General features: G+C 49.1%; 4 protein-coding genes and 1 long non-coding RNA gene across 10 annotated transcripts; 3 read left to right on the top strand and 2 right to left on the bottom strand.

Moving 5' to 3' along the window:
* The first annotated feature begins 5,378 nt into the window (after positions 1-5,378).
* Positions 5,379-23,863, top strand: ASB13 (ankyrin repeat and SOCS box containing 13). Of its 2 annotated transcripts, none has more exons than XM_059847594.1 (6): positions 5,379-5,493; positions 8,774-8,961; positions 11,715-11,865; positions 15,822-15,956; positions 19,124-19,315; positions 21,321-23,863. In XM_059847594.1, the coding sequence occupies exons 1-6, from the start codon at positions 5,451-5,453 to the stop codon at positions 21,446-21,448; spliced, it is 837 nt and encodes a 278-aa protein (XP_059703577.1). In that variant the 5' UTR covers positions 5,379-5,450; the 3' UTR covers positions 21,449-23,863. The 2 variants fall into 2 exon arrangements, with proteins under 2 accessions (XP_059703577.1, XP_059703576.1); XM_059847593.1 differs by lacking the exon at positions 21,321-23,863 and adding an exon at positions 20,558-21,305.
* An 8,219-nt stretch (positions 23,864-32,082) lies between these two features.
* Positions 32,083-33,019, bottom strand: LOC132327907 (calmodulin, striated muscle). Its single transcript, XM_059847592.1, has 2 exons — positions 32,456-33,019; positions 32,083-32,312 (listed from the first exon to the last, which is right to left on the bottom strand). Exon 1 carries the CDS (start codon positions 32,939-32,941, stop codon positions 32,492-32,494), a length of 450 nt encoding a protein of 149 aa, XP_059703575.1. The 5' UTR covers positions 32,942-33,019; the 3' UTR covers positions 32,083-32,312; positions 32,456-32,491.
* Positions 33,020-37,035: 4,016 nt separating this feature from the next.
* On the top strand, positions 37,036-38,947 carry LOC132327908 (uncharacterized). Of its 4 annotated transcripts, XR_009486654.1 has the most exons (3): positions 37,036-37,294; positions 37,339-37,361; positions 37,407-38,947. It is a non-coding gene; the product is annotated as an uncharacterized LOC132327908 (long non-coding RNA). The 4 variants fall into 4 exon arrangements; XR_009486653.1 differs by lacking the exon at positions 37,339-37,361 and having other exon boundaries at positions 37,427-38,947; XR_009486651.1 differs by lacking the exon at positions 37,339-37,361 and having other exon boundaries at positions 37,383-38,947.
* NET1 (neuroepithelial cell transforming 1) lies at positions 38,094-100,355 on the bottom strand. Of its 2 annotated transcripts, XM_059847590.1 has the most exons (12): positions 100,234-100,355; positions 70,854-70,920; positions 66,350-66,409; positions 44,718-44,825; positions 43,853-44,020; positions 43,062-43,124; positions 42,571-42,667; positions 42,387-42,463; positions 40,461-40,718; positions 40,057-40,227; positions 39,116-39,302; positions 38,094-38,945 (listed from the first exon to the last, which is right to left on the bottom strand). In XM_059847590.1, exons 1-12 carry the CDS (start codon positions 100,338-100,340, stop codon positions 38,554-38,556), a joined length of 1,755 nt encoding a protein of 584 aa, XP_059703573.1. In that variant the 5' UTR covers positions 100,341-100,355; the 3' UTR covers positions 38,094-38,553. The 2 variants fall into 2 exon arrangements, with proteins under 2 accessions (XP_059703573.1, XP_059703574.1); XM_059847591.1 differs by lacking the exons at positions 66,350-66,409; positions 70,854-70,920; positions 100,234-100,355 and adding an exon at positions 48,786-48,944.
* Positions 100,356-114,471: 14,116 nt separating this feature from the next.
* On the top strand, positions 114,472-123,000 carry TUBAL3 (tubulin alpha like 3). Its single transcript, XM_059847589.1, has 4 exons — positions 114,472-114,538; positions 118,673-118,916; positions 120,024-120,172; positions 121,631-123,000. Exons 1-4 carry the CDS (start codon positions 114,536-114,538, stop codon positions 122,615-122,617), a joined length of 1,383 nt encoding a protein of 460 aa, XP_059703572.1. The 5' UTR covers positions 114,472-114,535; the 3' UTR covers positions 122,618-123,000.
* The last annotated feature ends 7,039 nt before the right edge of the window (positions 123,001-130,039 follow it).

Below are 130,039 nucleotides of genomic sequence, written 5' to 3'. Positions count from 1 at the left end.
CAGATAAAAAATGATGGGGAAGGCTCTGAGGGAAGGGACTGAGGGGATCACGGAAGGATTTTGGGGGGATTGAGGGAAGCCTCTGAGGGGGAAAGACTGAGGTGAGGGAAATGGTTTAAGGAATGATGTGAGGGGTGAGGGAACGAAAGAACAAGAGACAAGGAATGTGAGGAAGGGGACTGAGAGAAAATCCAAAATGAAAAACTGAGGAAATCCACTGGGCCAGAACAGATAAAAAATGATGGGGAAAGGCTCTGAGGGAAGGGGCTGAGGGGATCAAGGAGGGAGCTTATTAAAGTCCCTTCTGATGGTTCTGAGTTTCCTCACCCCAGTACTGAACCCTACACGGAACAGAAGAAGCCAAGGATCATTTTTAGGTTTCACCAGGCTTGGCAGAAACACCAAAAACACATCCAAGGGCGAATGTTGCAATCGACTTTGGGGAGGGAACGGGGAGATCTGGGCTTGCCCAGCCTCTTACACAAGAGGATTTAGGAACACCCTGTCCTGAACGCCGGGGCAAAGGTTGTGTTTGGCTGAGCAAGGAGTCTTGGAGGGGATTCCATTGGCATTCTTTTTGGCAATGAGAGCCACGGTGCTGAGTCCATAATAAATGTCCGGAGAGGCTGACTCCTGATCCTTGCTGAGCTGCCTCCATGCTCAGTGCCCAGGCTCTGCTTCAGCTCTGCTGATCTTTGCAGGAAAGATTGGCAAACAAGACATAAGGAACAACAATGGGCCAACTCATTTATGAGTCACTTATTAGCCAAATCAGTCAGGAACGTGCCCTTACGGATGTTTCACCCACCCTAAGAATTTGCTGCAGCAGCAGCAGAGTGCAAAGTGCTGCTGCCCAGTGAAAAAAATGAAGTCAGGAGGGAGAAAAAGTGATTTTTTTGGGGGGGGGGAGCAGGGCACCATTTATAGCACTTTTTATAGCATCATTTATTTTTTATTATTTAATTATTATTCTTTATTAAATTTTATTTGTTTATTATTTAATTTTTATTTATTACTATTATTTATTTATAGCATTTATCACGGCAAATTTGCCAGATCCATGGGTTTTTCTAGCTCCTGCTGGCAGATAAAAATTCTGGAATTCTTACTGAGACAGAAATATGTTCCTGGTTGCCCTCAAAGGGGGAAAAATCCCCAAGAGGTGTGAGGAGGTCTCTGTGATTTTGGGGTCTCTGGAGAGCAGATCTGCAGTCAGAACATCCAAGTTTCCACCTGCAGTGGGATCATCCAGTCAGTGTCCCCATGAAATCCAAGTATTTTAGTGTTGGGAGCTGCTTCTGGTGAGGAAATGTTGAGTTTCAGCTCCTCTTTCCATGCTTAGAAAAACAAAGAATTCAAAGGAATTGCATCATCAGCGCTTCTGATGGTTTGGGCCGGATCATCCTAAAAATCTTCTCCAATTATTTTGATTATAATTATGTTGGTCATTTGGCTGAGGAGAGGAGCTGGAGCCTCTGGAGGTCAGAGCCCATTTTCAAGTGGAGTTTCTGTCCCTTTTTGGGTGGTGACAAGCCAAGGCCATGATGTCACCGTGGTGGGGACCCCGTTCCTGGCCAGGTTTTATTTTGGCTTCTTTGAAACCTTGACTCATAAGGTTCTGGTGTAGTTAAATGTGAATTTAAAGAAGTCATTGGGAGTTTTATTTCCCTCTTTTATTCAGAAAGAAACCAAGAATTATTCCATTGGTTACTCTGTGAAGGAGAAGAGTGGCAGTGGAGTGACTCAAGTGGGAGGTGGGAGCAGCAGTTCCTGATGACATCAGGGTGAAGCAAATTAATTCATTAATTATTGACTGTGGGGCAGTGCCAGGAAACACCCAGAGGATCCTTCTCCTGCCCTGCCTGAATCCCAGAAATTCATGGAAAAGCTGAATTTCTCTGCTTTTCTCTTGCTGGTTACCATGGCAATGCTGGTTTTTCTCCTGTTTCCTTATGCTCATGGAATGGTTTGGGTGGGAAGGGACCTTAGACATCTCCTAATTCCACATCCCAGGAGTTCTTCCACGGGCACCTTCCGCCATCCCAGGCTTTTCCAGCCTCACCTTGGGCTCTTCCAGGCCTGAGGCAACCACAGCTTCTCTGGGAATGCCATTCCAAGGCCTCACCACCCTCCCTCATTTGTGACACCACCGTTTGGGTTGGTTTCCCTTGATTTCCCAAAGTTTGGGATCATTTCTGTCTCTTCCAGCCATTTCTGAAGCCAATTTTGACAACAAGGCAGTGATTTCTCCAATTTTCCCCAAAATCCGTGGGTTTTTGCTCATCACCTCAAGTGGGCAGAAGTTTGCTCCCCCATTTCTGTTTTCTCTAAAGGGGTGTCAAACCAGAAAAAAAAAAAAAAAAAGGTATAAAATGCAAAATCTGGACCTTTTAACCCAAATTTTTACTTTATTCCACACCACTGCCAAGGTGGGTGTCAACCCTTACCCCATTCTGCACTCACTCAAGAAAAACTCCTTTAATCTCTAAGACCTCACAGCAAATTTTATTTTATATTATTTAATTTTATTTTATTTAATTTTATTTTATTTTATTTTATTTTATTTTATTTTATTTTATTTGTTTTATTTTATTTTATTATTTTATTTTATTTATTTTATTTTATTTTATTTTATTTATTGTATTAATTTTCATTTTATTACTTTTTATTAAATTGTATGAATTTTTGTTTTATTATTTTTATTAAATTTTATTAGAATTTTATTTATTTATTTATTTACTTACTTACTTACATACTTACTTATTTATTTAATTTTAGGCCCAATTTTATTTTATTTCCCCTTTAATTTTGTCACACCTGTCAAAAAAAATGGTGAAAATCGTCAAAAAAAAATGGTGAAAATCAACAAAAATACCCCATGAAAGAGCATTTTATTTATTTCTCCCTTAATTTTCTTAATTCTGTCCAAAAATTCGTGAAAATCATCAAAAACACCCCATGAGTGAGAATTTTTGCTGCTTTTTCATGGGGTCCTCATGCAGTGCTCCCAACCCAATTAAGATTTTTGCTTTTAGCTTGGATTTATTCTTGGTTTGGTTTTCTTTTCCAGCACTTTTGGCTAAAATCATTAAGATTTTTGCTTTTTGCTTGGATTTATTCTTGGTTTGGTTTTCTTTTCCAGCACTTTTGGCATCTTGCACCTTTAGAAGCCGTGGTGCTGCTCGAGGGGTGATGCCAAACATTTCAAATCCTTCTGGCGGCTTTTTAAGCCAGACCTAAAGTTAAACCAGGCCTGAAAAAAGGCTTGAGCTAAGCCCATCTTATTTGAATTTCGTGGTGTAACTGTCAAACCACAGAGAATCCTCAGGAAATGACTCAAAGGTGACGAGGAAGGCAGAAAATTCTCATTTTCTTCAAGTCTCTGCCATTCCCCCCCCCCCATTTTTCACAAAAATTCTCAATTTCTTTTCTTCATTCTTAAAAAAAAATAATTCCTGCTGCTGCTTAGCTGATAGTTCTGCAATAGAAACCTGAAGATTTCTAAATGTTGAGTTGAAATATGAATTATTGACATTGATTATTGCTCTTTACCAGGCACAGCTGGAGGCAGCAGACACGAGCTCTTTCCAAAAGGTTTGATCCTGGCAAAAATCTCGGGATCAGGGAATGCTTTGGGTAGGAAGGGACCTAAAACTCCTCCAGTTCCATGGGCAGGGACACTCCCACTATCCCAGATTTCTTCAAGCACCATCCAGCAATTCCAGGCATGGAGCAGCCACAATTTCCTTGGAAAAAATCTCTTTTTTTTGGAGGAAAAATCCTCCAATTCTCCCTTGGCAGGATGGAGCAGTTGTAATTTTTATGGGATTATTGCCATGGATTTTCCAGCTCCATCATTCAAACCAGAATGGATTTAGGGAATTTCATCCTCCTGCAGGGGCAAAATTGGTATTGTCTCCAAAACTGGTATTGTCTCCAAAATTGGTGTTTTCTCCCAAATTGGTATTTTCAGGAGAAAAACATAACTGAAAAAATCCTCCAGTTCTCCCTTGGCAGGATGGAGTAATTGTAATTTTTATGGGATTATTGCCATGGAATTTCCAGCTCCATCATTCAAACCAGAATGGATTTAGGGAATTCCATCCTCCTGCAGGGGCAAAATTGGGTTTCTCCAAAATTGCTATTTTCTCCCAAATTGGTATATTGTCCAAAATGGATATTTTCTCCAAAATTTGAGTTTTCAGGAGAAAAACATGCATGAAAATCCTCCAGTTCTCACTTGTTAGGATGGAGCAATTGTAGTTTTTATGGAATTATTGCCATCGATTTTCCAGCTCCATCATTTCAAACCAGTCCCCCTGTTTCCCATCCCAGTACGTCCAGTACCCCATTCCCCATCCCAGTATATCCAGTACCCCCTGTTCCCCGTCCCAGTGCGCCCAGTACCCCCGGTGCCCCATCCCAGTCCCCCTCTCCCCCATCCCAGTACCCCCAGTACTCAATCCCCCCCATTCAGTCCCTCTGTCCCCCATCCCAGTACCCCGTTCCCCGTTCCAGTACCCTGTCCCCATATCCCAGTCCCCTGTCCCCATATCCCAGTACCCCCATCCCAGTACCCCATTCCCCATCGCAGTACCCTGTTCCCCATCCCAGTCCCCCCATTCCCCATCCCAGTGCCCCCAGTCCCCCCGTTCCCCATCCCAGTCCCCCCAGTACCCCATTCCCCATCCCAGTACCCTGTTCCCCATCCCAGTGCCCCATTCCCCATCCCAGTCCCCCCAGTGCCCCTGTTCCCCATCCCAGTGCCCCGTTCCCCATCCCAGTGCCCCATTCCCCATCCCAGTCCCCCCAGTTCCCCTGTTCCCCATCCCAGTCCCCCCAGTTCCCCCGTTCCCCATCCCAGTATCCCGTTCCCCATCCCAGTCCCCCCAGTACCCCATTCCCCATCCCAGTATCCCATTCCCCATCCCAGTACCCCATTCCCCAACCCAGTACCCCATTCCCCATCCCAGTGTCCCATTCCCCATCCCAGTGCCCCCAGTCTCCCCGTTCCCCATCCCAGTCCCCCCAGTATCCCATTCCCCATCCCAGTACCCTGTTCCCCATCCCAGTGCCCCATTCCCCATCCCAGTCCCCCCAGTACCCCGTTCCCCATCCCGGTACCCTGTTCCCCATCCCAGTGCCCCCAGTTCCCCCGTTCCCCATCCCAGTCCCCCCAGTACCCTGTTCCCCATCCCGGTACCCCATTCCCCATCCCAGTGCCCCATTCCCCATCCCAGTGCCCCCAGTTCCCCCGTTCCCCATCCCAGTCCCCCCAGTCTCCCCGTTCCCCATCCTAGTCCCCCCAGTCCCCCCGTTCCCCATCCCGGTGTCCCCGGTGCGGCCCGCCCCGCACTACAACTCCCGGCGTGCTCCGCGGCGGGCCCGGCCAGCCCCGGGAGGCCCCGGCACGGGACGAGGCCGCGGCGGCGGCTCTGCGGGGCCGGGCCATGGAGAGCCCCGGCGGCAGCGGCTCCCTGCGGGGCGACATCAGTGCGTGGGCACCGGGACGGGCTGGGCACCCCTCGGGGAACGGCTGGGGAAGGAGCTGGGAATGGAGCCGCGCCGGGAATAGGCGGGAGCTGCGCGGAGCGGCGGCTTTGGGGGTTGCGGGATGGGCTTTGGGGCTCGCAGGATGGCTTGGGTGGCTAGAGTGTGATTTCGGGTGTCGAAGAGTGCTTTGCGGGTTTAAGGGTGGGTTTTGGGGGCTGCGGGACGGTTTTGGGGTTTAGAGTGTGATTTTGGGTGTTAAAGAGGGGTTTGGGGGTTAAAGGATGGCTGCTGGGGGTTGCGGGACGGTTTGGGGAGCGAGTGGCCTCTCGCAAGGAAGGGGATAAGAGGATGCTCTCGGGACAGCGTCAGGACACGGGAACGATCCGTGCTCCTCCCTAATTCCCGGGGAACGATCCGTGCTCCTCCCCAATTCCCGGGGAACGATCCGTGCTCCTCCCCGATTCCCGGGGAACGATCCGTGTTCCTCCCCAATTCCCGGGGAACGATCCGTGCTCCTCCCCAATTCCCGGGGAACGATCCGTGTTCCTCCCCAGTTCCCGAGGAACGATCCGTGTTCCTAACTCCCCGCGTGCGGTGTTGCGGGGCCGTGCGATCGGGATGTTCCCACCTCGGAGCCGGGCCAGCGGCTGCTCCCGGGTCACCCCCGGGGCTCGTGTCCCGATTCCCGGGGCAGGGACACCACCCAGTGTCCCAGGCTGCTCCAGCCCCAGTGTCCAGCCTGGCCTGGGACACTGCAGGGATGCAGGGGCAGCCCCAGCTGCTCTGGCAGTTCCAGCCCAGCCAGGAATTCCTCATTGCCCAGATCCCATCCATGCCTGCCCTCTGGCAGTGGGAGCCATTCCCTGGCTCCTGTCCCTGCAGGCCTTGTCCCCAGTCCCTCTGCAGCTCTCCCTGACATAAAAACCTCGAGGAGCTCCAGGCAAGGAAAACCATCCTGCCCAGGGATATTGGCAAAGGAATGAGCATCTCCCAAACCAAGGGGAAAAATCCCTGTGAAAATGTTGGGACTCAGAATTCCTTTTTTTCTTTTTTTATGGAGCACCTACATGAACTCAGGGAGCTGTTTTACTCAGGGCCACCTCCAAAGCAGCCCCACCTGAGAGAAGGTGACCTTGTCACCTCACGGTGCCAGTGAGCCGGAATTGCCCCGTGCTGGGTGCCGAGCAAAGGTGTTGGAGGTGGGAAATTCTTTTTCCAAGCTCCATGGACTTTTGGGATGGGATTTTTTGAGTTAGGCTGAGTTTTTCCTTGGTCCCAGCTCTTTCTCCTTGCAGCCAGCCCATGTTCCTGCAGGAATCCAGAGTTTGGGAAGGGATTTTTGATTTAGGCTGAGATTTTCCTTGATCCCAGCTCTCCTTCCATCCAACCCATGTTCCTGCAGGAATCCAGAGTTTGGGAAGAGAGTTTTGATTTAGGCTGAGATTTTCCTTGATCCCAGCTCTCCTTCCATCCAGCCCATGTTCCTGCAGGAATCCAGAGTTTGGGAAGGGATTTTTGAGTTAGGCTGAGATTTTCCTTGATCCCAGCTCTCCTTCCATCCAGCCCATGTTCCTGCAGGAATCCAGAGTTTGGGAAGAGATTTTTGAGTTAGGCTGAGATTTTCCTTGATCCCAGCTCTCCTTCCATCCAGCCCATGTTCCTGCAGGAATCCAGAGTTTGGGAAGGGATTTTTTGAGGTGGGCTGAGTTTTAGCTTGATCCCAGCTCTTTTTCTGTGCTCCTGCAGGAATCCAGAGTCAGGGAAAGGATTTTTGAGTTAGGCTGAGTTTTTCTTTGATCCCAGCTCTTTTTCCATGTTCCTGCAGGAATCCAGAGTTTGGGAAGGGATTTTTGACTTAGGCTGAGTTTTTCCTTGATCCCAGCTCTTTCTCCATGCTCCTCCAGGAATCCAGATCTCCATGGAACATTTTGGGCTGGAGGGGTTGGGAACCTACCTTGTTCCAGCACCTTGCACCATCCCAGGTTGCTCCAAGCCCTCTCCAGCCCGGCCTGGGACAATTCCAAGGATGGAAGAACCACATCTTCTCTGGGAATTCCATCCCAGCTCCTCCCTTCCCTCCCAGCCAGAAATTCCTGCCTGTGGGATGCCATTTCCCCCCTCATCTACAATTTTACTGACAAACTTCCCTGAGTTTTTATGTAGATATTATGAAATTAATGTCAATTTTATGGGATTATTGCCACGGATTTTCCAGCTCCATCATTTCAAACCAGAATGGATTTATGGAATTTCTTCCTCCTGCAGGGGCAAAATTGGGCTTCTCCAAAATTGGTATTTTTTCCCAAATTGGTATTTTCTCCCAAATTGGTAATTTTCAGGAGAAAAACATTTATGAAAAATCCTTCGCTTCTCCATTGGCAGGATGGAACAACTGTAATTTTTATGGGATTATTGCCATGGATTTTCCAGCTCCCTCATTTCAGACCAGAATGGATTTAGGGAATTTCATCCTCCTGCAGGGGCAAAATTGGGTTTCTCCAAAATAGATATTGTCTCCCAAATTGGTATATTCTCCAAAATGGATATTTTCTCCCAAATGGATATTTTCTCCCAAATGGATATTTTCTCCCAAATTTGTATTTTCTCCCAAACTGGAATTTTCTCCCAAATGGATATTTTCTCCCAAATGGATATTTTCTCCCAAATGGATATTTTCCCCTCAATTGGTATATTCTCCAAAACTGATGTTTTCCCCCAGATTGGTATTTTCTCCCAAGTGGATATTTTCTCCAAAATTGGCATTTTCTCCCAAATGGATATTTTCTCCCAAATGGATATTTTCTCCAAAATTGGTATTTTCTCCCAAACTGGAATTTTCTCCCAAATTGGATTTTTCTCCCAAATTGGTATATTTCCCAAATGGATATTTCCCCCTAAATGGATATTTTTTCCCAAATGGCTATTTTCCCCCAAACTGGAATTTTCCCCCAAATTGGATATTTCCCCCAAATTGGAATTTTCTCCCAAACTGCTGTTTTCCCCCAAGTTGCTATTTTCTCCCAAATGGATATATTCTCCCAAATCTCTATTTTCTCCCAAACTGGAATTTTCTCCCCAACTGATAATTTCCAGGAGAACAACATGGAACATGGATTTTTCCATCCCCCAGAGACCAAGGCCAGGGCGAACTTCCACCTTACGAGCTGCAGTCACCGAACATCAGTGACTCACTAGAAGTGAAGTCCATACTAAAAATACAATTTTTCTCTTTTTTCCCCCCAAACCCCACGGCATTTCCCGCCCTCTCCCGTGCTCCCAGGTTTCTGGGCGGCGCGGACGCCGGTGCACGAGGCCGCGCGCCGCGGGGAGGCCGCGCAGCTGCAGCGGCTGATCGAGAGCGGCGCCTGCGTCAACGCCGTCACCTACGACTCCATCACGCCCCTGCACGAGGCCAGCCTGCGGGGACAGGCCCAGTGCGTCAAACTGCTGCTGGACGCGGGGGCCCAGGTGGGCATCCCGCTCTGATCCTGCTGGGAATGCGCCTGGGGGCTGCTTGTGGGGTCAGATCCAGCGGGGCAATGGGGGAGGCTCTGCAGGGACTCGTTCTGGGTTTGGGGATTCAGTCCCAGAAGGTTCTGGAGGGGCTGGAGGGGGTCCAGGGAATGGAGCTGGGAAGGGTCTGGAGGGGCTGAGGGAGCTGGGAAGGGTCTGGAGAACCAGGAGGGGCTGAGGGAGCTGGGAAGGGTCTGGAGAATTTCTGAGGGAGTTGGGAAGGGAATGGAGAACCAGGAGGGGCTGAGGGAGCTGGGAAGGGTCTGGAGAACCAGGAGGGGCTGAGGGAGCTGGGAAGGGTCTGGAGAACCAGGAGGGGCTGAGGGAGCTGGGAAGGGTCTGGAGAATTTCTGAGGGAGTTGGGAAGGGTCTGGAGAACCAGGAGGGGCTGAGGGAGCTGGGAAGGGTCTGGAGAACCAGGAGGGGCTGAGGGAGCTGGGAAGGGGCTGAGCCTGGAGCAAAGGAGGCTCAGGGAGACCTTGTGGCTCTGCACAAGTCCCTGCCAGGAGGGACAGCCCTGCTGTTAACCTGCTTTTCCCTCCTTTTAACTTGCTTTTTCCTGCTTTTCCCTACTTTTGCCTGCTTTTAACCTGCTTTCCCCTGCTTTTCCCTTCTTATAACTTGCTTTTCCCTGCTTTTAACCTGCTTTTAACCTCCTCTTACCTACTTCTAACCTCCTTTTAACTTGCTTTCCCCTACTTTTCCCTACTTTTAACCTGCTTTTCCCTGTTTTCCCATTTTTAACCTGCTTTCCCCTGCTTTTTCTGTTTTTAACTTATTTTCCCATTTTTAACCTATTTTTCCCTGTTTTCTCCCATTTTTCCCATTTCCCCTGCTTTTCCCCTGTTTCCCCTGTTTTACCCTGTTTTCCCCTGTTTTCCCCTGTTTTTCCCTGTTTTTCCCTGTTTTTCCCTGTTTCCCCTGTTCTCAACTGCTTTCCCCCCGTTTTCCCGTTTTCCCCTGTTTTCCCCCATTTTTAACCTGCTTTTCCCATTTCCCATTTTCCCTGTTTTCCCCCGTTTTTCCTCCCTTTTTTCCCCTGCTTTTCCCGTTTCCCCTGTTTTCCCATTTTCCCCCGTTTTCCTATTTTCCCCTTTTTTAACCTGCTTTTCCCCCGTTTTTCCGTTTTCCCCTGTTTTCCCCCATTTTCCCCTGTTTTCCCCCATTTTCCCCTTTTTTTCCTGTTTTTCCCCATTTTTCCCTGTTTCCCCTTTTTTCCGTTTTCCCCCGTTTTCCTATTATCCCCTTTTTTAACCTGCTTTTCCCCCGTTTTTCCGTTTTCCCCCGTTTTCCCCATTTTCCCTGTTTCCCCCGTTTTCCCTCATTTCCCCTGTTTCCCCTTCTTTTCCCGTTTTCCCCATTTTCCCCTTTTTTCTCTGTTTTTCCCCATTCTTCCCTGTTTCCCGTTTCCCGTTTCCCTCATTTTCCCCCGTTTCCCCCGTTTTCCCCCATTTCCCCCCATTTTCCCCCGTTTCCCCTGTTTCCCCCATTTTCCCCCGTTTTTCCCTGTTTCCCCTTGTTTTCCCATTTCCCCCCATTTTCCCGTTTCCCCTTGTTTTCCCGTTTTCCCCATTTTCCCCTGTTTCCCCTGCTTTTTCCCTTGTTTTCCCGTTTTCCCCTGTTTCCCCCGTTTTCCCCCATTTCCCCTGTTTCCCCTTCTTTTCCCATTTTCCCCATTTTCCCCTTTTTTCCCTGTTTTTCCCCATTCTTCCCTGTTTCCCCTGCTTTTCCCTGTTTTCCCATTTCCCCCGTTTCCCGTTTTCCCCCGTTTCCCCCCATTTTCTCCCGTTTCCCCTGTTTCCCCCATTTTCCCCCGTTTTCCTGTTTCCCCTGTTTCCCCCGTTTTTCCCTGTTTCCCCTTCTTTTCCCGTTTTCCCCGTTTTCCCCATTTTCCCCTGTTTCCCCCGTTTCCCCATTTTCCCCCGTTTCCCCCGTTTCCCCCCATTTTCCCCTGTTTCCCCTGCTTTTCCCCGTTTTCCCCGTTTCCCCTTGTTTTCCCATTTTCCCCATTTTCCCCTGTTTCCCGTTTTCCCCTGTTTTCCCCTGTTTCCCCTTGTTTTCCCATATTCCCCATTTCCCCCCGTTTCCCCTGTTTTCCCATTTCCCCCATTTCCCCCGTTTCCCCCCATTTTCCCATTTCCCCTGCTTTTCCCCATTTTCCCGTTTCCCCCTGTTTTCCCGTTTTCCCATTTCCCCTGTTTTCCCCTGTTTTCCCCATTTTCCCCCGTTTCCCCTGCTTTTCCCTGTTTTCCCATTTCCCCCGTTTCCCCTGTTTTCCCTCGTTTCCCCCCATTTTCCCCTGTTTCCCCCATTTTCCCCCTTTTTCCTGTTTCCTGTTTCCCCTGTTTTTCCCCGTTTCCCCTTCTTTTCCCGTTTTCCCCATTTTCCCCATTTTCCCCTGTTTCCCCCGTTTTCCTGTTTCCCCCGTTTCCCCCCATTTTCCCCTGTTTCCCCTGTTTCCCCCGTTTCCCCCGTTTTTCCCTGTTTCCCCTTCTTTTCCCGTTTTCCCCATTTTCCCCATTTTCCCTTGTTTCCCCCGTTTCCCCATTTCCCTTGTTTCCCCATTTTCCCCTGTTTCCCCCGTTTCCCCCATTTCCCCCATTTCCCCCATTTCCCCCGTTTCCCCCATTTCCCCCATTCCCCCCGTTCCCCATTTCCCCCCCGTTCCCCCGTTGTTCCCTGACCCTCTCTCCGGGCCGCGGGGGCAGGTGGACGCGCGGAACATCGACGGCAGCACGCCGCTGTGCGACGCGGCCGCCTCGGGCAGCCTCGAGTGCGTGCGGGTGCTGCTGTCGCACGGCGCCAAGGTCAACCCGCCGCTGTTCACCGCCTCGCCGCTGCACGAGGCCTGCATGAACGGTAACCGCCGCGCCGCGCCTCCGGGGCCGCTCCAGGGGCGCTCCAGGGCATGCCTGGGGCGTTCCTGGGCATTCCCGGGCAATTCCTGGGGTGGTCCTGGGGCATTTCTGGGCATTCCTGGGCAATTCCAGGGCAATTCCAGGGCAATTCCTGGGTTGTTCCAGGGTTGTTCCAGGGACATTCCAGGGGCATTGCTGGGCAATTTGTGAGTCATTCTTGGGGCATTCCTGGGGCATTCTTGGGCAATTCCAGGGGCATTCCTGGGGCGTCCCAGGGGTGTTCCAGGGGCATTCCAGGGACATTCCAGGGGCATTGCTGGGCAATTTGTGAGTCATTCCTGGGGCATTCCTGGGGCATTCCTGGGGCAATTCCTGGGGCAATTCCAGGGTCATTCCAGGGCAATTCCTGGGTTGTTCCAGGGACATTCCAGGGGCATTGCTGGGCAATTTGTGAGTCATTCCTGGGGCATTCCTGCGGCATTCCTGGGGCAATTCCTGGGGCAATTCCAGTGTCATTCCAGGGCAATTCCTGGGTTGTTCCAGGGTTGTTCCAGGGGCGTTCCTGGGGCATTCCTGGGCAGTTCCTGGGTGATTCCAGGGCAATTCCTGGGGCAATTCCTGGGTCATTCCAGGGTTGTTCCAGGGTCATTCCAGGGCAATTCCTGGGGCAGTTCCTGGGTCATTCCAGGGTTGTTCCAGGGCAATTCCTGGGGTGTTCCTGGGGCATTTCTGGGCATTCCTGGGCAATTCCAGGGTCATTCCAGGGCAATTCCTGGGTCGTTCCAGGGTTGTTCCAGGGACATTCCAGGGGCATTGCTGGGCAATTTGTGAGTCATTCCTGGGGCATTCCTGCGGCATTCCGGGGGCATTCCTGGGTCATTCCAGGGCAGTTCCAGGGCAGTTCCAGGGTCATTCCAGGGCAATTCCAGGGGCGTTCCTGGGGCATTCCTGGGCAGTTCCTGGGTCATTCCAGGGCAATTCCTGGGGCAATTCCTGGGTCATTCCAGGGTTGTTCCAGGGTCATTCCAGGGCAATTCCTGGGGCAATTCCTGGGTCATTCCAGGGTTGTTCCAGGGCAATTCCTGGGGCAATTCCTGGGTCATTCCAGGGTTGTTTCACGGCAATTCCAGGGTCATTCCAGGAGCAGTCCTGGGACAGTTCCTGGGTCATTCCAGGGTTGTTCCAGGGCAATTCCTGGGTCACTCCAGGGTCATTCAGGGCAATTCCAGGGGCATTCAGGGCAATTCCAGAGTAATTTCAGGGTCATTCCTGGGTAATTCCACGGTCATTCGAGAGTAGTTCCAGGGTAATTTCAGGGCAATTCCAGGAGAATTTCAGGTCAATTTCAGGGCCATTCCAGGGTAATTCCAGGTCAATTCCAGAGTCATTCCAGGGCAATTCTGGGGTTATTCCAGGAGAATCCCAGGGTTATTCCAGGGCAGTTCCAGGTCATTCCAGGGTCATTCCAGGAGAATTCCAGGGCGATTCGAGGGTCATTCAAGGGCACTTCCAGGGTCATTAATTTCAGGGTCATTTCATGGCCATTCCAGGGTTATTCCAAGACAATTCCTGGATCATTCCAAGGCCATTCCCGGGTCATTCCAGGGCAATTCCAGGGTCATTTGAGGGTCATTCCAGGGCAGTTCCAGGAGAATTCCTGGGCCATTCCATGGGTGTTTGCAGCTTGGAATGGGACAGAAGCCCCCCAGCTCCTCATGTGAGCGAGCACTGAGCAAGCTCTGCTGGTGCTCGGGGGCTGCCAGCTGGGAAGGAGGAGAGAATCCTGCAGGGATCCCCGGCTGATCCCACTCTGATCCCAGTCTGATCCCATTGCTGATCCCATTGCTGATCCCTTTGCTGATCCCATTACTGATCCCATTGCTGATCCAATTGCTGATCCCAGTCTGATCCCATTGCTGATCCCAGTCTGATCCCATTGCTGATCCCACTCTGATCCCATTGATGATCACAGTCTGATCCCAGTCTCATCCCAGTCTCATCCCACTCTGATCCCATTGCTGATCCCAGGCTGATCCCATTGCTGATCCCAGTCTCATCCCAGTCTCATCCCAGGCTGATCCCATTGCTGATCCCAGTCCGATCCCAGTCCGATCCCAGTCCGATCCCAGTCTGATCCCGGTCTGATCCCATTGCTGATTCCAGTCTGATCCCAGTCTGATCCCGGTCTGATCCCATTGCTGATTCCAGTCTGATCCCACTCTGATCCCATTGCTGATCCCATTGCTGATCTCATTTTTCCCATTTCTGATCCCATTTTTCCCTGCAGGGATCCCTCTGATCCCATTTCTCCCAGCAGAGCAGGAATTCCTGGTTTTCACTGGGAATTCCATCCCAGTGGGGTGGGAATTCCCAGTTTTCAGTGGGAATTCCTGGTTTTCAGCAGAAATTCTCAGGTTTCAGCAGGAATTCCCAGTTTTCTGAGGGAAATCCCAGATTTCAGTGGGATTTTTCTGGTTTTCAATGGGAATTCCATTCTGTTGGGGCAGGAATTCCTGGTTTTCAGTGGGAATTCACAGTTTTCATTGGGAATTCCTAGTTTTCAGTGGGATTTTCATGGTTTTCATTGGGGATTCCCAGTTTCCAGTGGAAATTCCATCCCATTGGGGCAGGAATTCCTGGTTGTCAGTGGGAATTCACAGTTTTCAGTGGGAATTCCCAGTTTTCAGTGGGATTTTCCTGGTTTTCAGTGGGAGTTCCATCCTGATAGGTTGGGAATTCCCGGTGTTCATTGGGAATTCCCGGTTTTCAGTGGGAATTCCCGGTGTTCATTGGGAATTCCTGGTTTTCAGTGGGAATTCCCAGTTTTCAGTGGGATTTTCCTGGTTTTCAGTGGGAGTTCCATCCTGATAGGTTGGGAATTCCCAGTTTTCATTGGGAATTGCCAGTTTTCATTGGGAATTCCTGATGTTCGTTGGGAATTCCCAGTTTTCATTGGGAATTCCCGGTGTTCGTTGGGAATTCCTGGTGATCATTGGGAATTACCAGTTTTCATTAGGAATTCCCAGTTTTCAGTGGGAATTCCCGGTGTTCATTGGGAATTCCCAGTTTTCATTGGGAATTCCCGGTGTTCGTTGGGAATTCCCGGTGTTCATTGGGAATTCCCAGTTTTCATTGGGAATTCCCAGTTTTCATTGGGGATTCGCGGTGTTCAGTGGGAATTCCCAGTTTTCATTGGGAATTCCTGGTGTTCATTGGGAATTCCCAGTTTTCATTGGGAATTCCCGGTGTTCATTGGGAATTCCCAGTTTTCATTGGGAATTCCTGGTGTTCGTTGGGAATTCCTGGTGTTCATTGGGAATTCCCAGTTTTCATTGGGGATTCGCGGTGTTCATTGGGAATTCCTGGTGTTCATTGGGGATTCCTGGTGTTCATTGGGAATTCCTGGTTTTCATTAGGAATTCCTGGTGTTCAGTGGGAATTCCCAGTTTTCAGTGGGAATTCCTGGATTTCATTGGGGATTCCTGGTGTTCATTGGGGATTCCCGGTGTTCATTGGGAATTCCCAGTTTTCATTGGGAATTCCCGGTGTTCATTGGGAATTCCCAGTTTTCATTGGGAATTCTCGGTGTTCATTGGGAATTCCCGGTTTTCACTGGGGATTCCCAGTTTTCATTGGGAATTCCCGGTGTTCGTTGGGGATTCGCGCTGTTCATTGGGAATTCCTGGTGTTCACTGGGGATTCCCGGTGTTCACTGGGAATTCCCGGTTTTCATTAGGAATTCCTGGTGTTCATTGGGGATTCCCGGTGTTCATTGTGAATTCCCGGTGTTCATTAGGAATTCCCGGTGTTCACTGGGGATTCCCGATGTTCACTGGGAATTCCCGGTGTTCGTTGGGAATTCCCGGTGTTCACTGGGAATTCCCGGTGTTCGTTGGGAATTCCCGTTGTTCACTGGGGATTCCCGGTGTTCACCGGGAATTCCCGGTGTGCCCGCAGGCAGCCCGGAGTGCGTGCAGCTCCTGATCGAGGTGGGCGCCAACCTGGAGGCGCACGACTGCCACTTCGGGACGCCCCTGCACGTGGCCTGCGCCCGCGAGCACCTGGACTGCGCCAAGCTGCTCCTCCAGGCTGGTGCGGCCCCGGGAATTGCGCTGGGAGACGGCTCCCGGCACACGCCCCTCTGGGCACACGGCTGGTCCCACTCCTGGTCCCTTTCCTGGTCCCATTCCTGGTCCCACTGCTGATCCCAATCCTGATCCCATTGCCGATCCCATTCCTGATCCCATTCCTGATCCCCTTCCTGGTCCCATTCCTAAGGCGATTCCTGATCCCATTCCTGATCCCATTCCTGGTCCCATTCCCAGTCCCATTCCCGGTCCCATTCCTGATCCTATTCATGGTCCCATTCTTGATCCCATTCCTGGCCCCATTCCTGATCCCAATCCTGATCCCATTCCTGATCCCATTGCCGATCCCATTCCTGATCCCCTTCCTGATCCCATTGCTGGTCCCATTCCCGGTCCCCTTCCTGGTCCCACTGCTGATCCCATTCCTGGCCCCATTCCTGATCCTATTCCTGGTCCCATTCCTGATCCCATTCCTGATCCCATTCCTGATCCTATTCCTGATCCCATTCCCGGTCCCATTCCCAGTCCCATTCCCGGTCCCATTCCTGATCCCATTCCTGATCCTATTCCTGGTCCCATTCCTGATCCCATTGCTGATCCCATTCCTGGCCCCATTCCTGATCCCAATCCTGATCCCATTGCTGATCCCATTGCTGATCCCACTCCTGGTCCCATTCCTGATCCCGTTCCTGATCCTATTCCTGGTCCCATTCCTGATCCCATTCCTGGTCCCATTCCTGGTCCCATTCCCGGTCCCATTCCCAGTCCCATTCCCGGCCCCATTCCTGATCCCATTCCTGATCCCATTCCTGATCCCATTCCTGATCCCATTCCCGATCCCATTCCCGGTCCCATTTCTGTTCCCGGTTCTGATCCCTTTTTCCTTGGATAAATTCCCTTTTCCCTGGATAAATTTCCTTTCCCTGCCCAGATTCCCTTTTCCCTGCCTCAATTTCCTTTTTCCTGGCTAAATTCCCCTTTCCCTGGCTAGAGTCCCTTTTCCATGCCAGGATTTCCTTTTCCCTGGATAAATCCCCTTTTCCCTGGCCAAATCCCCTTTTTCCTGGTTAAATTCCCTTTTCCTTGAGATAAATTTCCATTTCCCTGCCCAGATTCCCTTTTCCCTGGCTAAATCCCCTTTTCCCACCCGGCTTTCCTTTCCCTGGCTGCATTTATCCCCTTTCCCACCCAGCTTTCCTTTCCCTGTTGGGATTTATCCCCTTTCCCACCCGGCTTTCCTTTCCCTGTTGGGATTTATCTCAGTCCCAGCTGCCTTTCCTTTCCCTGGCTGGATTTATCCCCTTTCCCACCTGGATTTCCTTTCCCTGTTGGGATTTATCCCCTTTCCCACCTGGATTTCCTTTCCCTGTTGGGATTTATCCCCTTTCCCACCTGGATTTCCTTTCCCTGTTGGGATTTATCCCTTTTCCCAGCTGCCTTTCCTTTCCCTGGCTGGATTTATCCCTTTTCCCACCTGGATTTCCTTTCCCTGGCTGCATTTATCCCTTTTCCCACCTGGATTTCCTTTCCCTGTTGGGATTTATCCCCTTTCCCACCTGCCTTTCCTTTCCCTGTTGGGATTTATCCCAGTCCCAGCTGCCTTTCCTTTCCCTGTTGGGATTTATCCCAGTCCCAGCTGCCTTTCCTTTCCCTGTTGGGATTTATCCCCTTTCCCACCTGGATTTCCTTTCCCTGTTGGGATTTATCCCAGTCCCACCTGGATTTCCTTTCCCTGTTGGGATTTATCCCCTTTCCCACCTGGATTTCCTTTCCCTGTTGGGATTTATCCCCTTTCCCACCTGGATTTCCTTTCCCTGTTGGGATTTATCCCTTTTCCCAGCTGCCTTTCCTTTCCCTGGCTGGATTTATCCCTTTTCCCACCTGGATTTCCTTTCCCTGGCTGCATTTATCCCTTTTCCCACCTGGATTTCCTTTCCCTGTTGGGATTTATCCCCTTTCCCACCCGGCTTTCCTTTCCCTGTTGGGATTTACCCCCTTTCCCACCTGGCTTTCCTTTCCCTGTTGGGATTTATCCCTTTTCCCACCTGCCTTTCCTTTCCCTGTTGGGATTTATCCCTTTCCCACCCAGCTTTCCTTTCCCTGGCTGCATTTATCCCTTTTCCCACCCGGCTTTCCTTTCCCTGTTGGGATTTACCCCTTTTCCCAGCTGCCTTTCATTTCCCTGTTGGGATTTATCCCCTTTTCCACCTGGATTTCCTTTCCCTGTTGGGATTTATCCCAGTCCCAGCTGCCTTTCCTTTTCCTGTTGGGATTTACCCCTTTTCCCAGCTGCCTTTCCTTTCCCTGTTGGGATTTATCCCAGTCCCAGCTGCCTTTCCTTTCCCTGGCTGGATTTATCCCTTTTCCCACCCGACTTTCCTTTCCCTGTTGGGATTTATCCCCTTTCCCACCTGGATTTCTTTCCCTGTTGGGATTTATCCCCTTTCCCACCCGGCTTTCCTTTCCCTGTTGGGATTTATCCCTTTTCCCACCTGCCTTTCCTTTCCCTGTTGGGATTTATCCCCTTTCCCACCTGCCTTTCCTTTCCCTGTTGGGATTTATCCCAGTCCCAGCTGCCTTTCCTTTCCCTGTTGGGATTTATCCCTTTCCCACCTGCCTTTCCTTTCCCTGTTGGGATTTATCCCCTTTCCCACCTGGATTTCCTTTCCCTGTTGGGATTTATCCCCTTTCCCACCTGGATTTCCTTTCCCTGGCTGGATTTATCCCTTTTCCCAGCTGCCTTTCCTTTCCCTGGCTGGATTTATCCCTTTTCCCACCTGGATTTCCTTTCCCTGGCTGCATTTATCCCTTTTCCCACCTGGATTTCCTTTCCCTGTTGGGATTTATCCCCTTTCCCACCTGCCTTTCCTTTCCCTGTTGGGATTTATCCCCTTTCCCACCTGGATTTCCTTTCCCTGTTGGGATTTACCCCTTTTCCCAGCTGCCTTTCCTTTCCCTGTTGGGATTTATCCCCTTTCCCACCCGGCTTTCCTTTCCCTGTTGGGATTTATCCCTTTTCCCACCTGCCTTTCCTTTCCCTGTTGGGATTTATCCCCTTTCCCACCTGCCTTTCCTTTCCCTGGCTGGATTTATCCCCTTTCCCACCCGGCTTTCCTTTCCCTGTTGGGATTTATCTCCTTTCCCACCCGGAATTCCCTGTGCCGTGCCCAGGAGCCAACGTCAACGCGGCCAAGCTGCACGAGACGGCGCTGCACCACGCGGCCAAGGTGAGGAACGCGGACCTGGTGGAGCTGCTGGTGGAGTTCGGGGGCAACATCTACGCCCGGGACAACCGGGGCAAGAAACCCTCGGATTACACCTGGAGCAGCAGCCCCGCCGCCAAGTGCTTCGAGTTCTATGAGAGTGAGTGGGAATGCCCTTTGTCCTGGGAATTCGGCCAGCTAATCCCCTTTGTCCTGGGAATTGGGACATCCAATCCCCTTTGTCCTGGGAATTCGGCCAGCCAATCCCCTTTGTGCTGGGAATTTGGTCATCAAAAATCCCCTTTGTCCTGGGAATTTGGCCATCTAAAATCCCCTTTGTCCTGGGAATTTGGCCATCAAATCGCCTTTTTATTGGGAATTTGGCCATCTAATCCCCTTTGTCCTGGGAATTTGGCCAGCCAATCCCCTTTGTCCTGGGAATTCGGCCATCTAATCCCCTTTGTCCTGGGAATTTGGTCATCAAAAATCCCCTTTGTCCTGGGAATTTGGTCATCAAAAATCCCCTTTGTCCTGGGAATTTGGCCATCTAATCCCCTTTGTCCTGGGAATTTGGCCATCTAATCCCCTTTGTCCTGGGAATTTGGCCATCTAATCCCCTTTGTCCTGGGAATTTGGTCATCAAAAATGCCCTTTGTCCTGGGAATTTGGTCATCAAAAATCCCCTTTGTCCTGGGAATTTGGCCATCTAATCCTCTTTGTCCTGGGAATTCAGCCATCCAATCCCCTTTGTCCTGGGAATTTGGCCATCTAATCCCCTTTGCCCTGGGAATTGGGACATCTAATCCCCTTTGTCTTGGGAATTTGGTCATCAAATTCCCTTTCTGGTCCCATTTTCCCGTTTCTGATCACATTTTTATCCCATTTCTGATCCCATGTTTTTCCCCTTTCTGATCCCATGTCCTGTTTCTGATCCCGTTTTTATCCCGTTTCTGATCCCCTATTCCTGGTTTTATCCCATTTCTGATCCCATGTTCCCATTTCTGACCCTGTCTCTGATCCCACATTCCCCTTTCTGATCCCATTTCTGATCCCATGTTCCCATTTTTATTCCATTTCTGATCCCGTATTCCCCTTTCTGACCCCGTTTCTGACCCCACATTCCCATTCCTGACCCCCCAACCCCATTATCCATTCCCCCATTCCCATCTCTGACCCCATTCCCGTTTTTCCCCCACAGAGACCCCCCCGTGCCTGGCCCAGCTGTGCCGGCTCGCCGTGCGCCCGACCCCACACTCCCATTACCCAATCCCCATTCCCATTATCCAATCCCCATTCCCACTATCCAACCCCACACTCCCACTATCCAACCCCACACTCCCACTATCCAATCCCCCATTCCCATTCCCATCTCTGACCCCATTCCCGTTTTTCCCCCCAACAGAGACCCCGCTGAGCCTGGCCCAGCTGTGCCGGCTCGCCGTGCGCCCGACCCCACATTCCCATTATCCAATCCCACACTCCCACTATCCAATCCCCATTCCCATTATCCAATCCCCATTCCCACTATCCAATCCCCCATTCCCATTCCCGAGTCTGACCCCATTCCCATTTTCCCCCACAGAGACCCCGCTGAGCCTGGCCCAGCTGTGCCGGCTCGCCGTGCGCCTGACCCCCCACTCCCATTATCCAATCCCACACTCCCACTATCCAATCCCCATTCCCATTATCCAATCTCCATTCCCATTCCCGAGTCTGACCCCATTCCCGTTTTCCCCCACAGAGACCCCGCTGAGCCTGGCCCAGCTGTGCCGGCTCGCCGTGCGCCCGACCCCACACTCCCATTATCCAACCCCACACTCCCATTACCCAATCCCCATTCCCACTATCCAATCCCCCATTCCCATTATCCAACCCCACACTCCCACTATCCAATCCCCACTCCCAATATCCAATCCCCCATTCCCATTCCCGAGTCTGACCCCATTCCCGTTTTCCCCCCACAGAGACCCCGCTGAGCCTGGCCCAGCTGTGCCGGCTCGCCGTGCGCCCGACCCCACACTCCCATTACCCAATCCCCATTCCCACTATCCAATCCCCATTCCCACTATCCAACCCCACACTCCCACTATCCAATCCCCATTCCCACTATCCAATCCCCATTCCCATTCCCGAGTCTGACCCCATTCCCGTTTTTCCCCCCGCAGAGACCCCGCTGAGCCTGGCCCAGCTGTGCCGGCTCGCCGTGCGCCGCGCCGCCGGCCAGCGCGGCCTGGCCAAGATCTCCCAGCTGCAGATCCCGCCCCGGCTCATCCAGTACCTCTCCTACAACTGACAGAGCCAGGAAAGCTGCAATTCCCGGGAAAAGCCCCGGCATCGGGGCCGTTCTCCTCCTCTTCTACCTCCCCCCAAAGCCCGGTTAATTTAATTTCAGGCACTGCTGTAAATAGGATTTGTCGGGAACTCCTCTTTGCCGGGAGTTTTCTTGGAGTTTCCCAGGTGGAATTTTAGCCCCTCCCAGGTGGCATTCCCTGATTTTCCTGGATTTCCCCTGTGGGATCCAGCCAGGGGGGAGAGAAATGGCATAACTGTGGAGTGGGAATCATTCCAGCTGGGAATTCCGTGCTCTGGAGCAGCTCTGATCCCGTCTTGATCCCATTTTCCCTGCACAGACCCCTCTGATCCCGTTTCTGATCCCAATTTTCCCATTTTGATCCCGTGTTTCCCTGCAGGGACCCCTCTGATCCCATTTCTGATCCCGTTTTTCCCATTTTGATCCCGTTTTTCCCTGCAGGGACCATCCATCCCCTTTTGGATGATCCAGCCTGCAATGACCCAGGACCCCTTTCCCTGCTGGCTGCAGGGGGACTGGGAGGGAAAATCCCTGGATTTCCAAATCCTGGGATGTGGGTGGGATCCCACCCTCGGGAATAACTCCAGTGACAGCTGCGCGCCCTGCTGGGGGCAAATGAATTCCCTGTTCATTAATTAATTCATTCATTCATTAATTGATTCCCTAAATTAACGATTCCCTAGATGTATTCCCTAACTGAATTCCCTAACTGAGCCAGCTCAGGGCTCCTTGGAGGCACCACAGCTCGTTCCTTTAGGGAATTTTCAGGGTTTTCCAGGAGCATCCAGAGGCTTTGGATCAACACCAGGAATGAGGAGAGGCCAGGCTGGGATTGGCTGTGTCCCGTTCCCAGTCCCATTTCCATTCCCAATCCAAGTCCCATTCCAATTCCCATTCCCAATCCCATTTCCATTCCCAATCCCATTCCCAATCCCATTCCCATCCCATTCCTTTCCCATTCCCAATCCCATTTCCATTCCCATTCCCCCATTCCCAGTCCCATTCCCACATCCCAGGACATTCCCTGATCCCAGATTTAGTTTCCCCCTCCCTGGGGATCCTGTGGAATACAACAGGACTGGAAATTTGGGAATTTTGGGATTGATTCTCCCCCTTTGGAGCTCTTTCCCCAATGCCATTTTGGGATTGGGATTCCAGGGATTGGGTTTGGGATTCCAGGCCTGAATCCCAGCTGGAATTCCTGGAATTCCTTGGGCACCTGGGCCTTTGTCCTTGGATGTCTGAGCTGGGATTCTCCTCCCCCTTCCAGGTTTTCCTTTTTTCCCAATAATCCTGGAAAATCCCAGAGTTTCCCCACAAGAGCAAATTCCTCCCAAAATCCCGGGATCCACTCGGGATCCAGGCTGGGAATGCTGAGCTGGAGCTGAATGCACTTTATGGGGTTTGGGTTTAATTTTCATTTTATTTCTTCCTCCCTTCCCCTTTTATCCCGAAAATCCCAAACCCCGCTGCTCTCATCCCAACTTTGGGGCTGGGATTCCCAGAAATGTGAAATTGTGGAAGCTCAGGGAAGCCCCAGAGGGGTTTTTGTGGGATTCATCCCTGGGAATGGCAGGAAAAAGGTTTTGTGGGACAATTTAGGGATCCCAAATCCCTTTTCAGGATCCCAAGTCCCTGTTTAGGATTCCCAAATCCCTTTTCAGGATCCCAAATCCCTTTTCAGGATTCCCAAATCCCTTTTCAGGATCCCAAATCCCTTTTTAGGTGATTTTTCCAACCCTTCCCATGCTGGTGCAGTAATGGAATTATCAAATCCAAGTTTCCCTTGGAAAAGCAAAAAGATTCCTTGGAGAGCCAACAAGAAATTCCCCCAATCCCGTGGATTCCATCTTCATTTTCCCTGGTTTTGGATCCCAAAGTTTGGGGGTTTTTATTGCAAATCCATGGGAGGAATTCCTGCTGCTGGGATTGGGGAGAGCCTCAGGCACCATCCTGGAATTCCAGCTTGGAAAACTGGGAATGGCATTTGGGCTGTGGCCACTCCTGAGCCATGAATTGCTGGGAATGATCCCATTTGTTCCATTTATCCCATTGTTATTTATCCCATTATTTATCCCATTAATCCCATTATTTATTCCAGTTACCCCATTAATTCCATTTTCCCATCTATCCCATTTATTCCAATTCCAAGCCAATCCCAGTTTCTTTGCTCCCAGCTGGAATTTTTGGGGATGTTCCCTGGGTTTTTGGGAGCACCTGGATCTCCTCTGGATCAAGGTTTGGGATGAAAACCTCGGAGAATCCGAGGAGCCAAATCCCTCTTGGATCACAGGGCCTGGGGGGTCTTTCCTTTGGGATTTGTAGGATTTGGGGATTTCTGGGAATGCCAGAAGCAGCTGAGTCCCTGGAATAATGGGAATAAACTCCTGGACTGTTGATTTTTGGGTCCCTTTGGGACAATCCCTTCACCCTTTATTCCCAGCTCCAGGCCTGGATCCATCCCAGGCCATTCCTGCTTTTTCCTCCCCTTCCCAGGCTTCCCAAATTCCAAACCCAGCTGAAAAATCCGGGATAATTCCTCTTCCCTGGGGGTTTCCTGTGCATCCAGCAGGGCAGGGAATGATCCAGAATAATCCCTCCCAATTCCAGCTGGGAGCAGGGATTTCCCTCCATCCATGGAAACCTTTGGGATTTCTCCTGGCTGGAGAAGGGGAGCTGGATCCCAGCAGCTTTCCCCAAAAATTGAAGTTTATCCCGGGATTGGATTGGATTCCTTGGGAAGCTGGAAAATTTCACTCCTGGATCCCCTGGAGGAGGGAAATCCCTGCGGGGTTTGTGCTGCAGCTTCCCAAATCCCTGGAAAAGCTGGGAGAGGGACAGCTCCCACCAAAGCCAGGACTGGGATTCCTGATTTTACCTTCAGGGCTCTTGGAGTGTGGGGGGAAAAATTCCCAGGAGTTTTCCTGAGCTCTGCATCCCTCGGATCCTCTGGAGCGGGGCAGGAGCGAGGCTGGAATTCTGTCCCCCCTCTGGCTTTGGGGATAAATCCACCCCAACACCCCACATCTGGAGGATTTTCCTGAGCTTTTCCAGGCCCTTTCACCCTTCCCTGCTTTTCCCAGGAAAATCCAGGGCCATCCTGCAGAACTTTTTGGTGCCCATCCCAAATTTTTGGGTGGATTTGGGGAGTCTGGGGAAAACCCCAAAATCGACAATTCCCAACTCCAGCCCTCGAACCCACAGCAAAGCCTGGGGGGGATCAAACCCCACGGATTTCCTGGGATTTCTGGAAAACTGGATGAATACTTTGGCTTTTCCCACCCCTCCTGCATGTTACAAAATCCCTGGATCCTAAAAAACCCCAAACTGCCTCACTTGGAGATGGATCCTGAGCTTTTGGTGGTGCCCTAAAACCGAGATCCCGGATTTTCCCTGGATTCAGGCACTTGGGAAGTGCTGGAAAGGGGAGGAACTCTTCAGTGCTGGAATTTGGGCACCTGGAATTTATTCCTGATCAAAGGGAGCCAGGGAAGGGTTGAGGTTATTCCTGATTAAAACTCTGGAAAAGTCTCACCCGTGTCCGGCTGTTGTGGGATCTGCCCTGGAATTCTCTCCCTGCAGCAGCCTCATCCCAAACTCCTGGGCTGGCAGAGCTGGGGGTGCTCACCTGGAGAAGGGAAGGCTCCAGGGAGAGCTTCCAGCACATTCCAGGGCCTGGAGGGGCTCCAGGAGAGCTGCAGAGGGACTGGGGACAAGGCCTGCAGGGACAGGAGCCAGGGAATGGCTCCCAGTGCCAGAGGGCAGGCATGGATGGGATCTGGGCAATGAGGAATTCCTGCCTGGGCTGGAACTGCCAGAGCAGCTGGGGCTGCCCCTGCATCCCTGGAGTGTCCCAGGCCAGGCTGGACCCTGGGGCTGGAGCAGCCTGGGACACTGGGATTGGAATGGGATGGGGTGGAAGGTCCCTTCCCACCCAAACCATTGCGGGATGCTGGGATCAAGGAGGATTTTTATGGAAGGATTTTTATGGAAGTTAAGGGTGGAAAAGGGAAGGGAGACCCTTCCTGGAGTCCTGAGATTCCCAGTGAAGCCCCCAGATCCCAAAATTCCTTCCTAGAGTGGAGTCGGGGTGGGGATGGATCCAATCCCAGGCAGGGAATGGAGAGAATTCCCTGGGAGAGGGAGACTGGGGTGGGATTTTGGGAAGGGATTCACAGAGCAGCTGGGGCTGCCCCTGCATCCCTGGAATGTCCCAGGCCAGGCTGGAGCACCCTGGGATCGGGAATTGTCCCTGCCCACAGAATGGGGCTGGAATTGGAGGATCCTCAAGGTCCCTTCCCACCCAAACCATTCCATGATTCCATAAAAAACCCCACAGCATTCATCCCCTTCCCAAAACCTTGCGTTCCTCCTTCCCCAGGGAAAACCTGGGAAGAAAGGCTGGGAGTGGGGAATCTTCCCAGAGAAATCCTGAGCTCTGGAAGGAACCAGAGGCTGGAAACATCCCAAAGAAACTGGGAGGGAAACGATGCTGGGAAAAACGGGATAATCCCTTTTTTCCCTTAAGGAATTCTCTCCAGCCGAATTCCTCACCCCGTCCTTGTCCGGGGATGGGGAAGAGCCGAGCGCGGGTTTTGGAGGAGGAATTTTGGGAGGAATTGCGGGTCAGATTCCCACAATTCCCACAAAACCCCCTCGCAAACGGGCGGGATTGGGATGCGGGAGCCTCTTCCCGGCGCGGCGCCGCTTGGCGGAGCTGCTGCCCCCAGGAAAAGCTCCCGGAACTCCGGGATGGGAATTCCCGACCAGCAGGGTCTGCCCAAACCCGGCAAAACCCGGGGAATTCTGCTGCCCCGGAGAGAACCGCGAACCCCAAATTCCCTTGGAATCCCAAATTCCCTTTGATCCCAGCAAAGCGCAGTCCGCCAACACCGACCCCGCCAATCCTGGAGTTGGGAATTCGGGATTAATTTTGGTTTTTTGGGGAACAACAAATCGCCTCCAGAGGGTTCCATTCCCACCTCCAGACTCCAGTTCAAAAAGACCTGGAATTCCCAGATCTGCAAGAAAATTCCCTCTGCTCTCGGCTCAGGGCAGGCGCATTTTTAAGGAGAAAAGTGGGAATTTCGGGAAAGGCTTGGGTTGGGAGGGAAGGGGGAGCACGGGGCAGGCTGTGCCTCCTTGGATGGGCTGAAAATCGGGAAAAACGGGGGAAATTTATTTTTGGGGATTTCTCCTCCCCAGAGCTGATTTGGGATTAGTTTGGGAATTCCAGCTGGGTTTTTAACCAAGGAAAAAAGCGGAGCTGGGAATGGGGCGGTGGGAATTTTAATTGTTTCTCCCTGGGGGTGTTTTCTGGAGCAGCAGCCCCATCCTCCTGCTTATCCCGGAGGAAAAAAAGAGGGAGAAGATTCCCAGACTCCCGGCGGGCTGGGTCGTGCTGACGCTGAGCTCACGATCCCAGAAATTCCCGTTTGTTAAAATTCCCGACAGCTCCAGCGGCCCTGGAAAACCGAGCGGCTCCGGTTGCGCTTAACCCCGGCGGGGATTCCCGGCTTCCGGAGGAATTTTGGGAATTTGGAGAGGGTTTTAGTTGGAGTTCACCCCCTGCAGGGCGCTGCTCGCCGCCCGATGGAATCTGCGGGGTTTGGGATATTTCCCGATGTTCCCAAAGCCCTCCAGGCGCCCCCAAACTCCTTTCCCACGTGGATTCCCTCCCGGCCGGCCGGGCTGGAGCCGTCGCTGCCCATCCCGGGCTGCTGGAATTCATTCCCTGCTCGGAATTTTGGATTTCACGCTCCCCATTCCCTCGGGATTGATCCCCCGGGGAATATTTTGGGAATTGGGGTTTGGGAAAGCCCTGGGCAGCGAAGGGGAGAGGAGCCCTGTGGGATGTGGAGGCAGCTGGAGGAGCCCCAAGGCCTGGGCAGAATCCCTGGGGATTTACCTTGGGAATGCTGGGGAGGGGCTGGAGGGGCTGGGGAGGCCCCTCCCTGCAGGAGCACCGGGATTGTCCCATCCCAAAGCCCTGTCCTTGTCCCTTCTTCCCAAAGCCCTGTCCTTGTCCCATGGTCCCAAAACCCTGTCCATGTCCCATGGTCCCAAAGCCCTGTCCATGTCCCCTCATCCCAAAGCCATGTCCTTGTCCCCTGGTCCCATGTGCTCCTCTTGTTCCCACTTTTCCTGGTCCCACTCGTCCCTTCTCCTTGTCCCACTTCTCTCCTGCTCCCAAACCCCAGGACTTGTCCTCATCTCCTTGTCCCCCTGTCCCTTCTCCTGGTGTCCCTTGTCCCCATCTCCTGGTTTTCAGCTCCCTTTTTTTTGTCCCATTCTCCTCCTGTTCCCATTTATCCCCAGCCCAAAGTCTCATCCTTTTCCCCTCTCCTGATCCCAAATGTCCTTGTCCCCTTGTCCCTTCTCCTGATCCAGCTTGTCCCCATCTCCAGCTCACACTTTTCCTTGTCCCCTGGTCCCTTCTCCTGGTGTCCCTGGTTCCCATCTCCTGTTTTCTCCAGGTCCCCTTTTTTGTCCTGATTTCCTCTTGTTCCCATTTATCCCCAGCCCAAAGTCTCCTCCTTGTCCCCTCTCCTGATCCCAAATGTCCTTGTCCCCTTGTCCCCTCTCCTGATCCCAAATGTCCTTGTCCCCTTGTCCCTTCTCCTGATCCCACGTGTCCTTTGTCCTGATCCAGCTTTTCTCCATCTCTTGCTCCACTGCTGTTTTTCCTTGTCCCCTGGTCCCTTCTCCTGGTGTCCCTTGTCCCCATCTCCTGGCTTTTCAGCTCCCCTTTTTTTGTCCTGATTTCCTCTTGTTCCCATTTATCCCCAGCCCAAAGTCTCGTCCTTGTCCCCTCTCCTGATCCCAAATGTCCTCATCTCCTTGTCCCCCAGTCCCTTCTCCTGGTGCCCCTTGTCCCCATCTCCTGGTTTTCAGCTCCCCTTTTTCCATCCCATTCTCCTCCTGTTCCCATTTATCCCCAGCTCAAAGTCTCGTCCTTGTCCTCTCTCCTGATCCCAAATGTCCTTGTCCCCTGGTCCCTTCTCCTGATCCCACGTGTCCCTTCTCCTGATCCAGCTTGTCCCAATCTCCAGCTCACACTTTTCCTTGTCCCCTTGTCCCTTTTCCAGGTGCCCCTTGTCCCCATCTCCTGGTTTTCAGCTCCCCTTTTTCCATCCCGTTCTCCTCCTGTTCCCATTTATCCCCAGCCCAAAGTCTCGTCCTTGTCCCCTCTCCTGATCCCAAATGTCCTTGTCCCCTTGTCCCCTTGTCCCTTCTCCAGGTGTCCCTTGTCCCCATCTCCTGGTTTTCAGCTCCCCTTTTTCCATCCCGTTCTCCTCCTGTTCCCATTTATCCCCAGCCCAAAGTCTCCTCCTTGTCCCCTTGTCCCTTCTCCTGATCCAGCTCCTCTCCCCCTCCTGCTCCCGCTTGTCCTTGTCCCCTCCCTTGTCCCCATCTCCTGGGTTTTCATTCTCCCACAGATGGGATTTTCTCCTTTCACACATTTCCCACAAGTGGAAAACCAGGGAGGAAAATCCCTTTGGAGCAGGTTGAACAGACACCCCTGGGAAAGGGAACCGTTTATATTTTCCGTGTTTTGGTCACATTTCCCCCTGTCCCCAGTTCCTGGTCCCTCCTGTCCCCTCCCTTGTCCCCAGCTCTGCTCTCCCTTATTTCCCTCTCCTCCTCCCCATTCCCATCTCCCTGTCCTGCCCATTCCCTCTCCTCATCCCCAGAATTCCATGAGGGATTAATGCCAAAAACCCAAATTTGGAGATGAACCCAACCCCTCCAGCCCCAAAATCTGGGATTTTCCCCCAAAGCTTTCCCCATCTGGTACAACCTCAGCCTCAGTGTCAGGGCTGGCCCCAGGTTTTTCCCTTCTCCATCATTTTGGCCATCCCTGGACATTGTTTCCCACATTTCCCCGTGCCTGATTTTGGGATGATTTGTGTGCTTTTTTTCACTTCTCCAGCAGACAGGATTTTCTCCTTCCACAAACAACCCACAAGTGGAAAACCAGGGCAAAAATTCCCTTTAAAACGGGTCACAAAAACACCCCGGGGAAACGGAACCGTTTCTTTTTTTCCAAAGCAAACCTTGGAAAAACGAGTTTATAAATGGATTTTTGGGCTCTGTTTTTCTCCCCCTGGGCAGAACCTGTTGATTTCCCAGCCCAGCTCCCCACCCCCAGCCCCTCCCCCACCGACCTGGAGCACTCCTGCTTCCCGAGCCGTTTTTCCAGACTTTTCTCTGGCAGCTGGAGGCGGAGGGGCCTCCTCTCCCCGCAGACATTCCCCAGGCACCCCAGGGCAGAGTCATTGCTGGGGAGGGGGAGGGAGCACGGACCCAGAGGGCTTGGAAAGGGGAAAAATGGGGAAAACTGGGAAAAAACCCACTCCTGCTTTTGCTGTGGGAAAACCTTGGGAGGTCTCGGTGCCGTTTTCCCAATTTAATGGATGTGTTTTTAAAGGCTCCTCGTTGAAACGGGGTGGAAACATCTCGGGCTGCCAGAATTGAAGGGAATGGGAGAATTTGGGATTGGTTCCACAGGGCTGGAGCAAACATCTCCGGTCCTCTGGGGTGGGGGATGCTGGGGGGGCTCCTGAGCTGCTTTTTTTCCTTAAAAGTTCCATTTTAGGGGAAAAAGGGTGTCCAGGTGAGCAGGGAAAGGGGAGCAGTGGGGGCAGAGCTGGAGCCGTGGTTTTGGGTGGTCCTGGAGCCCTCGGTGGATTTTTTTGTTGGGAAAAAATCCAACAAAATTGGATTTTGCTGGAAAAAAGTGGTGGGAGATTGTCTGTGGTGGAGGTGGGAGCAGCTGGATCCAGTAGATTTCTCCTCCAGTCACATCCCAAGGGATTCCCCCCAGTCACATCCCATTCCAGGTGATCCACGTGTCCCACCCTAAATCCACCCCAGGTCCCATCCCAGGGATCCCTCGCCTGCCATTCCACGTGCTCCCATCCCAGATCCCATCCCAGGTGATCCCTACTCCAGATCCCAGCCTGGATGATCCCACGTGACCCCTGTCCCAAATCCCACCCTGGATGATCCTCCAGGATCCATCCCAGGTTATCCCTACTCCAGATCCCACAGGACCCATCCCAGGTGACCCCTATCCCAAATCCCACCATGGATGATCCTTCAGGTCCAATCCCAGGGGATTCCTATCCCAGATGGTTCCAAGTTCCTATCCCAGGTGATCCCTGTCCCAGTTCCCAGATCAGATGATCCCACAGGACCCATCCCAGGTGATTCCTGTCCCAGTTCCCACCCTGGATGAATCCCCAGGTCCAGTCCCAGGTGATCCCTGTCCCAGATGATTCCCAGTTCCCATCCCAGGTGATTCCACATCCCCTCCTTCCATCCCCATCCCCAGGTGCAGGGAACATCCTGACCAAGCTTTAGGGTGGAAAATCGGGATGTGGAGGGATCAGGGATCCTCCAGACTCCCCAGGCTCCCAGAGCATCCCCTGGACCTCGACTGATTTAATTATTGACCAACTCCAGATGGAATTCCACTGCTCATGGGTCTGCCAGGCGGGATCCTGCAATTCCATCAGCTCCTTCTCCTCCAGAGGGACACCTTGGGGGTGCAAACCTGGATTTGGGGAGCAAAATCTCCTCCTTTTCCTGCTGAAAAAAACGGGACCATCCTGTCCATCCGTGTGTCCATCCCAAGGGATGCTGGTGGGAATTTCCCTCTGCTCTCCCGAGCACCAAATTCAGGGAAAAATGGGAAAACACAGATGGACTTCCCCCGTTGTTGATGGAGCTGCTGGGTTGGGATCCAGGATCATTGTCAGGAAAAACCGTCCTGGGATAGGCGGAAAAAACGCTCCAGAAATTAAACAACCCAAAAATAGAAGGAGAAAAAAAGGTCAGGCCTAAAAATACCGGGATCAGTTTGGAGTTGGATCCTGGCGTGAAATAAACAATCCAGGTTTAGGGGGAGGGGTAATTTTAGCCATTCATTACAACAGCCCGGCGTGACCCTGGAAACTTTTCCGGCTGGATTTTGCTGGATTTGGGGATCTGGGGGCTGGACTTTGCCCCGCTCCCATCCTGGGAGGGTGAGGGAAAATGTGCTGGGAGCGAGCGTGGGCGTGCTGGGCTCTGCCAGGACCCGCCCGGTTTTCCCGGGAAAACAACTGGGATTGCCAAAGTTCCCAGCCCCAGGGATGGGCTGGAGCCGAAGGTCCCCACGGAGCAGCTCGGCCCCCTCTGCTCGTTAGCAATGGAGCATTAATTAGAGCCATTTAAATGAAGTTTGCTTCCAATTCCTCTGTGGAGGGAATGATCCCATCCCAGGATTCCCCCTCGTTGTGGGGAAACTGAGTCACGGCGAGTTTGGGAAAGGTGAATCCTGCTCTGCTCAGCTTTGGGGTGGGGATTAGGGATAAATCCAGTTTTTCCAAGGCTGGAAGGGGGAAAAGGACCCCCGAGATCCTGGGGGTGGAGACAGATCCCCAAAGTGATGAGATTTGGGATGGGGATGGGCACATCCTGGTCTCCAGCATCTTTCCAGGTTTTTGGGAAAAGAGATGGAATGGGAAGAGGGTGGAGATGAGGAGGGGTTTGAACCTGACCAGGATGATTTGAGGGAATATTTTCCAGCAAGGATCCCAAGGAGAAGCTGAATGAAGCAGCCACCAGGATGTGGGGGGACGTTTTTATTGGACTCGGGGATGTCAGGGAATTTTCCGTGGCCTCTGGAATATCTCCAGACACGAGACATCCCACGGGGACCCCAAATCCATCTGCATCCCACATCCGATGCAGACGCCGGTTGGTGACGCTCCAGCTGGGACAAAAGGGGATTTTTCCAGCCTGGAGAAGGTGGGAGGGGATGGAGGGGCTGGGGGAGAGCCACCACAACCTCTGTTCCCTATGGGAAAAAAAAAGAAGGAAAAATTAAGGAAAAAAAAAAAGAAAAAAGCACCACAAAAATCGATTTTTCCAACCACCAACACGAGGAGGGAGAGCCGAGATTTGGGGATTGTCCATGGACGCAGCATCCCGGGGCGTTACCTGCGGAACAGAGCCGGAGGTGGCCGACGGGGGCCGTCACTTCTCCGTCATCATCCTGACGAACTCCTCGTAGTTGACCTGCCCGTCGTTGTTGCAGTCGGCCTCCTTGATCATCTCGTCCACCTCCTCGTCCGTCAGCTTCTCGCCCAGGTTGGTCATGACGTGCCGCAGCTCCGCCGCGCTGATGTAGCCGTTGCCATCCTTGTCGAAAACGCGGAACGCCTCCCGGATCTCCTCCTCGCTGTCCGTGTCCCTCATCTTCCTGGCCATCAGCGACAGGAACTCGGGGAAGTCGATGGTGCCGCTGCCGTCGGCGTCCACCTCGCCCACCATGTCCTGCAGCTCGGCCTCGGTGGGGTTCTGGCCCAGCGAGCGCATGACGGTGCCCAGCTCCCTGGTGGTGATGCAGCCATCGCCGTCGCGGTCGAAGAGGGAGAAAGCCTCCTTGAATTCCGCGATTTTCTCCTCCGACAGCCGCTCGGCCATGGTGCTCCCCGCCGGCACGCGGCTCTGCCCCGGCACGCCGCGGCGAGGAGGAGGAGGAGGAGGAGGAGGAGATGGAGCCTCCTCCCTCCCAGTGCCTCTCCCTGCATCAGCAGCAGCTGGAGGAGGAGGAGGAGGAGGCAGGAATGGGAGTGGATCCACGAGGTTTGGGAGCTGGGGAAGAAGAGTCACCCAAGGCCCTTGGGCCGCCCTGGCTCTCGTCCCGCTGCGCCCACGGGGGCGTTTCAGATCCCAACAAAGCCCGTATTAGGGATTTGGGCTGTGGCTCCCGGGGGAGGCGGCAGTGGGGGTGACACACGCGATTCCCCCCGTTTTGGGGGTGTTTTGGAGAGGATTGGGGCTGTACAAAGGAGCTGTAGAGCTCCCCCCAGTCTCCCCAGCCCCAGGCGGTGCTGGCAGCACATCAGAGGTGTCGAGGGAGGATCTCCCGTGCAGGTCCTGGCAGATCCCGGCTGTCCGGAGCTGCCGGGGCCCTGAGTCACCTCCGGGGCCTCCTCCGGGGCTGGACCGGGCAGGGGTGTGGGGTCCTGCCCTGTGACTCAGGGCCGAGCTGAGGGATCTCCCCATTGTAAGGTTGGGTTTACTCATCTCTTACTCAGGGTGTAAAGGAGGGGACGGTGACAAATGAGGGAGAGTTTCTCCATCCATCCTTCCATCCATGGATCCCATCCATCCATCCATGGATTCCATCCATCCCTCTTTCCTCTGTGCCCACAACAGTCCAGTGACCTTCCCCAGCCGGATCGAGGAGCTGCTGGACCCAGAAGTCCCACAGCAGAAGATAATTTGATTTTCTCAGCTACGGGAAATCGGCACCAGTTGTTCCCAGTTTAACCCAGTGAGGATTTCGAGCTGGGGGATCTGGGGGGAAGGGCACAAACCAAAGCCCAGCCCATGGGACACCTGAGGAATGGTGGGATAAATCTGGGATTGCCCTCCTGGGGAAAACCTCACATGGAGAAAGCTCTGGGCGTGTGGAACTCTGCAATTCCCGAGAGGAATTGTGGGAGCCATGCTGGGAACCTGTCTGGTGAGAGGTTTCGGGGTGGGGAGGCCCTGGCAGCTCCTCCTGTGCGAGAGCTGCTCCCTAATTATCTGTCTGATTGCCCTCACTCGCTGCTCTGCTCCAGATTTAATGAGATCCACTCCAAACTGGCGGGAAGAGCCCAGGGGAGGCGGAGCTGGCTCGGATCCAGCTGGGAGAAGTAAATCCCGACAGAACACTGGGGTTGGAGGCCTGGGAGGGTTCAGGTGTTGGTTCAAACTGTGGCAGAGGGGTTGGAGCCCAAATGGGGGGATTTGGGGTCCCTGTGTCACCTGGCTGGGGGTGGAGGGGTTGTGCTGTCCGGGGTGGCCCTTGGCGTGGATCAAAGCTGGAATCTGCTGCTTCCTTCCCATGAAATCCCCGTGACTGGCATCCCATTGCTGGCAACCATCATCTCCCATCCCATGGATCCCATCCCATGGATCCCAACCCATCCCATCCCCACGACCAGCACCCATCACTTCTCATCCCATTCCATCCAATTCCCACGACCAGCTCCCATCTCTTCTCATCCCATTCTATTCCTTTACATCCTTCTAACCAACACCTATTTCCAGCACTCACCATCTCCCATCCCATCGACCAGCACCCATTGCTGGCATCCATCTCCCACCCCATCCCAGGGATCCCATCCCCATCCCAGCACCCATCATCTCCCCATGACCAACACCCATCATCTCTCATCCCATTCCATTTCATCCCATTCCATCCCCATGAACAGCACCCATCATCTCCCCATGACAAACACCCATCCCATCCCATCCCATCCCATCCCATCCCATCCCATCCCATCCCATCCCATCCCATCCCATCCCATCCCATCCCATCCCATCCCATCCCATCCCATCCCATCCCATCCCATCCCATCCCATCCCATCCCATCCCATCCCATCCCATCCCATCCCACAGATCCCATCCCATCCCATCCCCAATTTTCAGGAGAAGGTCAAAGCCAGCCCTTGAGTTTGCCTGTGCTTTAAGTCTGCCTCATTTATCAGGATAATGATCCCAATAAAACTTCCTGCTGGCCCATAAAATCCCAGGATTTATGGCCTAATTACAGCATCCGGGGTGGGCTGCGGGGTGGGACAGGGAAGGGGAGACCACCGTGGTGGGGTCGGGAGCACGCCGCCGCCTCTGCCGGGTTTTTGGCAGCTGGGTTTCCCGGGCTGTCTCCACCTGGAGCTGGAGGAGTTGGTGCTTTGATGAAGGAGGGCCCCCTGAAGCCTCCCACGGAGTTTTCCAGGCTCGGTGTCTGGCTTCGAGGGGCCTAATCCAGGGAATGGGGGGAGAAATCCCCCCAGTGCAGGAGGTGAAAATCTTCCAGCTGGATTCTCCCGAGGCGGCTCGGCTGCCCAGGCCGGCCCAGATGTGCACAGATGTGTCTGGGTTTGCAGCTGCAGACACGGCGGGGGACGGGAGGGGGATGAATTCATGGAAAAAGAGAAAGTCGGGAGGTGGAGAGGGAAAGGGCTCCGACAGGGAAAGCTCCGTGGGGCCCTCCTGTCCCGGGACGAGCCCAGACCGGTCCCAGGAGCGGCTGCGGGGAGGGGGAGGGATCTCCACAAATCCCAGCAAAAGCTGCACTGAGGTTTAGTGAGGAAAATGGGATTTTGGAGAGGGTGGGCTCGGGGTTGATCCCAGAATGGCTGTGAGGGTCTCGTGGCTCTTGGAGTAAAATTTGGGATTTGGTGGTCCCAAATCCAAGGGCGAGCTGAAGGGCAGCTCCTAAAGCTGGAGCGAAGGGACCCCGATCCCAATGTCCCTGCGGAGAAGAGGCTGGGACTGGGATGTGGGATTCCTGGAGGGGACTCTGCCCCACAGTGACCCTGGCTCCGGGAAGGTCCCACCGGGAAGCCCGGGAGGCGTGGGCTGGCTCCGGAGCCGGGCGGGTCCCGAGGGCAAACACGCTCCGGGAGTGCTTACCCAGGGCGGAGGTGCCACATCCCCGGGCACGGACACGTTCCCAGTCCCTTCCTGGCACCGGGATGTCACCACAGGCTCCCCTCCGCCCTAGGGAATTTTATCCTGCTGTACGCCGGGGTTCCACACCCACGGGCTGGGGGTCTGGGCTCAGCAGAGGCACAGAGACAGGCGGGATCCCGCGGAATTCCATGGGAGGAACCCAGGGGAGCAGGGCTTGTTTAGTCTGGAGAAGGGAGGGCTGAGCCGGCTGCACATTCCTGCAGGAGGGACAGAGCAGGGAGAGGCACAGCAGGAGTTGTGGGGAATTATTTATAGGGAATTGCTTCCAAAGGGAATTAAGGAGTTTTGGCTGATTTGCTGTCGGCTGCAGGATGAGGAGACACAGATCCAGCCCAGCAGACAGTCCACGGGATTTCCTCTCCCTGTGCTCCAGTGATGCTTTTTTGCAGGAAGAGCCATTATTCCAGCTTCTCCCTGCTCGGGATGGGCTGAATTCCCTCTGGATCAAATCAGCTTCAGAGGTCAGGGCTCAGCTGTAAATCCTGTCCCTAAAACCGAGCTGCTCCTTCCCTCCTGGGAGAGATCCTGGCATCCATCATCTCCCATCCCACGGACCCTATCCCATGGATCCCACCTGTAAATGTGTAAATCCTGTCCCTAAAACTGAGCTGCTCCTTCCCTCCCAGGGGACAGGGCCAGCCTGGAGCTGGGATCACTCTCCTGGAGCTGCAGCCAAGCCTGGATACCCCATACAAGGTCAGGCTGGAGGTTGTCAGGATAACTGGGAAGACTGGATGGGTTTATCCTGCTACAACACCACCCTGGAGATTCCTTGGGATCAGCCCAGCAGGATCCCCTTCCCAAGGATTTAACATTTAGAAATGAGGAGCCTCCAGCTGATGGGGGGGAATCCCACGGCTCCCTTTTCCCTGGGAAACTGAGCAGAGTCCATAACTCAGCAGCAGAATCATGGCCGGAGGACAGGGGCTCCTCCTGGAGCCTCAGCCCGGAGAGATCCATCCCTACCCTGAGCACGGACACATCCCTCCCTCCCTCCCTCCCTCCCTCCCTCCCTCCCAGGCAGGACTCGGATGAGGCAGGAGAGGCTGTCAGGAATTTAATGGAACTTGGCACTGGAAACTGTACAACATTTACAGAGAACCACACACTGTGTCTATGTACACCCTCTGCCCATTCCCAAAGTTCCCAGCCACACATGGGACATGCAATGACAACCCCTGGATGTGGAGTCACCACTCCCCAATCCTGGATTTCAGGTGACAAGGACTGCAGGATCCCAGACACCAATCCTGGATTTCAGGTGACAGGGATTAGAGGATCCCAGTCCCCATCCTGGATTTCAGGTGACAAGGACTGCAGGATTCCAGACACCAATCCCAGATTTCAGGTGACAGGGACTGCAGGATCCCAGTCCCCAATCTTGGATTTCAGGTGACAAGGACTGCAGGATCCCAGTCCCCCATCCTGGATTTCAGGGACACCCTGCTGTGCTCAGAGCTGTCACCACTTTGCTTCCCACGACGCTCTGCAGCGCCATTCCCAAGCTGGGTCTTGCCCTGGATTTTCCCTGGATCTTTGGAGTGCTAGAAGATGGCAGTGCTGCCACCCTGAGTATTTACAACCCCTCCTTCTCCTCTCCTCACACCTCCAACTCTTCCTCTCCTCTACCTTTCTACCACATGCAAGAACCCCTTGGTTGCCTCCAAGTCCTGCTTCCCTGAGGGAAGCGTTTCATTTCCAAAAGGCAACAAAAACACGGAATCTACCTTCACTCCCTGCTACCCCTCTACTCACTGCTCCCAAACCCTTCTACAACGTGCCTACAACCTTCCTACACCCTAGAGTAAAGCAGTTCTCTTTCAGTAGTGTCTCCCCTCAGCCCGTGGATTGCTCCGGGGTGATGTGAGGGACACTTGGGACATCACCCCTCGGAGCACGAAGGATCAAGTACTAGAAAGGAAATGCCAAGTCTGAGCATCAAAAATACAAAAATAAAAAAAAAACCAATCAAAGGAAACAAAGAAAAACCACCCCAAAATCCCAACCCCCAAACTCGAAACAGAACTAATAAAAAAATTAAATAGTTGGCAGGATACAAGAGTGAGACAGAGGAATGTACAAAGGACACACAGAGATCAAAGATTCCAGTAGGTGAATTGAGAACCTGTTGAACTTGGGGTCTGTTTTTGTAGGATTTTTCCTTTTGGAACATGCAAATTTGCAGGAGTTACCATAACCACACACCAGAGTGACTTCAGGTGCTGAGTCCCTTACGGGACTTTTGCAGTGTTGATCAAAACCCCCGGTGCTGCCCTAACTCCACCTCATTTTCCATCCTCCACCACGGCTGTGGAAAACTTCCAGGAGCCCAAATTTGCTCTTCAGATCTGCCACGAGGGTTTTGGAAACCCCTGGTGGATTCCAAGTGTAAAAACAGACCCCAGCCCAACAGTAACTGCACACCAGTAGCTGCCATTCCAACATAAACCCAGGATCTGATCCGCGGAGCGGCTCCCGAGGCGCTCCCGGTACAAAATGTACACGGAATTATTTATAAATTAACAGTTTTCCCCCAGGGTGGCACCGGGGCTCCTCGGCCTCCTTACACCAGCGTTTCTTTCCGCTTCCCGCTGAGCTGCTTCTCCCTGGATTTCCGGTGCCCGGATGAGGTTCTGTGGGATTTCAGCCCTCTGGCTTCCCCCGAGTCCAGGCTGGAAGCGCACTCGGCCGCGCTCTCCTCCAGCTCCATCTCGGATATTCCGGCCTGGCGCTGCTGGGCCGGGAGGTTGGGCACGGAGGGGTTGTTCTCCTCGGACTCCTCGCTCAGCTCGGGCAGCTCCTTGAGCTCGGGGGCGGGAATGTTCCTCTGGAATGGGGCGATGGCCGTGCGGATGCAGTTCACCCACTGCTGCTTGTGGAAGACATCGTTGGCCTGCAGCGTGTGGGACTGGCCCGGGCTGGGATCTTGGAAACGGACTCGGAAGATGTTTTTGGCTGGGGATAAAGGGAAAAGCTGATCAGCCCTAAGCTGACGTTTCGAGATTCCATTGATAGGTTTGAAATCCCAACAAAACCCCCCCAAAATCCCAAAAATCCAGCAGGGAGACAAAGATGTTTTCCAATCCAAGCCCCAGCTGTGAATTCACGGCTGACTGGATCCATACCTTTATCAGAATTTCCAAAAGCTCCTCGGAAGGAGCCTCCCATTTTGACATCTCCATCCTGGAGGTCCTCAAGGAGCAGCTCCTGGACAGGGATGGGCTGGCGGTACACCTGGAACGCCTGGCGCTCGTTGCGGGTCACCGGCCGCGTCAGCACCAGGATTTCTTGGAAGAGGAAGACGTAGAGCTTCTGGAAGGGAAAACATCCCAGTATTCACTCTGTACTCCATGAGGTCACACATCCTGCGGGATTCAAGGCCACCTTATCTGCAGTTTCACCCACAATAATTTTCAGAGTCTCCGCTGACAATGCCAAGGTCTGGCCCACACCAGGATTGCATCAGCAGCTCTATTATTTTATTGATCCCTGGAAAGGGAATGATGATTCCCAGGTGCCCGGGATAGGCTGATTAGGAGCCGTATCTTTCCTGTGTGCATGGAATGCCTCGTGTGCAGGAGGAAAACAGGCAATTAAACAAAAAAACCCCAACCTAATCAACAGAGAAAACATGAGAAGATTTGAGGTTGAAATCAGGACAAAAGGCAGCAAAGCCCAGAGTGCAGTGGGTGGGAGATAAACTCCAGGCAGCCCAGCCCAAACCAAACAGGCTTTTGCAGGAACCCTTTTGTTTGGAAGAGCCAGGGCTCCTAATGGGGAGTGTCAGAGCATTCCTGGGAAGTAAACAGTGGCAGGAAATCCCTCTGGATGGAGAGCACTTTCTGTGGGCACTCTGTGCTAATGATTTTCCAGCTTCCCAAAGGCAATTGTGGAGCTGTCAGCAGGAAACTTTCCCTTACGCCCTTGAAATGAGGCTGACAATTAAGAGATTTTCCCCTGCTCTTTTATCCAATATCCAAACTATCCCTAAGGATGGAAGGCCCCCAGTCCTGCTCTGAGTTTAAACCAGGTTTGAGAATTAATTAGTAAAAAACGAGGGACTTACGTGTCCATTTTTATTCTTCAGCTCCCCGTGGCACAGTAAAGCTTTGCTGCCTTCAATCCTTGGATCCTTCTGCTTCTCATCCAGGTACTCCAGCTTGTCAATGTAGTACTGGCACTCAGACTCGCCCTTCTTCAGGTTGATATCAGAGAGGACTCCTTGGATTATGGAGATCTAAAAACCCAAACAAATGATTAAGAGGGATTAACCGCTTCCCTGTGTGACCTCTGCTTGTCTCCTTCACAACTCCAAAGGATGCAATCCGCATGGATTGATCCCTCACTTTCCCTGGCACACATTTGTGCCCCCCAAGAAAACCCCCCTGGGAGCTGCTGAGGTTTAAGGAAGATTTCTGCAGCTGCCACATCTCATCCTTGGGTCAGAACAAGCAAATCAGGGTCACTCACGGCTTCTTCCAGGATGTGGATATCAGGATGGTCTTTGGGAGTGTGCCTCAGGATCTCCTTGAGGAGCAGGGGGTATTTGACCAGGCGGCTCCGAGGGATGTCCAGGAAGCTCCAAAGGTCCAGCTTGCGGCTGAAGGGAGACTCCAGGCAGCGCTGCAGGAAATCCTGCACCCTCCTGTCCTGCTTCTTCTGATCCAGGAGCGCTTTGGCTGCCAGCTGGTTGCTGCAGTAGCCTTTGTAGGCGTGGAGTCGGGGTAACTACAGGGAACAGAGGAGATTTAGGAGTCAGATTCCCTGTGGGAAAAGCTGATGTCACTCACATGGCAAACTCAGGGAGTTCTACAACACTCACTGGGCTATTTTTCCCAATAAAAAGATAAGGGAGGATCTCGTGAGGAGGATGAGCACATGGAGCCCATGAAGCTCCCAATGTCTGGATGAGCACATGGAACCCATGCAGTTCCCAAAGTTTGGATGAACATATGGAGCCCATGCAGTTCCCAATGTCTGGATGAGCACACACAGCCCATGCAGTTCCCAGTGCTTGGATGAGCACACACAGCCCATGCAGTTCCCAGTGTTTGGATGAGCACAGGGAGCCCATGCAGTTCCCAAAGTCTGGATGAGCACATGGAGCCCATGCAGTTCCCAGTGTCTGGATGAGCACATGGAGCCCATGCAGTTCCCAATGTCTGGATGAGCACATGGAGCACATGCAGTTCCCAGTGTTTGGATGAGCACAGGGAGCACATGCAGTTCCCAATGTCTGGATGAGCACACACAGCCCATGCAGTTCCCAATGTCTGGATGAGCACACAGAGCTCATGCAGTTCCCAGTGTCTGGATGAGCACACACAGCCCATGCAGTTCCCAGTGTCTGGATGAGCACACACAGCCCATGCAGTTCCCAGTGTCTGGATGAGCACAGGGAGCCCATGCAGTTCCCAGTGTCTGGATGAGCACACACAGCCCATGCAGTTCCCAGTGTCTGGATGAGCACACAGCCCATGCAGTTCCCAGTGTCTGGATGAGCACACACAGCCCATGCAGTTCCCAATGTTTGGATGAGCACAGGGAGCCCATGCAGTTCCCAGTGTCTGGATGAGCACATGGAGCCCATGCAGTTCCCAGTGTCTGGATGAGCACATGGAGCCCATGCAGTTCCCAGTGTTTGGATGAGCACACACAGCCCATGCAGTTCCCAGTGTCTGGATGAGCACAGGGAGCCCATGCAGTTCCCAGTGTCTGGATGAGCACACACAGCCCATGCAGTTTCCAATGTCTGGATGAGCACACACAGCCCATGCAGTTCCCAACGTTTGGATGAGCACACAGAGCCCATGCAGTTCCCAACGTTTGGATGAGCACACAGAGCCCATGCAGTTCCCAGTGTCTGGATGAGCACACACAGCCCATGCAGTTCCCAGTGTCTGGATGAGCACAGGGAGCCCATGCAGTTCCCAGTGTCTGGATGAGCACACACAGCCCATGCAGTTCCCAATGTTTGGATGAGCACAGGGAGCCCATGCAGTTCCCAATGTCTGGATGAGCACAGGGAGCCCATGCAGTTCCCAGTGCTTGGATGAGCACACAGAGCCCATGCAGTTCCCAGTGTCTGGATGAGCACAGGGAGCCCATGAAGCTCCCAGTGTTTAGGATTAGCAGGGATAACACTTCTGGAATCCCACTGGGACAAAGAGTCCAGGAGCTGCAGACATTTGAACCCTAAATCACCAAATCATTCCAAGTCTCTGGGGTGAAATCAGGGCTAATTCCAGCTGACAGAATCCCACTGTTTTCAGCATTGCCAGGATTTCCCTTCCAGTCTTGCTCCGAAGGCCATTGAAGCCCCAGAGCTTTGCAGCTTCTGCCTTTAAATGTTCTTAAACTAAGTTTTAGCCTGTTGATTGCAAGTTCTGAACTCACCCACTTCACAAGGATGGGCCCAATCTGCTCCACTGTTCCATCTGGTTTTGTTGCTTCTCCCAAACTTGCCAGTAAGTCTGGAATGGAAACAGGGAAAGAGGAATTGCACCAATGCCCTAATGAGTAACAGGAGAAAGCAGAGAGGTTAAATCCCAGTGAGCACACACCACCCAGCTGCTCTTACCTTCGTGCAGAGGAATGTAGGAATCCAAGTCCCCAAAAATGTGGGTGAGTTCTTCCTCAGACATGATGGAGAGTTTCAGCATAGGGTCGTGGTAGGCCTGTCAAATAAAATATATTCAAATGTGCCTCAAAGCTGATGATTTAAACTGATTTATCAGGTGAAAGAAGTGAAGGCAACAAGAAAGAGTAACACTGATTTGATGCTAGAATATTCACTCGGTGTGAAGTATGGAAGACTTAAATGAAAAGCACTTCTCTGTCTGGACTATTCCCAGCTGGGAGAGGGAGTCCCCAAGCAGCTCTGCACAATCCTTTTATGGCCAGGTTTGCTGCAATCACACCAGTGCTGGCCCAGTGCTCACGTCAGCTTTCTGGGCCAGCTTTCAAACTGGGGGTTCTGGGGCTGATAAAGCTCCCACGTCATGGAGGTGCAAAAAATCCCTCATTATTGCCTGGAATGTCGTCACCGACCGCAGGAAAAATCCCACTCACCTTTCTGGCCAGCTTCAGGTCTTCTATCAGGTCCTGCTCTCCCCTGGACATTTCATAGATGGCCTGGGAGGAAGGGGATAAAGCACCCAGAGTTATTTTGGATCCCAGTCTTTCTCAGAGAGAGCCTTCCAGCTCCCGTGATGTACAGCCTGCCCTGAATAGGCCTTTGGCCACCCCAATCCCTCGGTGGCACCTGGGCATGACAACCCTGAGTAAATCTGCTGTCCTAGCCCTGAGAAAGCAGCTTTGCTTCCAAGTGAGTGAAAGCCCTGATGGCCCCTGCACGAGCCAAATTAAATACTAGAGCCTTTTAAATCACTGCTGTTAGCCAGGCAAGGCTGCAAACACAAAACCCCTGAAACCGCAGAGGTCAAATCCCAGGCGGCTTCCGGCGGCTCCTGTGCCGTCTCCAGAAGATTTGTCCAAGAACTCCAGGAAAAAGGCAAGCCAAGGCCTTGCTGCTTGGCTTCCAACCAATTGTCAGGAGCTTTAGGAGAAAGACAGCTGGCTCTGCGAGGAACCTGAGGTTGGGGCAGCTGCAGAGCAGCCAGCGGGGCCGGGGCTGGGATTTCAGGAATGCCATGGAAAGTTTGGCATCTCCAAAGGGTCACACTGGGGAGGTGAATTCCAGAGTGGAATCCTCCTTTTCCCATGGCTGATGCAGACATAAATCTTAGGTTTAGGTGCACAGGAAGATGCAGCCCCCCCAAGGCTGTTACTCCCTTCCCAGCAAGGGAAGGGACAAAAGGCCTCGGCCGCTGTTCCCAATCCCGTTTTCCACGGGCAGTTACCTCCTGGCGCTTGATTTCCTTGGTGCTCAGGGATTCTTTCGTGTTGACATCCAGCATTTCAGACCAAAGGACACTGTTCCTTCTCTTGGGGGGAGTAGGAGCAGCAGATCTGCTGCATGACTTCTGGGCACAGCCAGGGGATTTGCTGTCACTGCGAAGGGTGAACGACTGCAGGGATTAAAAAAACAAATGAAAAACATTAAAAACAAACGTGGAGAGCCAACATTTCAGGAGTATTAGATTATCCATCCCATTCCCAATCCTTCACCCCCCTGGGTTATCCAGGACAGGAAAACACACCCAGACACTTTTCCTCAGATAAAGGAAAGCTGTAATCAAGCTGCTGAGAAAGCCCAGAGCTTGGCAAGGTTTTCCACGCCCCCCTCCCTGCACCGATCCGCTGGGGAGGAAGATGGGAAGGCAAAGCTTGGCTCTATTTCCCAGGTATGAGGAAGTAAATAAACAAGGATCGTAACTCTTGCTCTGAAGAGGTTAATGAGAAGCCACTTGAACTCTGCCCTGGTGTTTTGCAAGGTTCCTAAAGGCAGGGGTGCTGTTATCTGCAGGTGAGAGCTGTTATCTGCAGAGCTCCTTGGCACTGGGCAGCAGGGTCAGCTCCCATCACGCTGCAGCACACGTGGGCCCAGGCCCAGGGCACTTTAGCAGCTCTTTATCTGAAGCAGTTGATTGTATTTACTGTTGAACCTGTTTGTACAGCACTTCACACCCTGCACTCCTGAGGGAGCCCCGAGGCCCAGGACAGCTCACACAGAGCTCCGAGAGATGCCCCAAACCCCAGGGGGTGCCTGTGCCACCCCATCCAAGCAATGCCCTGCCCAAATCTCCAGGTTTTGCTGTGTTTTACCTGGATTGTCTGCCCAAAGCGTCGAACTGCCCCATTTCTGACAGGAGAGATCAGGTTAGCCAGGGAGGTGACTCGTGCTAAAGGCCGGACCCGTTTAGTGCTTGGCTCCTGCAAAGCAAGCAGAGAACAAACTGTCCTGGCTGTGCCTCCCTCGGAAATTTCTCAGGCAGCTTCCAAAAGCATAAACCCACTTAAGGAGTGGCAAACACAGCAAGGAGAGTGTTTGGAAGCAGCCATTCATCTTTCAAGGCTATAAATATTTGTCTGAACTTTAAGGCTGCAATTAAACTGCAGAGGTTTTTGCCCAGTGTTAAAAGAGGTGAGAGAACATCAGTGAGAATTCAAAATAGGGCTCCAGCAGGGACTGTTATGCTTTGAACAGAAATAGATTAAAGTGTTCTCTGACACTCTGTGGCAGCTAAAGATGGAGCTGGGATCTGCTTCTCCATTTTCTCATCTTTTCCTCTGGAGAAAGAATGTGTTTTTCCATTTTATTTTGGAGAGCAGGGCAGCAGTGGGGGCCCAGCACAGCCTCGGCAGCTCCTTTAACAACCAGTTAACCACCACAAGCTGAACATTCCTGCCAGGGACACGCACACAGATAAAGCTGAAATCCTTCAGTTTGCACAGTTTCCTCCTCCTGCTGCTCTCCCCCACCCCCTGCAATGACTGCAATTTTTCTTACACGTTGTTTAGATTTGAAAGTTGGAGCTTCTGCTTTTCTCCACCGCTAATCCCTGCCTGAAGCTCAAGTCTGTCCCGACCCAAACGCTGCCAAGAAAGAGGAAACGCCCCTGGAAAGCTCCTGCTGCTTCAGTTTTGAAAATTCTGTTGGCAACTCGACGTGTTTGACATCAAAAATATTGTGTGGTGAGGGCTGGGCAGGAAAGGTGTGCACAGGGGGAAGCTGGGGAGAGATGGGCTCCGAGTTAAGGCTTGGAAAGGGCTGCAGGATTGCCCTGGTGCTCCCCAACATCTGGCACGGGGCTGGACTGACTCATCCTCAGGAGCCTGCTCAGCACGAAGCTCAGACCAGGGCAGGGAAGCAGAACAGCCTCAGTTTGGGTTCATCTCGGTTAAAACTGGTTAATGATTGTTCAATTTGTACACTTCCAAAAGGCTGTGGAGGCTGCTGAGGACGAGCTCTGGGCTGTTTCCATTCCCAGCCCAGCTCGGCGGCCAAACCCTTCGCTCAGAAGTGACAAATGTTGAAAACAAAACTAAAAAAAAAAAGGGAAGAGGAACACCCAGAGCTGGATTCCAGTCATGAAGACTGAAGGAGCACAAAAGCTACGTGTGTGTAAGATCTGATTGCAGCAACTCGACCCCAGCAGCGGCCCTGCCCACACGCGGTGTTGGGCAATGGAGGAGGAGAAGGAGGAGGAGGAGGAGGAGGAGGAGGAGGAGGAGGTGAGCTCACCCTGAGCTCAGCCTTCAAACTTGCAGGGGGGGAACATGAAAAGAAACAATTTATGAGCCATGCAGGAAGAAAAGAGCTCTTGGCACAGCACAAAGCTGGGCTATAAGCGTTTGGGGAATGGCAGAGTTAGGAGGGTACCATAAAAATGGAGAAAAGCTGTGAAAGTGTCCTCGTTTACAGGATCCTCAGCTGGTTTAGTGGGACACCAGGAACTCCAAGGGGGACACCAGGAACTCCTCACTGAGCTCCGGACAGGGACAGCCAGGGAAAGGTTGGAAAGTTAGGCCAGGCTCAAAGACAACATGGAAGGTTTAATTTATTGCAGATGTTTCTGAGTGGAAGAAAAGGGAGGTGTTTACTTCTAGAAAATCATCTATCCGTGCAGGAGGATAAATAAAGGGACGTGGGCCTAGAGAAGCTTAAGAAAGTGCAGGACTGAATCAGGGAAGATGCAGACCCAAAGCCACCCACGGCTCTGGCAAGGCCAGGGATAAAAATAGCCTGGAAAAGCAAAATGTGACACTGCAAGTGAAAAGCAAGAAACCTCGAGCCGTGGGGAGGCTCCAACAGGTCACTGGTGAGGGGTCAGCGCCGCAGAGATCCAGTGACAGGGCCGGGAGCCCAGGGCCGTGGGGGAATGTGGGAATGCCTCCCCTGCACATCTGTGCCCGGCTGAAGTGACACGTGCACGTGCCCGAGGGCTGGCAGCAGGAATTCCTGGGTTCGACTCAGCAGAAGGACATTTCTCCTCTCTTAAAGGAGGAAAAAAAAAAAAAAAAAAAATTCCCACTTTGTGTCTGAGCGCTCCTCAGACACGAGCCGACTGCCAAAAAAACCCATCTGGTTGTTCTTCTCCTCCCGAAGATCGTTTGATCCAGAGCAGGGAGGAGGAAAATAAAATCGCTGCGCTGGGAAACTCCCCCTTGGCCGAGCTCAGCGCTGGAGCCGGGGTCACGGGCTCCCCGGCCGGCGCGGTGTAAGCCGAGACTGCGGGCGGCTCATACTGCGGATAACTCGGGCTCAGGAGGGGATTTTTTTTAGCTCTGTACTTGCAAACAATGACTCTCCTGTCTCCACGCCGTCTTCCTTACAGGAGCCGGATTACAATAAAGTCTGGGAGGTTTCTGTAACAATCCAGGGGTGTTACAGCACTCACGAATAATGAAAACCCCAGCGGGGTCAACAGCTCCATCAGGAAATATTATTTTTCCAGAGGACTCTTTATGAGAAGTGAATTAATACATCACGAGAGCAGCCACTAAAGCTAATTTTGTGCCAGGCGAGATTTCACACCCCTGAAATTCCTTCAAGCGCTCCTAAGTGGAGGTTAACTCATGAAAAGATTGTACCTTGCTGGAAAGAAAACCAGCCATTACTTTTGAGCAAGGCTTTTTTTTTTCAGCAGCACGCCCACAACCTTTCCCCTATGCTGGGTAATAATTAGTGGTTTTTACAAGGATGCCTTGCTCGAGTGCAATTCCTACGTGCCACACACAGTTCCACAGCAGCCCCACACAAACACGGTGAGCAATGGCAAAACCACGCGTGACAGAAACTTTTCCTGCCGAGCCAATTCAGCAAAAAAGGGATTTTAGTCAGCAGCCTGAATAATTCCTGCCAGAAATCACCAACCACCTGACCACCTCCACGGAGGAGTCACACGCAGAGCCTCAAGATGAGCAATCAGAGCTCTCCCAAACCCAGGAGCCCATTCCCGACCCAAGCCCGGCTCAGAGAGCAGCGTTGGCTCACTCCACAATTCTCAATCCGAGGTGATTTACTCCGCTCCCAGAGCTCTGGTTTCTGTTATTTCTCCCCCAACATCTGGTTTCCCTTTTGCACAATGAGATTGCCCAAGTTTGGCTGTTGCGAAGCCGGCATTTGCTGAGCTTGGTGACTCGGCGCTGAGCCCTCAAACCCCAGCCATGTCTGGAGACGCCTTTTTTTTTTTGTTTTTTTTTTTAACTTCTCCACCTCATCTCGCCACTAATCTGAGCAATAAACCCAGCCCAAGGCTGCCGGGCCCTACCTGGCTGCTGAACTTTTGCTCCTGTCGCAGCAGGAGGTTCGGGAACACCTACGAGGAGCGCAATTATTGCCATCTGCATGACAACACCCGATAAAAATAACAATACCTGCATCAAACAAACCAGCCCTCGAACGGCCGGCGAACCCCACGAGGGGCTTTTCGAAGGTTTAAGCAGCAAATAAGCACCTAATTAGGAAAAATCCTGTCAGTGGAAAGAGCGCTGAGAGACAAGCGATTTTATAATGGAAACAGGCGATTTTTAAACGAGAACAGGCGAATTTTTAATGAAAAGCCACCTGGGGAGAGCGGGGTCAGGTGAGGCACCGGGATGGGTTTTGGCTCAGTCTTTGGGGCTATGAGCTTAAATATATTTCATATATATATATATATATATACACACACACACACATAAAATATACGTACACATAGAGATGAACTTAAACATATATATATATATATATAAAAATATAGTTTTTAAAACCGCTGGCTACCCTGCGCTCTGCCTGGCTCGCCCCCTCCCCTCAGACGCGGACAGCGGGAAGCTGAGGAGGATCCCCCTCCCCACTCTCCCCTCAACTAAATCCCATTTTTCCCCCTCTCCAGGCCCTGTTCCGCTCACCTCCTGCTCCCTGAAGTGCTGGTTCTGCGCGTCGATGACCCGGATAGTCCTTTTGATGGGCAGCAGCCCGCCGAGCTCGTCGTGCGCCACCATGGCCGCAGCACCCCCGACCCTCCCTCAGCCCGCGCTCATCGCGCTCTGCGCCCGTCGCGCGCCGCACCCCCGACCTCACCGCAGGGGGCGGGGCCAGCGCACAAACCACGCCCTCCTTCATGACAAGCCACGCCCCCCTCGATGCCCGGGGCACTGCGGACCCTCCCGGAGCCCCAAATGCTTCCAGAACTCTCCCTAAAAACCTCTCCCAAAAATGCTCCTGCTCGTTCCTCTGAGTGCTGTGTGCAGCTGTGGGCTCCGCTGGACACGAGGGACCTGGAGCTGCTGGGGCAGGCCCACAGGAGGGATGTGAGGATGGCTCAGGGCCTGCAGCATCTCCGTGCCCAGGGGAGGCTGGGGGAGCTGGGGCTGCTCAGGGCAGGGGGACACGGCTGAGGGAGCCCATCCCTGGGGATCCATGGCTGAGAGAGCCCATCCCTGGGGATCCATGGCCACAGGAGCCCATCCCTGGGGATCCATGGCTGAGGGAGCCCATCCCTGGGGATCCATGGCCACGGGAGCCCATCCCTGGGGATCCACGGCCACAGGAGCCCATCCCTGGGGATCCATGGCCACAGGAGCTCATCCCTGGGGATCCACGGCCACAGGAGCCCATCCCTGGGGATCCATGGCCACAGGAGCCCATCCCTGGGGATCCACGGCCACAGGAGCCCATCCCTGGGGATCCATGGCTGAGAGAGCCCATCCCTGGGGATCCATGGCCACGGGAGCCCATCCCTGGGGATCCATGGCCACAGGAGCCCATCCCTGGGGATCCATGGCCACAGGAGCCCATCCCTGGGGATCCATGGCCACAGGAGCCCATCCCTGGGGATCCATGGCCACAGGAGCCCATCCCTGGGGATCCATGGCCCCAGGAGCTCATCCCTGGGGATCCATGGCCACAGGAGCCCATCCCTGGGGATCCATGGCCCCAGGAGCTCCCAGGGGATGGAGCAGGCTCTGCTCCGGGCCCAGCGGTGACACCAGGGGAACGGGCAGGGACTGAGCCCAGGAATTCCCCCGGGATGTGGGGCAGAAGTGCTGCCCTGGGCAGGGCCCAGCCCTGAGCAGAGCCCAGAGTGGGGCTGGAGTCTCCTCCCTGGGGACATTCCCAGACACTGCCCTGTGCCCTGGGATGGCCCTGCTGGGGCAGGGAGTGGGACCAGTGACCCACTGGGGTCCTTTCCAACCTCACCCAGCCTGGGATTCTGTGAAAAACGGGACCTCCAAGAGACTCTGCTGCAAGGAGGGCAAAGAGGCTGTCCCATCCCACAAAGCCAAGCATACATTTGCTTTTTCCCCCATTTTTAGTGTTTTTTTCCTGGCACTTGCACCTCCTTTTAACAGCAGCTCTCCTTGCCAACGCTGGAGTATATATAAAACCTTTGCTGCTGCAAAATGTTTTAAAAAAATAATAATTCTTGTCTAGACCTGTGCTTTTAAGTCTGCTCTGAGCTTTAAAGTTGTGCTGGCACAGCTCTGGGGCTGGGCTGAGCCTCTCCCCCTGCCCTCCCAGGGGAGCCTGTCTCGGCAGGCCCGGCTGGAGCTGCAAAGGGTTTGGATTTTCTGTTTGTTTGCTCAAGTCCTTTTATTCCTGGCACTGCTGCAAATCTCTGAAATAAAAGCTTTCTTGTGCTGGTAAAAATAAACTCGAGTTGATTTGGCTGCCTACCTGTGCTGACCAAGCTGCTGCTTCAAGGAGAGAAGTTTGGGGAGGGTTCCAGCAGGAGGTTTGCAAACAGCGTTTATCAGAGGCAGGAGGAGGAGAAAAAGGAAAATCCCGCTGTCCCCTCCCCTGGATTTTTAATTTTTGGCGTTGTTTGCTTCTCTCAGCAAATCTGCAGCCACTTAACCTCTGCCATGCAAGGCCAAGAGATGGAGGATTCTCAGAAATTCAGGATACACTGAGTCTCCCCTTGCTGAAAGGACAGGCTGTGACTCTTCCAGACACAAAAATGCTTTCCTGGATTAGCGAAATCCGCTGTTTTTAACACCAAAGTGACGCTGGCTCTGGGGAGGAGCAGACAACCCCTCCCTTGAACTGATCTTTTTTTAGAGAGTATCAAACCCACTTCTCCTCAAATCCAAGGTCCAAACCTTGTTAAACTCGACCTAAAGATCCAGGAGCTCATTTCTTTGCAGGGAGATGGAAAAGCCAGCTGCAAACAGCTGGGGGTGAGGGGAGGGGTGAGGCACGGTCACACCGAGGTGACACCGAAACACTCCTGCTGTGTCCCGTGTCCCAAAGCTCCTCCTGCTGCCACCTGAGGCGTCTGGTGGCATTTGGTGACGCGGGTGTTGCGCTGTCCTCGGGGCAGGGCCGCGTGGCGCAGCCACAGGTGATCCCTGACTTTGAGGTGACACCTGGGCAGGTGACCAATTCCTGGTGATGCAAGGCCCAGGGGAGGAGACGCTCCTGGCCTGATGGGACGGAGCTCCAGGGCTGGCTCTGGGCCAGGCAGAGGGATTTGTGTCCTGGGACACGCCCTGCCTTTGGAGAGAGGCCTGAGAGCCACCAGTGCCCCGACAGGAGCGGCTCCCAGCCGGCCCCCTCTGGGTGGGATGGTTTCTGTCTGGCACCTGGGTCTGTACGGGTCATCAACAGCATTTTGGGGCAAAATCCATCCTGAGAGGTGGAGATGAGAACCATAAACCCATCCCGAGGGATGGACATGATCCTCAGGGATGGAGATGGGCACCCTAAATCCATCCTGAGAGATGGAGATGGGCACCCTAAACCCATCCTGAGAGATGGAGATGGGGACCCTAAATCCATCCTGAGGGATGGAGATGGGCACCCTAAATCCATCCTGAGAGATGGAGATGAGCACCCTAAATCCATCCTGGGAGATGGAGATGAGCACCCTAAATCCATCCTGAGGGATGAACACCCTAAATCCATCCTGAGATGGAGATGAACACCCTAAATCCATCCTGGGAGATGGAGATGAACACCCTAAATCCATCCTGAGATGGAGATGAACACCCTAAATCCATCCTGAGGGATGGAGATGAACACCCTAAATCCATCCTGAGATGGAGATGAGCACCCTAAATCCATCCTGAGAGATGGAGATGAACACCCTAAATCCATCCTGGGAGATGGAGATGGGCACCCTAAATCCATCCTGAGGGATGGAAATGAGCACCCTAAACCCATCCTGAGGGATGGAGATGAGCACCCTAAATCCATCCTGAGAGATGGAGATGAGCACCCTAAATCCATCCTGAGGGATGGAGATGAACACCCTAAATCCATCCTGGGAGATGGAGATGGGCACCCTAAATCCATCCCAGGTGATAGACATGAGCACCATAAACCCATCCTGAGTGATATCAACATAAACCCATCCTAAGGGATGGAGATTAACACCAAAAATCCATCCCAATGGATGGAGATGATGACCATAACCCCATCCCACAGGATGGACACGATCCCCAGAAATCCATCCCAATGGATGACCACCAAAAATCCATCCAAGGGATGGACATGAGCACCATAAACCCATCCTAAGTGATGAAGATAAACACCAAAAATCCATCCCAATGGATGGAGATGATCACCATAAGCCCATCCAAGGGATGGAGGCGATGACCACAAATCCATAAATCCATCCCAGTGGATGGGATGAACTCACAGGGAAGGCCACAAACCTGGAGAAGGCTGCAGGCAGGCAGGCTGGGATGGGCCCAAGGACAGGTCCAAGAACCTTTCCCAGGATCAGGTCCCTGGGATGCCCAGCCTGGCTCCGGGTGTGCTCCGATACCTCCACGTCCCCCACCTGCCTCTGCTCCACTTCTGCCATGGGAGAGGGAATATCTCAAATTTTCTGGAGTCCCTTGGGATGCAAACCCATCCTGGACAAGGCTGAGTGGTTTGGGAACGCTCGGATAAAAGCCAAAATGTGGGAAAAGGAAGGAGCAAGGCCCCAGCTTGATGGATTTCCCTATAAACCCTGTGCTGCCATTCCAGCTTCCCTCCGGCTCGAGACACATCCTTCAATCCAAGAGATCTCCCAGGGCTCCTCCCCCCCTTCCCTGTCCTTCCAGGAGCCTCAGGAACGCAGCCAGGCCGGGCTGTGGATACCAGACATGGATACCAGACCAGTTCTTCCTGCTCTCCTGCCAGGGGGCATCCACAGCATTCCTGGCCTGGATTCCCATGGAGATTTTCATTTCCAGGAGCAAAATCTCTCGGTGATTCCTACCCTGTTATCAAATCAGGGAGCTGAGAGGAGTTGGAGTGACAGGGAATCACCCAGCCCTCAGCCTTCCTCTCATTTTCAGGCTGGGATTTCATTCCCACAGAGCTGTTTTCCTGGAGTCCTGGGCAGCCTCATCCCTGTGACATTCCTGGAACTTATTCCTGGAAGAGTTGCCACCAAATAAAAATCCTCTCTGGGGTATTGCCATGCCAGTTTGTTATTTCAGCCCCAAAGCATCATCCAGTAAATTGGAGATTAACAAAGGATGAACTCTGAAGAAAACACACACTCAGATGCCAAAAATCCTGCATGCAATTCCAGGCTGATGGAAATGTTTAGGGATAAAAATGCCGGGTTGTTGAAGCGACACCTGGCATCCACCTCCTGCCAGGGGCTGCCAAAGTGTGGCCACGCAGAAATGTTGTCCCCAACAGCTGAAAATGTCCCCAGGGTGGACACACACAACCTGATCCTGCATTTTCTCTTGGAAAAACTCACGGAAACGAGGTGTTGGAGCAGCAGGAAGACATAAAAATCCCAGCAGGACTGGGATCTCCAGCCTGTCGTGATCAGGAGAATCCTTAGAGCACCCTGGTCAGGCCATGCCACCGATCCCAAATGATGCCTCAGGTTTGGCTTTTCTATTTTTCACATTCTGTGCTGCTTTGGTGTGTGGGTCTGGGTTCATATTATGGGATGGTGAGCTCTGTGCACAGAGCAGGGAGACAAAACAATTCCTGCTCCAGCTGGGCACCAAGGACAAATGAGCCAAATCCCAGCCCAGGAGCACAAACCCCGTGGGCTGGAGAGAGAAAAACAAGCAGGGTGGGAGTGCCTGGGCTAAAGCTGGGCTGGGACAATGAACTGCAAGGTGCAAATGGAGCAGAGCTGATCCCAGGGAGAGACCCCGGGAGCGCTCGTGCATTTTGGGGCCATTTTGGGTCATCTTGGGGGCAGCCCTGGCTGGGCTCTGGTGCTGCCCAAGGTGCACCCATGGAGGAGATCCTTGGAATCAATCCCTGCTTCCTTCTGGAGCTCTGCCCAGCCTCTGCTCTAGCTCAGCCTTCTCAAGGCATCAGTCCCTGGTGACCATGAAGGGGCAGAAGGCATCTGGGAAAGCCCTGGTCCAGAGGAATGTCCAGCCCTGGGATGGCTCCATCTGATCCCCAATCCAAGAGCCAGGAATCCAAGCTCTCAGTTGGACAGGAGAGGTTTGGAGCTGGGCACTGCAGATCCTGGTGGGTGTTCCTCAGTGGGCAGTCTTCCCCCAGTTTTCCCAGATCCTGGAACGTGGAATCCATCAGGATTGGATTCCTTCCAAGCAGGAACCTGGGACATTTTAACCCCTTGAGCGGCCGCGACTCTCGGGGAAGACAAAATCATCCAGTCCATCCCCATTTCCAGTTTGCAACCCCAAGGAGCTGCCAGCCCCCTGAGCCATCCCTTCCCAGCTATTTTTGCTGGGATATTTCCAGTGGAAGGCGCAGAGCACTGGAGGATGGGATAAACAGGATTTTCCACTCTGTGTTCACTGGGACCCCGGGCCCAGGCTGTTTACTGGCCACGGGCTGTGTTTAACATTCCACTCCTGGATATTTATATTCCCAGCCAAATTCAGAGCAGGATTCTGGAAAATGAGCAAAAGTAGGCGATGACCCAACCAGGGACTGTTGGGTCATCCAAAAACTTTTAGAGCTGCTCTGGAATCTGGTGTTTTTTTGGGATGCTGGGAGCTGACTATAATTAGCAGCCACTCAAATCCTTGAAACAGCCACCAAAAAAATCAGATCTGACTTTGCTGAAATCCACCCTTGAGCAATTTGGGAATGATTAGGAAAGGTAAAGTCCACCCTCAAACATTTGGGAATATTTAGGAGGAAAGGTAAAATCCACCCTTGAAGATTTGGGAATATTTAGGAGGAAAGGTAAAATCCACTTTTGAACTTTTGGGAATATTTAGGAAAGGTAAAACCCACTCTGGAACATTTTGGGAATCTTTAGGGAAGGTAAACCCACCCTGGAACATTATGGGAATATTTAGGGAAGGTAAAACCCCTCCCTGAACATTTTGGGAATCTTTAGGGAAGGTAAAACCCACCCTGGAACATTTTGGGAATCTTTAGGGAAGGTAAAACCCCTCCTTGAACATTTTGGGAATCTTTAGGGAAGGTAAATCCACCCTGGAACATTTTGGGAATCTTTAGGGAAGGTAAAACCCACCCTGGAACATTTTGGGAATCTTTAGGGAAGGTAAAATCCACCCTGGAACATTTTGGGAATCTTTAGGGAAGGTAAATCCCACCCTGGAACATTTTGGGAATCTTTAGAGAAGGTAAAACCCCTCCTGGAACATTTTGTGAATCTTTAGGGAAGGTAAAACCCACCCTGGAACATTTTGGGAATCTTTAGGGAAGGTAAAACCCCTCCTGGAACATTTTGGAATGAGCTCCCCGAACCCTCCTTGTGCTGGGGCAGCAGCGCAATTTCCATCTCATGAATATGGATGAGAGAGCCGAGCGCAGGGCGGGGCCGCCCAGGATCTCCCGAAACACCAAATCCCTTTTCCCAGGGATGAACGGAGCCAGGAGCCGCAGCTGAGTGCAGCTCCCGAGCCAGGAGCTGTTTTTGGGAGCTGCTGGACCGGACCAAAGTCGATTTTCCAACCCAAATTTGTGACTGAATGCAGGGCACGTTCCTGCAGGGATGGGACACGCCCAGAACATTCCATAAAAACCGGGGAGGAGGGAAGGGGAGCTTTGGTGGTTCCTTTGAACCTTGGGGGGACGCTGGAACAGAAGGAGGATTTGGGGTTGGGTTGTTTGGGAGGATTGTTAGGCTGGGTTATCCCTGCCTGAAGCCAAGGGGCTTTGGGAGGGATTACACGGGGTTGGGAATGTTGAAAAGGTTTTGGGAAGAACTGCAAGGTTTTGGGAGGAAGGGGAAGGTTTGGAGAGGAATGAGAAGGTTTTGGGAGGAATGAGAAGGTTTTGGGGAGTTTTGGGAGGAATGAGAATGTTTTGGGAAGAATTACAAGGTTTTGGGGAGCAAAGAGAAGGTTCTTGAGAAGAATGAGAAGGTTTTAAGAGGAGTGAGAAGGTTTTGGGAAGAATTACAAGGTCTTTGGGAGCAATGAGAAGGTTTTTAGGAGGGAAGAGAAGGTTTTTGGGAGGAATGAGAAGGTTCTTGAGAAGAATGAGAAGGTTTTTAGGAGGAATGAGAAGGTTTTTAGGAGGAATGAGAAGGTTTTGGGAAGAATCACAAGGTTTTTGGGAGGAACGAGAAGGTTCTTGGGGAGAATGAAAGTTTTGGGAGGAAAGAGAAGGTTTTTGAGAAGAATAAGGTTTTGGGAGGAATGAGAAGGTTTTTGGGAGGGAAGAGAAGGTTTTGGGAAGAATTACAGGGTCTTTGGGAGGAATGAAAAGGTTCTTGGGGAGAATGAAATTTTTGGGAGGAATGAGAAGGTTTTGGGGAGAATTACAAGCTTTTGGGTGGCAAAGAGAAGGTTTTTGAGAAGAAGGAGAAGGTTTTTAGGAGGTGTAAGAAGATTTTGGGGAAGAATGACAAGGTTTTCAGAGGAATGACAAGGTTTTTGGGAGCAATGAGAAGGTTTTTAGGAGGAAAGGGAAGGTTTTTGGGAGGAATGAGAAGCTTTTTGGGAGGGAAGAGAAGGTTTTGGGAAGAATCACAAGGTCTTTGGGAGGAATGAGAAGGTTTTTGGGGAGAATGAAATTTTTGGGAGGAATGAGAAGGTTTTGGGAAGAATTGCAAGGTTTTGGGGAAAAAAAGAGAAGATTTTTGAGAAGAAGGAGAAGGTTTTGGGGAGAATTACAAGCTTTTGGGTAGCAAAGAGAAGGTTTTTGAGAAGAAGGAGAAGGTTTTTAGGAGGAGTAAGAAGATTTTGGGGAGGAATGAGAAGGTTTTCAGAGGAAAGATAAGTTTTTGGGAGGAATGAGAAGGTTTTGGGAGGAATGAGGAGGTTTTGGGGAGGATCTTGAGAAAAATGAGAAGGTTTTTAGTAGGAATGAGAAGGTTTTGGGAGGAATTACAAGGTTTTTGAGAGGAAAGAGAAGGTTTTGGGAAGAATGAGAAGGTTTTTAGAAGGAATGAGAAGGGTTTTGAGAGGAAAGAGAAGGGTTTTAGGAGGAATGAGAAGGTTTTTGGGAGGAATGAGAAGGTTTTGGGAAGAATTGCAAGGGTTTTAGGAGGAAAGAGAAGTTCTTGAGAAGAATGAGAAGGTTTTTAAAAGGAATGAGAAGGTTTTGGGGAGGAATGAGAAGGGTTTTAGGAGGAGTGAGAAGGTTTTGGGAAGAATTAGAAAGTTTTCAGAGGAATTATGAGGTTTTTGGGAGGAGTGAGAAGGTTTTTAGGAGAAAAGAGAAGGTTTGGGAAGAATTACAAGATTTTGGGGAGGAATGAGAAGGTTTTTAGGAGGAGTGAGAAGGTTTTGGGAAGAATTACAAGGTCTTTGGGAGGAATGAGAAGGTTTTTAGGAGGAAAAGGAAGGTTTTTGGGAGGAATGAGAATGTTTTGGGGAGGAAAGAGAAGGTTCTTGAGAAGAATGAGAAGGTTATTGGGGAGAATGAAATTTTTGGGAGGAATGAGAAGGTTTTGGGAAGAATGAGAAGGTTTTTAGGAGGAGTGAGAAGGTTTCTAGGAGGAAAGAGAAGGTTTGGGAAGAATTACAAGATTTTGGGGAGGAATGAGAAGGTTTTTGGGAGGAAAGACAGGGATTTTGAGAAGAATGGAGGTGTGACAAAGTTTTGGGAGGAATGAAGGTTTTTGTGAGGAGAGAGGAGGTTTTTGAGAAGAATGAGAAGGTTTTTGGGAGCAAAGAGAAGGTTTTTGAGAAGAATGAGAAGGTTTTTGGGAGGAGTGATAGAGTTTTGGGAGGAAAGAGAAGGATTTTGAGAAGGTTTTTGGTAGGAATGATAGGATTTTGGGAGGAATGACAAGGCATTTGGGAGGACTCTGGCCATGGAATGCCACCCATTGATAGCTTCAAGTGGTCAGCACTGGCAAGAATCCAGGATTTTCTGGAAACAAGGATTTCCTCCCTCTCTCCTCTTTTTTAAAAGCAATTTTCCCCATGAAGAATAAAATTAAATCCGTGTTTTCTGCCTTGCCTGGGGATGTTGTCATCCCAGCCTGGTTCCTTTTCCCTGCCAGGGCGTTGGGATGGATTTAAGGTCCTTTCCAACCCAAACCATTCCATAATTCCACTGCAACTCCAGGAGAAGCTGGGAATTTGGGCTGAAATCCCCCCTAAAATGGGAGGGACACTTGGAGAGGACACAGAACTTGGAGAGGGGGATCAGGACAAGGCTCCTCACTGAGATTTCTCTTCCCTCCAGAAATCCCTGTCCCTAAATCCTCACCAGGACGACCCAAGAAGAGAAAACATCCCCCAAAAAGTGATTTATTTTGCTCGTTTTGCCTCGGGGGAAATGGAGTGTCTGCCAGTGTTTATTTAGTTGCTAACAACCATCAGGATCCACACCCAGCCCTTGAAAAAACACCCTCCTGCTTCCTCCCTGACTCATCCCCACCTCACACGGCCCGGGGGGTTTGGGACCTCCAACGGGCCCAGGCTCACCTGGAATGCAGAGATAATTCAGCTTTAAAGCAGGAAAAACTGAATTTCCTGCCCATTTTTTTACAGTAATTTTTGGGGGCAATTTGGAATCACCAACAGCCCCAAATTTACCTGAAATGCAGAAATTAAAGCAGGAAAAACTGAATTTCCTGCCCATTTTTCCCATTTCTTTTATGGCCAGTTTTGGGGGCAATTTGGGATCACCAACAACCCCAAGCTCACCTGAAATACAGAAATAATTCAGCTTTAAAGCAGGAAAAACTGAATTTCCTGCCCTCTATTCCTATGTTTGTTATAGTCAGTTTTGGGGGTGATTTGGGATCTCCAATGGCCCCAAACTCACCTGGAATGCAGAGATAATTCAGCTTTAAAGCAGGAAAAACTGAATTTGCTGCCCAATTTTTATAGTCATTTTTGGGGGCAATTTGGAATCTCAAACAGCCCCAAATTTACCTGAAATGAAGGGATTAAAGCAGGAAAAACTGAATTTCCTGCCCATTTTTTACAGTCAATTTTGGGGACAATTTGGAATCTCAAACAGCCCCAAGCTCACCTGAAATACAGAAATAATTCAGCTTTAAAGCAGGAGAAACTGAATTTCCTGCCCAATTTTTATAGTCATTTTTGGGGACAGTTTGGAATCTCAAACAGCCCCAAACTCACCTGAAATGCAGAAATTAAAGCAGGAAAAACTGAATTTCCTGCCCTCCATTGCTAAGTTTGTTATAGTCAGTTTTGGGGGTGATTTGGGATCTCCAATGGCCCCAAACTCACCTGAAATACAGAAATAATTCAGCTTTAAAGCAGGAAAAACTGAATTTCCTGCCCATTTTTTTTATGGTTAGTTTTGGGGGCAATTTCAATGACAAACAGCCCCAAATTTACCTGAAGTGCAGGGATTAAAGCAGGAAAAACTGAATTTCCTGCCCATTTTTTTTATGTTTTTGGGGCAATTTCAATGACAAACAGCCCCAAATTTACCTGAAGTGCAGGGATTAAAGCAGGAAAAACTGAATTTCTTGCCCTCTATTCCTATGTTTGTTACAGTAAATTATGGGGGTGAATTGAAATCACCAACAGCCCCAAACTCACCTGAAATAAGGAAATTAAAGTAGGAAAAACTGAATTTCTTGCCCAATTTTCCCAGATTTTTTCTAGTCAATTTTGGGGTCACCAACAGCCCCAAACTCACCTGAAGTGCAGGGATTAAAGCAGGAAAAACTGAATTTCCTGCCCTCCATTCCCATTTCTTATTGTCAGTTATAAATTACATTCCAGAGCAGCTCTAGGTGTGATGCCAAGAGAAAATTCCCAATTTTCTCCCCAAAGGAGGCACAAGAGGAGAGGCTGAAGGAATCCTGCTCAGATTTGGGGAATATTTGGAAGGTTTGAGAACAGAAGTCCCAAAGATTTGCTGGATCTGGTGTTTTTTGAGTAAAAAGCAGGGAAATAAATTAAAATAAAGGCATTTCATGGCTCTGGATGATGCCCCTGGCCATTCCACATCCCACATTCCCCGAGGGTGGAATAATCTGGATATGGGAGCTTTAAAAAGCATTGCTGGGGATTTTCAGAAAAAAAAATCCCAATTAATGAAAGAGATCCCAATTGATAAAAATAAAATAAATCCCAATTAATTAAAAAAATATAAAAAAAAAGGATTGAGAATGAAATAATCCCCTTAGCTTTATTTTAAAAGCATATGGGGTAGGGTGGCAAATTTGGGATTTTTCAGCTAAATTTGCTGGAGCTGAAATCCCATTTTTGCTGCAGATTGAGAGAGAAAAACCGTGGAAAATCAATTTATCAGGGGCTGAAAATACATGAGGTTTGATCAGTGCGTGCCTGAATTATTGGGATTTTCTCCTGTGATTTTATTTCAGCTGGGATGGAGCCAAATTTGAAGGTTTTGGGTTCATTTTGGTTAAATGCAGACAGAGGAAAGAACAATTTGGGGGCTATATATTTGGAAACTTTAAAAATCCTGGAGAGTTGGGCTCAAAAAGCCTGGAAATTTCAATTCCAGCAGCACCATTGGTGTGTTTTAACAGCAAATTGGAGTTTCTTTGGTGGGTGTGCCTCAAAATCCCACAAGTCCAGCAGAGGCTGATCCTTTTTAAAGGAGAAATTAAAAAAGGAATGAGGGAGAAGCTGACCTTGAGCCCAGGGATTTCCCTTTTTTCCTTGGAAGGTTTCTGTGGAAATGATTGTTGGTATTTTAATTTCAGTCGCTTGGTGGGAGAAACCCTAAGGCAGGGAGTTTGTTCTCCACAGGAAGAGCTTGTCCAATTAAAAAAAGAAAATAAAGAAAATAAAGAAAATAAGAAAATCCTCCTCCCTCAGGGCAGATTTCCCTGTCTGAGCACTCCCAGTGCATCAGGAGAATTCCCTCAGGAACAAACCAAACCTACAAAAATCAGCTTCAGAGGGTCACAACCTCTCTTTTTATTCCTCTCCTCCCATCCTGGAGTTTCAGGATGATCTGACCTGGAACAGATCCAGGCTGGAGAGGTCAAACCCAGAATTTGCCTGGGCAGGATCCAGCAATGCCAGGGGAATAATGAATGCTGAATAAATAATTCACAAGAAATCGTTCTGAAGAAAGAATTCAGAATAAATAATCCAGAAAAATAATTTAGAAAAATAATTCAGAGTAATTAATTCTGAAGAAATAACACTGAAGAAATTATTCAGAAGAAATTCAGAATAACTAATCCAGAAGAAACAATCCAGAATTAATAAATCAGAATAATCCAGAATAATCCAGAAATTATTCAGAAGAAATTTAGAATAACTAATTTAGAGTAAGTAATCCAGAAGAAACAATCCAGAATAATCCAGAATAACTAGTTCAGAATAATTAATCCAGAAGAAACAATTCAGAAAAAATAATTCAGAATAAGCCAGAATAACTAATTCAGAATAAGTAATTCAGAAGGAACAATCCAGAAAAATAATTCAGAGTAAACAATCCAGAATAACTAATTCAGAATAATTAATTCAGAAGAAACAATCCAGAAAAATAATTCAGAATAATCCAGAATAACTAATTCAGAATATTTAATCCAGAAGAAACAATCCAGAACAATAATTGCGAATAATCCAGAAATTATTCAGAAGAAATCCAGAATAACTAATTCAGAATAACTAATTCAGAATAACTAATTCAGGAGAATCAATCCAGAAAAATAATTCAGAATAATCCAGAATAACTAATTCAGAATGATTAATCCAGAAGAAACAATCCAGAAAAATAATTCAGAGTAAACAATCCAGAATAACTAATTCAGAATAACTAATTCAGAAGAATCAATCCAGAATAAATAATTCAGAATAATCCAGAATAACTAATTCAGAATAAATAATCAGGAATAAATATTCCAAATAAATAATTTGGAGCAATTAATCCAGAATAACTAATTCAGAATAATTAATCCAGAGGAAACAATCCAGAAAAATAATTCAGAGTAAACAATCCAGAATAAGTAATTCAGAATACGTAATTCAGAATAAAAAAATCCAGAATAAATAATTCAGAATAATCCAGAAATTGTTTTGAGGAAATCCAGAATAACTACTCCAGAAGAAACAATCCAGAAAAATCCAGAATAATTAATTCAGAATAACTACTCCAGAAGAAACAATCCAGAAAAATAATTCAGAGTAAACAATCCAGAATAAGCCAGAAATTATTCAGAAGAAATTCAGAATAACTAATTTAGAGTAAGTAATCCAGAAGAAACAATCCAGAATAAATAAACCAGAATAAATAATTCAGAAGAAACAATTCAGAAAAATAATTCAGAGTAAACAATCCAGAATAAGCCAGAAATTATTCAGAAGAAATTCAGAATAACTAATTTAGAGTAAGTAATCCAGAAGAAACAATCCAGAAAAATATTTCAGAATAATTAATTCAGAAGAAACAATCCAGAAAAATAATTCAGAATAATCCAGAAATTGTTTTGAGGAAATCCAGAATAACTAATTCAGAATAACTAATTCAGAAGAAACAATCCAGAATAAATAATTCAGAGTAAACAATCCAGAATAAGCCAGAAATTATTCAGAAGAAATTCAGAATAACTAATTTAGAGTAAGTAATCCAGAAGAAACAATCCAGAAAAATAATCCAGAGTAAACAATCCAGAGTAATAATTCAAAGTAAACAATGCATAATAACTAATTCAGAATAATTAATTCAGAAGAAACAATGCAGAATAACTAATTCTGAATAATTAATTCAGAGTAAACAATCCAGAATAACTAATTCTGAATGAGTAAATCAGAATAAACAATCAAGAATAAATATTCCAAATAAATAATTCAAAGTAATTAATTCAGAATAAGTAATTCAGAAGAAACAATCCAGAATAAATAATTCAGAATAATCCAGAATAACTAATCCAGAATAACTAATCCAGAATAACTAATCCAGAATAACTAATTCAGAATAAACAATCAGGAATAAATATTCCAAATAAATAATTCAGAGTAATTAATCCAGAATAACTAATTCAGAAGAAACAATCCAGAATAAATAATTCAGAGTAAACAATCCAGAATAAGTGATTCAGAAGAAACAATCCAGAATAACTAATTCAGAATAATCCAGAATAACTAATCCAGAATAACTAATTCAGAATAACTAATCAGGAATAAATATTCCAAATAAATAATTCAGAGTAATTAATCCAGAATAACTAATTCAGAAGAAACAATCAAGAATAAATATTCCAAATAAATAATTCGGAGTAATGAATTCAGAATCAATAACTCAGAAGAAGCAGTCAGGAATGAACAGCCCAGAAGAAGAAGCACTCGAGGAGCAGTAATGAATTCAGAGATGCCAAGGAGGGGGCAGCAGCGGGGTGCCCTGGCCATGAGGTCACACGGGCAATGCCCCAGCAGCAAATCTCCTCTAATCTCAGCCTAACAACCCTTAAACCCGGCTCAGCCCAGCCTCAGCTGGAGAGGTGTTCCGGGGAAAATTCCTTTTTCCCTTCCTTCCCCTCTCCTAAGGGATCAGGACAGGCAGGTGGAAAATGGGGAGGAAGTTCTCCCTCAGGAAAGCAGGAAAAGCCTCACCTCGGGAGGGAGGAAGGAGATGTTCCCTCAGATAAACGGGAAAAATCTTCACCTCTGGAAAAATTTAGGGTTTTTTCCCTCAGAAAAGGAGGAAAAGCTTTGTATCAGGAGAGTGGGAAGGAATTTTTCCCTCAGAAAAGCAGGAAAAGCTTCACCTCAGGATAGTGGGAAGGAGTTTTTCCACAAGAAAGCATGAAAAGCCTCACCTCAGGAGGGATGAAGGAGATTTTTCCCTCAGAAAATTGGGAGAAATCTTCACCTCTGGACAAATGTAGGATTTTTTCCCTCAGAAAAGGAGGAAAAGCTTCACCTCAGGACAGTGGGAAGGAATTTTTCCCTCAAAAAATCAAGAAAAACTTCACCTCATGACAGGTGAAAGAGTTTTTCCCTCAGAAAAGTGGGAAAAGCTTCACCTCTGGACAAATTTAGGAGAAAAGCCTCACCTCAGGAGGGATGAAGGAGATGTTCCCTCAGAAAAACGGGAGAAATCTTCACCTCTAGACAAATTTAGGATTTTTTCCCTCAGAAAATCAGGAAAAGCTTCACCTCAGGGCAGTGGGAAGGAATTTTTCCCTCAGAAAAGCCTCACCTTAGAATGGATAAAGGAAACTTTTCCCTCAGGAAAGCGGGAAAAACTCCACCTCAGGACAAATTTAGGATTTTTTTCCCTCAGAAAATCAGGAAAAGCCTCACCTCAGGAGGGAGGAAGGAGATGTTCCCTTAGATAAAGGGGAAAAAGCTTCACCTCAGGACAAATTTAGGGTTTTTTCCCTCAGAAAAAGAGGAAAAGCTTTGTATCAGGACAGTGGGAAGGAGATTTTCCCTCAGAAAAGCCTCACCTCAGTAGGGATGAAGGGAATTTTTCCCTCAGGAAAGTGGGAAAAGCCTCACCTCAGGATGGATGAAGGGAATTTTCCCCAAGAAATTCAGGAAAAGCTTCACCTCAGGACAATGGGAATGAGTTTTTCCCTCAGAAAATCAGGAAAAACTTCACCTCAGGACAAATGAAGGATTTTTTCCCTCAGAAAAGCAGGAAAAGCCTCACCTCAGGAGATTGGGAAGGAAATTTTCCCTCAGAAAAGCCTCACCTCAGGATGGATGAAGGAAATTTTCCCCAAGAAAATCAGAGAAAGCTTCATCTCAGGACAAATTTAGGAGATTTTTCCTCAGAAAAAGAGAAAAAGCTTCATGTCAGGACAGTGGGAAGGAATTTTTCCCTCAGAAAATCAGGAAAAGCTTCACTTCTGGACAAATGTAGGATTTTTTTCCCGCAGGAAAGGAGGAAAAGCTCCACCTCAGGACAAACTTAAGATTTTTTTCCCCTCAGAAAATCAGGAAATCTTCACCTCAGAACAGTGGGAATGAATTTTTCCCCAAGAAAATCAGGAAAAGCCCCACCTCAGACCCAGTGTAGGATTTGTCCCCTCAGACAATCGGGAGCAGCCCCCCCCAGCTGGGTGAATCCCTTCAATCCCGACAATTTGGGGACAATTCCCCAGCCAGGGCTGCGGGTTCTCCCCCAGCCGGGGCACAGAAATGGAAATAAAACCTCGGGAGAGCCTTTGCAGGGTCCTGGCCCTCGAGAAATGCTGATTTTGTGAGAAAAACACATTGATTTCACCCAGCATCCAACCTGGGTTTGGGATTTGGGATTGGGATTTGGGATTTGGGTGTTGGGAGAGGAGGACTCAGAGGCTCTGACTCTTGAAAAATGTTATTAAAAGTATTAAATATTGTGTTTTTATGGCTGAAAAACACCATGAAAAAGGAGATTAAACACAAAAAGGGGTTTTTGAGAGCCCTCAGATTCTCAAAGGAATTGGTAAATGAGCTGGTCAGCAGCTGAAAAGAATTTTAATGAATATTTCTATTGCAATAACTCCCAAATTCAGCTTCAACAGAGCTCTGGCATTATTATGGAAAGAATATTGAAATATCTGGATGCATTTTGAAATGCCAAGAAAACAGGAACTGCACCCTTGCTCCTGCCAGGAGCTCAGAGTGCTGCAGGGGGAGGCACAAAAAGTGAAATTTCATGGCTAAAACTCATTTATTTCCCACCACATCCAGCCTGGAGAGGGCTTGGAATTTGGGATTGAGAGAGGAGCAAACCCAGCCGGGCACGAGCCCAAATTCCAACCACACAACTCCACAGATATGGCCAGAAGAGGGGATTGGAAATGCTCTAAATTCATTTTTAGGCGCTGTAAATTGATTTTTAGTCGCTGTAAATTCATTTTTAGGCACTATAAATTGATTTTTAGGCGCTGTAAATGGATTTTTAGTCGCTGTAAATTCATTTTTAGGTGCTGTAAATTGATTTTTAGGCGCTGTAAATTCATTTTTAGGCGCTGTAAATTCATTTTTAGGTGCTGTAAATTGATTTTTACTTGCTATAAATTCATTTTTAGGCACTGTAAATTGATTTTTACTTGCTATAAATTGATTTTTAGGCGCTGTAAATGGATTTTTAGGCGCTGTAAATTCATTTTTAGGCGCTGTAAATGGATTTTTAGTCGCTGTAAATTGATTTTTAGGCGCTGTAAATGGATTTTCAGGTGCTGCAAATGGATTTTCAGTACCTTAAAGTCGAGGCTGCTCAGGCTGACAGCGTCGTCGTCCTTCTCTCGGCGCTTCCTCTTCTGTCAGAAACCAAACACAGAGATGGGTTTGGGGTCAGAAATGGAATTTTAATCACACTAATCTGGAGATATTTCCTTTTTTTGCACCCCCAGCTAAGTGTACATGAAAAGTTGAACACAGTTTTTTGTGTTGTTCCATGAAGTTTGTCACCTGGAAATGAAATTATTTGTCTTAAAGCTTCTCATCCCTTAATTCTGGTTGGGAATGGAATTTTTCAGTAGGAGGTGGCAGCAGCAGCCACCACGGGGAAATCATTTGGGATTGATTAAAGCCATAAAATCCTGGAATGGGTTGGATTGAAAGGGGTTTTAAAAATCATCCTGTAGCAAACCTGTCACCTGCACTATCCAAGGGTGCTCCAACACTCCAGGGATCCAGAAGTACTGGATCTTTATTTTATTTTATTTTATTTTATTTTATTTTATTTTATTTTATTTTATTTTATTTTATTTTATTTATTTTTTTAATTTTTATTTTATTATTATTTTATTTTATATTTTATTATTACTGTATTTTATTTTATTTTTTTTTATTTTATTTTATTATTATTTTATCTTATTTTATTATTTCTTATTTTATTTTATTTATTTTATTATTATTTTATTTTATTATTTTATTATATTTTATTATAATTTAATTTATATTATTATTATTATTATTATTATTATTATTATTATTATTATTATTATTATTATTATTATTATTATTATTATTATTATTATTATTATTATTATTATTATTATATTTTATTTTTGGGCATGGCCAGCACAGAGCTGTGGCTGCAGAATTCCTGCTGGGAATGTGAGTGGCTAAAAAAACCAAGGGATTTTTGTGGGAGAAAAATGAGCATTTCAGGATTTTTCCAGGTGATTTTTCCCCAAAAAATGAGCATTTCAGGATTTTTCCAGGTGATTTTTCCCCAAAAAATGAGCATTTCAGGATTTTTTCCAGGTTATTTTTCCCCCCAAAAAATGAGGATTTCAGGATTTTTTCCAGGTGATTTTTCCCCAAAAAATGAGGATTTGGAGCCACAGGATGGAACAGCAGCAGAAAAATGCTTTTTTCTCCCATTTTTGGGTCTGCCACCATCCATGATCCCACTCATTCCCCTTCTCCAATCCCCAAATCCTGTGGGAAAAATTCCTTTTCCCAAAATTTATTTAAATGGAAAATTGCCCTTCTTCCAATCCCCAGATTGTGTGGAAAAAATTAATTTTCCCAAAGTTGTTAAGGGGGAAAATTTCCCTTCTCCCACACCCAAATCCTGTGGGAAAAATTCCTTTTCCCAAAGTTATTAAAGGGGAAAATTCCCCTTCTCTCAGACCCCAAATCCTGTGGAAAAAATTCCTTTTCCCAAAATGATTTAAGTAGAAAATTCCTTTTTTCCCAGCCTCCAAGTCCTGTGGGAAAAATTCCTTTTCTCAAAGTTACTAAAGTAGAAAATTCTCTTTCTTCCTGTCCCTAAACTGTGTGAAAAAAAATTCCTTTTCCCAAAGCTGTTAAAGGGGAAAATTCTCCTTCTCCCAGTCCCCAGATTATCTGGAAAATATTCCTTTTCCCAAAGTTATTAAAAGGGAAAATTCCCCTTCTCCAATCCCCAAATCCTGTGGGAAAAATTCCTTTTCCCAAAATGATTTAAGTAGAAAATTCCTTTTTTCCCAGCCTCCAAATTCAGTGGAAAAATTCCTTTTCCCGAAGTTGTTAAAGGGGAAAATTCCCTTTCTCCAATCCCCAAATCCTGTGGGAAAAATTCCTTTTCCCAAAGTTATTAAAGGGGAAAATTCTCCTTCTCCCAGTCCCCAGATTATCTGGAAAATATTCCTTTTCCCGAAGTTATTAAAAGGGGAAATTCCCCTTCTCCAATCCCCAAATCCTGTGGGAAAAATTCCTTTCCCCAAAATGATTTAAGTAGAAAATTCCTTTTTTCCCAATCTCCAAATTCAGTGGAAAAATTCCTTTTCCCAAAGCTGTTAAGGGGGAAAATTCCCCTTCTCCCACACCCAAATCCTGTGGGAAAAATTCCTTTTCCCAAAGTTGTTAAAGGGGAAAATTTCCCTTCTCTCAGACCCCAAATCCTGTGGAAAAAATTCCTTTCCCCAAAATGATTAAAGTAGAAAATTCCTTTTTTCCCAGGCTCCAAATTCAGTGGAAAAATTCCTTTTCCCAAAGCTGTTAAAGGGGAAAATTCCCTTCTCAGACCCCAAATCCTGTGGGAAAAATTCCTTTTCCCAAAGTTATGAACCCCTCAGACCCACTGCAGGGGCTTTGTAGAGTAGCAAGTTCAAAAGAAAGCACTGTTGCTCAGGAAGGAGAAGGAGAATTTGCTGGGATTTGATTTCAGAGCCCCCGAGGAGCAGGAATGGTGATGGAATTTCAGCGGTTCGGAGGGAAGCTCCAGGAATTCTCTGGATGCAATGATTGGGTTTGAATTAGGAAATCATTCCAGTGAAATTCTCTTTTTTTGCCTCAGTCCAGGGGATTTTGGTTTGGAGGTTTTTGGTGCTTTTTTGCCCCAGAAACTTTAATGAGGTTTTAGGATCATTAAAGGCACAAAGCTCCCATTTCCCAGAAAGAAATCCTCAAAAATTGAACTGGAATGGAATAAAATTGAACTGAAATGGAATAAAATTGAACTGAAATCTAATAAAATTGAACTGAAATGAAATACAATTGAACTGAAATGGAATAAAACTGAACTGAAATGAAATAAAATTGAACTGAAATGTAATAAAATGAAATGATATTAAATAAAATTGAACTGAAATGAAATAAAATTGAACTGAAATCTAATAAAATTGAACTGAAATGAAATAAAATTGAACTGAAATGGAATAACATTGAACTGAAATGGAATAAAATTGAACTGAAACGTAATAAAATTGAACTGAAATGAAATAAAATTGAACTGAAATGGAATAAAATTAATCTGAAATGGAATAAAATTAAACTGAAATGTAATAAAACTGAACTGAAATGAAATAAAATTGAACTGAAATGTAATAAAATGAAATGATATTAAATAAAATTGAACTGAAATGAAATACAATTGAACTGAAATGAAATACAATTAAACTGAAATGTAATAAAATTGAACTGGAATGTAATAAAATTGAACTGAAATGAAATAAAATTGAACTGGAATGTAATAAAATTGAACTGAAATGGAATAAAATTGAACTGAAATGGAATAAAATTGAACTGAAATGAAATAAAACTGAACTGAAATGGAATAAAATTGAACTGAAATGGAATAAAATTGAACTGAAATGAAATAAAACTGAACTGAAATGGAATAAAACTGAACTGAAAGGAAATAAAATTGAACTGAAATGGAATAAAATTGAGCTGAAATGTAATAAAATTGAACTGAAATAAAATTGAACTGAAATGAAATAAAACTGAACTGAAATGAAATAAAATTGAACTGAAATGAAATAAAATTGAACTGAAATGAAATAAAATGAAATGAAGGGAAATAAAATGAAATGAAGGGAGCCATTCCATGAGGAATTTTGCTTCCACTCAGAGGATGCTCCCACCCAAACTGATTTAATTTTTTCTCAGAATTCTCTAGAACAAGCACTGAGCATTCCCTAAAAATCCTTCCCACTTGGGCAGCCATGGAAAATTCTGGTTTAGAATTTTCAATTTCTTCCCAAGCCAGGTTCATTTTCCAGCCTTTTGGCCAAACCAATTATCCCATAAAAAGAGGATTTTTGGGACTGGCATAGGAATATTTGGGGAAAAAAATCCCTTTTGATTTGTGTTGTTAGAGCACAGAATTTTCAGATTTAAAAGAAGAATTTTGAAGGCTTTGTAATAATTAAAAACTGGGTTGAACTGAGCTGGAAGTTTCTCCTAAATTCAGCAAAATTTGAATTTAGGAGAAGTTGTGGGTTGGGTTGTGCCAGATCAGCTCATCCCAAAGTTCCAGGGCTTGGGTTTGGAAAAGGAAATTTTTTAGGTTTGAGGGTGGGATCAGCAGCTCCTGGGAATGAGCTGGAATTCCTTCAAACCCTCCCAACAACCCCAAAGGGAAATTCCCAAGGGAAATCCTTCCCTGCCTGCTCCAGGCTTTGGGAAATAAAGGCTGGAAAACAGAGAAGACCAAAGATTCCAATCTCTGAGGAGCTTCTCCACGCCAAGAACATCCAGATTTCTTCTTGCATTTAAGGAACAAAACCCCTCCTTTTATTTCCCCACCTTGCCAGGGCTAAAACCCATCAGAAAAATCAGGAATTCAGCAAGGAAAAGTGTCCAGAATGTCCCTGACTTCTGGCTGAGCTCAGGAACCTGGAAAACTCAGCAATTATCCCAAGGAAAATGTGGATTTTCCTTCTTTTCCAGAGCAGTTTTTCCCTCTGGATTCCTGCTTTTCCTTCCCCTCTGGGTTCCTCCTTTTCCTTCCCCTCTGGATTCTGCTTTTCCAGCTGTTCCACTCACCAGGGTGAAATCCCAGTGTGGGCCTGGAGTCAGGAATGTGAAGGAACTGCCTCGTCTCAGAGGGTACCTGTGAGCAGAAAAAAATAAAATTATTATTATTATTCTATCATTATTCTATCCATTTCCCTATAGTTATTGTTATTTTCCCATTATTATTTAATTCCTGCTGCAGAATTGATAAATTCCATGTTTTCCACAGCCAAGACAAGGAAAGGTGGAGTTTTTTTTTGGGAAGGATTGCCAGCATTCCCCACCAAAATTTGGAATTTTGGATTCAAAATCTAGAATTTCTATAATAAAAAGGGGCTCTGTGTAAAACTTCCCACTGGGAATTGCAGGAAAAGCTCTTTTTGATCCCAAATTAGAAATAAAAAAGGAAGGATACAACAGCAAAAATAAAAAATAATCAGAATTTACAGCCTCACGTTCCCATTTTGACAAGGCAGCCTTGGAGCTTCCCATGAAATTCCAGGCTGGAATTGCACTGGGGGATTTCCAGGAGGGAATTCTCCTCCAGGGAACTTGGGGCACACACAAAGGGCCCTTTGTGATCCCAGTTTTAACAAAGCTGAGCCCTTCCTTCAACCAGTCCCACCTGAGCAAACAAATCCTGCTCCCAACTTTCACCCTCTGCTGGACTGCAGGAATTTTTTCCTGCCAGGATTTTTTCCTGCTTCTCCTGGCCTGAGGATGGAGGGATTTGTGTCTCTTGGTGGGGTTTGTTATGGGTTTTTAGTCCCAAATGGGCCACACAATTGTTTTTCCCTTTTTTGGGGGGAGATTTCCCCCTTTTTGTGTCTTTTTTCCTTCCTCTTCCTCATCCTGAGATCCCATGGGATTCTCAAAAACCTGGGAATAACCAAGGGCTGCAAATCCCTGAATGTCAGGGGTTTGACTCCCTGCATTCCCAAATCCTGGGGCAGGAATGTGTCTGATCCCAAATGGGCCACACAACTTTTCACCCACTGTTTTTTTGGGAGATTTCCCCCTTTTGTGTCTTTTTTCCTTCCTCTTCTTCATCCTGAGATTCCATGGGATTCTCAAAAACCTGGGAATAACCAGGGGCTGCAAATCCCTGAATGTCAGGGGTTTGACTCCCTGCATTCCCAAATCCTGGGGCAGGAATGTGTCTGATCCCAAATGGGCCACACAACTTTCTCCCCACTTTTTTTGGGGGGGGGAAATTTCCCCCTTTTCTGTTTCTCCTCCTCTTCCTCATCCCAAGAACCCACAGGATTATGGAAAACCTGGGAATATCAGAGGGCTGCAAATCCTCTGAATTTCAGGGACTGTGGTCACTGTCAGCTTCTCCCTGTGGGAAGAGAATTCCCATTTTCTGGAAAAGCCCTCTGCTCCCTTCACTCCCAGATTCTGGGGATAGGATGTGTCTGATCCCAAATGGGCCACACAACTTTTTCCCCACTTTTTTTTTGGGGAGATTTCCCCCTTTTGTATCTTTTTTCCTTCCTCTTCTTCATCCTGAGATCCCATGGGATTCTCAAAAACCTGGGAATAACCAAGGGCTGCAAATGCCAAGGGTTTGACTCCCTGCATTCCCAAATCCTGGGGCTGATCCCAAATGTGTCTGATCCCAAATGGGCCACACAACTTTCTCCCCACTTTTTTTTGGGGGGGAAATTTCCCTCTTTTCTGTTTCTCCTCCTCTTCTTCATCCCAAGAACCCACAGGATTATGGAAAACCTGGGGCTGCAAATCCTCTGAATTTCAGGGATTCTGGTCACTGTCAGCTTCTCCCTGTGGGAAGAGAATTCCCATTTTTCTGGAAAAGCCCTCTGCTCCCTTCACTCCCAGATTCTGGGGATAGGATGTGTCTGATCCCAAATGGGCCACACAACTTTCTCCCCACTTTTTTTGGGGGGGGGAAATTTCCCCCTTTTCTGTTTCTCCTCCTCTTCCTCATCCCAAGAACCCACAGGATTATGGAAAACCTGGGGCTGCAAATCCTCTGAATTTCAGGGATTTGATCCCCTTCGTTCCCAAATTCTGGAGAAGGAATGTGTGTGATAAATCCAAGACCTCTGCTCCCTTCATTCCCAAATTCTGGGGCAGGACTGTGTCTGATCCATGGAAAAAACTGGGGGAAATACCATCAACACAAATTCCAGGGTATTTAGGATCAGAGGAAGCTTTTCCCTGGATGACACAAGCTCCAGGTGGTTTGGGATCAGCCTCTGGACACCATCCCTGTGTCCAGGACACTGCTCCAGGAAGGAAAGTGGCATTGCCAAGAGCTGCATTCCACAGAAACCTCTGGAAGGAAACAGCTTTGGGGATTTTCAGGAAGAAAATGTGAATTTGAAATTTCAGTAGAGCCCTTTTTTTTTTTTTCCCCCAGGAAAAGAAAAAATCCCAACATTTCACCTGAGGAAATTGAGGAGTTTGATTAAACACTCCTTGATTAGAGATGGAGAATTAAAGATAATGAATGGCCTGCAAACTGTGCCCAAAGGCAGAATGGATGGAGCCTCCAGGAAGGCAGGGATTTGTATTTTGGGATGAAGAACATGCCAGGAATCTTCATTTCCAAGGCCAGGTCCTGGCCTGGCAGCCCCAGGAGGGTGAAAACCACTCAGAGGAGTCGCAGCCATCCCTGCAGGATGGCCCAGCCATGGACACAAGGAGCAGAGATCAGGAGAGGAATGGATCTGGGAACTGCAGCGGGTTTGGCTGCAGCAGGAGGAGTCTGGGGGGGTCCAGGCTCACCAATCCCCCCAGGAAACTTTGGGGTTCCACTTGTGCACAGGAGCTGGAGAGAAATTCCTGCAGCTCCAGGTGCAGCTCCTGAGCTTTGGGCCTTGGTCCCTCAGCTGGGGGAATGCAGCTCCAGCTCCCAGGAGAAGGGTGGAAATTGGAATATTGGAATATTGAATGGAAAAGGTCCCTTAAACTCCAAGGGGGTTTTGTGCAGCCCAGAGCTGTCCCAGAGCTGCTGCTCCTCCCTCCTGGGGCCTGGGAGCAGCAGGATGGGCAGGAATGGAGCAGCTCTGCTGGGAGGGGAGGCTGGAAAACTGGGAATGTTCCCCTGGAGAGGAGAAGGCTCCAGGGAGAGCTTCCAGCACATTCCAGGGCCTGGAGGGGCTCCAGGAGAGCTGCAGAGGGACTGGGGACAAGGCCTGCAGGGACAGGAGCCAGGGAATGGCTCCCAGTGCCAGAGGGCAGGCATGGATGGGATCTGGGCAATGAGGAATTCCTGGCTGGGCTGGAACTGCCAGAGCAGCTGGGGCTGCCCCTGCATCCCTGGAGTGTCCCAGGCCAGGCTGGACACTGGGGCTGGAGCAGCCTGGGACACTGGGATTGGAATGGGATGGAAACCATTCCAGGATCAGGGACACTCAGAATCCATCCTGAGGGATTTTTATGGAAGTGGGGGATGGAAAAGGGAAGGGAGACCCTTCCTGGAGTCCTGAGATTCCCAGTGAAGCCCCCACATCCCAAAATTCCTTCCTAGAGCAGAATCAGGGGGGGGATGGATCCAATCCCAGGCTGGGGGAGCTGGGAATGGAGGGAATTCCTGGGAGAGGGAGACTGGGGTGGGATTTTGGCAATGAGGAATTCCTGGCTGGGCTGGAACTGCCAGAGCAGCTGGGGCTGCCCCTGCATCCCTGGAGTGTCCCAGGCCAGGCTGGACACTGGGGCTGGAGCAGCCTGGGAGGGTGGGAGGTGTCCCAGGGAAGGCTGGAACTGGACGGGCTTTGAGGTCTCTTCCCAGCCAAACCATTCCATGATTTTCTCTTCAGCAGTTCAATGAGAGGAGTCAGATGAGAGGAGGAGCAGCAATGACGATGATGATGATGGTGATGATGCTGCTGAGCTCCCACTGCAGGCTGAGCAGGCAGCAGGCCTGGGCTGGCTGTGTCCCTGCAGCCCTTGCAGAGCCCAGCTGAGTCACCTGCCTGCCTCCCTGGACTGCTGCACTCAGGGCTGACTCAGGACATCCCTGGCACGGGTCTGAACCCGTCCAGCTGAGTTCAAGGTCACGGCTGCTGACCTGGAACCATCCTGGGAGTTTTCCCTCCACAAATCAGCGTGAGCAGAAGCAGAGCTGAGCTCTGCTCAAAACACTCCCTGATGGATTGAGCCGAGCTCGGAGTGGCCTGGCTGGAATATTTTAGGGTCTGAGAGAGCAAAATAAAGTGTCCAGCTGGTGCCAGCTGGAGTTCCCGGCCCTGTTCACTGGGCAGCTGCTCAGGAGGGACATCCTGCTGTGCCACTGTCACCCAGACAGGCCAGGTTGTGTCGGGAGCAGACCCTTGAGGGCTCTGTGTGCAGCAGTTCCTGTGTTGGGGCAGGGTGAGCAGCCTGACTCCCTCCTCCCCTCAGCAGGAGCACAAAGTGTTAATTAGGGCAGGCTGATTCATACCTCAGAGTGATTGAGGAGCTCAGGGTTATGAGAAGGCACAAAAATAAAGTTTGCAGATGTAAAACATCGAGGCAAAACAAATCCCTCCAAACTCAGGCCAACCTTGTAGAGGAAAGAACAAACATTTCTGTTTTGGTACCCTCTGTTTGCTTCAAGAAATGGAATGTTCCAGGCTTTTCCCCAGCAGATGATGGCACTGCCAAGAGAAAATCATTCTGCTCAAACAGAGATTGCCACGCTGATGATCCATGGGGAATATTTTTAACCTTCAAGGAGAGAATTCCAGTTGGATTTTCAAGTTAGAAAAGTCTCCCTAGGGCTGAGAGAGAAGCCCTGAAGGCCAAACCCGTTTGGCAGCATAGCAGAGGAGGAGATGTGGCCCCAGTAATCTCAGTGGAGGAAGTTTGGGTAATTAATAGATAAGGAATTGATAAAGCAGAGTGGGCAGCTCCATTGTTTGGCTTTGGGAGCAGAGTAGGAAACGCTCATTGTTCCCCACCTTCCCTGGACAAACAGGGCATCCTCCTGCCAGGATCCTATGGAAGCACTCAGCACTTGGCCATATTTGTCCTGGGAATGACTGACCTCAGAGAGTTCAACAGCACTGCAAAAACACCCTCACATCTCAAAGCTATTTGTCAAAAAAAGCCAATTTTCCTATCGAGTCTCACGTGGTTCCTAATCTCCTCACTGCTTTTCTTCTCCAGATACAGGCTGGGGGGTTTTGTACGTTGATTTTTGCTGCTGGGGTTCAAGAAAGGAGGGGGGAAAAGCCATCAATGAGATTTTGGGGTCAGCAAGAATGAAGAGAAGCCACAAAGGGCGTGCAAAGAGCTTCCATCAGTCAGAGGGCGAGGCAGGGCACAGCAAATTCCCATTAATGCCATTTTTCTCCTTTTTCCTGTAAATCAGCACTGCTCAGTCAGCACCACTCCACAGCCTGCCCCCGTTTTTCCCTTCTTTTTGAAGACTTCTCCAGGAAACTGCAGAAATGCTTTGATCTGGCAGGACTCTGAATTTTTTGGAAGTTCCAAAATAAATTCTTCAGGCTGGACAGCAATTTTGTGTTTCCCTCCCCTCTGACTTCCAACCTCCTTTTTTTTTTGGTGTTTTCAGAGCAAGATGTTCTTGAATATAAACCAGTTTTAAGATGGTGAAGAGAACAGGAGTAGATTAAAATGAGGTTTTTTTCCCCCCAAACAATCAGTGAATCCTGCTTGGAAAGATAAGAACAAGAAAGCTCCACAAAGAAGTTTTGAATTTTAATTTAAAGCTTTTCTGCAGGGGAAAAGAAAAAAAAAAAAAGAAAGATTTTCAACTTGTTAGAGTTGATATTTCCACAATATCCAGAGGCTTTGGCTGCTGGAGGAGGCCTCCCAAGCTGTGTGCAAACAAAGCCTGACTCAAGGCACTTAGGCTGGGCTTGTCAGGTTCCTTATCTTGCAGAGCTCCAGGGGAAAAGCTTTGCTTGAAGAAAACTCCACGGACAAACCTTTGAAACATCTAACAGCAGGCAGAAGAACTCAGGATGTTAATTTTATTGAACAGGAAAATTTGGTAAACTTAGCCTGGAGTTCAGGTGGGATCCTTGCAGCCCTAATTAGCCAGGGAGTGAATAGGATTAACAGGAGTGCTCTGAAAACTGCAGTAATTCACAGGGTAATTCCAATTTGGGGATCCAGCAGGCTCAGCCTCCAGTAGAGCTGAGCAGGGATGGGAAACACTCCCCAGCAGGGGCTCTGCTGGAACCCTGGCTGCTGGGGATTTGGGACCTTCTGTGCTGCCAGGCTCTGACCCCAGGAGAACCCTGCACTGACCTGAGGCCCTGGAGAAGCTTCCAGAATGGAATGGTGGAGCTGGGATTGTGGGTGTGCAGTTTGAACAGAAGTGTGTGATACCACAGGGTGGGAAACTCAGAGTTTGAGGGTTTGGATACAGTAATGGATAGAAAGTAAGGTGGAGGGTTTGGGGCAGTGCTGCTCCTTCTCCTTCTCCTTCTCCTTCTCCTTCTCCTTCTCCTTCTCCTTCTCCTTCTCCTTCTCCTTCTCCTTCTCCTTCTCCTTCTCCTTCTCCTTCTTCTCCTTCTCCTTCTCCTTCTCCTTCTTCTCCTTCTCCTTCTCCTTCTTCTTCTCCTCCTTCTCCTCCTTTTCCATCTTTCCTTCTCCTTCTCCGTCTTCTCCTCCTTCTTCACCTTCTCCTTCTTCTTCTCCTCCTCCTCCAGGGGTTTGGGTGGTTTTGTGTCATTGGATAAGAAGTCCCCATTGCAGCCATGGGTGATTGGTTATTGGGTTAAAAGTGAAAATAATTGAGGTGTCATTTCTTAATTGGCCAGTTTATCCCTAAAAGGCCTTGGAGAGAGAGAGACAGTGAGCCGTTTTGGAGCTACAAAATTAGAATTAGGAATTCTAATTACTAATTCTGTTGTAGAATGCTGTAGAACTCAGGACTTGGAGGACTGTGATATAGATAACAAACATTTGAGTCTGAACACCAAACACCATCCTGAGAGCTTCAATCCTGAGCCTGACAGAGGCAGAAAAGAAGTTAAAGAATCCACAGGATGGGACTGAGGAGCTGAGAACTCCCTGTGCTTTTCTTTTCTGCTGGAATTGCCATTTTTTGGTTCTTTTCTCTTGGCCCTGGCTGGGAAAAGCCATTCTCCAGGCAGGTATTGGAATATCCCACAGCAACCCCTGAACTCCAGATAAGGCCTGAGGAGATGAAACAAGCACTGATATCCCAGAATAATCACCCTCCTGACCTGCCCATGAACGGGCTCTCTGCTGCCAGCAGGGCAGCAGCTCCAGCTGAGGATTCAGGGATCTCCTCCAGAGAGGAGCCTGGAAGATCCCACATTGTCCATGACACACTCAGGGAGCCACCTCCCCTCAACAGTGGGAATTTTGGGAGAGGGTCCATGGAATCATGGAAAGAGTTGGGTTGGAAAGGACCTGGAAGATTCTCATCCCACCCCTGCCATGGCAGGGACACCTCCCACTGTCCCAGGCTGTTCCAGCCCCAGTGTCCAGCCTGGCCTGGGACACTGCAGGGATGCAGGGGCAGCCCCAGCTGCTCTGGCAGTTCCAGCCCAGGCAGGAATTCCTCATTGCCCAGATCCCATCCATGCCTGCCCTCTGGCAGTGGGAGCCATTCCCTGGCTCCTGTCCCTGCAGGCCTTGTCCCCAGTCCCTCTGCAGCTCTCCTGGAGCCCCTCCAGGCCCTGGAATGTGCTGGAATCTCTCCCTGGAGCCTTCCCTTCTCCAGGGGAACATTCCCAGCTCTCCCAGGCTGACATTGGATCCATCTCCTCCCCAAGACATTCATGGACCCAGGGGCTTCACTTGGAGTCTCAGGAAACCATGAAGGGTCTCCCTTCCCTTCTCCTCTCTTTTCTCTCCCCATTTTCCACCCAAATACCTGGGGATGGATTCTGAGTGTCCCAAATCCCAGAATCCCAGAGCAGTTTGGGTGGGAAGGGACCTCAAAGCTCATTCCAGGGACACCTCCCCTATCCCAGGGTTCTCCAATCCTTCCTTGGACACTCCAGGGATGCAGGGACATTTACCACCTGAGCTCCAAGGCCTCAGCAGCCTCAGAGGAAAGAATCTCTTCCTGGTATTTATCCCAAACTCCTCCTGTAACTTGTACCTCTCACAACAACCAGAACCTCCTCAGAGCACCCCCAGCTCTCCCCTCACCAAACATCCACCTCCATCCATGGCTGTTCTGTTTGGAATGTGGCAGGAATAAACTCTCCTCCCCACACAGGCAGAGAGGAGGAGGAGGAGGAGGAAGAGGAGGAGGAGGAGGAGGAGGAGGAGGAGGAGGAGGAGGAGGGAGGGCTGAGGAAGAAGCCATGAAGCTGCTGCCAAAATATTTTGCTCCTCAGCATCCACGCAAGGACTGTCTCTGCTGCAGGGGCAGCCCTGGCCCTGCTCAGGAAATGCAGAGCCCAGGATCCCAAAAGACCCCAAAGCAAAAATTTGGGTGCTGCAGGAGCAGCCCTGGCACAGGAGGTGCAGATCCTGGGATCCCCCAATTCCCAAAGCACAAATTTGGGTAGTGCAGGAGCAGCCCTGGTACAGGGTCCCAAAAGTTCCCAAAGCTGAATCCCCCAATTCCCAAAGCATAGATTTGGGTGCTGCAGGAGTAGCCCTGGTACAGGAGATACAGAGCCCAGGATCCCCAAAAATTTGGGTGCTGCAGGAGCAGGAGGTGCTGATCCTGGGATCCCCCAATTCCCAAAGCACAAATTTGGGTGCTGCAGGAGCAGCCCTGGTACAGGAAACGCAGAGCCCAGGATCCCAAAAGCTCCCAAAGCTGGATTCCCCAAAAGCTCCTAAAGTGGAATCCCAAAACTCCAAAGCACAAATTTGGGTGCTGCAGGAGCAGCCCTGGCACAGCAGATGCAGAGCCTGGGATCCCAAAAGTTCCCAAAGCTGGATCCAAAAAGCTCCCAAAGCACAGATTTGGATGCTGCAGGAGCAGCCCAGGCCCAGGATCCCCAAAGCTCCCAAAGCTGGATCCCCAAAGCTCCCAGAGCTGGATCCCCACAGCTCCCAAAGCTGGATCCCCAAAGCTCCCAGAGCTGGATCCCCACGGCTCCCAAAGCTGGATCCCCAAAGCTCCCAGAGCAGAGATCTGGGTGCTGCAGGAGCAGCCCTGGCCCAGGATCCCCACGGCTCCCAGAGCTGGATCCCCACGGCTCCCAGAGCAGAGATCTGGGTGCTGCAGGAGCAGCCCTGGCCCAGGGTCCCCAAAACTCCCAGAGCTGGATCCCCACGGCTCCCAGAGCACAGATCTGCGTGCACCAGGCCCTTGTCAATCAGCCCTGAACGAGGAGCTTGGGGCTAATCCTGCTCATTAAAGCCCAGAACAGAAATAAAACCCCCTGGCCAGCACTACATGCCAAGCTGAGCTCCCCTGCTCCCGGCTGGGGCTGATCTCAGCTGCCCAGGCCCTCCTGTCACTCCTGCAGGACGGTGACACCTCCAGCCAGGCATGTGAAGCTGCCCTGAGGCGCCTCTCTTGCTGCAGGGGCTATAAAGGAACCCTGGCTGAGGCTCAGATTTAAGCAATCAATCGCTTTTAGGTGAAATGAATCTCGGTCAGGAGGCACCAGCTCCTGAAATTTCTAGACATAACGTTCATAAATCCATTTTTGTCATCCTAGCTGGGCATCGATAGCAGGTACTTGGAAAGGCTTAGAATAAAGCCTGACTAAAGATTACTCAAAATAGTTCTTCAGCAATTTGAGTCCCAGGGTCAGCAGGGAGTTCTGTGGTCTAGAAAAATCCCCAGCAGTGCGAAGAAAATAAAAATAAAATCCAAATAAAAGCAGATTTGTCGATGCAAAGATGTCAGAAAATGCCAGGAGGGAAGGTTGAGGAATCTGTATCCAAGGAAAGAGAAAGGAAGCAAATGTTGGACACAGAACTCCTCCAGGGAAGCAGTGTCCCACAGAGACTGGATGGGGAGATGAGGAATTCTCAGGGAGTTTTATGGAGCAGAGTGGAGCTCTGTGGATGTTTAATGAAGCACTGACCCTTCCCAATTAACTTTACCTGCCTTTTCTTCATTCCCACAAAATCAGCCTCCCGAGGGCTCCAGAGAGCACGGACATTTGTGAATATTTCCAGCCACTTCAGCTGGCATCAGTGGGATTTAAACGTCCCTAAGTGTCACCCCCGTGAGCCCCCTTCCCTGGGATCCCTATTTTGAGCATTCCCTGGGGACAGGGGTCTGGCCAGAGGAATTCCAAGTGCCCAGAAGCCCTGGGAGCCAAGGAGGACCACGCTGCTTCAAATGCAGACAACTATTTTGAGTTCTTGTGGGAACTGAGCTGGGTCCAATAAATATCAGGAGTTATCACAAGAGAACCCAGAGGAAAACACACACTGAGTGCTGACAGACACAAAATCCCCTTTTTTTAGCTGGGATTTCAAATGACTGAAGGCAGCATTTTTCCAGTTCTGCAAAACCCATAAAATTCAGTGGGATTGAGGTGGGGGAGGCCAAATCCCTTTTTTTCCTGCCAGTTTCAGTGGTGGGAATGATGCTCTGTGAAGGCTGAGCTAGGACAGAGGCTGGGCAGAGCTCCAGAAGGAAGCAGGGATTGATTCCAAGGATCTCCTCCATGGATGCACCTTGGGCAGCACCAGAGCCCAGCCAGGGCTGCCCCCAAGATGACCCAAAATGGCCCCAAAATGCACGAGCGCTCCCGGGGTCTCTCCCTGGGATCAGCTCTGCTCCATTTGCACCTTGCAGTTCATTGTCCCAGCCCAGCTTTAGCCCAGGCACTCCCACCCTGCTTGTTTTTCTCTCTCCAGCCCACGGGGTTTGTGCTCCTGGGCTGGGATTTGGCTCATTTGTCCTTGGTGCCCAGCTGGAGCAGGAATTGTTTTGTCTCCCTGCTCTGGGCACAGAGCTCACCATCCCATAATATGAACCCAGACCCACACACTAAAGCAGCACAGAATGTGGGAAATAGAAAAGCCAACCCTGAGGCACCAGGAACACCCCAAAGAAACAACTGAGCTGCAGGACTCCTGCCAAAAGTTATCCTGGTGGCATCAGGATGAGACTGGACAAGGGCTGGAAAAGGGAACAGAGCTGATAAATTTCTCACATCAAGCTGAAAACTCCACAAGTGAAGGAAAAAGGAGCCTCACAAACATCAGCCTCGTCCTGTTTAGCACCCACATCACTGCTGGATGCCTGGAGCAGAGGGAGCCTTGTCCTTAGGGAAATTCACCTTGCTGCCTTCAGCAGGGCTATAAAAAGCTGCCCTGCATTGCTGAGGGGGATTAGCATTTATCCCACAGGCGAAAAAAGAAACGGGGCCAGGAGTAGATTTGGGCAGGAGAACAGTCTGGGAATCTTGGAGGAGCAAATGGAACTGAAAGGAGCAAAAGAACAATCAGAAAAAAATCCTGGAGGAGCAAATGGAGCTGAAAGGAGCAAAAGAATAATGAGAAAAGAGCAGGAGCAGGAAATGGCTGCAGGGTGGAGCTGGGGATTGCAATGTCTGTACAACTTCAGGGAAAATGGAAGAGAAGCAGGCCTGGCTGGCTGGGTGGTAAAGCAGCACTGAATGACTTCATATTTTAAATATTTAAACATTACAAGGAGCTGGAGGTGTACTTTGCTCCGACAAAAGGGTTTGTTTAATGCTTTTACTTTCGGAGGCACAGTGCCTTTCACGGTGCCCTTGCTAAATGCAGAGAGAGCAAACACATTTAGGGCTGATAGGGCAGGCAGGAGCCAGCAGTGACCTGGGCTCAGGTGACACAGCCAGGAGAGCTCCTGGGCTCAGCAGCCTTTGCTCTCTTTGATTTCCTTCATTTCAAGCCCTCTCCCTGTGCTTAGGCAAGATAAATTCCCTTTCTGCAGGCTGCTGTAACCTTGAACCACCTCCCTCCTGCAGCACTTGGAGACTCCTGGATTCCCTTCTCCTGCAGCATTCCAGCCTGGGACTTTGGGAGAGCTGCTGGGATCTGGGTCTGAGCAGAACCTGCACCAACAGAAAACCAAAAATAACATTTTCTCAGCCCTCCCTCCCCTCTCTGTGTGTTTGAACACCTCCTGATTTTCCTGTGACCTTCCTCTCCTTCCTGGTGGGAGAACAAGGGAGGAAAACCAGCTCTGCAATTGCTGGATTTTTATTTCCAACACGCAGTGATTTGGTTCAGGTTCTGGATGCATTTCCCAGCCTGAAATCCCTTTTTTTCTCCTAGTCTAGACATGGATGGTGGGATCAGGTCTGACCCAAAATCTCCTTGTGAGGAAGAAAGTCTTGGATGGTTTTTTTTTCCTTTTTTTTTTGTTATTTGCCCTTGGAGTTTTGGAGGCAGGAGCAGAAAAAGGACAAATTAAAAAAGGCTGCAAAGAGGATAAGAAGAGCCTCCTCTCCTTCCTGGTGGGAAAACAAGGGAGGAAAACCAGCTCTGCAATTGCTGGATTTATTTCCAACATGCAATGAATTGGTTCAGGTCCTGGATAACTTTTCCCAGCCTGAGATCCCTTTTTTTCTCCTAGTCTAGACATGGCTGGTGGCAGGGATCAGGTCTGACCCAAAATCTCTTTGTGAGGATGAAAATCTTGGATTTTCTTTGGATATTTGCCCTTGGAGTTTTGGAGGCAGGAGCAGAAAAAGGACAAAGAAAAAAAAGGCCAGCAAGGAGAAAAAAAAAGAGCTTGAGACTCAGACAAAACAAGAGTGAAAGATGAAGAGCTGCAGGAAAATGCAGTTAGTGCAGCAGACGGGGAAGTGCTGCCTCCAGGGAGAATTTTATGGAGCCTGGCAGGGAAAAGCAGCTCAGGGGCCAAGGCAGAAAACGCGGGGAGAAAAGGAGAGTTCAGAGCCTCTCATCTCTTTCCATGGCAGAAATATAAATACACCTGAAGTTTGTTTGCAAGTTTGAGTCAGAGAGTAATAAAGAAGTTTTATTAAAGCCTTACAGTCATTCCCACTTCTAACAACAAACAAACCAACCGCCCACACGCAAAATAAATCTCCCGGTGCAGGGGGGAAAAGCAGATTTTTATTTAATTTATTTTTTAAGAGAGGAGAAAGTCTGCTAGACATGGCCACAGGAAAACCATTATTGAATCTCCCTCAGCTCAACCTCACGTTCAGGAGAACATTCCTGGACAGTGAGTAGGAAAATTCATCTGTCTGTTCTCAAGATTATTCACGAACACGCAAAGAAATCCGATTTAAATGGCAGAACGAGCTCAGAGCTGCCCCCTGGTGTGCATGAGCGACAGTGCAACAGCCCCGCTGCAAGGAGAGAATCGCCAAAAAATCCAAATTTATCTAAAAACCCCAGGGGGTGGGAGGAAATCGGCAACATCCCAGGAAATCAGCAATATCCAAGGAAATCGGCAATATCCCAGGAAATCAGCAGGATCCCAGAAATCAGCAATATCCCAGAAATCAGCACTATCCCAGGGAATCAGCAATACCCCAGAAATCAGCAATATCCCAGAAATCAGCACTATCCCAGGAAAACAGCAATACCCCAGAAATCAGCACTATCCCAGAAATCAGCAATATCCCAGAAATCAGCACTATCCCAGAAATCAGCAATATCCCAGAAATCAGCAATACCCCAGAAATCAGCACTATCCCAGGAAATCAGCAATACCCCAGAAATCAGCAATACCCCAGAAATCAGCAATATCTCAGGAAATCAGCACTATCCCAGAAATCAGCAATATCCCAGGGAATCAGCAATATCCCAGAAATCAGCAATATCCCAGAAATCAGCATTATCCCAGAAATCAGCACTATCCCAGAAATCAGCAATATCTCAGGAAATCAGCACTACCCCAGAAATCAGCACTATCCCAGAAATCAGCACTATCCCAGAAATCAGCAATATCCCAGGAAATCAGCAATATCCCAGGAAATCAGCAATATCCCAGGAAATCAGCAATACCCCAGAAATCAGCAATATCCCAGAAATCAGCAATATCCCAGAAATCAGCAATATCCCAGAAATCAGCACTATCCCAGAAATCAGCACTATCCCAGAAATCAGCAATACCCCAGAAATCAGCAATATCCCAGGAAATCAGCACTATCCCAGAAATCAGCAATATCCCAGGGAATCAGCAATATCCCAGAAATCAGCAATATCCCAGGGAATCAGCAATATCCCAGAAATCAGCACTATCCCAGAAATCAGCAATATCCCAGAAATCAGCAATATCCCAGAAATCAGCAATATCCCAGAAATCAGCAATATCCCAGGGAATCAGCAATATCCCAGAAATCAGCAATATCCCAGAAATCAGCAATATCCCAGGAATCAGCAATATCCCAGAAATCAGCACTATCCCAGGAATCAGCAATATCCCAGAAATCAGCAATATCCCAGGAAATCAGCACTATCCCAGAAATCAGCACTATCCCAGAAATCAGCAATATCCCAGGAAATCAGCAATATCCCAGGAAATCAGCAATACCCCAGAAATCAGCACTATCCCAGAAATCAGCACTATCCCAGAAATCAGCAATACCCCAGAAATCAGCAATATCCCAGAAATCAGCAATATCCCAGAAACCAGCAATATCCCAGGAAATCAGCAATACCCCAGGAAATCAGCACTATCCCAGAAATCAGCAATATCCCAGAAATCAGCAATACCCCAGAAATCAGCACTATCCCAGAAATCAGCAATATCCCAGAAATAAGCAATACCCCAGAAATCAGCAATACCCCAGAAATCAGCAATACTCCAGAAATCAGCACTATCCCAGAAATCAGCAATATCCCAGGAAATCAGCACTATCCCAGAAATCAGCAATACTCCAGAAATCAGCAATATCCCAGGAAATCAGCAATATCCCAGAAATCAGCAATATCCCAGGGAATCAGCAATATCCCAGAAATCAGCAATATCCCAGAAATCAGCAATACCCCAGAAATCAGCAATATCCCAGGAAATCAGCAATACCCCAGGAAATCAGCAATACCCCAGAAATCAGCAATATCCCAGGAAATCAGCAATATCTCAGGAAATCAGCACTATCCCAGGAAATCAGCACTATCCCAGAAATCAGCAATATCCCAGAAATCAGCAATATCCCAGGGAATCAGCAATACCCCAGAAATCAGCAATACCCCAGGAAATCAGCAATATCCCAGAAATCAGCAATATCTCAGGAAATCAGCACTATCCCAGGAAATCAGCAATACCCCAGAAATCAGCACTATCCCAGAAATCAGCACTATCCCAGAAATCAGCACTATCCCAGAAATCAGCAATATCCCAGGGAATCAGCAATACCCCAGAAATCAGCAATACCCCAGAAATCAGCAATATCCCAGGAAATCAGCACTATCCCAGAAATCAGCAATACCCCAGAAATCAGCACTATCCCAGAAATCAGCAATATCCAAGGCAGCTGCTGCCAGGACTGTACAAAGTCCCATGGAAGAAACATGAAGGAACCTGAGTGCAGGTCATTAATTAATTAATGAATTAATTAATGGTTCCTAGTGCTCTGGGTAATATTTTTCAAGCAGTTCAGAATAAAAGGATTTGGGATTGGAAAGGATCTTTAAAAATTCCTCCAATTCCCTGGGCAGGGAATGGAATCTTAATGGAATATTGAGTGTCTAAATCCATTCCTGTTCTTTGCATTTCAATTTTGCAGCTTGGGGAACTTCAGCCCTTTGCTGAGAGAGACAGAAAGAATTCCAGGGTTTCCCCACACCTGCAATGCCAGGAGATCTCTGTCCTAAGCTGCTCTTTGGACATCCCAGGGATCCAGGGGCAGCCTCAGGAGGAGTTTAAGGGACTCATGAACACAACTGGAATTAAAAAATGAATGCAAACCCCTAGGATGAAACCACTCAGATTCCCTGGAAAAGCTGTCGAGGTTTAAGCCTGGATTGGCAGGAGAAGCTCTTTAAGCTGGGTCTAAGCTGAGCCAAGCTCTGGAGCCCTGGCTGGCTGTGTGCAATGAACTCAGTGCAATCACCCGGGGCTCCCCCAGCCAACTCTGGCTCAGGAGCCTGCAGGTTGGAGCCAGGTGAGGGACACGCCCAGCCCACCCACGTCCTGCAGCAGCCTGGACCCCTTCACCTGCTTCCTTCGCAGGGATTTCCCCTTCCCAGGTGACCCTGGAGCTGCAGAAGTTCAGGAAAGGGCCATGGCAGCAGCCAGGGTGGGTATTTAGGGATATTTGAAACCAGGCTGGACAGGGCAAGGAGTGCAGGTGTCGCTGCCCATGGCAAGGGTGGAATGAGATGAGCTTTAAGGTCCTTAAAATCCTTTGGGATTTTATTGGTCCTTTGGGATTTTCCAACCCAAATCTTTCTGTGAGTCCATAAAGATTAATTCAGTGCAGGAAAGTGAAAAAAAAAATAAATCCCCTTCAAATATTAAGGAATGAATTCATTTCAGCCTTGCTGGTTTGACTGGATAAAACAAAATCAATCCAAATTCTTGGAAATATTAAATATTTCACCCAAAGCAGGAGAGAAATCCCAACGCTGTGGTTGGAACTGAAAGGAAAAGCTCTGACTCCCAATCCAGGGGTGACACCTAGAGGGAGAGGAAGGAGTTCACCAGGAGAGGAAGGATTTCACCTGGAGGGAGAGAAAGGATTTCACCTGGGGGGAGAGGAAGGATTTCACCTGGGGGGAGAGGAAGGATTTCACCTGGGGGGAGAGGAAGGATTTCACCTGGAGAGGAAGGATTTCACCTGGAGGAGAGAAAGGATTTCACCTGGAAGGAGAGGAAAGATTTCACCTAGAGAGGAAGGATTTCACCTGGAGGGAGAGGAAGGATTTCACCTGGAGGAGAGGAAGGATTTCAGCTGGAGGGAGAGGAAGGATTTCAGCTGGAGGGAGAGGAAGGATTTCACCTGGAGGAGAGGAAGGATTTCACCTGGGGGGAGAGGAAGGATTTCACCTGGGGGGAGAGGAAGGATTTCACCTGGAGGGAGAGGAAGGATTTCAGCTGGGGGGAGAGGAAGGATTTCACCTGGAGAGGAAGGATTTCACCTGGAGGGAGAGGAAGGATTTCAGCTGGAGGAGAGGAAGGATTTCAGCTGGAGGGAGAGGAAGGATTTCAGCTGGAGGGAGAGGAAGGATTTCACCTGGAGGAGAGGAAGGATTTCAGCTGGAGGGAGAGGAAGGATTTCACCTGGAGAGGAAGGATTTCAGCTGGAGGGAGAGGAAGGATTTCACCTGGAGGAGAGGAAGGATTTCACCTGGGGGGAGAGGAAGGATTTCACCTGGGGGGAGAGGAAGGATTTCAGCTGGAGGAGAGGAAGGGAATGAAAAAGGAATTTTGTGAAGCTCTGCCTGGGCCAGAGGTGGCTCTGGAGTGCTTTGGGTCACTCTCGGGAAGGAGAACAGCTCCAGGAAGAGCCAGCGGGGGAGGGAGAAGCCCGAGGCTCCGGGAGGTCTCTGCCGGTGGGCACCAGTGGGATGCAAACCCCGGGAGCTCTGGAATAAGGCCCAGCACAGGAACCCTGTTTAACCCTTTCCCCTCAGCCCTCTCCCTCCAGGCTGGATCTCCACGAGGATTTTTGGGGTTTTTTGAAGCTTTTCCTCTGGGAGGGAGCTGTGGCACCTCAGAGACTCCAAGGCCATGGCAGCTCGGCAGGAATGCAGCCTGGTGCAGTTAATCCTTGGAACTGCCTGCTCAAACCTGCAGGAAAACTCGGCCTGCAGTTGTTCCTCCACCTCCACACGAGCTGGGGCCCACCTGGATTTGCAATTCCAAAGAGATTTTTGGCTTCAGGCCTTTTTTTTTTTGTTGTTTAGTCTGGGTTTTCTTTGGCTTCACCAAAATAAAGGGGCGCAGAGAAGCACCCAAATGGGAGCTTGTGGGACTTGTAGATGTGTTTTGTAAAATGTGTTCGATATTTTCAGTGCATAAATCCTTTTTTTATTTTTGAAGCTTCTTGAGGAGCTCAGGGTGCTGCTGAATGAGGTAAAAAAATCCCCTTGTCCATCTGGGATCCATCCAAACACCCGAGAGTCAGGGCTGGGATAATTGGAGTTTTTTTCCTCACTGTTAAAATTACTGGCAGAGCCTCACCTCGCTTGAATTTCTGGGCACACTTCAAAGGAACCCCAAATAAAATTGCTGTGATCAAGCCTTGCCTTCCTGTGCAGCCCCAGCTGCAGCTTGGGCAGGTAATTAAAAATAATAATAATAATTCCCAGTTAATTCCAGTGAGGGCAGCAGCTTTCCTGAGGTGTTTCCCTCCTCAGCAGGATGTGGCAAGTGTGGGACCACCACAACCCGAGAGATTTCCTGGCATTCCAGGTGGGGAGAACCCCTGGAATTATTTCAGTCTCTCAGCTGAAGTTTCCCAGCTGAACCAAGCAAGCTGCAAAATCGAAATTAAAACAACAAGGAATGGATTTAGACATGGAAATATTCCATTGAACAGCAGCTGCTTTCCAGGAAATTTGTATAAAAATATGGGAATAGAAAAGCTTCAGCTTAATGACCTTTTAACACCTGCCCATTGCTTCCCAGTCCTGTTAGCCCAACCATTTCTGGGAATAATTCCTATTTCCATTTGTATTGCTTTATCTCTGCTTTGCTTTCTGGGGCATTTGGAAAATTTCCTTTAATTTTTGTGCTTTGGTGCTCCCCAGACCCCAAATTTCCTGCTGTTCCCCCAGGTAAGAGCAGAGAGGCAGAAATGGAAGTGTAAAATACTGACAGGAAAAGAAAAGGAAGGAAAAAGGAAAAAAACCAAAACCAACAACCAGAAAATACAAAAAGTGATGGAAGTCAAACAGAGGTGAAGGTTTCCACATCCAGAGGGGAAATTCCTGAAAATCAGCCAAAATGGGAACATCCCATGGCAAATTGTCAGGCACTTGGACTCAATCCATTGCACAAAGCAGTTTAGGGAAAACCATGGAATAGTCTGGTGAAATATCCCATGGAATCTGGTGAAATATCCCATGGAATAGTCTGGTGAAACATCCCATGGAATCTGGTGAAATATTCCATGGAATCTGGTGAAACATCCCATGGAATCTGGTGAAACATCCCATGGAATCTGGTGAAACATCCCATGGAATCTGGTGAAATATCCCATGGAATAGTCTGGTGAAATATTCCATGGAATCTGGTGAAAGATCCCATGGAATCTGGTGAAACCAGGGAATTCTGCCATCAGTTTCACTGAATTTCCTTTTATACCTTAGCTCTGTTTTAATTTTTTTTTTTTTTTTTTTTTGGTGAAAACCCCACCAAGAAATGGAAAATCAGGAAAGGAAACAGTGACAGCAACTTCTGAGTACAAAAAATGTCAGGGAAACTGGACGGCTCCAGATTTACAACTTTAAGACCTAAACTCTTTTTTTTTAACCAGGATTCCTCCCTCATTCCTGAATTTCCAGTCCCAACGTGATTCCCACGAGCAGCACCATCCCCTGGAGCTGCCAGGAGATCCCATTTCCATCGGGATCACCTCCCACAACAAATAAATAAACAAATAAACAAACAAATAAATGTGAAATGATCCCCCCAAACCCCCAGCACAGCCCAGCCCTTATTGAGGAATTCATTTATCAAATTAAACCAGGCAAGGACTGAGGGAATCTTTCTTTTCAGGCAATAAAAATTCCCTACAGCTCATCCTGAATATTTTAAAGGGCTGGAAATATTGTCCTTTTTTGATCCTGTTCTTTTAATAACCCTTCATGGCACAGGGCTGGGACTCTGCTGTCTCCAGCTGATCCCAATTTTTTCTGCAGAGCTAACAGCAGCCCTGCCCCTCCTGCCAAACCCAGGGCTCATCTTCCCTCTTTTTGCATTGATTCAAGGGGAGTTTAAACCCATTCCAACAGGGCAAACAACAGCAACTGATGTTTATAAATATTTAAATTATTTAGAAATATGTTAAATATTTAAATATCATATTACATTTAAATGTAATGCTTTTAAAATAAATAAAAATAGTTAAAATCTAATAGTATTTAAACATTAATTTGAAATATAATTGTTTTACATGGAATATTTAGATTTATATTACATTTAAATGTAATGTGGTTAAAATAAATAAAAATAGTTAAAATCTAATAGTATTTAAACAATAATTTGAAATATAATTGTTTTACATGTAATCCTTTAGATTTATATTGCATTTAGATGTAATGCATTTAAAATAAATAAAAATAGTTAAAATCTAATAGTATTTAAACATTAATTTGAAATATAATTGTTTTACATGTAATACTTTAGATTTATATTACATTTAGATGTAATGCATTTAAAATAAATAAAAACAGTTAAAATCGAATAGTATTTAAACGTTAATTTGAAATATAATTGTTTTACATGCAATCCTTTCGATTTTTTATTATTTAAAATGAATATTATTCAAGTATTACTGCAAGGTTTTGTGCAGCCAGGGGAGCAGAGGTGCTGCTGATCTGAGGGGCTGTCCCCACGTTCCCAGGGTTCCATCTCAATGTTTACAATCCCTTTTTATCCACAGGGAATGAGCTCAGGGCTGTCCTTTAAACTCACCAAGGCAGGTTTTGGGCAGGGCTAGAGGGAGCCTTTCCTACAGCTGAACTCAGCTCGGTGTTTGGTTAAGCCAGGCTTGTCTCTCAGGTTTATTCCTCATTTCACATCAGGAAAACTCCTGCAGGCTCCCTTGGCCAACCATCCATCCAACCATTCCCACAAACAGGGATTTTCTGCACCCTCAGCCTGCTGTGGAGCATCCCTGGATATTCTCTAACTCGAATGATAAATAGGGAATAAGAAGAGAATAGATGAAAAAGAGATATTGATAATAATAACAACGTATAGTAATGATTATAAATGTATTGATAATAGAATTAGATACAAAAGCCTCTGCTTTGGGAACACCTGAGCAGGAAAAGAGTTCATTTGACACCATTTGTTCATTTAGAAATTGTTAAATATTGTAACAAGCTGCCTCAGACACCAGCTCTGCTGCAAGTGCTTCTGATTTATAAATGAAGGCATTTTTTATTAGGAATTCCTGCAGCTTCCCACAAGGAAAAGGGGGAAGAATCTTCTCTGGGTTCTGATTCCACCAAGGACATTTTTACAGGAGAGATGCTCTCATTTTTCTGAGCCCTTTTTGAGGTTTCCCATCCTGCACAGCACCTGCCATGAGCTGCCCTGGAAATATTCATTAAAGCAGCACAAACAACTCCACTGGACACCAGGATAATGATTTGTGAGGGAAGATAATTATTTGCTGAGTGTAGCTTGACTTCTGCTTTACAGGACAATAATGAGCAGTCTATCATCAGCACAAAGTAATTAAAAGCCTGGTGTTAAGATAATCAACATTTACACACAGGGCTGCTGAGTGCTGAAAGGTTTTCCTGGGTTTTAACCACTGCAGCGTGATAAAAATAAAAATAAGATTTTGCTGTATTTTCTCTCTCCTATCTTTACCTCATCTTTCCTATGAGAAAATTCATTTTTCCAGCATTTCCAAGCACTGAGGAACACCAAATTGCACTGGGAATGGCAGAGATTCCACAGGCCAAAAGGACATGAAATTATCCTTCAGCTTGGTTTATTCATTCTGCCTGTGTTCCCACACATCCCAAGAGAAAATCCAGGAATTATTTCCAGACACCTTCTCTGTCCCTTGGAGGAACACACCAGAGGTGTCCAGTGAAATCAGCATTTCATTCAATTTCATAAGGATTTTAATAAACCCTGGCACTCAAAATGTAGGGAAGGAGAAAAGTGACCTCAAAACGTTTCACTGTTATTCTATAGCAGAAAAACCCCAAAACATCACAAGATCCCAGCCAGTGAAATCAGGATTTCATTCAATTTCATAAGGATTTTAATAAACCCTGGCACTCAAAATGTAGGGAAGGAGAAAAGTGACCTTAAAACGTTTCACTGAGCATTATTCTATAGCAGAAAAACCCCAAAACATCACAAGACCCCAGCCAGTGAAATCAGGATTTCATTCAATTCCATAAGGATTTTAATAAACCCTGGCACTCAAAATGTAGGGACCTTAAAACGTTTCACCGAGCATTATTCTACAGCAGAAAAAAACCCCAAAACACCACAAGATGCCAGCCAAATCCATTCAGTTCTAGGGATAATTTCCTCCCAAGCCTCTCCCAGTAGCTGGAAGATTGTGGAATTGTTGTCCAAGGAACAAAGGACACAGGTGGGGTTTAAACACTCAAAAACTCTTATTTGATTTTTTTTTTTTTTAATTAATGATTGCACTCAGGGATATTTTCTTCCCAGCTGCTGTAAGATTGTGGAATTGTTGTGCCAAGTCCAAGGAACAAAGGACAGAGGTTGGGTCTTAACCCTTATAAACTATCAGATTTTTTTTTTTAATGACTGATTCCCAAAGTATCAATAGTCTATTCCAGTACCTTCAGGCCAAAATATGGATTCATAATTTGGGATACTGTGATCTCCTGGGAATTGTTTGAGGCCTCTGGAAGGACAACTGCCTGCAGTGCTTGTGGGTTCCTCACTCTCCAGACACTCACAAGCTGCTTTTGGGGAAAAAAACAAAACAACAAACCACTGGGAATTGAAGCCTTTGGACATTTTCTGCAAGCTCTGGAGCTTCCAATTATGCTCAAAAGCTGCATTTTAATCACCACCTTCTTCAGGGGAGGAAAAGTTGCCAGTTTGGGTGAACTTTGATGTGATAATGGCAAGGAGAAGTGGGTGTTTGTACTCTTGGGGAGGCTCTCAGCAGCCCTAGAAAATCTGTTGGAACAGAGCTTTAATCGCAGCCGAGATCAAGAGCAAACAAACATTGCTGGCAGAAAAGCCATAATTAAGGAGAAGAAAGGCAAGAAAAGCATCAGCATCAAAAGCACTTGGCCCTCACAGCAGTGAGGTCAGTGGCCAACAAACAACTGCCTTTAATGGGATAAATGTGGCAAGGGAATAAATCAAAGGCAATTGGATTTATTGCAGCTTGTGCAGGTGATCAGGGAAGATTTTTAAAAGCTTTTTTTGAAATCTATAATTCAGGAAGGACTCTCTCTTGAGATGCCTCGTTAAAGCCAATCCTGGTGATGAGTGAACAACAAATTGCTAGCAAACAAAGCTCCCCCTGACAAAATCCCTGCATGGATGGGAAGGGTTTTGTTTCACACGAAACCTCTCAGGCTGCCAGCAACAAAATTCCACCTCGCTCCCTTCTTCATCCCTGCAAGCCTAATCCAGCAATGCCACAGCCTCAGGGAAAGGTGGAAGGGTAAAACTTGACTTTTTCACAGAATCCCAGAAGGACCAGGTTGGGAGAGACCTTCAATGTCACAGAGTCCAACCCAGCCCCAAGGGCTCAGCCAGAGCCTGGCACCCAGTGCCACATCCAGGCTGGTCAAACACCCCCAGGGGTGGGGACTGCACCCCCTCCCCGGGCAGCCATGGCAGAACTTTATCCCCCTTGCTGGAAAAGCTTTTTCCTGCTCTCCAGCCTGAATTTCCCCTGGCACAGCTCGGGGCTGTGTGCTCTGGGTGTGTCAGTGCTGCTGGGGACAGAGCCCAGCCCAGCTGGGCACAGGCACCTCTCAGGAGTGCAGAGAGGGATGGGGGCAGCCCTGAGTCTCCTTTGCTGCAGGCTGAGCACCCCCAGCTCCCTCAGGGGCTCCTCTCAGGGTTTGTGCTCCCAGCCCCTCTCCAGCCTCGCTGCCCCTCTGGCCCTGCCCAGTGTGCCAAGGGCCTTCCCGAGCTGAGGGGCAGAGCTGGCACAGCACTGAGGTGTGCCCTCCCCAGTGCCAGAGCTGGGCACAGCACTGAGGTGTGCCCTCCCCAGTGCCCAGAGCTGGGCACAGCACTGAAGTGTGCCCTCCCCAGTGCCAGAGCTGGGCACAGCACTGAGGTGTGCCCTCCCCAGTGCCCAGAGCTGGCACAGCACTGAGGTGTGCCCTCCCCAGTGCCAGAGCTGGGCACAGCACTGAGGTGTGCCCTCCCCAGTGCCAGGGCAGGGCACAGCACTGAGGTGTGCCCTCCCCAGTGCCCAGAGCTGGCACAGCACTGAGGTGTGCCCTCCCCAGTGCCCAGAGCTGGCACAGCACTGAGGTGTGCCCTCCCCAGTGCCAGAGCTGGCACAGCACTGAGGTGTGCCCTCCCCAGTGCCAGGGCAGGGCACAGTGCCCTCCCTGCTCCTGCTGGCCACTCCATTCCTGACCTGGGCCAGGTGGCACTGGCCTCCTTGGCCACCAGGGCACACTGCTGGCTCATGCCCAGCTGGCTGTGGACCTGCACCCCCAGGTCCCTTTGTGCCTGGCACTGCCCAGCCACACCATCCCCAGCCCGTGGCACTGCAGGGGTGGCTGTGGCCAAAGTGCAGGACTGGGCACTTGCACTGGTTCAACTTCTCCTGTTGGACTCTGCCCGTCCCTGCCACTGCTCCAGGTCTCCCTGCAGAGCCCCCTGCCCCCCAAGAGATGGACACAGCTCCCAGCCCAGTGTCACCTGCAGATTCCCTGGTGCCAGACCCTGTCCCCTCACCCGTGTGGGCAGTGCAGAGTGAGCAGAGCCCTGAGGGACAGCCCTGGAGCCTGGCCCCAGCTGCACACAGCGCTGCTCACCAGCCCTCCCTGGGCCTGGCCATGCTGACAGCTTTCATTCTTTCTAACAGGTTCAAAAGCAAAACAACTCCCCAGTGGGGCTGGAGGCTTTGGGGGAAAGCCAGCCCCAAACTCTGAGCTCTTCTCCTGCTCCTTTGGCAGCCTCGGGGGTGATCCCAGAAGGAGCTGCCTGGCCTGGCTCTCTCTGCCCTGAGCAGCCTTTCCTCCTTCCACCCTCTTGTGACCTTCAGAAAAACACTTTTAATCCACAATCAGCCAATTAATTGGGATTAATCTCATTGGAGTTGATGTTTCCAGGTGTCCAAGAGAACACTTGGCTCTGGAGAGAGATAAAAAACAACTTTCCAAGCTCCAGGCTTGCCTGGGGTTGGAGGGCTCTTTCTCCCAGCTGGAAGGAGCTGCTCCAGAGCCATTCTCCAGGGAAAAGACAAAGTGTCTGGGGCAGGAGAGAGGCCTCAGCTTTGTTTCCATGGGTTCCCTCAGAAAGCTTCACCTGGATTCACCTCCAGATTAGAGAAACAGGGAACTTGGGAACAAGATTAGAGAGTAAACAAACAAATCCCACAGTAAATGGTGTTTTATCTGTCCCAGATTAAAGGTTTTGTCAGGTTTTTTTGTTATCTCCTTGCACCTAGAGTTGGGGTGGGGGGAAAGGTTGAAAGAAAAACACTCATCCACTTATTGTGCCACGAGATTCTGGGAAAACTTCTGGAAAAAGAGGGAAAATAATTCTTTATTTTTCCTTCAGAGCACACCCTGCAGCTTCCTCTGCAATTACCTCTCACTTTTGAACCTGAACCCCAACACAAGAGCTGCAGGTGGATTGCCAGGGGAGAAAAAGAAATAAAAAAGATAAATGGAAAATGAGAGGATGTGAAAAGCACCCCAAGCTCAAACATTCCCCGTTCATAACTGGGTGAAGTCACCGTCTGCAGCACCGTCTCCTCCCTTTTTAGACACCACAAACAAGAGGCTCCTACAAACGCCCTGTCCCTTCCCACCTCCCTCTCTTCGGGAGCATCAGGAATCCTCCGGCAGCACGGCAGGACTGAAATCGGATCCTTCAGAAATACCCCACAGAAACGGCAGCTCGACACTGCTCGGGAATGTTGCAGCGCCGAGAATTCAAGGCTAAGAAAGGGAATTACCTCGCCCTCTCTTAGTTTGACACGGGAGGCATTTATAGAAGGGATAGAAAACTTTTTGCTACGAGGAGGTTGTACACGCTTTTGTGAAAAGACATTTTAAAGAGCAAAGACACCCGGGAATTTGCATGAGAAAGCCACGAGAGAATTGGTTTTTTCCTTACAGAAAAATCTCCATAACATTAACAAGAGGGACTTCTCTCCCTAAGTAAACTAATTCCAGAAGTGGTAAACTGACTGGAATTTTAGGTTTTGTTTCTTTACATTGTCAGTGGGTAGAAAAGGTTGTGGAGGAAGAAGTGTTCTAAACATTTTCTCATTTTTATCACTCCTTCTTTTAGTTACTGTTAATACATTTTCCTTTATACCCTTTCAAAGTTTTAAGCCTACTTTGCCTTTCTCCTACCCCTACCTCACAACGAATCCCTTAAAAACTCTTATTTGGTTGTTTTGTTTTAAATGAATGATTCCAGTCAGTTTTAGGGATAATTTCTTCCCAGTTGCTGGAAGATTGTGGAATTGTTGATTGTGGAATTGTCCTGTGCCAAGGACAGCTGAGGAGAAGCCCAAGAACAAAGGACCCAAGTGAAGTTTAAACAAGTAAAAACTCTTATTTGATTTGTTTTTAACGAATGACTGCACTCAGGGATAATTTCTTCCCAGCCCTCTCCCAGATGCTGTAAGATTGTGGAATTGTTGTGCCAAGGACAGCTGAGGAGAAGCCCAAGGAACAAAGGACACAAGTGAGGTTTTAGCACTTTAGTCAGAAAGGCCTCTGACCAAACCTTCCTCTTCCCCCTTCATTTTTTGCTTTCGGCATTTCATTTATTATAAAGTCCGTGGGAGGGGTCTTGGGTCTGGAAGGGTTAGCAGTCTCTCACTAAGGGCTTATCCCAGGCACTTTTTCGCACTTAAAAACTCTTCTTTTTGTTTTTAATGACTTGTTCCACTCGGTTTCAGGGATCATTTCTTCCCGGCCCTCTCCCAGCAGAGCTCCAGGAGCCTCTGCGTTCCCTAACTGCACCCCGGAGGTGAGTGCACTGATAACGAGCCAACACTGAGACCCGCCACGCTCATTAACACACCAACCAAGACATCTCCAAATTAGCAAAGTCTCCAATTAGCGCAGCACCACCCAAATGAGTGGTTGTGCTCGGCTCCGAGGCGGGACTCCCTGCAGAGCTGCCGGGTGGGTTCAGGAGTCCGCAGGCTCCCGGAGCCCGGCGTGGGGCTGGAGCAAAGCGGGGCTGCCCGAAGGCGGGCTCAGCTTACAAAAGCTCCTTCGTGGATGTGAGCGCACACTCGGGGCTGAGGTCACTCGTCGTGCATATTTTGAATATATTTATGGCAGTGGAGGCCTTGCTTAAATCCCAGCCAGAGCCCTGAACATAAAACAGATTTGGCACATTTGGCTAAAGTTTAAAATCCAACTGCTCCAGATTTGGGCTGCTTTTTTCCTTTTTTTTTTTTTTTTTTTAATTAAGAAAACAAACCCTCTGTCACTCTGTCCCCAACAGCTGCAAGGATTAAACAGCTGAAATTCTGTTCTTGGTGGTTTGCAGCAGCGTGCCTGGGGAAGCACAGAGCTCAAATGATGCCAGTTGGGATCAGGGAGATCCCATCTGGACACTGGGAGCAGCTCTGGCTTTCCCAGGGCAAGGAACAGCGACTGGGGCACAAAGACACCCGGGGTTCATAGAGGGACTGGGAGAGGCAAAAAGGGATTTAGGGAGGGGAAAAAGGGATTTAGGCAAGGCAAAAAATAAAGGGATCCAGGCAAGGGGGGAAAAAAAGGGATCCAGGCAAGGGGGGAAAAAAAGGGATCCAGGCAAGGGGGGAAAAAAAGGGGATTTAAGGAAGATAAAAGGGGATCCAGGCAAGGGGGGAAAAAAGGGATCCAGGCAAGGGGGGGGGAAAAAAGGGGATCCAGGCAAGGGGAGGAAAAAAAAGGGGATCCAGGCAAGGGGAGGAAAAAAAAGGGGATCCAGGCAAGGGGAGGGGGGAAAAAAGGGGATTTAAGGAAGATAAAAGGGGATCCAGGGAAGGCAAAAAGGGGATTTAAGGAAGGTAAAAGGGATCCAGGAAAGGGAAGAAGGGATTTAAGTGCTGTCTAGACAATCTAAAAAGGAGCTCAAACCAGAAGCAGACCCTTCCACATGGACAAGCTGCAGCATGGAAAATTTCCAGTAAATCCAAGGAAAATTGTCCCCCAGTGAGTGTGATCAAGCTGTGAGAGGTAAGAAAATCTCTTGGAGGTTTGTAGAGCTCAGCCAGCCAGTGCCAAGCTGACCTAAATTTGAAGCTGGGCTGGAGATCTCCCGGTGTAACTTTTTAATTTCTCCAAACAAGCCTCAAGCAGCAGCATCTCGAGCTGCTGTGCATCACCAGACCACAGAGGGGCTGAGCTGCCACCACCCCGGGTGCCCAGGTGTATCTGCATTCATTCCTTTCCAGTTTTATCCCAATTCCTTTGGCCTCTCCCACAGGAACAAACCTCTCCCAGCAATGCCCGACCATCCCAAAGCACCGAAGCCTTTAATTAGGCTCTGCTTTTCAGTGTGCTAATTAGGGAGCTCCAGGTTGGTTTTTCGAGAGCACATTTCTATGAAAACATTTCTTTTCCAAAGCCTGTTAAACCCTTCTGCCGCCCAGAACTCACCCTCTGCTTGCAAAACCCAGCTCCTCAATGTTTATTTTGCTTTTACCGCCTAATTAAGAACATCCACTCCAGCCCCTGGGAAATGTTTCCAAAACAAGGGATTGCTCCATTCACCTCCCTCGCTCTCATTTCCATGGAAAGGGAAAAGCAGGAGCATCTCTCATCCCTCCATGCCAAGCTGGGATGCAAAGTTTGACCCCTGCTCACAGTCAGGAATGAATTTCTGTCCAAACACAGCGTGTGGAGGTAGGAACTCTCTGTGCTGAGGTAACTAAAGCCACTGTGGTCAGATAGAAGAGGTTTCCACATCACCTGCATGCTTGGAGAAGTCATTTCCTAACCTTGAGGGCAACAGAAAACCCAAACCTCTGCTGATCTGGGGCTGTCAAATCTGCTTAAATGCTAAAGACACCCAGGTAACATTTTGGGGTCAACACAAACCAGATGAACTGAACCTCAGGATAATTTTAATCCTAAATTTCTTTCAGGGTGTGACCTTAGGAAAATCTCCCAAGTTTCAAACCTCAGAGCAACAGTAACACCCATCTCACCCAGGGGTTTAAACATCAAAACAAAGGCACGGCGGGTGCTGCGGTGGATTTTACGCCCAGGAGAGGGAGATGATCCCTGGCATGCCCAGAGAAGCTGTGGCTGCTCCTGGGACCCCTGCAAGTGTCCGAGGCCAGGCTGGAGCAGTCTGGGACGGTGGCACTGGGTGATCCTTAAGGATCATTCCAACCCTTTATAACTCCGTGATAGGAACAGCTACAGACGCCCTCCTCATTAGGGGACATGATATAAAGCTGTTACAGCCTGAGGAAAGAAGCGTCCATCTCATGAGGCAGAGAGGCAAAGGATTCTCCCACAGCCCGCAGCAGAGGAATTCCCCTCAGGAGACGGGAAGGGAGACCCTTGAACATAAACCAGGGTTTTATGGGAAGGGAGGGAATTTCCCTGGAAAATGCCCTCACAGCAGGCCGGGGCGTCCCTTCACTAGGCAGTCAGGAAGCCAAAGGGACCCTCCTCACACGGGAGAGCGGCGGGGTCTCCTCTGAGGGCGCACACGCCCCGCGGGTCACCCTCAGCCCCTCACGGGGGGACGCGGGGGGATCGCGACTCCTACCGGCTGCAGGAGGCGGCCACACCGGGGGTGCCGCCCGCCGGGGGCGAGATGCTGACCCTGCCCCGTCTCCTCCCAGAGGGTTTCTGGCCCAGGGGCTCTGCCTCCATGGGGACGGGGACCGGGGCTGGCGGCGGCGGCGGCGACGCCTCAACCCGGGGAGAAATGGCGGCGGCGGTTTGAAAATGGCGGCGGTGGCGGCGGCGGCCAATCAGGAGCCGCGGGGGCGTGGCCAGAGGGCAGCGCGGGCAGTCGGGGGCGGCGGGCGCAGCGCCCCCTGGCGGAGCGCGCTGTGGGAGCGCCCCGGCCCCAGCGGGGGAAACTGAGGCACGGGGCGGGCATCGCCCTCCGCGTCCCGGGATTCCCGGGAATCGCGGCGTTATGGAGGCTGGACAGACCTCGGAGACCAGCGAGTCCAACGTGAGGCCGAGCTCTGGCCGCTTTGTGAGGCAGACCTGAGCGCTGAGTGCCGCGTGCGGTCGTTCCTTAAACATCTCCAGGGATGGTGAGTCCGGCCCTGCCCTGAGCAGCCCCTTCCAGTGTGTAATCACCCCTTCTGATGCCTCAGGGTTTGGCTTTTCTACTTTTCACATTCTGTGCTGCTTTGGTGTGAGGGTCTGGGCTCCATATTATGGGATGGTGAGCCCTGTGCCCAGAGCAGGGAGACAAAACAATTCCTGCTCCAGCTGGGCACCAAGGACAAATGAGCCAAATCCCAGCCCAGGAGCACAAACCCCGTGGGCTGGAGAGAGAAAAACAAGCAGGGTGGGAGTGCCTGGGCTAAAGCTGGGCTGGGACAATGAACTGCAAGGTGCAAATGGAGCAGAGCTGATCCCAGGGAGAGACCCCGTGCCTGGCCGTGCATTTTGGGGCCATTTTGGGTCATCTTGGGGGCAGCCCTGGCTGGGCTCTGGTGCTGCCCAAGGTGCATCCATGGAGGAGATCCTTGGAATCAACCCCTGCTTCCTTCTGGAGCTCTGCCCAGCCTCTGCTCTGGCTCAGATTCTCAAGGCATCAGTTCCATGAAGGAATTTCCCCAAAATCCCCCCAGCCCCTCCCCTGGCCCAGCCTGAGGCCGTTCCCTCTGCTCCTGTCCCTGTTCCCTGGAGCACAGCCCGACCCCCCCGGCTGTCCCCTCCTGGCAGGGACTTGTGCAGAGCCACAAGGTCCCCCCTGAGCCTCCTTTGCTCCAGGCTCAGCCCCTTCCCAGCTCCCTCAGCCCCTCCTGGCTCTCCAGACCCTTCCCAGCTCCCTCAGCCCCTCCTGGTTCTCCAGACCCTTCCCAGCTCCATTCCCTGGACCCTCTCCAGGTCCTTCCTGACCTGAGGAGCTCAGAGCTGAGCCCAGGATTCCAGGGGGTCCCTCAGCAGTGCCAGCTCAGGGGACAGTCCCTTCCCTAACCCTGCTGGCCACTCCATTCCTGCTAAAATCCAGGTGCCAGCAGCCTCCTGCCCACCTGGGCACACCTGGGGATGTCCAGCTGCTGGCACCAGCACCCCCAGGGACCTTTCCAGACTCTCTGGCCCAGCCTGGAGCATTCCATGAGGTGAACCTGGCCCTTGGTCTTGTTGGAGCTCCAACCCATCCACTCCCACCTCCATCCCTGATCCCTGGCAGGGAACAGCCGGAGCTGTTTCAGGTGGATTAACCTGGATTTTAGGAAAAGTTTCTTCCTGGGAAGGGGAGCAGCAGCCTCACCCAGTCTGAAAGAGGCAAAAAATCAGCCAAATTTTGGAGGAGAAACAGCTCCTTCCCCAAAAAAATTTAAAAAAGGGAAAATTCCACCTCAGAAATCAGCTCAAATCCCAAAAATTTGCCTCAGTCACCTCTCTCATAACACACCCAAGGGATTTCAATCCTGAGGCACAAAACCAGTGCCTAAACCATTGGTGGTGAGGTGTGTGAGCGAGCTGGAGCTGGAAGAAAGCAGCTGCTTTGGCCAGGCAGGGCAGCACATCCCCCCAGCCTGCCCTGGAGAGCCATCAGGAGCCCCTGCTGCTCCTCCCATCCCACAGCAGCGCCAGCAGCTGCTTCCAGCCAGACCTTTCTGGAGGATTTTTGGATGCTCTCAGGTAAGGGGATCGTCTGGGAAGCTGTCCCACTTTCCTGAGATTTGGATTTTGCTCCATCCCAGCCTTTTCCCTCTGCCAGTGGCAGGGATGAGGAGAGGATGGGGTCTGTCCCCATCCCCCAGCCATCCCTAGAGCAGGGGGTGGCTTTTCCCTGCTTGTAAATTGGGAATATCTCCTCTGGAGTGCAAATCTGCCTTTGGACCAGAGAGATTTGGCAAAAAAAAAACCCCAAAAATCTCTTTTTAACAACTCTGACCCCCCCCAGTGCTGGAACAGCCTTTTGGTTCTCCAGGGTGAGCTCAACTTCTGGGCAGCCCTTGGATGAAATTCTTTGAAACCTATTAAATTATTTTTTAAACCCATTAAAAAAACCCCAAAAAACCTACATGTGCACAAAGCATTTCAGTTTCTTGGCTGTATTTAAGGATTAAAAAAAAATAAAAATCACAAATTGATTCTTCAGAGATGCAAACCCCACAAGTTCAGCTGTTGGAGTGGGACATTCATTCAGACAAGGAGGTGCCCCCTCTTAAAGCTGCACATAACCAGATGTGAGGGTGAGGATTTAAAGGGTTTAGAAGGAATTTGTGCTGTTTTTTGGGGAAAAAAGCCTCCATTGGGATGGGACAGGGAGCATCCCTGGAGCACCAGGTGTGCCAGAGGGCTCAGACTCAGCATGGAAACCATGCCAAAGAAAATTCAACTGATTTTGCTCTTTATTCAAAGAAAATGGAATTAATTTTGCTCTTTATTCAAAGAAAATGGAAATAATTTTGCTCTTTATTCAAAGAAAAGGGAAATAATTTTTCTCTTTATTCAAAGAAAAATGAATTAATTTTGCTCTTTATTCAAAGAAAATGGAATTAATTTTTCTCTTTATTCAAAGAAAAATGAATTAATTTTGCTCTTTATTCAAAGAAAAGGGAATTAATTTTGCTCTTTATTCAAAGAAAAAGGAATTAATTTTGCTCTTGTTTATTCAAAGAAAATGGAGTAAATTTTGCTCTTTTAAGTTCCAGTGCAGATTTAAGATGACCAAACTGTGAGGTTTCCATTTGGGTTCAAACCCAAACACTTCAGCAGAGCTGTGCTGCCTCACTCCACATTTCATTTTTGTTGCCTGGGAGCTGCTCAGGGGTGAATATCCACGAATCCATTTGATCTCCAGCAGCCAAAATTCCTTCCCCACAGCTGAGACCTGCCTTGGCTGCACCCTGATTTCTGCACCAGCCATTCCCAGATTGCTGTGTCCTGCTGGGAACTGGGACAGACTTCCCAGCCTTTCCAGACCTGTTCTTTGCATTCAGCAGTGGGATTTGGGGAGTGTGGGATTTGGGAATGCCTTTCTGTCCCAGATTGCAGGGCAGGATGAGTTCTGTCACCATCTGTGGGGCAGCTGTCTGGTGTCAAGTGGGCAATTTCTCCTTCTCTCTCTCTCTGAGTGATCACCATCACCCCTCCCTGGCAGGGGACATCTGATAAGAGGCCACTGACTGTCCCTGCATGGCTGATAAGAACTGCAGCATCCCATTGGCTGGTGTGGGCCCAGGGGGAGGAGCCAAGCATTCCTACCTGGATATAATCTGGGGATTCTGATGCCCCAGCATGGCTCCCACTGGATTCCCCAGAGGAACAGCAGCTGCTTCCACTTCCACGGATCTGGGGAGGAGGAATACCTGGGAAAAACACCAATCACTTGGTTTTAAAATTTAAAGGTTTAATGATAATAAAATAGTTATAAAAATAGTAATACAGTTAGAGTAATAATAATTTAGGCAATTTGAATTGAGACAATATGAGACAATAGAAACAAAGAGTTACTGGGCACCTTTTCTGGGTAAAATAAGCCCAAAAAGGCCCCACGTTTACAGAGGATTAACCCTTAAAAGCAATAACCTGTTGCATATTCATACACCTCATCCATGGTGCATCAATTCCATTCACACACAGGATTCTGTCTGGGCAGTGCCAGCTTCTCCCTCTGAATCCTGACAGTGCCTTCGAGGCAGGAGGAATTTCTTTTCTTCTGATAATGGAGCAATAAATTCTCTTTCTCTGAAAGATTCAGGTGTCCTGTGGCTGCTGTCTCGCTGCAAGTCCTTTAGAAAAAGTATCCTACACAGCAGAGTTTCTATTTTAACATTTTTTAGAACCTCAAACTACATTTAACACACTGCTTAAGAGAGTTAATACAGCATCACTTTCTAACACAACACCTATCATATTCATTTGAATATCTGTGAAAAGCCCATCATAAAATTGGCACTTTTCACACACCCTTTTTCTACAGGACCCCCTGCTCCAACAGAACCACACCTGACACCTCAGGAGGGCTGCAGCCACATCTCCAGCTGGGCTGCCACTGCCCCAAGGGCTGTCAGGGTGAGTTCTGACTGTGTCAGGGTTGTTCCAGTGCATTGCATTGTTTATTTTATAATTTTATTTCCTTCCCTATTAAAGAACTGTTATTCCTGCTCCCATATTTGTTGTCTGAGACCCCCTTAATTTAAAATTCACAGCAATGGGGAGGGTTTGCATTCTCCATCCCAGGGGAGGCTCCTGCCCTCCTCAGGGGACACCTGGCTTTCCAAACCCAGACAATCCCCAGGAGGGCTGCAGCCACATCTCCAGCTGGGCTGCCACTGCCCCACGGGCTGTCAGGGTGAGTTCTGACTCTGGCAGGGTTGTTCTAGAATATTGCATTGTTTTATTTTATAATTTTTTTTTTTTCCCTTCCCTATTAAAGAACTGTTATTCCTGCTCCCATATTTTTGTCTGAGACCCCCTTAATTTAAAATTAAAACAATTCAGAGGGGTGGGGAGTGTTTCCATTCTCCATCCCAGGGGAGGCTCCTGCCCTCCTCAGGGGACACCTGGCTTTCCAAACCCAGACAAACCCCAGGAGGGCTGCAGCCACATCTCCAGCTGGGCTGCCACCAACCCCCTGCCCCACGGGCTGTCAGGGTGAGTTCTGACTGTGTCAGGGTTGTTCCAGTGCATTGCATTGTTTATTTTATAATTTTATTTCCTTCCCTATTAAAGAACTGTTATTCCTGCTCCCATATTTTTGTCTGAGACCCCCTTTATTTAAAATTTATTACAATTCAGAGGGGTGGGGAGGGTTTGCATTCTCCATCCCAGGGGAGGCTCCTGCCCTCCTCAGCCATCACCTGGCTCTCCAAACCCAGACAAACCCCAGGAGAGCTGCAGCCACATCTCCAGCTGGGCTGCCACCAACCCCCTGCCCCACGGGCTGTCAGGGTGAGTTCTGACTCTGGCAGGGTTGTTCCAGTGCATTGCATTGTTTATTTTATCCTTTTTTTTCCCTTCCCTATTAAAGAACTGTTACTCCTGCTCCCATATTTGTTGTCTGAGACCCCCTTAATTTAAAATTAAAACAATTCAGAGGGGTGGGGAGGGTTTGCATTCTCCATCCCAGGGGAAGCTCCTGCCCTCCTCAGGGGACACCTGGCTCTCCAAACCCGGACACGTTCCCGTCAGCACAGACACTGGGAGGTTTTTCCTTCCCTGCTGAAATCACCCTGTGGGAGCTCAGGAGGGCACAGCAGATCCCAGGGCTGATCCCATTTCTCTTGGAGCCTGGTTTTTTGGGAAGAGCTGGTTCTCCTCCAGGATTTTGCTGATTTTTGGCCTCTTTTGGACAAGGTGAGGCTGCTGCTGCCCCCTGAGGGCTGTGGGCAGGGTGAAGGATCCCAGAATCATGGAATATCCTGAGCTGGAATGGAGGAGCCCCAGGGATCAGCCAGGCCAGTTCCTGCACAGACACCCCAAAATCCCACCTGGAGCAGCCTTGGGAATGTGCCCATTCCCTGGGGGAGGAAATGTCCCTGAAATTCAGCCTCAGCCTTCCCTGCTCTTCCTAGAGCTCCGTTCAGCTGCTCGGGATTTGGGCAGGGACTCTCCAATCCCATTTTTGCATGGATATCCCAGTCCCATTTGTACATGGACATTCCCAATTCCATTTTTACATGGATATCCCAATCCCATTTGTACATGGACATTCCCAGTCCCATTTGTACGTGAATATTCCCAATCCCATTTTTACATGGATATCCCAATCCCATTTTTGCATGGATATCCCAATCCCATTTGTACATGGACATTCCCAATCCCATTTGTATGTGAATGTTCCCAATCCCATTTTTACATTAATATTCCCAATCCCATTTTTACATGGATATCCCAGTCCCATTTGTACATGGACATTCCCAAATCCCATTTGTACATGAATGTTCCCAATCCCGTTTTTACATGGATATCCCAGATCCCATTTTTTCCTTGGGTATTTCCAATCCCGTTTTAACATGGACATTCCCATTTTTACATGAATATTCCCAGATCCCATTTTTTGCTTGGGTATTTCCAATCCCATTTTTGCTTGGATATTCCAAATTTAATTTGTGCATGGATATCCCAAATCCCATTTTTCCTTGGATATCCCAATTCCATTTTTACATATACATTCCCAATCCTGTTTTTACGTGGATATTTCCAATCCATCTTTACATGGACATTCCCAATTCCTTTTTGGTTTGGACATTCCCAATCCCATTTGTACATGGATATTCCAAATTTAATTTGTACATGGATATCCCAAATCCCATTTTTCCTTGGATATCCCAATTCCATTTTTACATATACATTCCCAATCCTGTTTTTACGTGGATATTTCCAATCCATCTTTACATGGACATTCCCAATTCCTTTTTGGTTTGGATATTCCCAATCCCATTTGTACATGGATATTTTAATCCCATTTTTGCTTGGATATTCCAAATTTCATTTATACATCATTATTCCCAATCCTGCTTTTACATGGATATTTCCAATCTAATTTTTGCTTGGATATTCCCAATCCCATTTTTACGTGGATATATCCAATCCCATTTTCACACTGATATTCCCAATCCCATTTGTACATGGATATTTCAATCCCATTTTTGCATGGACATTCCCAATCCTGTTTTTACATTAATATTTCCAATCTCATTTTTCCTTGGACATCCCAAATCCCATTTGTACATGGATATTCCCAATCCTGTTTATACATGGACATTCCCAATCCCATTTTCCTTGGATATTCCCAATCCCATTTTTCCTTGGATATCCCAAATTCCATTTGTACATGGATATTTCAATCCCATTTTTACATGGACATTCCCAAACCCATTTTTACATTAATATTTCCAATCCCATTTTTGCTTGGATATCCCAAATCCTGTTTTTACATGGATATTTCCAATCCCATCTTTACATGGACATTCCCAATCCCATTTTTCCTTGGATATGCCAAATCCCATTTTTCCTTGGATATTTCCAAATCCATTTTTACATAGATATCCCAAACCCCATTTTTGCTTGGATATTCCAAATCCAATTTTTTCTTGGATGTCCCAAATCCCATTTTTACGTGGATATTTCCAATCCTGGTTTTGCTTGGATATTCCCAATCCCATTTTTGCATGGACATTCCCAATCCCATTTTTCCATAGATATTCCAAATTCCATTTTTACATTAATATTCCCAATCCCATTTTTACCTTAATATTCCAAATCCCATTTTTTTGCTTGGATATTCCAAATCCCATTTTTGTTTGGATATTCCCAATCCCATTTTTCCTTGGAAATTTCCAGTCCTGGTTTTGCTTGGATATTCCAAATTTTTCTTTGGATATTCCAAATTTTTCTTTGGATATTCCCAGTCCTCCTTTTAAATGGATATTTCCAAATTCAATTTCCCATGGTCATTCCCAATCCCATTTTTACATTAATATTCCCAATCCCATTTTTACATTAATATTCCCAGTCCCATTTTTACATTAATATTCCCAATCCCATTTTTATTCATTTATTGGGGAGAAACAAATAAATAAATGAGGAAAATAATTTTTCATTATTTTTTGCTGCTGCTTTTTTTTTTTTTGCAGGGCAATAAAGAACACCAAAACCAACAAATGCTTTGTTTTAAAATATATTTTAATTCATTAATAATGATGATTAAATCAATGATATTGATTAGTTTTTGGTGGCAAGGTTAATTGGTTTTGTTTTGGGAGTGTGACCACATCACTCCAGTGCTGGGTGTGTTGGCAGGTGGAGTTTGGCTGAAGGAAAATGTGCAGAAATCAGGGAAAAATCAGTGAAAATCAGGAAAAAAATGGCAAAAATCAGTGCAAAAATCAGCAAAAAATCAGCAAAAAATCAGCAAAAAAATCAGCAAAACTTAGCAAAAATATTGGCAAAAAATCAGCAACAATCAGCAAAATATTGGCAAAAAAATCAGCAAAAATTAGCAAAACCCAGCCAAATATCAGCAAAAAATTTCAGCAAAATATCAGCAAAACTTTGGCAGAAAATCAGCAAAAAGTCATCCAAAAATTAGCAAAAAATCAGCAAAAATTAGCGAAGCCCAGCAAAATATCAGAAAAAAAAGAAAAAAAATCAACCAAAAAATCAGCAAAACCCAGCAAAATAATCCGGCCAAATATCAGCAAAAATTCAGCAGAAAAACGGCAGAAATTCAGAAAAAAAAAATTAGCAAAAATTAGCAAAACCAGCAAAATAACAGCAAAAATTTGGCAGAAAATCAGCAAAAAATCAGGAAAAATTAGCAAACCCCAGCCAAATATCAGCAAAAATTCGGCAGAAAATCAGCAAAAATTCAGAAAAAAATCAGCAAAAAATCAGTAAAATATCAGAAAAAACAAAACAAAACAAAACAAAAACCCAGCCAAATTTTAACAAAAATTCAGCAGAAAATCAGCAAAAGATTAGCAAAAAATCAGAAAAAAATCAGAAAAAATCAGAAAAAAATCAGAAAAAAATCAGAAAAAAATCAGAAAAAATTAGCAAAGCCCAGCAAAATATCAGCAAAATATCCAGCCAAATATCAGCAAAAATTCAGCAGAAAATCAGCAAATAATCAGAAAAAAATCAGTAAAAAAATCAGCAAAAATTCAGAAAAACATCAGCAAAAATTAGCAAGACCAGCAAAATATCAGCAAAAAATCAGCCAAATATCAGCAAAAATTCGGCAGAAAATCAGCAAAAATTCAGAAAAAAATCAGCAAAAAAATCAGTAAAACTCAACAAAATATCAGGAAAAAACCCCCAGCCAAATATCAGCAAAAGTTCAGCTGAAAATCAGCAAAAAATCAGTTAAAAATCAGCAAAAAATTAGCAAAGCCCAGCAAAATATCAGCGAAAATTCGGCAGAAAATCAGCAAAATATCAGGAAAAAATCAGGCAAATATCAGCAAAAGTTCAGCAGAAAATCAGCAAAAAATCAGGCAAAAATCAGGCAAAAAAATCAGAAAAAAAAAAAAGCAGAAAAAAAGCAGAAAAAATTAGGAAAACCTGGGAGAATATTAGCAAAAAATCAGAAAAAAAATCACAAAAAGTCTGAAAAAAATAAAAAAAGGACAAAATAAGTGGATAGCCAAAGGATTGCTTGGATCAAAAAGTGGATTTCCCTTGGGAAGTGGAAATGGAAAAATGGGATCAGTTTGGAGGTGCCTGAATCCCAATTTTTTCAGCTCAGCCAGCCAGGCCAACACAGGGGAAAAAATCCCTGAAACAAAAGGATTTGTTTTTTCCTATTCCCCCCCTAAAAATAAAAATCAAAAATAATGAACATTAAATTAAATATTTTCTCTTCCCAGGGTTGAAATCTTTGGATGTTGAGGCAAATTGGGGACTGCCAGCAGCCCCTCCTGGTGAGTGCTGGCCAGAATTCCCCTCTGGAATGTTTTGGGGTCAGGATTTAGGGCAGGGAATGGAAGCAGGGCCAGCAGGGGGGAGCCAGGAGGGATTTGGGATGTTTGGGATGTGGGCAGGAGCAGCAGCTGGGAGCTGGGGCTATAAAAATCCTCTGGGGGTGGGATCTGCCTGGTGCCCTTCTAAATCCAGCCTGGGGCTGAAATCCCAGGAGTTTCCCTCTGCCACCACCAACTCTGGAAATTCCCAAAATTCCTTCTCATTTTTCCCAAAAAACCCTCAAATTTTGGGCTTGGAGTTGCCCCAAAACCCCATAATTTAGTGAAGAAACCACTGAGATTTCTCATTTTTTCTCCAGAAAAGCTGAAATCCCAGGTGGGTTCTCTCTGCCACCCCCAACTCCAGAAATTCCCTCATTCCCCCAAAAAAAACCCAAAATTTGGGGCTTGAGTTGCCCAAAAAGACAAAATTTAGTGTAGAAACCACTGAGATTCCTCATTTTCTCTTTTCTCCAGAAAAGCTGAAATCCCAGGAGTCTCCCTCTGCCACCAGCAGCTCTGGAAATTCCCAAAATTCCTTCTCATTTCTCCCAAAAAAACCCTCATATTTTGGGCTTGGTGTTGCCCAAAAAGACAAAATTTAGTGAAGAAACCACTGAATTTTTTTTTTCCCCCAAAAAACTTGAAATCCCAGGTGGGTTCTCTCTGCCACCACCAGCTCCAGAAATTCCCTCTTTCCCTTCTCATTTCCCCCAAAAAAACCCCAAATTTTGGGCCTGGGCTTGCCCAAAACCCCATAATTTAGTGAGGAAACCACTGAATTTTCTCCTTTTTTCTCCAGAAAAGCTGAAATCCCAGGTGGGTTCTCTCTGCCACCCCCAGCTCCAGAAATTCCCTCATTTCCCCCAAAAAACCCCCAAAATTTTGGGCTTGGAGTTGCCCAAAAAGACAAAATTTAGTGTAGAAACCATTGAGATTCTTCATTTTCTCTTTTCTCCAGAAAAGCTGAAATCCCAGGAGTTTCCCTCTGCCACCACCAACTCTGGAAATTCCCAAAATTCCTTCTCATTTTTCCCAAAAAAACCCTCATATTTTGGGCTGGGGGTTACCCAAAACCCCATAATTTAGTGAAGAAACCACTGAGATTCCTCATTTTTTCTCCAGAAAAGCTGAAATCTCAGGTGGGTTCTCTCTGCCACCCCCAACTCCAGAAATTCCCTCATTTCCCCCAAAAAAACCCTAAAATTTTGGGCTTGGGTTGCCCAAAAAGACAAAATTTAGTGAAGAAACCACTGATTTTTTTTTTTTTTTTTTCCCCAAAAACTTGAAATCCCAGTCAGGTTCTCTCTGCCACCACCAGCTCCAGAAATTCCCTCTTGTCCTTCTCATTTCCTCCCCAAAAAACCCCAAATTTTGGGCCTGGGCTTGCCCAAAACCCCATAATTTAGTGAGGAAACCACTGAATTTTCTCTTTTTTTTCTCCAGAAAAGCTGAAATCCCAGGTGGGTTCTCTCTGCCACCCCCAGCTCCAGAAATTCCCTCATTTCCCCCAAAAAACCCCCAAAATTTTGGGCTTGGAGTTGCCCAAAAAGACAAAATTTAGTGTAGAAACCATTGAGATTCTTCATTTTCTCTTTTCTCCAGAAAAGCTGAAATCCCAGGAGTTTCCCTCTGCCACCACCAACTCTGGAAATTCCCAAAATTCCTTCTCATTTTTCCCAAAAAAACCCTCATATTTTGGGCTGGGGGTTACCCAAAACCCCATAATTTAGTGAAGAAACCACTGAGATTCCTCATTTTTTCTCCAGAAAAGCTGAAATCTCAGGTGGGTTCTCTCTGCCACCCCCAACTCCAGAAATTCCCTCATTTCCCCCCAAAAAACCCCAAAATTTTGGGCTTGGAGTTGCCCAAAAAGACAAAATTTAGTGAAGAAACCATTGAGATTCTTCATTTTTTTCTTCAGAAAAGCTGAAAACCCAGGTGGGTTCTCTCTGCCACCCCCAGCTCCAGAAATTCCCTCATTTCCCCCAAAAAACCCCCAAAATTTGGGTTTGGAGTTGCCCAAAAAGACAAAATTTAGTGTAGGAACCACTGAAATTTCTCATTTTATCTCCATAAAGCTGAAATCCCAGGTGGGTTCTCTCTGCCACCCCCAGCTCCAGAAATTCCCCCTTTTCCCTTCCCATTTCCCCTCCAAAAAAAACCCCAAAATTTTGGATTTTACCTTTCCCAAAAAGGTGATTTAATGAATAAACCCCTAAAATCAGAGCTGGGATGCATCCAAGGATAAAAATTCCCCAAATCTTCACGTTCCTGCCCCAAACTCCCCAAATTCCTGAGGAGTTAAAGCTCTTCCTCTTCTCAAATCCCATTCCCAGATCCACCCAGTCCATGGATTTTGCTCCAGTTTCCCAGGGGGGGTTTTATACTGGGAATCCCAAACTGGAGCCAGCAAGAGCAGAAAATCCCCAAAAATGTTGAAGAAAGGGAAAAATTCCTGCTCCTGATCCCATCTGGGATATTCTTGTCTCCCCCCTCAATCCAGAGCTGGTGGGATTTGGGGTGGATCAAAGGAAATTTGGGGGTTTTGAATGGGAGGTGAAGAGGAAAATGAGGGAATTTGGGAAAAAAGTCACCCCAGGCACTGCTGGGATCTGGGGAATCCCACGGGAATGGGGCCAAAAGTGATTCCCAAACCTTGGCAGGAGGGAAAAGTGAATCCTTAAGGAATCCAGAGGGGCTGAGCCTCCACCTGAACATCCCAGAGGTGCCAATCCCAGCAGATTCCCATGAAATCATGGGTGATATGGGGGGAAAACCCCCCCAAAATTGCAGGATTTTGTCCAAAAATGGCCAAAATTAAGAATATCCTCGGCAGTGCTGTGAGTAGTGATGAAGGCAAATTATTCCTGCTGGATAAAGTGAATTATGTGGGAACACACAAAACTTTTCCTTCTTTTTTTTGACCAACTCCAGGCTTAAAAATCAACTTTGATTCAAATAAAACCCTTAAGCAGGAGGGAAAAGTGAATCCTTAAGGAATCCAGAGGGGCTGAGCCTCCACCTGAACATCCCAGAGGTGCCAATCCCAGCAGATTCCCATGAAATCATGGGTGATATGGGGGGAAAACCCCCCCAAAATTGCAGGATTTTGTCCAAAAATTGCCAAAATTAAGAATATCCTCGGCAGTGCTGTGAGTAGTGATGAAGGCAAATTATTCCTGCTGGATAAAGTGAATTATGTGGGAACACACAAAACTTTTCTTTCTTTTTTTTGACCAACTCCAGGCTTAAAAATCAACTTTGATTCAAATAAAACCCTTAAGCAGGAGGGAAAAGTGAATCCTTAAGGAATCCAGAGGGGCTGAGCCTCCACCTGAACATCCCAGAGGTGCCAATCCCAACAGATTCCCATGAAATCGTGGGTGATATGGGGGAAAAACACCCCCAAAATTGCAGGATTTTGTCCATAAATTGCCAAAATTAAGAATATCCTCGGCAGTGCTGTGAGTAGTGATACAGGCAAATTATTCCTGCTGGATAAAGTGAATTATGTGGGAACACAAAACTTCTCCTTCTTTTTTTTTGACCAACCCCAGGCTTATAAATCAACTTTGATTCAAACAAAACCTTTAAGCAGGAGGGAAAAGTGAATCCTTAAGGAATCCAGAGGGGCTGAGCCTCCACCTGAACATCCCAGAGGTGCCAATCCCAACAGATTCCCGTAAAATCGTGGGTGATATGGGGGAAAACCCCCCCCAAAATTGCAGGATTTTGTCCAAAAATGGCCAAAATTAAGAATATCCTCGGCAGTGCTGTGAGTAGTGATAAAGGCAAATTATTCCTGCTGGATAAAGTGAATTATGTGGGAACACACAAAACTTTTCTTTCTTTTTTTTGACCAACCCCAGGCTTAAAAATCAACTTTGATTCAAATAAAACCCTTAAGCAGGAGGGAAAAGTGAATCCTTAAGGAATCCAGAGGGGCTGAGCCTCCACCTGAACATCCCAGAGGTGCCAATCCCAGCAGATTCCCATAAAATCATGGGTGATATGGGGGAAAAACCCCCCCAAAATTGCAGGATTTTGTCCAAAAATGGCCAAAATTAGGAATATCCTCGGCTGTGCTGTGAGTAGTGATGAAGGCAAATTATTCCTGCTGGATAAAGTGAATTATGTGGGAACACACAAAACTTTTCCTTCTTTTTTTTGACCAACTCCAGGCTTAAAAATCAACTTTGATTCAAATAAAACCCTTAAAAAAACACAAATAGGCAAAAATCTGCTGTGACACTGCCTTTAAGCAGAGAAATCCTGCAAGCTAGGCAGGATTTGATCCCAATTTTTTTGGGGGGGATGGAAGGAAAAGGAGCTCTGCTCCTTTAAGCTTGGAGAAACTTCTTTAAATCCAGGTGGAGTCAGGATTTCCTGGGCTATAAAGTTGCAGGGAGAGACAGAGGCAGCAGCTGCTCTGCTCAGATCTTCCCCAGCCTCACCATGGTAAGAGCATTACATTTCCCATTTTTCCCAATTTTTCCTATTTTCCCCCCAAGCCTTCAGAGCTGAAAATTCCCTTTTTTCCCTGCTGGTTTCTCCCGGGGGTTTCCATTCCCAGCAGCTTTGCTCTAATTGCTGGTTACCTCCTGGGTTATTGATTCAGGGTTTGCTCCTTATAAGGGAAAAGTGAGGGATGTGCTGGGAATTGTTGGAGTGGCCTCTTGGTGCTTTTCCCCCGCGGAGTTTGCAGCTCCTGAGGTGGGATCTGCAAACTTGGGAAGTTTTGAAAAAGTTGGGAGTTTTAATTTTTTTTTTTTAAATAATTTTTTTTTTTTTTTTAGTGTGTGTGAGTAGGAGCAGCATGTTTTTCCTCAACTAAATTCTGGATTAAAATCGAAATTTTCCATCCTGCTGCCCCCTTTCCCCCAGAATTTTAACACTCCCAAAGTGCTGCAACAAGCACAACCTTTAGGGTTTGGTGTTTTTTTTTTTTTTCTTTAGGAACGAGCTGCCATGTTGCCTTTGTCTGCTCTAAACCCTTGGGATTCTATCAAATGGATAAAAATCCCCCTTTTCCATCTTGTTTTTTTCATGGAATCCCTGCTCCAAAACGTTTGCAGCTGGGAAACTGAAGAGGATTGAGGACTAAAAAAAAAAAAAAAAAATAAATCTGCAATCCTGATTATTTCTGTCTGCTCCAGCTGAAACTTTTTGGGAAAGAGGATCCCAACTGGCACTTTTTTTGTGGATGCAAAGGAGCAGCTTGTTGGAAAAATCTGCTTGCAAATGGGAGAAAACTTCAAAGTGGCTCCCAGGGATTTGGCTTTGAACTTTTCCTTTAGTCTGCAGATTTCTGGTCTCGCCTGGCCCTAAAAGTGTTAAATATTTACACGGTGTTCCCAAGGGGAAAATCAGCTGGACAACAATAGCCAGAGTCTGTAAAAGGCACTTCAGCTGGATGCAAATGTTGGGAAGATCCCAAAAAACCAACCCTCTGGAATATTTAAGAGGAGGGGAAAAACCTCCAATAAACCGCTGCGCTTTTTTCCTTCGGCAGCTCCCACTTCTTATATTTCGTTTTTATTTTCCTTTGTTCTCCTTCCCTGAGCTCCGGCTGCAGATTCCAGTGCTCCCAGGGCAGCAGGTGCTGGGAATGGGGGTTTGGGAGCCGAGCAGCTGTCCCAGGGAAGCGCTGGGATGGATGGGGAACTATCCCAACCACGCTGCTGCAGGGCTGGCCAGGGCAGGCAGCGCTGCCCGCGGGGAGTAGGGACGGCTGGGACAGCAGGAATGGGGTCACCCTGATCCCGGCAGGAATGGGATCTCCCTGATCCCAGCAGGAATGGGATTGCCCTGATCCCTGAGACCGGCAGGAGTGAGGTCTCCCCGATCCCTGATCCCGGCAGGAATGGGATCTCCCTGATCCCAGCAGGAATGGGATTGCCCTGATCCCTGAGACCGGCAGGAGTGGGGTCTCCCCGATCCCTGATCCCGGCAGGAATGGGATCTCCCTGATCCCGGCAGGAATGGGATCTCCCTGATCCCGGCAGGAATGGGATTGCCCTGATCCCTGATCCCAGCGGGAATGGGGTCACCCTGATCCCTGATCCTGGCAGGAGTGGGGTCACCCTGATCCCTGATCCTGGCAGGAGTGGGGTCACCCTGATCCCTGATCCCGGCAGGAATGGGATCCCAGCCCCTCCTGGTCCCGGCAGGAATGGGATCGCCCTGATCCCAGCAGGAATGGGATCCCAGTAGCTCCTGATCCCAGCAGGAATGGGATCACCCTGATCCCTGATCCCAGCAGGAATGGGATCTCAGCCCCTCCTGATCCCGGCAGGAATGGGATCGCCCCAATCCCTGATCCCAGCATGAAAGGGATCCCAGTAACTCCTGATCCTGGCAATCCCTGATCCCAGCAGGAATGGGATCATCACCATCCCTGATCCCAGCAGGAATGGGATCATCACCATCCCTGATCCCAGCTGGAATGGGTTCACCCTGATCCCAGCAGGAATGGGATCCCAGCCCCTCCTGATCCTGGCAGGAGTGGGATCATCACAATCCTTGATCTCAGAATGAAAGGGATCCCAGTAGCTCCTGATCCCAGCTGCTCCTTTTCCCAACAATCCCTGATCCTGGCAGGAATGGGATCACCCCAATCCCTGATCCCATCAGGAATGGGATCCCAGTAGCTCCCCATCTCAGCAATCCCTGATCTCACCAGGAATGGGATCACCACAATCCCTGATCCCGGCAGGAATGGGATCCCAGCCCCTCCTGATCCCGGCAGGAATGGGATCATCACAGTCCCTGATCCCAGAATGAAAGGGATCCCAGTAGCTCCTGATCCCAGCAGGAATGGGATCACCCCCATCTCTGATCCCAGCAGCTCCTTTTCCTGACAGTCCTGGATCCCAGCAGGAATGGGATCACCACAATCCCTCATCCCAGCAGCTCCTTGTCCTCACAATCCCTGATGCCAACAATCCTGGATCCCAGCAGTTCCATTTCCCACCAACATCCTGATCCCACCGACCCTCTGATCCTGACAGTGCCTGATCCCAGCAGGAATGGGATCCCGGCAGGAATGGGATCCCGGCAGTCCCTGATCCCAGCAGGAATGGGATCCCGGCAGTCCCTGATCCCAGCAGCCTCCACACCCCGCAGAACTGGGGATCTTGTCCCACCCTGGGGTTTGGGGGTGTTTGGGCAGCTCTGGGTCGGTGTCCCCGTGTCCCAGGAATGATCCAGTCCTGCCTTGTTTTGTCCTGGCTCTGGTGGCCTCTGGAGCTCCCTGAGGGATGGGAAGATCTTGGCACATCCACGCTTGGAGAAGGGGATGGAAAAGTTTCATTGGCTCATCTCCCTGCCAACAGTGGTGGGTGCCCTGGGATGTCCAGCTGGAATCTTCTGGAGACTCCTGGACACTTTGGGTGGTTGTGCCCAGGAGATTTGGGATCTGCTGTTCCCACCACCCCTCCCTAAGCTGGGCTCACCTGTGGAGACCCCAGCTTGGTGAGGTGAGGTGAGACCTGAGCCAGGCTGCCCCTGGATGATGCCACACACGGTGGGATCAGCCTCCCGGCTTGTCCTTCCCAGGTGGGATCAGCTCCCTGTCCCAGGGACCCCTCGGGAAGCGGCGCTGCAGTAACTGGGGCTCCGTGCCAGGGGGCCGTGCCACGGCTGTGCCAGGGGGCCGTGCCACGGCTGTGCCAGGGGGCCGTGCCACGGCTGTGCCAGGGGGCTGTGCCATGGCTTTGATGGTGGCCGTGCCACGGCTTTGATGGTGGCGTGGTGGCAGCAGCAGGTGCCAATTACCCAGGGCAGTGCCCAGGGAGCCTCCGGGAGACGCCGCTCCCCGGGAGCTTCCCTGGAGTCCCAGCCTGCTGGAGATGACCTGGATAAATCCAGACTCAGAGCTGCTCCCAGGAGCCAGCCTGGCCTTGCTCTGCCCCGGGGCAATCCCTGTTTTCTCCAGCCTCTGTGACTCCAGCTTGGCTCAGGTTTTCCAAGCTTGGCTTCTCCCTGAGCTCTTTTTTCCGGGGTCAGGAGCCTGGAGCTGCTGGTGCTGATCCATCAGGATGGGAGGGATTGGCAGCAGCTCCAAGGAGCTGGTGCTGCTCGGCTGCTTCCTGCCCCAGCATGGAGCCAGCAGCTCCTTCCTTCCTTCCTCCTTCCCTGGGCTGGGAGAGCCTTTCCCAGGAATGCTGTGTCCTGCAGATCCCAGTTTGATCCCAGTTTGATCCCGGCTCCAGCTCCTGCAGTGGGCGGACGCCGCCTGTTTCCCTCATCATCCCCAGCTCCGAGGGGAACTGTGGGGGCTGGAACTCCCAATCGCCATCCACAGAATGTGTGCAATTCCCTGTTTCCCTTTTCCAGAGGGAGTGCATTTCCATCCCCATCCACAGGATGTGTGCAATTCCCTGTTTCCCTTTTCCAGAGGGAGTGCATTTCCATCCCCATCCACAGGATGTGTGCAATTCCCTGTTTCCCTTTTCCAGAGGGAGTGCATTTCCATCCCCATCCCCATCCACAGGATGTGTGCAATTCCCTGTTTCCCTTTTCCAGAGGGAGTGCATTTCCATCCCCATCCCCATCCACAGGATGTGTGCAATTCCCATTTCCCTTTTCCAGAGGGAGTGCATTTCCATCCACATCGGGCAGGCCGGAGTGCAGATGGGCAATGCCTGCTGGGAGCTCTACTGCCTGGAGCACGGCATCCAGGCTGACGGGACCATTCCCAGCTCCAAGCAGGTGAAATCCATGGATCCCAACTCCGAGCAAGTGGATTCCTCCTTCGAGACCTTCTTCTGTGAGACAGCTTCTGGCAAGCACGTGCCCCGGGCAGTGTTCATTGACCTGGAGCCCACTGTCATTGGTAAAACCGGGATTTTTTTCCTGATCCATCTTTATCCATAATTCCCAACCCTTTTTCCATGGGATCCTGATGTTCCCACTGCTCTGCTCTGGTTAACAGACAGAATTCACCCTTCCAAAGGGACCGGCGGGGACGAACCCGTGGCTGCCACTGAGTTCTCTTTGTTCCTCCCTTTTGGGACCTTCAGCAGGTGGAAAGTGTCCTGGATTTGCCAGCCTTGGTGGTCCTGGCTGGAATTCCACCATCCCATGGCCAGATGTGGCACATCTGGTTCTGATGCCACCCCCGAAGTGTGAGGTGCCACACATGCCGTGGGTTTGTGGCACCTGGCTGTCCTGTTTGGCCAACTTGGCCTCTGGGAGATCTTTTCCAACCTGATGGATTCCAAGAGATTCCCACTTCCCCTTCCAGCTCCCTCGGGGGTCTCTGGCTGTTGGTTTGTGTGGCACCTCAATTTGAGGTGTCTTCCTAGAAAATAATAATTATTTCTTTAGGAAATGACTCCAGATCCAACCACCTGCTCCTGCCTTCCAGGCTTCTCCTCCTGTCTTTCCATCTGGGATGTGACTCATTAGTCCTAATTAAAGGATTTGCAGACTTTTGTTTGGGTTCTGCTTAATTTTTAGACGCCTCATTAAGGTATCAAATGGAGAATTCAATGAGTGAGCCAGGAGATTACGGAATGTGCCCGGTGTTGGGATGGAGTGGATTTAAAACCCCTCTGGAGCTGGGTCAGGTGGAAATGTCAACCCTGGAGGGGCTTTGTCTGTGTCCCTTCTGTGCTGGAGAGCAGAGGATGGAGGTGGAGCTTCCAGACTTCTCCTCCAAGCTGCCTGTGGTAACTGATCCCACAAAACCTCTGGAATTGTGGTGTCCTAGCTCATTAAACCTGGTTAATTTAGGATTTCGGGCTAGGTGTAGGGTGAGGACGGAGTTCTGGTAGCACCTTCCCCGTGTGAGTTTATTCCTCCCCCTTCCATTATCCCCACAACCCCTCCCTGACCGTGCCGTGACCTCCTGCTGGACGTGCCACGGGTTTTGCTCCGTCAGCTCCTACCAGAACCTTCCTTTGTGCTCTGCTCTGGCTGATTTCTCCTCCTGGCACAGATGAGATCAGGACTGGGCCCTACCACGGGCTCTTCCACCCGGAGCAGCTCATCAGTGGCAAGGAGGACGCTGCCAACAACTACGCCCGCGGCCACTACACCATCGGCAAGGAGATCATCGACACCGTGCTCAGCAGGATCCGCAAAATGGTGAGGGGAGCTGGGTGGAAGTAACAAACACCCTGCTGGCTGAAAATGGCCCATTTCTGGGTGAAAATGGCACATTTCTGGGTGAAAATGGCACCCTCCTGAACAGCACTGGGGAGTTTGGGGTGGAAGTCTTGAAATGAAAGTGTCTTAAATTGAAAAACAGCTTTAGGTGAGGTCTGAGCGTTGTTGGCGCTGTTGGGATTTGGTTTGGGGCTCGGGAGAGCCCCTGGATTTGTGTGTTTGCCCTAAAAGCAGAGAATTGTGGTGTTAAAACTGGGCTGAAGATGCCTGGGGAGTGCTCTAAGCACAGTTTTGAGCTGTGTTGCTTGGGATAGTTATCCCAGTCCTTAAATGGACAAATATCCATATTTTTTTTTGGGATGGTTATCCCAGTCCTTAAATGGATAAATATCTATTTTTTGGGGGGGATAGTTATCCCAGTCCTTAAATTGATAAATATCCATTTTTTGTGGATATTTATCCCAGTCCTTAAATGGATAAATATCCTTTTTTTTTGGGATAGTTATCCCAGTCCTTAAATGGATAAATATCCATTTATTTTGGGATAGCTATCCTAGTCCTTAAATTGATAAATATCTATTTTTTGGGGGGATAGTTATCCCAGTCCTTAAATGGAAAAATATCCTTTTTTTTTTTTTTTTTTGGATGGTTATCCCAGTTCTTGAACGGATAAATATCCAGTATTCTTGGGATAGTTATTCCAGTTCTTAAATGGTTAAATATCCATTTTGTTGGGATAGTTATCCCAGTCCTTGAATGGATGAATATCCAGTATTCTTGGAATAGTTATCCCAATCCTTAAATGGTTAAATATGCATTTTTTTGGGATAGTTATCCCAGTCCTTAAATTGACAAACATTCTTTTTTTTTTTGGGATAGTTATCCCAGTCCTTAAATGGATAAATATCCTTTTTTTTTGGGATGGTTATCCCAGTCCTTAAGTGGATAAATATCCATTTTTTTGGGGATACTTTTCCCAGTCCTTACAGGCATAAGTATCCAATATTCTTGGGATAGTTTTCTAGTCCTTGGGATAAGTATCCAATATTCTCGGGATAATTATCCTGGTCCTTACAGGGGCAAATATCCATTTTCTTGGGATTGTTATTCCATCCTTACAGGGGAAAATATCAATTTTCTTGGGATTGTTACTCCAGTCCTTACAGGGGAAAATATCCATTTTCTTGGGATTGTTATTCCAGTCCTTACAGGGGAAAATATCCATTTTCTTGGGATTGTTACTCCAGTCCTTACAGGGGAAAACATCCATTTTCTTGGGATTGTTACTCCAGTCCTTACAGGGATAAATATCCATTTTCTTGGGATAGTTGTCTCAGTATTCTTGGGATGGTTATTCCAGTCCTTACAGGGATAAATATCCAGTATTCTCGGGATGTTTCCTGGTCCTTGGGATAACTATCCGACGTTCTGCTGCAGGCTGACCAGTGCAGTGGACTCCAAGGCTTCCTGGTCTTCCACAGCTTCGGAGGAGGCACCGGCTCCGGCTTCACCTCGCTGCTGATGGAGCGGCTCTCCGTGGAGTACAGCAAGAAATCCAAGCTGGAATTCTCGGTGTACCCGGCCCCGCAGGTGTCCACGGCCGTGGTGGAGCCCTACAACTCCATCCTGACCACGCACACCACGCTGGAGCACTCGGACTGCTCCTTCATGGTGGACAACGAGGCCATCTACGACATCTGCCACCGCAACCTGGACATCGAGCGCCCCACCTACACCAACCTCAACAGGCTGATCGGCCAGATCGTGTCCTCGGTCACGGCCTCGCTGCGCTTCAACGGCGCCCTCAACGTGGACCTGATCGAGTTCCAGACCAACCTGGTGCCCTACCCGCGCATCCACTTCCCGCTCACCACCTACGCGCCCATCGTCTCGGCGGAGAAGGCCTACCACGAGCAGCTCTCCGTGCCCGAGATCACCAACGCCTGCTTCGAGTTCTCCAACCAGATGGTCAAGTGCGACCCTCGCCGCGGCAAGTACATGGCCTGCTGCCTGCTCTACCGCGGCGACGTGGTGCCCAAGGACGTCAACGCCGCCATCGCCGCCATCAAGACGCGCCGCTCCATCCAGTTCGTGGACTGGTGCCCCACCGGTTTCAAGGTGGGCATCAACTACCAGCCGCCCACGGTGGTGCCCGGCGGCGACCTGGCCAAGGTGCAGAGGGCCGTGTGCATGCTGAGCAACACCACGGCCATCGCCGAGGCCTGGGCCCGCCTGGACCACAAGTTCGACCTGATGTACGCCAAGAGGGCCTTCGTGCACTGGTACGTGGGGGAGGGCATGGAGGAGGGCGAGTTCTCCGAGGCCAGGGAGGACCTGGCGGCCCTGGAGAAGGATTACGAGGAGGTTGGAAGGGACTCGGCGGACGGGGAGGAGGAGGAGGAGGGGGAGGAGGATGAGTACTGACAGACTTGAGCTCAGCTGGAGTCCAGACTTGTGTGCCGAGTGCCCGAGGGCCGGCCGTGTTTGATGCGTTGAACCTCCCCTGCTTGCGTAGTCGGGGCTCGCAGAGCTCCTCTCTAGCCTGGGTGTCTTGAGCTTTATCCCACTGCTGTTTATTGGTGAGTGAGCTGAGTCGGGCCTAACTTAGGCCTGACATCCCGCCTAGCCAGGAGGTCCCGGTTCCTAATCCGGGGAATGTCGCGGGCTGCCTGCTTTGCCTGGAATGGCAACAAACTCTCGCTCTGGCTTTTTTGGTGTAAAAGCACTTTGGAATCAGACATGCACCTGTAAACTTCTATGCAAATGGCTTTTTGTATGTGAATAAAGAGGGTTTGTTTGGCTCGGAATTCCTTGGATTCCCCGGGGGGGTTTGTGGGGAGGCTCCTGCTGGCAGGTGGCCTGAGGAGAAGAGCAGATGCTGATCAGGGTGTGCTGTGAGAGTCATCATCCCTAATTAGTGCTGTGGGGGAAGTGGCCTATATCCCGTGGGAATTTCTGTCTGGGGCTGGCTGCTGCTCAGGGAATTCCATGTCTGGGATCAGGGAGTCACTTCTCAGTGCTGGGAGCACTTTTGGGCCTCCTCACCACCTTTGGGCACAGCTCAGGTGTCGCCTGAGCAAATCCTGGTGGTTTGGGGGAGTGCTGAGGATTTGGGAAAGATTCCCAAACCGGGGAACTCCAGCCAGGAATGGGGAGAGGAGAGGGGAGCTGTGTCTGATATTGGGGAGAGGGAGATGGAAGGATCCCAAAACTCTTTGGTGGCCCTAAAAGGACCAGGGTGGTGACAGCAGGACCAGGTTGGAGGTGACTCCTGGGAAGGTGCAGGTCCCTTGAGCCATCCCAAAGTCCCCATCCCAGATTGTCCCCTGAGAAGATTCCAGGTCCAGCCAGGAATGGGGATGGGGAAAGGGAGGGGAGCTGTGTCTGATATTCGGGACAGGAGGTGGAAGGATCCCAAAACTCTTTGGTGGCCCTAAAAGGACCGGGTTGGAAGTGGCCCCTGGAAGGTTGAAGTCCCTTGAGTCACTCCGAAGGTTGCACCCCAAAGTCCCCATTCCTGATTGTCCCCAAGAAGATTCCAGGTCCAGCCAGGAATGGGGACAGACAGGGAAAGGGAGGGGAGCTGTGTCCCATGGGTGGAGCCACCTTGGAAAGGAGAGGAGAGGGATTTTGGGGAAAATCCCACAGTTTTGGGGAGAGGTGAATCCTCATAGAGTGATTTCAGCTTTGTTTTCTCTTCTGGGAAGAGCAAAGCTGCTCCTACGAAATTCCAGCCTGTGGGAATGTTGGGAACATCCCTCTTCCAGCCCATCCACCATTCTTCCTTCTGCTTCATTCATAATTAACCCACTGAGTGAATCACTCTGTGCTGACTGTGAATTCTGCAGAACCTTCTGGTGAATTGTTTCAGTTAGGCCATTAATTAAGTGCTTTAATTTGAATTTCATTTTTAATTTAAAGTTTAAAACCTTTTAATTGTTGATGGAGGGGCTCAGTTTGATTAAGGGACCTCAGGATTCCATGGGAACATCTCCCTTACTCCTTCCATCCTTTCCCATTCCCGACCTCCACACTGCTCATTTTTGTTGATTTTTTAACTTTCAGATTGCTCAAATTTAGGTTTTATTTTGCCTTTTCCCTGAGCTTTGCCCATCCAGTAAAAGCTGCAGGCTGAGCTTTGTCACGCTTTCGCTTTTGGATGAAATCCACTTTTTTCCACACTTCTGCCAGAGATTCCCTAGGGAATCCTTAAACCTCCCATTCCTGCTGAAGCAATCCCTGTCCTGCTGCCAGGGCTGGAAATTTAATTGGGATTGAGATGGGAATTCCAGCACTTTGGCTCTGGCAGCCTCCTATAAAACTGTGTCTCCCTGAAAAAATTCCTTCCCTCTCCTGGCTGCTCCCAGACGTGATGTAAGAATCCCTGGAAGCTGCAAAGGAGCTGGAAAAGGGGATTGAGCCTCAGCTCTGCCTTTCCCTGGATTGCAGCTGGGTTATTCCTCCTCCTCTGGGGGCTCCCTGTGCTGTGAGGGATCCAAGAAAAGCAGCTTGGGCAGGAAAAAAAGGAAAGAAAGGAATCTGAGGGACAAAAAGGGAAAATCCAAGGGGAAAAAAGGAAAAATGGAATTGAAGGGCTGGCTTGGGAATGTTGGGCTGACCTGGGGGAAGGGAGCTGGATTTAAATCCCAGTTTCTCCTCCCCAGAGCTCCTGGGGCTGGGAGGTCCCCGAGGTGGGAGATCCCAGGAGCTGCCTCACCTCTGGCTGCCCTTTCCCTTGGAGCATTCCCAGGAGAAAGAGTGAAGGTTTTCCATACCTCCTTCCAGGCTCCTGGCCCCAGCAGGTTCAGGAGCTGGGAAAAGCCTCTTGAATTATTACAAGTGATGAATTTTCAACAGAGAAGAGCCCAGAGCAGAGCTCCAGGAGCTTTGGGAAGGGACAACTCCAGCCCTGCCTCCTGCCTCCCCTGGGAGCTGTGGATATCATGGATGGAGGATCCAGCCAGGATGGTGGCACTGATGGGAGATCCTTGGCACTCCTCCACACCTGCCCTTGTCCTTTGTGGAATTCACCTGGCTGGAGGCGGGAACCCCACACCTGAGGAGCTCCAGGAGATCCCAAACCCCTGGATCATGCAGGAAGTGTGGGAATGGTGCTCTCCTGGGATGGCTGGGTGGTGGCAGGGAGGGTCAGGTGGGAACCCCACACCTGAGGAGCTCCAGGAGATCCCAAACCCCTGGATCATGCAGGAAGTGTGGGAATGGTGCTCTCCTGGGATGGCTGGGTGGTGGCAGGGAGGGTCAGGTGGGAACCCCACACCTGAGGAGCTCCAGGAGATCCCAAACCCCCTGGATCACCCAGGAAGTGTGGGAATGGTGCTCTGCTGGAATGGCTGGGTGGTGGCAGGGAGGGTCAGGCAGGTGAGGTGGTGATGGGGGACACGAGGACACAAAACCCTGTCCCCTCCTGCTGGGAAAGGCTCTGGGAGTGCCAAGGTGGAGGTGCTTTGAAGGATTTGCACCTGCAAATCCAGGGAATTTGGAGTTTTCTTGGATTTTAAATCCTCACTCATGCTGGTTTCCCCGTAATGTCCATCAGCACTTCCTGTGAGTTCAGGAAAATTATTTTCATTGGGTTTTTTTTGGGGGGGGGAAATAAATTTTAAAAAATAATTTATTTAAAGGATTAAGCTAATTTTCGGGAAAATTATTTTCATTATTTTTGGGGGGGGAATCAATTTTAAAAAATTAATTTATTTAAAGGATTAAGCTAATTTTTAAAGGATAAAGCTAATTTTCAGGAAAAATAATTTCATTATTTTTTGGGGGAATCGATTTAAAAAAATTAATTTATTTAAAGGATTTAGCTCATATTTAAAGGATGAAGTTAATTTTCAGGAAAAATATTTTTTTTTTTGGGGGGGAATCGATTTTTAAAAATCAATTTATTTAAAGGATTTAGCTAATTTTCAGGAAAAATATTTTCATTATTTTTGGGGGGGAATCGATTTTTAAAAATCAATTTATTTAAAGGATTTAGCTCATATTTAAAGGATTAAGCTAATTTTCAGGAAAATTATTTTCATTATTTTTTGGGGGGGAATCAATTAAAAAATTAAATAATTAATTTAAAGGCTGAAGCTCATTTTCCAGACTTCCCCTGCAACCTTCAGAGCTGGGAATGGGATTTCTGCTTTCCACCCTCACTTTCCAAACGCTGGAATTCCTGGGGATGGGGGTCATGGGTTGGGATCATGGGGCTGGGATGGTTCTTCCAGCACTGGATCCATGAAAATTCAGACTGCTCCAGCTCCTTGAACCCAAATTTTGACTCCTCCTCCTCCCTGAGCCCAAACCATGGATAACGAAGAGCCAAAGCCTTCCCTGTGGAGCTGGATCCCACTTCCAGGGGAAACGAGGGACCTGGCAGCCCGGTGGGGAGGGGACCTTCCCTGGAACAGGGGTAAAAATTCCATTGGAAATGGGGAATTGGGGATGTTCTGGAAAAGCTGGAAAAGCTGTGGGAGAGGGGATAAAGGCAGGACTGGGGTCACCAGTGGGACCAATCCCAATGCAGGTGGACAGTGGTTTTATTTTCCATGCAAAACAGACAAATTCAAGGAATTCATGGGCACGAGGGGTCCCCGAGGCCGGAAAAAGGAATTTTAAAAATTTATCCGAATCTAGGATGTGGGAATAACTCCATGGGGAATCAAGGCTTGGTCCCCTTGGATGTTCCTGGTCTGTCCCAAACCTTGCTTGGGTTGGGATCCTCTGAGGAGAGCAGGAAATGAGGCTGTTCTTGGGAACAATCCTTAAAACCTCGTCAGGAAGGGAATGGCTGGAGAATCAGAGGAAAAGCCCACGGGAATGGCAGGGAGCAGATCCCACCCAGCAGCCAATGGAGCTGGGGCTGGGATTTAGGGAAGGAATCCCTGGAATCCCTCACCCAGCTCTGGCTTTTCCATCTCCTGTCCGTGCGCTGGGGGGATCCATGAGGAGCTCCTGGCTGCTGGGAATGCCCCAGATCCCAGGATAAGTGCTCCCAGCCCCACCTGGGCCAGGCAGGAATCCCAGGAAGGTCCCAGCTGTGGGACAGGACATTCCAGGAGCAGGGCAGGCATCCTGGGAAGGGGATTCATTCCTCCAGGTGGGCCTGCAGCCACGGCTCCAGAGCTCCTGACAGAATTCCCTACAAATCCATCCCATTCCTTGCCCTGGTTGCTGCTGGGAATTGCCTTGGTTTTCCCAGCCGAACCCCCATGGATGTGAACGTGGGTGTGTTCCCTAAAAACTGGGAGTGCAGCTTTGGAATCTGTCCCTCAGCAGGTGGGGCTGGATCCTCCTCGATCCCAGGGTGGAATTCAGGATCCTGCCGTCCTTGGGAACGTGGGAGCTCTTGCCGCACCTCTGGTTTGCTCTTCCATTTGGGAAGGGTCCATTTGGGAAGGATCCATTTGGGAAAGGTTCATTTGGGGAGGATCCATTTGGGAGGGGTCAATTTGGGAAGGATCTGTTTGGGAAGGGTTCAGTTGGGAAGGATCCATTTGGGAAGGATCCATTTGGGAAGGATCCATTTGGGAAGGATCCATTTGGGAAGGATCCATTTGGGAGGGGTTGATTAGGGAAGGATCCATATGGGAAGGATCTGTTTGGGAAGGGGTTCCATTTGGGAAGGGGTTCCATTTGGGAAGGGGTTCCATTTGGGAAGGGGCTCCATTTGGGAAAGATCCATTTGGGAAGGATCCATTTGGGAGGGGTTGATTAGGGAAGGATCCATATGGGAAGGATCTGTTTGGGAAGGATCCATTTGGGAAGAGTTCATTTGGGAAGGATCCATGTGGAAAGGGTTCATTTGGGAGGGGTTAATTAGGGAAGGATCCAGTTGGGAAGGGTCCGTTTGGGAGGGGTCAATTTGGGAAGGGTCCATTTGGGAAGGGTCAGTTTGGAAAGGGTCCATTTGGGAGGGGTTAATTTGGGAAGAGTTCATTTGGGATGGGTTCAGTTGGGAAGTGTCCATTTGGGAAGGGTTTTTCCAGGTGCCAGGTGTGGGTGGGACTCTCCCCTGGGATGCAGCTGGGAAGGGAGGATCCCTCCCTTCCCCACCACTCCTTATCAGCTGATAAGAGCTGTCCCTGCCTCTGGAACCAACAGATCCCTCAGCTCATCCCTTCCCACTTCCCTGGGAATTTCCTTCCCTAAAGGGGGAAGATCCTGTGGGAGCTCCAGGCAGGCGATGTTTGGAATTCCAGTGTGTCCCACAGGGCTGGGATGTTCTCCTGGATATTCTGGGATGTCCAGCCCGGAGCTGGGAAAGGATCCCAGGCAGGGCTGGTGGGGGGAAAAGCTGTTCCCAACCTGGAGCAGGACTTTCCTGGGAATCCCAGTGGGAAACCTCTCCCAACTTTCTGCTCAAAGCAGGGATTCCTCCTTCCAAGGATCCTCTGCTGAGCCTGGGACACCTGGGGACACCTGGACAGCCCAGCAAGGGATGAGTGTCCAACTGGACACGGAGCAGGTGTGACCTGGTTCTCCCCGTGCCTCAGTTTCCCTGAGGAAAATGGGGACCATGCCCGTGTCCTGCTGGATGAGAACACCGGGAATCTGCTGGGCTGTAAAAATCCAGATAATCCAAGATTCCAGTGGATTGCAATGGGAAAAGCCCCCGCTGTGCCCTCCTGGAGCTGAGGCAGGAGGTCACTGTGCCCCTGGTGGCTGTCCAGGACATTCCCCACCCACCAGGACATCGCCAACCCTCTGGCTGTCCCGTGGTGTCCCACCTGGAATGTCCCCGTGGCCGTGCCCTGGATGGGGCTGGCGGGATCTCATTTCCTCCTCTTGGTGAGCACCCCCTGGGGAAGAAGGGCCAGATTTCTGTCCTTCCCAAATTTCTGTCCTTCCCAAATTTCTCTCCACCTCCCAAACCTGCTGTGTGCAGGGATGAGGGAAGAGCTGGAATTTCAGCAGGGCTGGGAGGTTCAGAGGAAGCTGGGGACACCAGGGCCGTGGGGTGACAATGGCTGTGACCCATCTGGGGACACCGGGGCTGTGGGGTGACAATGGCTGTGACCCATCTGGGGACACTGGGGCTGTGTGGGTGACAATGGCCAGATCCATCAGGGGACACTGGGGCTGTGTGAGTGACCATGGCCAGGATCTAGTTGGGGACACTGGAGCCGTATTGGTGGCTCTGACCAGGGCCCATGTGGGGACACCGGGGCTCTGTGGGTGACAATGGCTGGGACCCATCTGGGGACACCAGGGCTATGGGGGTGACAATGGCCAGGGCCCATCTGGGGACACCGGGGCTGTGGGGTGACCCTGGCCAGACACCGGGGCTCTGTGGGTGACAATGGCCAGGATCTATTTGGGGACACTGGTGCCATATTGGTGGCTCTGACCAGGGCCCATCAGGGGACACCAGGGCTGTGTGGGTGACAATGGCCAGAACCCATCAGGGGACACCGGGGCTGTGGGGGTGACCGTGGCCAGACACTGCGGCTGTGTGGGTGACAATGGCTGGACCCATCTGAGGACACCAGGGCTGTGTGGGTGACAATGGCCAGGACCCATCTGGGGACCCCAGGACTGTGTGGGGTGACAATGGCCAGGGCCTATCTGGGGACACTGGTGCCATATCGGTGGCTCTGACCAGGGCCAATCTGGGGACACCAGGGCTGTGTGGGTGACAATGACCAGGGCCCATCAGGGGACACCAGAGCTGTGTGAGTGACCCTGGCCAGACACTGGGGCTGTGTGGGTGACAATGTCCAGGGCCCATCTGGGGACACCAGGGCTGTGTGGGTGACAATGACCAGGGCCCATCAGGGGACACCGGGGCTCTGGGGTGGCAATGGCCAGGACCCATCTGGGGACACTTGTGCCATA

This window comes from Haemorhous mexicanus, chromosome 5 (genome assembly GCF_027477595.1).
Source record: "Haemorhous mexicanus isolate bHaeMex1 chromosome 5, bHaeMex1.pri, whole genome shotgun sequence".
In the NCBI taxonomy this organism is placed as follows: domain Eukaryota; kingdom Metazoa; phylum Chordata; class Aves; order Passeriformes; family Fringillidae; genus Haemorhous; species Haemorhous mexicanus.
This window is presented reverse-complemented; position numbering and strand designations above follow the sequence as displayed.

Bases quoted from the DNA above. Each gene is read 5' to 3' on its own strand.
- LOC132327907 (XM_059847592.1), bottom strand. From the start codon at position 32,941: ATGGCCGAGCGGCTGTCGGAGGAGAAAATCGCGGAATTCAAGGAGGCT.
- NET1 (XM_059847590.1), bottom strand. From the start codon at position 100,340: ATGGAGGCAGAGCCCCTGGGCCAGAAACCCTCTGGGAGGAGACGGGGC. The intron at 39,303-40,056 runs GTAAGTCCCTCG...TTTCCCTTCCAG, and splicing joins TGAAGAATAAAAATGGACAC to AAGCTCTACGTCTTCCTCTT. The intron at 38,946-39,115 runs GTATGGATCCAG...CTTTATCCCCAG, and splicing joins TTTTGGAAATTCTGATAAAG to CCAAAAACATCTTCCGAGTC.
- ASB13 (XM_059847593.1), top strand. From the start codon at position 5,451: ATGGAGAGCCCCGGCGGCAGCGGCTCCCTGCGGGGCGACATCA. The intron at 5,494-8,773 runs GTGCGTGGGCAC...CCGTGCTCCCAG, and splicing joins CTCCCTGCGGGGCGACATCA to GTTTCTGGGCGGCGCGGACG. The intron at 19,316-20,557 runs GTGAGTGGGAAT...TCCCCCCAACAG, and splicing joins GTGCTTCGAGTTCTATGAGA to AGACCCCGCTGAGCCTGGCC.
- TUBAL3 (XM_059847589.1), top strand. The intron at 118,917-120,023 runs GTAAAACCGGGA...CTCCTGGCACAG, and splicing joins CCTGGAGCCCACTGTCATTG to ATGAGATCAGGACTGGGCCC. The intron at 120,173-121,630 runs GTGAGGGGAGCT...GTTCTGCTGCAG, and splicing joins TCAGCAGGATCCGCAAAATG to GCTGACCAGTGCAGTGGACT.